Source organism: Canis aureus, chromosome 29, assembly GCF_053574225.1.
Source record: "Canis aureus isolate CA01 chromosome 29, VMU_Caureus_v.1.0, whole genome shotgun sequence".
Taxonomy (NCBI): Eukaryota; Metazoa; Chordata; class Mammalia; order Carnivora; family Canidae; genus Canis; species Canis aureus.
This window is the reverse complement of record NC_135639.1, coordinates 17,903,111-18,047,289: the sequence shown is the minus strand read 5'-3', so window position 1 is coordinate 18,047,289 and position 144,179 is coordinate 17,903,111. Positions and strand designations below refer to the sequence as shown.

General features: G+C 43.7%; 2 protein-coding genes and 3 long non-coding RNA genes across 9 annotated transcripts in view; 2 read left to right on the top strand and 3 right to left on the bottom strand.

Annotated features, from left to right (window-relative positions):
* Nucleotides 1–19,624: 19,624 nt before the first annotated feature.
* LOC144300792 (uncharacterized) lies at nt 19,625–27,200 on the bottom strand. Its single transcript, XR_013367570.1, has 2 exons — nt 27,074–27,200; nt 19,625–21,317 (listed from the first exon to the last, which is right to left on the bottom strand). It is a non-coding gene; the product is annotated as an uncharacterized LOC144300792 (long non-coding RNA).
* Nucleotides 27,201–36,508: 9,308 nt separating this feature from the next.
* GPAM (glycerol-3-phosphate acyltransferase, mitochondrial) lies at nt 36,509–98,812 on the bottom strand. Of its 4 annotated transcripts, XM_077877635.1 has the most exons (22): nt 73,034–73,172; nt 72,666–72,744; nt 71,342–71,472; nt 70,106–70,228; nt 66,598–66,671; nt 64,185–64,298; nt 62,330–62,476; nt 61,247–61,343; nt 60,460–60,596; nt 58,091–58,190; nt 57,367–57,579; nt 53,521–53,634; nt 52,153–52,238; nt 50,615–50,730; nt 48,636–48,706; nt 46,810–47,074; nt 46,114–46,256; nt 44,694–44,771; nt 43,924–44,064; nt 42,494–42,683; nt 40,997–41,055; nt 36,509–40,309 (listed from the first exon to the last, which is right to left on the bottom strand). In XM_077877635.1, the coding sequence occupies exons 3-22, from the start codon at nt 71,441–71,443 to the stop codon at nt 40,193–40,195; spliced, it is 2,487 nt and encodes an 828-aa protein (XP_077733761.1). In that variant the 5' UTR covers nt 71,444–71,472; nt 72,666–72,744; nt 73,034–73,172; the 3' UTR covers nt 36,509–40,192. The 4 variants fall into 4 exon arrangements, with proteins under 4 accessions (XP_077733761.1, XP_077733763.1, XP_077733760.1 ...); XM_077877637.1 differs by lacking the exons at nt 72,666–72,744; nt 73,034–73,172 and adding an exon at nt 98,637–98,812; XM_077877634.1 differs by lacking the exons at nt 72,666–72,744; nt 73,034–73,172 and adding an exon at nt 72,777–72,904.
* Nucleotides 72,318–88,985, top strand: LOC144301104 (uncharacterized). Its single transcript, XR_013367831.1, has 3 exons — nt 72,318–72,533; nt 85,594–85,688; nt 88,714–88,985. It is a non-coding gene; the product is annotated as an uncharacterized LOC144301104 (long non-coding RNA).
* A 902-nt stretch (nt 98,813–99,714) lies between the features above and the next one.
* On the bottom strand, nt 99,715–109,640 carry LOC144300791 (uncharacterized). The gene is made up of 4 exons (XR_013367569.1): nt 109,468–109,640; nt 101,942–103,883; nt 101,020–101,132; nt 99,715–100,002 (listed from the first exon to the last, which is right to left on the bottom strand). It is a non-coding gene; the product is annotated as an uncharacterized LOC144300791 (long non-coding RNA).
* A 24,520-nt stretch (nt 109,641–134,160) lies between these two features.
* TECTB (tectorin beta) overlaps nt 134,161–144,179 on the top strand; it is a 19,106-nt gene continuing 9,087 nt past the window's right edge. The window contains exons 1-7 of one of the 2 annotated variants that reach the window (XM_077877632.1): nt 134,161–134,361; nt 134,517–134,681; nt 135,436–135,626; nt 136,908–137,050; nt 137,126–137,228; nt 143,002–143,105; nt 143,243–143,326. In XM_077877632.1, coding sequence (XP_077733758.1) covers nt 134,606–134,681; nt 135,436–135,626; nt 136,908–137,050; nt 137,126–137,228; nt 143,002–143,105; nt 143,243–143,326 — 701 coding nt within the window. In that variant the 5' untranslated portion in view covers nt 134,161–134,361; nt 134,517–134,605. The remainder of the gene's footprint in view (nt 134,362–134,516; nt 134,682–135,435; nt 135,627–136,907; nt 137,051–137,125; nt 137,229–143,001; nt 143,106–143,242; nt 143,327–144,179) is intronic. The other variant, XM_077877633.1, reaches the window with a different exon arrangement.

Genomic DNA, 144,179 nt, shown 5'->3' with positions numbered 1-144,179 from the left:
TCCTATTATTTTGGTGACTAGACAAATCTGGAAATCAGTTAAGCAGAAAACCCCAGAGGAACCAGACATTGTCAAAAAGACAGAAGCAGGGACTGTGTCTGGGGAGGGTTTGGCGGTGCGAGGGGAAGCACACTTCCCTCATGCACAATACCAATGCCTCAGATTTCATTACAAGGATCTGGTGGCCCACAAAAATGACTCCTTATCAATTGCCATCACCCTTATTTTCTTTATCTTAGATCCACAATTGTCAGGGGCACATAGAAGAAAGCTCTCTAGTAGGACTCGACATTATCAAACTCTTCTTTTCTTCTTTTCCCTTTCTTTTTTTATTTCCAGTTATTAGTTCATGATGAGCTGAGCAATGACCAAATTCCTCCTTCCCCAGCAGTTCAAAGGACAACTGATCATTGTGTTGGGGTCCGCCACCATTGGCAGTCAGGGTAACTTCTGACCCTGGTCTCTCTGCCTAGAACACCGAAGGTTGATTTTGGACCCCAGGGGACATTTGTCAGTGTCTGTAGACATTCTTATTTGGCACAATTCGAGGAAGGGGCTCTACTGCTCTCTAGCAGGTAGAGGTCCGAGATGTGGCTTAATGTCCTCCATACACAGGACAGCCCCCACAACAAAGTATCTAACTCAAAATGTTGAGTGCCTAGACTGGGAAACCCTGTCTAGAGAAGGGGACATTAAAGGGGAAACCCTTTAAAACAATGTTCTGAACAGTATTTAATCAGCAGTGAATGGACTTCATTTAGTTCTAAATGGACGAATCCCCTTCTCTCCTGATGGTGGAATAGTCAATATGACAGATGAAGAATGCTGAAAACTTTATATTCATTCACTCAATGAATATCTTCAAATCCAACTCCATGCAAGCATCATGCTGGGAAGAGGGGTCTAGAGAAAAGAAAACATGGTCCTGCCCTCATGGAGCATTGTTGGGGAGATGAGCTCAAGGCAAAGAATCACCCAAATCACAACTATGAGCACTGAAAGGAAGTGAGAGGGTGAGCAATGGTGGGGAAAGAGGGTTAGTAGGGGTGTCACTGAGGAAATGTGGTTGGGCTAAGGTCTGTAGGATGCATAGGAGTTCACCAGAGCAGAGGAGGTGAAAAGCACTTTCCAGCAAAGGAAAGAGCATACCTGAAGACCATGGAAAGAAGGATGGGATGCATACCAGATGCTGAAAGATGTACAAAGAAGATGAAAGTGGCACCAGAAGAGAGTGAGGTAGGAATGCAGAGTCCAGATCCTGAGGAACTTTGGTTTAGGAGACATTTAAGGGGTTGGTCTTACTCTTGATAGCAGTGGGAAACCAGTCAAGTTTTTTAAAGTAGAACTTGGGATTTATGAAGGATCCAAGTGTCTGCTAGTCCATTGGCCCCCAACTCTGTTTGCACATGAGAATTGCCTAAGGAGCTTTTTAAAAATACACATCTTCAGGCCTCACCTCAGAACAATGAACCAGAATTTCTAGGGATATTTCCCAGGAATCAGCAATTATTTAAAAGCTTGAGAAACAATATTCTAAAGGATCACAAACTCCAAATCCACATATATCCCTATAGTGTGTAATGTAGTCCATAAATCCCTAAGGTAGGATGAGTAAAGATTACATTGCCCAGAGGCAGCTGGAACCTTCCATGATGGAAGAGTGATCCCATGCCAAAGTTTGGGGTCAGTCAAGTGTATTTATTAGCAAAGGACCTGTCTCTAGCTTACCAGCCTATACTAGATACAATTCTAATTCTTACTTCTGTAAAACTACAAATAACTACAGGGTCTCTAGAATATAGTCAATCCCAAGAATTTGGAAATCTACAAATGCCAAAGATCTGCTGTAATTAAAGGATGCAAATGCTAAGGCAGAAATTAGATTTACATAACACAATAAAGCAATGGTAAAAGAGAGAAAAAGAAAAGTTCAACCCAACAGCAGACTCTGTGGTCATGTGGAGAGATGCTAGCTTTTCAAGTAATTTCAAGGGGAATAGGAATGGGATTCTTTTCTGAAGTTTGTAGTTTCAAGGTTGCCTGGAATTACAAATAATTTATGAAGTAAATGCGAAATTATTTAACGTAGGACTCTCAAGCAAAGGGCACGGTCTTCTGCTGACTTACCCCATTATGGACGAAAATAGGTGCTTAAACCTAAGTGAATGTGACAGAGATAATTACACATCATATTATCAACTGTTCTAAGCACCACCCTCATTAAAACCCACAAATTTTAAACTAAAAAAGATGGAAGTGAGAAGAATTTCAACACAACTTATTAAGCCAGACAAGATGGATAACTCAAGAAAACAAAACTTGTTCCATGCCGTCAGCTTTGTGCCAGCAGATAATTCATTTACTTTGGTTCACCATGCATGGAGCACTATTTACTAGAGACACCTAGGAAATATAGCGTGTCTCAGTAGAATTCATGACTGTTGCTCCTGGTCAAGGCCACAAGCAAAATGAATGAGAGGTGACCAATAGTCCCTTTGGTATTGCTTATAGAAAAAAGGTGGGGGAAGGGCCAAAGACAGCTCCAAGAGTCTCCAGCTTTGTACATCAAAGATTAAAATAGATTGTGAATCTTTCCAGAAGCTTCTATTTGAGGATGATTTCAAAATACTATACTGAGCTACCATTTTACGATTCTGCAACACTAGATATCTAAGATTAATGGAAACAATGAGAGCAACAAATAGTACCCAAGCAATGGAGATACTGAGAAATTTGAAATATTTTCACCAAAGGAAGGACTGATTATTATTCTTTAATTCCAGCTGTTTGTAAAATCAAAACAATAGGAAACCTTTAGTAATCCAATGATCTCTCAAAGGCCAAACACCTCTAGCGAAATAAATTTCACTACCCATCATTCCATTCAGATGACACACAGACTTGAGGATTAAAAAGGGTCAAATCACTGTTAAGAACATAGATTATAATATCACAAACAAAATAATAAATTTTTTCCAGATAAGAAAAAACATAATAAATATTTCATAAGAATTGCTTCTTTATAATTTTTTAACCAATCAATTGATTAATAGTGAGTGGTACACAAGGCATTTGGGATTTATATGGCAAATTGTGGCATAAAGCACTAATCAGGAAAACTCCATTTAATTATGGATTTCTGCAAGATGTGCATTTACACCGTTTGATTTACCTTTAAAACGCTTTCCTCTAAACTCAAAGATAGATGCAGATGGCATTTACAGAAGGTATACACTATTATTTCCAGACAAGGAAGTCTTTTGTCTTTTTCTGTTTAAATTTACAACTCCATCGGAAAATTAATAGATGGTAGGGTCATTTTGTTTACATTTTATTTACAGCTCAATGAAGCAAAGAACTGGTAATGTTCCTACAAGGGGCCCATTTCCAACCAAATAGGACAATGTTCCTTATATTAAGGAAAGCCTTCTCTCTGGACAAGAACAATTACCCCCAACAAATAGCAAATCAACTAATAACCTTTTAATAAAGCAACAGGCCTATATACTCTGTATATGTTCCCTGAACAAACAACTTAATTACTGACAAACAGTATTGAGGTGGAGAAAGAAAGAATAAATTCAGTAAAATACATAGAGTCATAGAGTCATGGTGCATAGGAATATGATTGCTTAGCCCTGGGCAGAGGGAGAGGAGGAAACTGAATGATGATACCCTTTATCAGCTCAAAGAGTATAGAAGAAGAGAGGCATAAGTTCATTTTCAGATACTTTAAATTCCAGGTTTCTACGGGGCTACTAAGTAGAGCCACATCCAATAGTCTGATGGATGTAAGGTCAGAACTCCTTACAATAAGCACATATCAGAACAATAAGAGTCATAAGCAATGGCGAAGGACGCCATGAGTTGTCTGATGGGTAGTGTGGCGGGTGCTCTGGACCAGAACCAGGGGAGGCAGCAGCAGAGGACATGCTCCACTTTCACTACATTGGGGGAGCACAGAGTCTCCTCCTCTCTTCCTCCTCAAGGGGGACCAGAGTCTCCTCCTCAAGCCAGAACCAGTTCTTGCTTCCCAGAGGTGTTCAGTCCCTGAATGGTGGCCCAGGGTACCAATGGGCACCCTGCAAGATGGTTCCCAAGGAGGCCCTATGCATTTGCCCTTCCCTCCTTCAACAAGGAGGCTAGCTGGCATAAACAGTTTTCCTTTGAGCAAATTAGCCCTGACCATCTGAGCCCTGATGACAGCTAGAGTGAACTAATTTCTCCTCTGTCTAAACACATCTGTTTAGAGAGACCTAAAGTGTGCCAGAGGCAAAGTTTACAAGGGTGTCATGTGGACATTTGGTCATCAATAATTCTACATGCCCCTGCATGCTTTCCCCTTAAGGTACTTCACAGTTTATAATTGCATCCGTATGTGATTATTTGATTAACGTCTCCCTTACTATTTCTGTAAGGGCCTGTTTCTGCATTGCCCACTGCATTCCAGTCAACATTTAAGATCCAAGAAAATAATACAAAATGCCTACTGTGTGTCAGATTAAATGCTGGGTCCTAAGGATATCCAGTTGTCAGGGACCCAATCTCTATCATCGAGTTGCTTATAGCCCACTGTGGCTCCAGTATCATCCTCTTGGTTAGCTAGGGACATGGACTCTGACTCCGCTGAAAAGAAACTCCCTCTGGTCTCCCTGGACCAGCCCCTGAAGTGCCCCTCTAGGTCTGACCCTAATGCTAAATCCAAAGACAGCACAGCATGGGGAAAACAGAGCTCCCGAGAAAGTCATCACTCTAAGAGAGACCTAAGATTAATAAAACACTTTGAATTGCTCTTATAAATTGAACTTTTTCCATTCTTAAATGAACATGAAATAGTACTTGCTTTAAGAGTCTCACCTGTCCCCTTTCACTTGGAGCTGTGAGGTGCTCCCCGTTCCTCCATAATCAGAAGGCGTTGCCCATCTCCCACAGCAAAAATGGTCTTGTGCAACAACCCCATCAAAGTTAATATTTACTTATATGTTCTTGAAATTGAGAATTTTCCATCTTTCTGCTCACTAACAAGAATTGTCATGAATTAGTACTATATATATAATAGATAATTATATTATATATAATTATATTATAATATTTATAATCTGTATTATATATTATATATTATAAATATAAATATTATAAATATATATATTTGAGGTATAATTCAAATATGATACAATTCACCCATTTAAAATATGCAATTCAGGGGCACCGGGGTGGCTCTGTGTGTGTGAGGCCTTGGACTCAGGTCATGACATCAGGGTCCTGGGATAGAGCCCCTCATTGGGTTCCCTATTTAGTGGGAGTCTGCTTCTCTCTCTCCAGCTATAGCTCCCTCTGCTTGTTCTCTCTCTCTCTCTGTCAGTCATATAAATAAATTAAATCTTTAAAAATAATAAAAATAAATAAAATGTGCAATTCAATGGTTTTGGGTATATTCACTGAGTTGTGCAACCACTGCCACCATCTAATACCAGAACCTTTCATCACCCTACAAAGAAACCCCATGGAAATGAGATTATACAGTATGTAGTCTTTTGCAATAAACTTCTCTCACTTAGCATAATATTTTTAACATTCATCCACATCTTGTTTCGCCATTGTTAGTTGATAGACATTTGGGTTGTTTTTAATTTTTGCCTATTACGAATAAAGTTGCTATGATCATTCACATACAAATATCTGTGTTGACATGTCTTTATTTCTCTTAAATATATATACCTAGAGTAGAATTGCTGAGACACATGATAACTGTATGTTTTACCTTTTGAGGAACAACAAGACTATTTTCCAAATCATTGCACCATTTTAAGTTCCCACCAGAAGTGTTTGAGGGTTCTACTTTCTCTAAGTCCTTGCCAGCACTCGTTACTGTCTATCTTTTTTTCTTACAGCCATTCTAGTGATTATTAAGTGGCATCTAGGTCCTGATTTATATTTCCCTCATGGCTAATGATGTCCATGGCTTTTTGAAGCTTAAAGTTCGAGGACATGATTCAAACTTTTCCCCCCTACATCAAAATAAAAACTGTCTTTTAAAAACATGAACCACACTAGAAAGCCAAGGAATCTATAAGGTGTCTATAATATCAATGGAACCTGAAAGTCCCATCAGTGATTCTAGGGGAGACAACGGAAAATGTAGTCAAGATGAACTGTAGATGGAAAATTATGTTCTTGGGCTTCTAGAGAGAAGAAAATCAAGAGTTCCATTCAAGTTCCAGCAAGCAGGGATGCTCCAGCTGAGGCTTTGCTAAGCAGGCACCACCCCCTTGGTTCTAGTCATGCACTTGTGTGGATGATCTCGCAAGGAAAAATGTCATAATCTGATAAAATAAATGAGAATTTGAGGCAGAGCAGCATGTGGTCCTGCTGACTTGCTTGCAGTAAAATCTGGTTGGAGTTTGAGAGGGGCTTGCACAAAGCCCCTTCATGAACTTGCTTTGATCTCAAAGGGGCTTTGGACCAATGATTAGACCATAAGAAGAGGCTCCAAGGTTGTAACCTCCAAAGCAGAAAGGCTATCCTAAGCCTTTCAATCAGAAGCTTCTTGGACTGCAAATCAGCTGTCATTACGGCTATGGTCTTGGCCACTCTTAGATATACCCAATGTTAGTGAGCTCTCTCCCCCTTCTCCCACTGGTGGCCTCACTGCAGGGAAGCAGGCATGGCAAGGTAAAAGGCAGAAGGCCAAGGTAGGGCCCCTGGTCCTGAGGTCTGTGTGAGGCAGCCTGTAGTACAGGAAATCAAAAAACCACTGGGTTGGGCGATGGAAGGCTTAGAGGGCATGCAAAGACATAGTCTCACTTTGAGAAGCTTAGACATTAAAAAAAAAAGAAAGAAAGTGATATTTTACGCTCACCTCCACGACTTCGTGTGGTATTTATCAGTGAGCCCAACTCTGGTGCTTACTATCTTTTTAATCAAACATCACCAGTTAGGGGACGCCAGGGTGGCTCAGTGGTTGACCATCCGCCTTTGGCTCAGGGTATGATCCCGGGGTCCTGGGATTAAGTCCCACAACAGGCTCCCTACAGGGAGCCTGCTTCTCCCTCTGTCTAGCTCTCTTTCTCTCTGTGTGTCACTCATGAATAAATAAATAAAATCTTAAAAAAAAAATCACCAGTTAGGATGTGACTATCAATGAAATCAAATCACCAGCAAGCCTATTATAGAACAGATGGGAAACTGGGGTATAGGAATACTTGGTGTGACCCCCACATGATAAGTGTGTGGCTGTAGCTTAGGGTTCCATGTGGAATGAAAGAGCTCAAGGTGTGCATCTGAATCCATCAAGAGTCTGTGAATTGCGGGGATCCCTGGGTGGCGCAGAGGTTTGGCGCCTGCCTTTGGCTTTGGCTCTGGCTCAGGGCGCGATCCTGGAGACCTGGGATCGAATCCCACATCGGGCTCCCGGTGCATGGAGCCTGCTTCTCCCTCTGCCTGTGTCTCTGCCTCTCTCTCTCTCTGTGACTATCATGAATAAATAAATAAAATCTTTAAAAAAAAAAAAAAGAGTCTGTGAATTGCCCCCCCCCCACTGCTCACCCTCACCCCCCACCTCCCCACTTCTGCTTTGAGTGAGACCTCTCCTTTACTCCCAGGCCGTCCAATTTGGGTTGGGGGGCGGGGCTGGCCTAAACCCCTGAGCAGAGAGAAGCCCAGAACCCAGGACTGACCACTGAGACTAAAGTCAGAACATTAGCTTGAACCAATAAGAAGCAGAGGACTTTTCGTTCTAAGGACGTGAAGGGAGGCACGCTTGGGGCCATCCTGCAGAGAACCTGCCTGTGGGAGTGGCCAGTAGAGGAAAGTATTGTCAAAAGCCAAAGAGAAACAGAACACTATTGATAACCTTTGAGCTTCCTGACACCCTGTGCCAGAAATGAATTTTCCATTAGGTTAATTAGTGCCCTTCCCCTACACACACACACACACACACACTCACTCACTCTTGTTTTCTGCTTTGTGTTTTGCTTAAATCAGTTTAAATCAAGTTTCTGTTACTTGCAAACAAAAGTCCCAATGGGCACATGACTTAGAGTTTTTTTCCTACAATCACCATCCTACTCCCGTGGATCCCCTTCAGCACCGGGGCTACTATCTGAACATGCCTGCTTGTGCCTTGACCGTACTCTCCCTACGTACAGATAAGGCGAATAATCACTCTCATGGTCCACTAAACATGCCAACTGTCTTCCCCACTGACTTGCCTTTAATGATGAATGCCTCTTTCCTTTCTCTCGTAAGAATTTGTATCCTGTCCCAAGATAGCACAGGACCCACTCTACTCACCATCCTGCTCCTTTAACACAACCTACTCAATATCTTCAGCTACCAGACAAATAACCTTGACACACTGATCATAGTCTGGCAGCAGCTCATGAGGCATCCCCAGCTCACAGGTGCTCTGCAGGCACACTCGCCTTCTGCTCTACTTCTCCCTGCTTTTCTCTATTTCCAATCCAAATCTAAATTAAGGGGTTTTTAACTATTCTAGCAATGTGCTCATTAGCAGAAGCAAAACCATTCTAAATGATACTTCTGCTTTTCCCCTACTTGTCAATCTTTAGGGAATAAAGCCAGGCACAGTGGGAATCCTCCCAGCACCTTCCAACCCAAAGCTCCTATTATCCCGTGGGGCTTGCTGATGACGTTTGTAAAAATTCACAAAGAACTTTGGTTTTAGGCAAAAAACCTAAAAACCTTCGCCCCCACCTTGCCCACTGCCCCTCTGCACTCCCTGGCACTCCAAAACTTTTCCACAAGCAGCAACATGGACAAAGGAAGCACCTGGACACACGCCCCAGGTGAGACTTAATTCTTATGCTGCTCCCCAGGGAGCAAAACACTTCCCAGGCTGAGATATCCTGGTCCCCTGTCAGGGAAGCTTAACTCAAAAAGTATCTCTTAATGCTTATTAAAATTTGCTCACAAAACATCCCTTAATGCTTATTATAAGTTGTTTTCACCTAAAATTATATTTTTCTGGCATTTGGACAGAACTAGGGTGTATTTTTTCAGGAAACGGGGAGAGACATGAATATATATGCAGCACAGTGATTTACAATGTGGTCTCTATAATTTTTCCGCCTCACTTTCTCTAAGTCGAAATTTAATAATAAAAAAAAATACAATGTGGTCTCTAGAGTCACATTGTCCATGTTTAAATCCCAGGTCAACCATTTGGACACATGATTTAACACACATTTTTCTCATTTGTTTAATGGAATAGTAATAGAAGCCACATCATAAGGTTGCTGGGAAGATCAAAAATGATCATCTATGCAAAGCACTCAGCACAGAGCTCTGCAGAAAGCAAGTGCTCGATAAACATCAGTTATTGGGACACTGACTCTCCAACATGACAAAGAAACCTGGTGGCTCCTATAGTTCATGATGTCCAAGTGGCCTCTCAGGAGTTGGGGGAAGTTAGTGGACCTCCCTGTCACACGAGGATATGAGTTTGGTGCTGCTATGGTGAACACTCCTCCCACCCACCCTCAAGGAATCCTCCAGAGGAGACTTGCCTCTCTCTCAGGCTACCATCAGGATCAAAAGACAGCCCACCCCATGGGGTGGCTTCATTCAGAGGCATCTTCGCATCAGAGGTGATGTGAACCCCTCTCTTCTAACAACCTGTTTGTGTTGATTGGAGTGTGTGACTGCAGGTCCCAAGCGGAAGCGCCGTCTATGGCTGTGGTTCTCAGCCAGGGGCAATTTTACCCCAGGAGACGACTGATAGTGTCTGGAGACATTTTTGATTGTGCGAAGTGGGGGTTGGGGGTTGCTACCAACATCTAGTGGGTAAAAGCCAGGGATGCTGCTTAACATCCCACAGGACACAGAACAGCTGCCCGCAGAGAATCATCCACACATGAATCCACACATATGCAAACATACGTACACATGCACATACACAAAGAATGCTCACATATGCACAATGCACACATACACACAGAGACACACATGCACACAGAGATACATACATGCACACAAAGACACACACATATATGACATACACAACATATACGCAGACACAGATACATACACATATATGTACACACAGGAATACTCATATACACAACAGACACACATACATACGCAGAGACATACACACATAGACAGACATGTAATAATATACACAGAGAAATAGATACACACATGCACACAGGGACACGTATAGACACACACATACACAACATGTACACAGACACAATTACATACATACATACATACTCATTCAGTCTTGTTGCACACAGATAGGGCCCGACACTTACTTTTTCCCCCCCTCCAGGCCTATTTATTCAAGGAGCTTTCAGAAATGGCATCTCTAAAACAGCCCATAGCTTGCTGGAAATAGAAATCGCAGTCCCTACCCTCAAGGGATTTTTAAATTTGGGAAGAGGGAAGAGGAGCCTCTGTAAGGAGGGTGTACCCATATACCTACGGACAAAGCCACATGAATCAAAGTCATATATAATGTTAGTGGATCGAGTGTATATATAAGGGGGATGGAGGACTACACTCTGTTTCTGTTCACACCTCCCTGTGTCAAACAGCCTTCCTGACCACAGTCTGGACTCAAAGTGAGTCTTGGAACCTCAAATACTGGGCACAGGCAGGAGACACTGACATGCTGTAAATCTCAGGGCCTCAAGAATATCCACATCCTCCTCCACAATGATCTCCCCAATTTCTTCCATGGTGGGGGGAGGGCCTTCCTTGCATCCCATGCCTAGAGCCAGGAATAACCTGTTGTCATCCCCAATGGAAGGGAATATTTGGACTGAACTCTCTTCCCCCAAACAAGAAGAAAGCACATTTCACTCCACATAAACATTCTGCAAAAGTGAAATAGGTCAACAGGAATCCTTTTCCTGCCACTGGAGAGATTATGGCTCCACCAGAGTGAGTGTGCAACTGGGAAGTCATATGACAGTTCACACGGTTCTAGAGCAGCACCTGGGGGAACCTTGGGCCTTTGTGCAAATTCTGTAGCTGCTGCTTAATAGCTATAAAAATTCACACACATTACTGAAATTCTTTGAAATAAATGCCTCCTTTTTTGGTTTCCTGGTTTGCCTGTACAACACCTATTTCTTCTTCTCCAGATAACAGAACCATGATTTTCATTCAGGCTGACGGAAGTGAACCACTCCAACCCTGGCTCTAGAGGTGGGCACATAGCTCAGGATCATAGCTCATCTCTTCAGCCACAGTTATCCAATCAGCATGACCCTGGCTACACCAAAGACACTCAATCCTGGGACTTGGAGTTGGGACCTCTCAGAAGGAAAAGCTCCCTTATTTTTAACTATATTTGAAACTGAGAAGGCACATACCTAAAGCCACTGGGGCCAGTGCACTAAGAAGCCCACCAACCCAGCAGAAAGTACAACCAAGAGAATAAGTGAGTTCTGATGACACCATGAAGACCCTAGATCCAAGCTGTGTCTGAAGCCTTAGACTCCCTACTAACATAAATAAATTCCTATATGCCTACACCAACATAATATACACACTCACACCCACATGGACCTGGATTCTTAACATTCACAGCCACAAGTCCCCAGTAATTCACTCTCTAAGCCTCTGTTTCTTCCTATTATAGTGGAGATGGTATCAGTTTTTAGTCTCCTATGGTTATGATGAGGTTTAACCAAGATACAGCAACAAGTAGAACATGGTGGCCTTTCATGCCTTCCTTCAAGGGAAGGAACTCAACTAGATTCGATGAGGGCTTGTGGCAGAACTGGGCATGCTCCTTACACTCCATGTGCTCCCAGCCCTCTTGCATCTAAGCGAGGCTATACAGCCAGTCCTATCCACGGGCTGCATCTGAAAGACTCAAGAGCTGGTGTTTGGCCCTCTACCTCTTATCTCTTGCCATAGTGACCAAGAAGTCTTATGAAGAGTTGATGGCACCACAGGATCAAAGCAGCCAGAATCGCTGAGTTATGCCTGAAGAACAGCTGTCCTGGAGAATTGCTAGACTGACATCTACCGTGTTAAGTCCCCAAGATTCAGGGAGTATTGGTTGGCAGAGGGTAGCCTACCCTATATTGACTAATAGGGATGTCTTCTGAAGAAAGACCTCCACAGCCGGGCAGATGAATGTAGTGAGCCTTGAGCCTGCACGAGGGGAACCATCCAAGGAGCTGGACACTCCACCCCCAAGACAAACCACACAGATCCTAATTTTGCCCAGAGGCTGTCTTTTCATTTTTCAGGTCTGTATTTCTATGGCATATCCTCAGAGGGTCTTTCTGACCGCTTTACTGAAAGCAAGTCCCCTCAGTATTGTCCCTCTCAGCTTCCTCTGCTGGTTTTCTCCTCCTCCTCCTCCCCTTCCCCCATACCTTCTTCTTCTCCTTCTCCATCAACATAACTATTTCCTATGCTTTGGGTAGAACTCTGTATGGATTGTCTCATTTAATCCAGCAACAACCCTCTGTATCAATCAGGAATCTTGAGTTCACACCATAGAAAGCAAGCTGATTTAAGCAGAAAATACATTTAATGAAAGGCTATTGAGTAGCTCCAGGCCATACCTGGCACCAAACAACACTGGAAGGCCAGAATCCTAGCCCAGGGCAAACCACAGTCATGGCCCAGCCAGCAACAACTGCCGACACTGCTAAACGTGGGTCACCATTGTTGTCACCACCACCCTGAGACCTGGGTACACCCACTCTTGTTGATCAGCTCTCACTGTTCTTGTGTCTTTGAGCCACAGACTTGCTTGAGTCAAAGTTTTAGGCTGAAGCACCTTATTTTCCAAGCTAATCCTCCCCAAGCTGCTACACCAGTGTCCATGAATGGTGCACCATGGATCGTTCCCAAAGCACATGAAGAAGCATTAGATGCTGTGCAGCTCTGAAAGAAACAAAATGCCCACACTCCTTGGGGCAAACTGAACATTCGCATCACAATTTTTAAAAACCCTTGCCAATTTGCCAATACTCATGCCACGCCTACTAAAAAAAAAAAAAAAAAAGTTGAACAAATATCTAAAGACTATCCATTTGAAGAGAAGCCAAAATATTAGCCAGATGAGAGTGCCCATAGTTTCCAGTCTCATTCTGCTGATGGGGATGGGGAGAGAAGTTTACCACATGACTGCCTGCAGCCTTAGCTTCTCAGGAACTCACAGTTTCTGACAGTAGAGTCAGGCCTATCAGCCTACCAAGTCCTACTACACAAAGTGTGGTCCTGCAACCAGCAGCACTTATCACCTAGGAGCTTGTTAGACCCTAGGTCCCACTACAGCCCTACTGAATCTAAATCTAAATCTGCCTTTTAGCAAAATCCCTAGTGATTCATGTCCACATGAAAGTTTAAAAATGTCCTATTCTTGCACGGTGATTCTCAACCTCACTCACACAATGAAAGCACCTGGGCAATTTTTACAGAGTACTGAGGCCTCATCCCCCTGCCAAAGACTCTGTTGTGATTATTCAGAGGTGTGGTCTGAACACTGAAATTTTAAAAAAATCTCCCCAGATAACTCTAATGAAAAGCCAAGGTCAAGAACTACTTAGAAAGACATGATTAATCCCGTCCAGAGCATCCTCAGAATGGAAAATTATTCTCATGAAAACTGTGTCAACCCAGGGTCATTTCCCAACATCTCCCTCCTACAGGATCCCCAAGCATCATCACTCACCAAAGTTTGTTCCCAGAGAAACTAATTTTAAAAACCAAAGGCAACTGATTGGTCACGGCCACTCTGAGCTACTCACTCTAAATCTTGGTGGTGTGGAAGTTTTAAAAAAGCGATTTTACTCTAGGGTTCATCCGATCTAAACTTCTCAGGTTATACAGGTAAGGAAGTGGAGCCACAGGGAGAGAACTAAGTTCTCAAGCACAACCAGGGACTTTCACTTCCCCATTCCAAGGGCAGTCCCTTCCCACCACATGCACCGCCTCTGCAGTAAAGGCGTCTATGAGGAATGGATGTTCCATGAGTGCATGGTCAAAAGTTCATCACCAAAATGTTTATTACTCACAACAGTCTAACAGCTTTGGAGCTAATCCAGTGCCAATGGTCCCCCTGAAAGTCAGTTTTTCAGTTCCTTCCCGTCTAATCACAGATAGTTACAGTGATTGGAAACCGGGGAGCTCAGACAGGCAAGGTTGCAGGAAAGGGAGCCCTCTGATACAATTCCTCCTGGGAAGAGTCTGCTCCCACCCTCGCATGCAACTGGGACTCTCCCATGGCCTGTCCCGGGAAGGAGGAGAGTAAGCACATCCTAGGAGGAGTAAGGGAAACAGATAAGACACGATTACCCAGGTCTGGGTGAGTGACAGTCCCACAAGGAAAGCGAGCACCCGGCCCCTGTGCTGTGGGGACTCTGCTGTGCCAGTGTCCCAGAGGCCATTACTGTGTCATGAGTTGTGCAAGCCTTGCATGCGTGTGGTTGGTTGTGGCTGGTTGTGGTCTTCATGTTATACTTACTGAGTAGGTACTGGGTACTAGGTGCCAGGTACTGACCTAAGTACTCTGTTCACATTACCCGTTTTATCCCTGTATCTATTCCCTTTGACAGGGGAAGGAAATGGGTTTTAAAGGGCTTTGAGTCAGGGACACCTGGGCAGCTCGGTGGTTGAGCGCCCGCCTTCAGCTCAGGGTATGATCCTGGGGTCCTGGGATTGAGTCCTGTATCGGGCTCCCCGCATGGAGCCTGCTGCTCCCTCTGCTTGTGCCTCTGCTTCTCTCTGTGTGTCTCATGAATAAATAAATAAAATCTTTAAAAAATAATAATAAACCGCTTTGAGTCACTGCCCAGAGTCCCACAGATCGGGGTGGAGCCAGAGCCCCGGCATCTACTCTGCTCCACCCTCCATCCCTTGGGCTCGCAGCAGCCTCAACCCTCATCAGGACCAGCCCGACCCTCACAGAGGGAAGTGAGCAGGAGCTCCAGGGTCCACCGGAGCAGGGAAGCAGATGCTGGTTGGAGGAAAGTGGACATCGGCAGGAAGAAAACGGGATTCCCAAGTGAACAGCCGCACCTGTCCATGCCCTGGGGGGCCCGCACCACGAGATCGGCTGACCCGGGAGCTGCCACCCAGGCGTTGGGGCAGTGTGCGCTGCGGTGGGCCCGCGGGACCACGGCGCCGTTTGCACCATCTGGCCTCCCCGGGCAGAGTTTCCACCACCGTTGGCAGCTGAGGGTGAGCTGATCAGGGCTCCGGTGGCTACCGCTTAACAAGTTCATGGCTCCGTGGCTCCCGAGATGGATTACTCAAAGCCCCTTGCTCAGGAGCCAGATTTTCCGCAAAGCCAGCGGCAGGTGGCTTCCCATGGTTGCTATCAGCCTTGTTAACACCACCTGAGCTGCACATCATCCTTCTCCCATCTGCTGCCTACCAGCTGGGCTGCTGGAGGCTGGGGGATTCATTTTTCAACCTCCCTCCCGGCTCCCACTCTTTCCCTCTCTCCCCTTCTCCCTGTCTGCATTTTAATGTCAAGCCAAACTTCTCATGGGTTTAAAACCCCTACCAAATTTTGTCCCCATTTTTAAGCCCAACCTCAGATGTGTATCAGCCAGGGGTGAAAATACTCTTTGCCTCTTTGGGGTAGTGGAATCACACGGGCGGATTCAGGTCCATCCTCCTTTGCCATGAGTTTGCACAGAAGTTTCAGGAAGGTCGACACAAAGCTGCGGTGGGGTGGGGGGAGAAGGGTGATGACATCATTTGCCCTTGAGGTCACTACTGTCATCCCCATTCCTGCCCATCCACCCCACCCCCACCCCCGCTCCCCAGGCCCCTGTTGGCCTCATGACCCTTCTGGAATAATCTGCTACTTTTTTTATTTTAGGGTGGGGATAAACTGAGGCAATCAAGGAATTCTTTATCAAGACTCATTAGGATGCCGTTTCCCCCCGAGGTCCTGCTGCCTCTGTGGAAGACAGACTCAGGTCTCCTCTGCCCTCAGACACATCTGGAAGTTGCTCCATCTCCAGGGCTCAGCCTGGGGAGCAGGAAGCCAAGCCCCCGTGGGGTCTCTCCATGTCAACTCCTGTCCTGCATCCCTTCCAGGGTGCCTCCCTGCCTGCAGCGCTGAGAGTCTTTTTCTGGTCGGAGACAGGGATGGAAAGAAAGTCTGGATTTTATGTCATTTCCTCTGAGATGAGTCCTTCCTAGGCTACTGAAACTCAAAAGCAAGGAAGAGAGAATTTTCTCTTCTCCTTTCTGCTCTCACAGGGAGACTTACGGAGAAAGACAGGACTCCCACTGATGGATGGAAGAGACAAGAAAGAAAAAGGAATAACAATCAGTTAATATTTTTTAAATATGATCCTACCATGGGTTAAGAGACAGGCTCAGGCACGTGCGGCGTCTTGCCCAAAGACACAGAGCAAATGGGAACACCCGAACCAGAAGTTAGCATCAAGAATACGAGATATGGGAGAAAATCCACACTCCCTTTAATCCAGTGGGTCTGGCTGTGAGTCAAAATAACCTGGTCACACATGGGGAATCTAACACAAGAGCCCCACGCAACTAAATAGTAATCTGTACTCTTCAGAGACTATTTTTAAGATAAAGACACCATGGCACAGAGAAAACATGCTCTCATGGTTAGCTAGCTATAACTGATAATCTACCTACTTCCAAAGAAATTGAAGCCATTCATAACAAGTTCATGGCATCAAGACCAGAACATGATGCTGGGCTCAGTCTCCTTCTTCCAGAAACCAATCCGTTGTCCATCCTCCGTCCTGTTTACTCCTGGCAGGGGAAATGTTTTACCCACTTTTCACCCTTTGTAGACAATTCATTCTCAAAGATTATCCAGGAAGAGAAATAGAAGAGTTAGGAGAGAAATAGAAGAGTCTGTGTGCAGGTGGGCAAGAGTGCCATTAATGCACACTCGACATTCATCTGCCCCACTCGGGGGTATGTACGTGTGTTTGGAGCAAGTAGGCTCAACATCATCCAAAAATATAAATCTGACCAGTAATTATTACTTGATTAGTTCTAGGAAACATTGAACAACATCTTTATTCTTTTTTATTTGGGTCAGATAATAATTGAATGCTTCCTGTAACATCCCCATGCAGACCAGGCGTACAGGTGTCACCTATCTCATATAACACCCCTACACTCAGGAAATTTAAAGTTTTATTGGAAGATAGACCAAAACAAAAGCTAACAAGAAAATATATAAATTGATTCTTGTATGTGAAAAGTGACAGTAAAAAGGTAAACAAAAGGCTGAGCTAGAATGGGAGTCAGCAAGTTGCTTGTTTTTGTTTTTTTCTTAAAAGGGCCAGATGGTAACTATTTTATGCTTTCTGGACCATACAGCCTGTGTCTCAACCTCTTGGCTCTGCCCCTCTAACCCCAAGGCAGCCAAATAGGTAATGGAACAGGTTGGGGGGCTGTGTTCCAATGAGCCTCATGTATGAAATCAGCCCATGTAGCTTGGTGGCCCCTGAGCATGATGAGGGGGAGGTAGAGGGACCGTCCCTAACAGAGTCACACGTACTAAGGCTGGAAGGGTGAGGAGCCGCCAGCCATGGAAAGCAAGAGAAAAGAGCTTCCCAGTAGAGGGAACCCAGGGCTCGGGCTGGCTATGAGCCAAGCCAAGCAGGCGGTGCTGGTGGGGTGCCAAAGGGGCCGTCAGCACGGGCAGGGGGTCCCCTCATGTGCAGGCCTCCCTGTGGGCCATCCAAGGAGTCAGAACTTTACTGCAAGTGCAGCAGGCCAGTGACAGTTTTAAGCAGAGAGTTACCATGATTTGAGTGTGTTTCATCTTAGGAGCCTCACCCCTTGTATGACCAACCGCCAGGAGCTATATGAGCGACAAGGGTGGCAGCAGGGACTGAGGGAAAGGTGTCTCTCAGGGAGCTGGGCTGAGCTGGGCCGAGCTGGGCTGTGCTGAGGCGGTGACCGAGGCAATGAGAGCAGAGGGGCCTCAGAGACACCCTGTAGAGATCAAGCCCATGGCTCTTGCAGATATATGGCACATGCCAGGGAGAAAGGAAAAGAGTCAAGAATGATTAACGGGGTTCTGACTTGAGCAGGGGGGTGCAGATGGGCTCCCAGGCTTAGCCCTGAGAGGCCACGTGTCAGTAAGGAAGTCTACGATGACGCAGAGGGCAGGGCGAGTCCCAAGCATCATCTGAGCTGCAGGCTCTCAAGCCATCCCTGGCTATTTCCTTGCATCTGTCCATCCACCTTAATTAGGCACCACTGTGTGCCCAGCACAAAGCCAGGCTCTAGACCCCAATTGGATGGGGTGAGCAGTCTCATAAGAAATCAGGCGAGGTGAATGAGGCTGCAGGCCTCCTCTGTGCCTGCCGCACTTGGCCCCCTCCACCCACATCTGTCTCAGGCTCCCAGACATCAAAGGATCAGAAGGGCAGTGAAGGCAGAGGCTGCAGAGGGATAGCTGTGACCTCTCAGCACGGGCTCCATCAGTGGAAAAACTAGGAAGTTTTAAAAAGCTTAACTTGGGGACGCCTGGGTGGCTCAGCAGTTGAGCACCTGCCCCTGGCTCAGGGCGTGATCCGCAGTCTTAGGATCGAGTCCCACATCGGGCTCCCTGCTTGGAGCCTGCTTCCCCCTCTGCCTACGTCTCTGCCTTTCTCTCTGTGTGTCTTTCATGAATAAATAAATAAAAAATCTCTAAAAAACAAGTTAAAAAGATTAACTTGTAAAGATTTTATTTATTCATTTATTTGAGAGTAAGCAAGAGAGCACGAGTAGGGGGAGGGGCAGCGGGAGAGGGAGAAGCAGGCTCCCCACTGAGCAGGGAGCCCAACACAGGGCTCCATCCCAGGACCCCGAGATCATGATCTGAACCGAAGGCAGACACTTCACTGACTGAGCCGCCCAGACGCCCCTAAAAAGCTTAACTTTTAAATAAAGTAGAACTGTCACTTTTATTATCTTTAAGTAAAAGCTGGGCCAGATCAAGTGACTTAAATGCCAGCCTCCCAGCGAGCAGCTGGGGTGGGGGTGGGGGTTGTTATCTGCTTGGTTTTGACTGTTTTCCTGAGGAAAGTCCTCAGGAGAGTCCAGAAATGTCCAGAGACACCTGGATTCCAGTGCTGCCCTGCCCTGCCCTTCCAGGCCTGCCCTAGGGAGGATGCCCACCTTTGACCCTGAGCAAATCACAGGCCTTCTCGTGGCCTCGGTGGACCCATCAGTAAACTTGGGAGTTGGAGCAGCTGCTCCCGGATGCTCTGGTGTCTTCCCTCTGCCATAAATCTCCTCCGTCGGGTGATGTCATTGACCACAGGCGCTGCCCCAAGGGGTCTGTGGCTCGTGTAAATCATGAGCACTTGCCCTCTGTCTGGGACCCATAAATCACAGCACAGAGAGCCAGAAGGCCTTTCCCGCTCAGATGCAGGGCGCGCCTCACTAGCAGGCAGAGCCAAATTCTGTCCTTTCGGCAGAGGAATCCGGCACATAGTGGCAAACATGTGGCACCCCTCCACACCACCGCCACCACCGAGTTCACAATGAAACACAGATGCCTGGCCCTGACCCGCCTTCCTCAGTATGTCCTACCCAGGGACCGTGGGTTGGGTCATTTCTGACCTCCCCTCCTCTCCATGCTTCACTGACTGACCCTCTTCTCAGCCTCATCCCATGAAACATTTTCACGTGTGTATGTTGGGTTCATTTATTTGGCAAATATTTACGAAGCACCTACAGTGTGCCAGACCCAGGATGAAGAGCCAGGGACAAAGGACAAAAAGACATGCATGTCTATTGATCGGGTAAGGGGACGACATCACAGCCTATTTAAAATTACCACTTGGAACAAGTGCCATGAAGGAAGTTACAAGAGAACAATCTGAGAGAGACGGACAGATGCCTAATGTTGATGAGCACTGGGTCAGGAGGAGGAGGGTGTTCTGGGAAGGCCGCTCTGGGAACAGGCATTTGAAGGGAAGTCTGTGGGATGATCAAGAGGACAGGTGGAACAGGTGGCGTGCCCAGAGCAGCAGGACATGATGGGCCACCTTATTCTAGCTACAATTTTGAATGCCATTTATTAAGGGTTTGTATCAGTCCCCTGGGGCTGCAATAACAAAGTACCACCAACTGAGCGGCTTAAAACCACTCACATTTATTCTCTCACAGTTCTGGAGGGTACGATCTGAACTCTGGGTGTTGGCAGGGCCATGCTCCCTTCGATGGCTCTAGGGAAGAAACCTTGGCATTCCTCGGCTTGTATGCATCACTCCAATCTGCCTGTCTTCACGTGGCCTTCCTCTCTGTGTCCTCTCCTCTTCTTCTGAGGACACCAGTCATTGGGTCTAAGGCCCACCTTCCTCCAGCAGGACCTCATCTTAATCACCCATGCAAAGAATCTATTTCCAAGTAAGGTCACATTGTGAGATCCCAGGTCGATGTGAGTTTTGGGGCAACTGGTCAATCCACTACAGGATTTTAGGCCGGGGGTGGGTATGATAGGCTTTATGTGTCATATCTCTGACTCTGGCTGCTGTGTGAGGGATGGATTAGGGTGAGAATGAGGGAAAGTAAGAGTCTGAGGAGCAGTGGGTGGGGTGGGGATGGGGCTGGGGCTGGGGCTGGGCTGAGAGATGGAGATAAGAGGATAATTCTAAATCTGTCTTGGAGGTTGAGTTGACACCATTGGCCATGGATGGGATGTGAGGGACAAAGGAGAGGGATTAAGAATTTCTCCCTGTTGTTTGGCCACTGAACCAGACACACTGTGAGGGTATGAAATGACATATTTCTTCCCTAATTGCCATGTGTTGGTGGGTGGCTCACAGAGCACACAGTTCTGCTGCCAGGACAGGAATCCCAAGTGAGCATGAGGCCACTGTCTCCACTTGCAGCTGTCCCCTCCAGTCTCCGTCTTTGGCTTGTGTAGGGCTTTCCATCCTGCAGGAACGGCAGAGAGCAAACCCACACTCCTGACCTTTCCCCTGCCCCCCTCCTATTTCCAGGGCAGTCTGGGCGTTGGGGTCACTGCTGTCACTTCAGCATTATGCCAGTGTGGCACACCAGCCCCCAGGACCTTCGGGCCAGAACCAGAGGCTCACATCTAACTCATCAGCTCTGGCAAAGAGCTGGCACTGAATGATGGGGGGGCGCGGGAAGAGAAGGCTGGATGCTCAGGACCCGATGTCAAAATACGAGCAAGGGAAGGAGGCAGCAGGAGGAATCTAGTGTGCAGACACCACAAAGAATTCTGTTCCCACTGAAGAAGGCATTTTTGAGGCAGCATCCCAGGGACTGGCTTTGAGAAGAGGGTACTTCTGTGGCTTCTGGCTTTCTCTTTGGCAGGTGCCTTAAAGCAGTTTTGCAACTTTGAGAGGAGCCTGTGAACAGTGGAAAGCAGTGGTTACCGGGTCGTGGCCAAAGGGGAAAGAAAGTAGTGCACAGGTGGATATACATGTGTGCACACACACCGGCACACACGTGCACACACACACACACAGGTTGCTTGGCAGGCCGCCTTTTGATTTTGTGCTTGAAGAATGCCAGAGATGCAAAAAATGCACCTGAATGGGAGCAAGCCTCCAGCTCCAAGTACCAGACCTCCAGATTACAGGAAACACAGGGGACAGAGGAACATGCATACGGACCCCTGAGGATGCCAACGGCAAGAGCCAGGTGTGGGAAACCACACAACAATGCACGAGATGTCTTAACAAATACGTTGCAAGGCAGGCACGTGGTGGGGGAAAGAAAATGTACAGCTCGAGAGAAACTTAAAAGGCCTAACTGCTTGCAAAGTGTGGCTCTTTCTTGCTTGGATCCTGACTTGAACAAACCAACTGGTAAAAAAAGAAAAAAAATTGAGGCAGTTGAATGTTGAACATCGACGGAGAACGACTGCTGTTTTTAGGTGTGATAATGCTATTGTGATTATGTTTTTTAAAGAGTCATTATCGTTCAGAGCTGCCTGCTGAAATATTTATGGATAAAATGATCTGATGTCAGGGATTTGCTTTGAAATCATCTGGAGGTGGAGGGAGCAGGGAGGAAACAGACAGAACAGAATTGGCCCAAACTTGGCAATTATTGAAGCCGGCTGACGTGAGTGTGGGGCTTTGTTATGAGCTTCTCCCCACTGTTGTGTGTGTTTGAAATTTCCCGTGATGAACAGAAATTTTTTTTTTAAAAAAGGAAAACAAAAGGCCTCTGCCCTGCCACTGACCAGCTGGGGGCCCCTGGCCACTCCAGCTCCCCCAGAGCCACTCGTCTCAGGGTTACTGATTCCTGCTCGCAGGGACTAGAGTCTAGTGAGAGCTCCAACATGTCACTTAACTTCTGCTATTTATTTGTCCTTTAGTTGGTGGTTCGTCTCTGTTTCTCCCGGGACATTCTCAATGGGGTATCACACTCCTGGATTACCCTCCATCAGAGTTCAACTATTTTTCACGTCCTCTAAGAAGCCTGGCTGTTGACCCAACTCAGCCAAGGTGAATCCCTCCTCTGAGCCACCCTGACACCCAGCCTGGGCTTGCCACAGTGTGTACCCACCAACCTTACATGGTAATGGCCTGTCCCCAAGCTGTCCTCAGCACCTAGCATGCAGTAAGCACCCAGTGAAGGTTATTTGACCAAGTGAACAAATGAAACCAACAAGCCTTTGTGAAGAAAGAACCCTGAAGATCTAGAGGCAGAAATCTGCTTCCTGAGCCTTGTCTGTCTCTGCTTTGCTGTGTGGCCCTGGGCAAGAATCCAAACCTCTCTGAGCCTCTCCTCCAAGAAAGTCCCACTGACTGTCACACTGCACTACAGAATGAACGGCAATCCGGCCAGGGCCCACCACCTCCTGGTGTGTGGTGAACCTGCATAGATAATGCAAACGCTCTACCCATCCTGGCCTTCAGAAGCATGCCTGCTGCCTCCAAGCCACAGGCCTTCCCTTCATTAGACTCCCTCGTGTTCCACACACTCTGCACAAAGTGCCCGAGCCCTGGACAATGTCCATCATGATAATGGTGATAATCATCCCCCTGTGACATTTGAAATCAAATATATTAACATTTCAGACAAGCCCTATATACAGGGAGGGTTTAGTTTCAAGCCCTGAGAAATGGCTGCTGGGGATTAGCACAGAAGCAGCATCCTCCAGCTGCCGGAGTAGAAGCTGGGAGGAGAACACGCAGCCTGCCCGGCATGCCCACAGCCCACACTGCTAAGGCCTGGGGGCCCAAGAACTTTCTGCATGCCCCGTACCCGGGCTGGCAATGTTCAGAGGCGCTGGTGGCAAGAGCCACCCAGAGAGACCTCTGCACACGCAGCACCTGTGCCTGCAGCTGTGGGGACGTCAGTGGGCCCGTGGGACACGCAGGCTCCAGCAGCCCAGGACCGTGGCTCTGCCCGCGCCCTCCAGGGAGCCCGGCCCTGTGGTTAAACATCCTCCTTGGTGTTTTCCTGGCCCAGAGCAGCCTGGAGGAAACAGTTTTGGAAGTCGGAGCAGAGCCGGCTCCAAGGGTTGGTTCTCCAACAGTGGCAAGCCAGGGTGGCCACCGGGCCAAACCTTCTCATCCCATAGTCCTCCCCGCCTGTCTGAGTCCTCCTCCTTGCTGTCGAGGGCAGCTCACTGCCCTCTCCACCTCCTCCGGCTCTCCGTCCTCCTGCAGGTGCTGTGGTCCCACCCGCCCCCCAAGGTCCCCCACCCCAGCCGGGCCCTCCTCCCCAGCCCTTCAGCTGCATCTTAGCCTGGCCACACCACCTTCTCACCCACGCATCGTCCGCCAGGGCCTTGCCACCACCCCAGGCGGCGCACCGGGAGCCGGCCCCCAGGAGATGCACGGGTCTAGTGCATCAGATGAGCTCCAACTGAGTGCAGCACCCAGCTCGGCCATAGGACAGAGGGACAGACAGGCCTGGGGCAGGGGCTCCCCGGGGAATGTCACCCTGCAGGGAGGAGGCCGGAGGCACCACAGGATCCTGGACAGGCAGATCCGACTACACACACAGGGGCTAACTTGCGGAGCCCTGCTAGTGTCCACCACAGCAGCCAAAGCCCCTGAGAGGGGGCCCTGGCCAGGGGTCCCCACTCTAGGGCTCCCCAGCCAATAGTGGGGCCAGCGCTGGGCTGCGGGAGGCCCAAGGAAGCAGCAGCCACGTTTGAGCACCAGAGCGGAGGAGGGGGTGCAGGGCATGCCAGGCAGCAGGTCCAGGCACTACAGTATTTCCATCCTGAGGTCCCTGTGACACCCCAAATCTCACCCACTACCAGCGGGCCTTGCAAGCCCCCGCTGCAGGGTGCTGGCGCCCTCTAGCAGCGCAAGTGCCGGGCCCCTCCCCTGCAGCGGGGAGGACAGTCACCCTCCCAGAGGCAGGGCCACAGCACACTGTGCAGCTGGGACACTGTCCTTGGGGCTTCCAGTCCCTCCCCCCGTCCCCTCCGCAGCGATTGCCACCTCCCGCAGATGCAAAGTTCCACGTCCTCGCTCCCACCATCCCCAGCTTGCTCGGTGGATCCCAGTTTTAGGAAGGTGCAAAATTACCGTAAACAACGCCCAACAGGCCTTCTCAACAGGAAGGCAAAAGCTTGGTGAGGAGTGAAGTTGGGGTATGATGCAGGCGTCCAGGAAGTGTTCCTGGGCCGCGTGGGAGACACCCACTGTCCCCTTCTGCAGGGCAGTCTGGACTACCCTACTATTCCTAGAGCACTCACTCTCTCCAGGGGAAGAAGCATGCAGGTGGCACCACAAAGAGAGAACACCAGGGGCCTGGAGCCCACTGCTTATGCAATAGCGTTGAGGGCCAACTGGGCTGAGCCCTGGGGAGCACAGAGCAAAGGCCGAAAGAGATGCCGAGCCTGGCCCCTCACTCTCTGCAGCCACCGCAAGCATTCCTCACCTGGTGGCAGGCAGCGAAGGAGACCCTGCTCCAGCCCCATTGGCACCCATGACCCCAACGGTATCAACCCTTGCTGCTTGCTTTGCCCAAGGGAGGCCCCCCCAAAATGCTTTCTGGGACACAATTCATCAAGCACTTCTGGAAGTGCCTCTGGAAGTTTCGAGTCTACGAATCAAATGTCAAGTCGATGGTCCAGGCCACACTGCCCCTTTTGCACCCACCCCAGAGCTGGCGGCTCCATCATGTCACCCTTCGCTTCCCAGAACACCTCCCTCTCAGTATTCCAGGAGGCTATGTCCCCTCCAAGCCAACAGAGTTGGTATTCGACTTGACAGGAGACCCCATCCCTTTGTGATAGGGAAGAGCTGCCTGTCAATCTCTAGAGCATACCCCATGGGCCTGCTTCCCCAGCTCCTCCCCACCATGTCCCAGATACCATCATCCTCGGTGCGGTGTGGTTTCCTTCCTTCCCCCAGGCCACTGCACACCAAGCAGCAACAGTACCCTCAGAAAGGTCTAAACTCTATTGATTTCCCTTTGGTGACTTCCTGCCTTGTGCTCGGGTGCTGGGCTCCAGCCTTCATCCCTCCTCTCTATAGCCCAGTACCTTCCCGTCCTCGAGCCCTCCTCGTGGTGTCCCCTGGGCAGGAGCACCCCACTCCTGAGCCCCCTTGCAAAGCTGGCTCTTGTCAGCCATAAGGCTCTCAGCTTAGCTGTCCACTTGCTCAGAGAAGACTCCCCTAGTCTACACCCCACAGTGACGCTCTCTCACAGCACCCCATTAGCTTGGTTCACTGCACACATCCTCATCTATGCTTTATTGACACTCCCGCTCACTCCTTTTAGACCTAACTCAGCACCTGGAACATAAGCTCCGTGAGGTCCGGGATGCCAGGGTTGTTCACCATTGTATCCCCAGCACCCCGCTGCACAAAGAAGGTGCTCGGTGGAATGGTTGAAAGTGTCCAGTGCATAGGAGAGATGCAACGAGGTTTGGGAAGAAGGAACGCTCACTTCCAGGGGACCCAAGGGCAAAAGATCTGACGGTGCAGAGGTGGTGGCAAGGCTGCAGAAGCGAAGGCACAGAGGAGGGGTGGCTCGAGTGGTTGGGCTTGACTATGCTGGGGGTGAGGGCAAGGACAGGGCAGGTGGTCTCGGAGGGCTCTGGGAGGTGTTAGCAGAGGAGCAGAAAGGCTCATGGAAAACCCACAGGGGGACCAGAGAGAGTGACAGAGGGGCCAGAGCCTGACCCAACACAGAGGACGAGCAGAGACTCAGCTACAGACATAAGGCCCAGGCGGCGGTGACCCGGCTCCTTCGGGCCTCACCATCCTCATCCTTGTCCGGTGGGACGGCAGACAGGAGAGAGGCAAAGGGGGACCGGGAGCGAGGCCGCCCCTCTTATCCCACCCGCAGGGGCTGTCTCTGCCCTCCCCTTTCCTCCACTTGGAGGATCCGTCCTGAGGTCCCACCTGCGGCCCTGGCGGCTAATCCCGGGCCGGAGCCCTAGGTGAGGTTCTAGCACCACCTCGTGGACAGAGCTGGAACGCGCTGCATCCTGGTCCAGGTGGGGCCGGATTCCGGGCCCCCCAGACCCGGGACCTCAGGAAGGCTGAGGGCGCTTGGGAAGCACAGACCACTCTTCCTGAACACGCTGCCTCTGTCACTGGGGCTGGCATAGATCATCTGCGTGGAGTGCTCCCGAGGTCTCCGGCTGAGGGAGAGAGTGGGCAGATGCAAGTAGATAAAGCCAAGGGTCCCGGGGAAAGTTTCCGAGTCATCTGGAAAGGGACACATCCTTTACAGAATTAGCATTCATTATTTTTTAAGATTTTATCTATTTGACCGAGAGAGAGAGAGCACAAGCAGGGGGAGCGGCAGAGGAAGAGGCATGGGGCCCAACTCAGTGCTCCATCCCAGGACCCTGGGATCATGACCTGAGCTGAAGGCAGACGCCTAACCGACTGAGCCACCCAGGCTCCCCAGAGCTAACATAAAACATTTTCTAGGTGCCAGACTTGGTGCTAACTGCTTCCTGAAGCTGCATTATTTCACAGCATCCCCTATGGGTGGAGAGGGGGAATCAAGGAACAGGTGGGAGGTCTCTGGGCTGCTGAGTAGGGAGCTGGGACTTGAACCCAGGGAGCCTGGGCAGATTCTAGGTGCTGACTGAATCAAAGCTGTGGACACCTCAGGCATGTCAGGAAGACCATGAACCAAGAAGCCCCCAGACTCCTGGGTGGGACCCTACCTGTTCAAAACTCTGTTGGCAGTTCAAGAAATGTGAAGAAAGCCATGAATGTGGAGTAACCATGACTTCCTGGTCATGGCCTTCTTTTCCTCATCCAGAGGCCCCAGATTTGGGATTGGCCCATCTGTCACACTCAATACCAGCCCTCGCTTCCCCTCTTGAAATACCTCTCTGGCCCTGAGTGGGCGGGATTAAGTCCTGAGGCAGACGTGTGGGTCCTGGGAGGCAGACTTCAAACCTAAGAGGTGACCATAAGGCCCCATTCCGGGTGTATCATCCTGCTCTCCCTCCCACCACCCTCACCCCTAACCCACCCCCGAATGTGGTGACCCTGGGGACTTACCACACCCAGACTGTGAAAGTCAGGCACTCAGGAAGACGCTCAAGGTCAAGGAAGCCCTGGGGCTTGGTGGAAAGAGCAGAGGTTCGAGCACCAGAGCAGGGCCATGTTTCCCTTAAGAAGCTTGAGGTGTTTCTGGAGACATTCAAGCCTCCACTTCTTCATCTGTAAAATGGGGAGGGGCTGGCTATGCCTGGAAAGCTGTTAGCTCAGAGACTGGCAATTAGTTCATGCTCAATATGTACCATTTTATTCTCCCCTGAAAAAAATAAATTTCCCATCTGCACATTCAGATGGCTTTCTTTTTGTCATTTTAAGTAAAGACATGCATTTAGAGGCATTACTCAGTATTGAGGGGAAAAAATTTTAAAACTGCAAGCGCTGTGATTCAGTGACCCCTGACCATTGGCCACAGTGACCCCTGACCCTTGGTCAGGGGACAATCAGGTTGGCGGGGGGGAACTATAGCAAACTAAAAGCCACAGGCCTCATCTAAATGGCCTCTATTCCACTTGATGGGATGAGCACTGGGTGTTATGCTATATGTTGGCAAATTGAACTCCAATAAAAAATAAATTAAAATAAAATTAAAATTAAAAAATAAGTAAATGGCCTCTATTCATTTCAACCCATTGTTCAACCCACTGGAATGCAGACCCAGTGCTGAGAGATCTTCTAGTAATCTCAACAAAAGCCAGAATTTCAGAATTTAGAAATCTTTTGATACCTTGAACATTGACTCCATTTGTTTGGCACTTCACAGTTACCAAGCTAGGCGGGTCTGCGGGACGAATTAAGCCCACAGGTGACCCATGGGCATGGGCCTTGCACGTGAGCAACTTAATAGTTCCGTGAAATTTAATTATCAAGTGAGATTTTACAAGGATTCCTGTTCCCACGGCCTGATTCTCACCTTTCCTTCCAGACCCAGTTGAAGACTGACTCTGCCAGCGACCCCCTCGGGCACTACCACTCAACCTCCCACAGCAGCTCCTGCGTTTGCCTCCAAGTAACTTCTCTTGGGAAAAGTCCTGTGTCTTCTAGGAGACAGGGAGCTGCTCCGGGGTGAGTGCCACACTTTGCACTTTGTATCCTGTCCCCTGCCTATTAAACTCTGTCAGTGTTGGCTGCGGATGACAATAACACTCCCCGAACATTTGCCACCCTGAGTTCTTTTTTTTTTTAATTTATTTTTTATTGGTGTTCAATTTACTAACATACAGAATAACACCCAGTGCCCGTCACCCATTCACTCCCACCCCCCGCCCTCCTCCCCTTCTACCACCCCTAGTTCGTTTCCCAGAGTTAGCAGTCTTTACGTTCTATCTCCCTTTCTGATATTTCCCACACATTTCTTCTCCCTTCCCTTATATTCCCTTTCACTATTATTTATATTCCCCAAATGAATGAGAACATATAATGTTTGTCCTTCTCCGACTGACTTACTTCACTCAGCATAATACCCTCCAGTTCCATCCACGTTGAAGCAAATGGTGGGTATTTGTCATTTCTAACAGCTGAGAAATATTCCATTGTATACATAAACCACATCTTCTTTATCCACTCATCTTTCGATGGACACCGAGGCTCCTTCCACAGTTTGGCTATCGTGGCCATTGCTGCTATAAACATCGGGGTGCAGGTGTCCTGGCGTTTCATTGCATTTGTATCTTTGGGGTAAATCCCCAACAGTGCAATTGCTGGGTCGTAGGCCAACATGCATATGAGAAAATGCTCTGCATCACTTGCCATCAGGGAAATACAAATCAAAACCACAATGAGATACCACCTCACACCAGTGAGAATGGGGCAAATTAACAAGGCAGGAAACAACAAATGTTGGAGAGGATGCGGAGAAAAGGGAACCCTCTTACACTGTTGGTGGGAATGTGAACTGGTGCAGCCACTCTGGAAAACTGTGTGGAGGTTCCTCAAACAGTTAAAAATACACCCTGAGTTCTGATCTCTCCAAGCACCTTGTTGATCTTTCTCACTGGCAAGCAGCAAAAGAGGCAGGGCAATGTTTATAGATCATTCCTCATCACCATCTCTGAACACGGATCTCAAACTGGGAACTAGCAACGTCAGGTTCTCTAATTGCTCCACTCGCTGGTATGCCAACACATTGGTTAGTCGAATTTACCAGTCTTTGGAAACACTCTTCACATTGCTTTGTAGCTCAGCATCTAGCCAACGACATGTAGCCATGATGGCTGTCTTAGTCTGGGCTCCCCTAAGAGCAGCTCCTGAGACAAGAACTGGTCTACAAGTCATTCACGTGTGAGCTGACACCAGGAAGCACCGGCAAGGGATGGGCAAAGAGAGACAGGGAAGAGAGAAAGCCAAGAGAAAAGTATAATGAGTGGTCACTGCCATGGTCAGTGGAGGTTAAGCCCATTGGAGATCCTCTGAAGTCTTCCCATGAGGGGCAAAAAAGCCAACCTCTTATCTTCTGGTTCCCACCCCTTCTTGGTTGAGGGTCACTCTTGGGATGTTAACACCCCAGCACTTCTGGCTTGCTCTGTGGGCCCTCACACTTCCCAGTCAGAGATTGCCCTCAGTAGGAAGATACAGGCAGACAAGGGGTGCCGGAACATTCGGGGGTGACCCCCGGGTGGCCAGGAGGGTATAGGCAGAGTCCTACAGAATCTCTACAAGAACTCTGCCTCCAGAAGACCCCATTCCATGACACTGAGAGAATGAATTATACTTGCAAAGCATCGTCCTCTGGCCCATCTTGCTTCCCCATGATAGGCTTGGGGCTGTGACCCTTTGCTGGAGTTGGCAAATGGGAGAAACCGTTTGCCCAGAGTGATATAAATGGTCACTGACTCTAATTTGCAGATTTGCTGAACTTTATATCACTAAAGGCCTTGCCAGGGAGTTACTTCACATAGCAAAGCATTTCATCCTTGCAAATTGTTTTGTAATTTTTAAGTTGATTTCCTCACATCTTTTCGGGAATGTGTCTAGTTCTTGGTGTCATCCGTCTCGGTATGCTGGCGGGTCCTCTTTGTTACAGAAACCCTATATTGGGTGTCTGGCCCATTCTGGCCCCTTCCAGGGTCTTGAAATCCGAATGCCCTTTCTGACAAGTACTCTTTCCACCTTTACACTTCACCTTAATTTATGTAAAACTATTCCTTGGGCAGTGGCAAGATTTAGTTGTTAATAAAACTGAATTAAAACAGCAGCCACGGACACAGCATTGATGCTGACCCTCCCAGGACAACAGATTAGAGAGCGCAATGAATTTTCAGTGAGAATGACCTCAATGGAAGGCTGCTGCCAATAAAAATTAAGTTTCCTCCTTGATCAAAAACAATGGCTGTGTTCCACTCCCCATCTGAGATAGTCGTTCCAAATTAATTTGCCTGCTTTGTGCCTACCGTGAGCGGGGACGTCAGTGGGGAAAAGTTAATGAGGCCGGAAGGCTCCCACCGAGCAGATTCCATACAACTGCCCAATTCGGATAGAAACAAACTCTCCATGAAAAATGACTTGTGGTTTTGAGCCTTATAGCATTACGTAGCTCTGACCCTGTTGATATCATTACTGGCCCAGGAGTCAGATTTAGAAGTGATTGATTCCATAGGGGAGGGGATGTCTCCTGACCCCAGACGGAGGGGCCAGGGCTGCAGGCTGTGCTGGGGGAGGGCAGGGTGGAAACGCCACCTCCTCTCCGCACCAGAGACAGTGACTTTTCCAACCTGGTGAACACAGCAGAAGACTTCACAGTGAGCCCAACCAAAGCCTGCCCGGTGCTCAAAACGCCTCCCAAATAAATGCCATCTGCAGATTCGCTTTCAGTGTTATTAGTTCTCTCTTCCAGACATGGACTGGCCAGGGAGGCGGAGTGCCCTCAGGAGCATTTGTAAAACAAAGTGCTGAGGATCGCATTTTTTTTAAATTTATTTTTTATTGGTGTTCAATTTACTAACATACAGAATAACACCCAGTGCCCGTCACCCATTCACTCCCACCCCCCGCCCTCCTCCCCTTCCACCACCCCTAGTTCGTTTCCCAGAGTTAGGAGTCTTTACGTTCTGTCTCCCTTTCTGATATTTCCCACACATTTCTTCCCCCTTCCCTTATATTCCCTTTCACTATTATTTATATTCCCCAAATGAATGAGAACATATAATGTTTGTCCTTCTCCGACTGGCTTACTTCACTCAGCATAATACCCTCCAGTTCCATCCACGTTGAAGCAAATGGTGGGTATTTGTCATTTCTAATAGCTGAGTAATATTCCATTGTATACATAAACCACATCTTCTTTATCCATTCATCTTTCGATGGACACCGAGGCTCCTTCCACAGTTTGGCTATCGTGGCCATTGCTGCTATAAACATCGGGGTGCAGGTGTCCCGGCGTTTCATTGCATTTGTATCTTTGGGGTAAATCCCCAACAGTGCAATTGCTGCATTTGAAAACCGGTCCCACAGCCTGCTGGCAACACGACCTGGACTAAGCGCTCACATTGCTTACCTCTGAGGGTCCTGAGAACCACCACCAAGTGATTGGCATGGCTCTTGACATCAGGATCCTAAAAGTACTTTCATAGGATCCGTTTGCACACTGGCCCTTGTACACTGCAGGCCAAGAGACACCGAAGAAAGAGGCAGAGCACTCCAGATTGGTAGGTGGCCGCCTTCAACAAGCAAGGGAACTTAGGAGGCTTTTCCTGGGCAATGGCAAGAATGGGAGATCTCTACACTCACCTGTGGGAATCTTAAAAGCTCACGTAGAGACCTTCACTGGGTTCACAGAAGCCCTCCAGACAATCTGAACAACACCTTTTCCTCTCAATGCTACATCCTTGAGATGGCTGCTCGGGTGGGAATAGTAGGGGAAATGTACTTTCCAGAGACAAAGGAGGGGACAGCAAGAGGAGAAGGAGCCTCCCATTGCCCTGGTTCAGCCTGCAGGTCAACTGGAGATCATGTTCTCTCAATAACCTCTGACATGTATGGCAATCACTGCTGAGTTTTGGCTCTGCACCATAACAAATACACAATACGTGTAGCCAACTCTAGCCATCTTCAATCTCAGAGGCTCTCCTCCTGCCTCACTGTGTGCAAGCAGCATGGTGGGAGAGGGCTTGTGCAAAATCCTCTGAGCGAGTCACATCACCTCAGTGCACAGGGACACCCTCACAATGCATTCTCGAAGAAGACCTTAGGTGGAATGAATGTGGAAGTGTTTTGTGAATTGGAAACGTTGCTCTTGGGTGGGATTTGCTCTTCTCTGCTTCCGATTGAGGACAGAAAAGTTTAGCTCTGAAAGGGAAATGAGGAGTCACCCAACATTCAGCCCCATTTTCCAGAGGAGGAAGTTGCCCATGCTCACACAGGAAGGTGATGAAAGAATCTGGAACAGAAATGACATCATCTGACCACCAGCCACATGGAATGCAAACCAGTAAGTGAAATGACCCAAAGGCCCTACAGTAATGTCAAGGTGATTCCTGCACTTAGTGTGAAACTTGGAAAACGACATGACAAAGTGAAACAAGAAGAAAGTTTATTGGCTCCAGCAAAACAATGGAGAACACTTATTATGAAAAACAATAAATACTGATTTGAAGGGCTATATAAAATTTGCTCACAGAACAAAACTTGGACAAGCCTTCTTTGGATAAATTGAGTGCTGAGAATCCCCCAGATGACAAGTCACACAAGGCAGAAGGTATGCCTGCCCTCACCCGCAGAGATGGCTGAGCAATGACAAGGCTCAGTATCACCATTGCCCAAGGTAGATACACCCCAACATGCATAGATGGGCCAAGGCCCATTATCCCATAGCCCAGCTTGGACAAGCTGACTTGATGGCTTTCATGCTTTCCTGAGAAGAACCCATTTTGGAAAGGGTATTTATTACCCATCTCTGTCCCTTGTTTCCATTTCCTGAGTACAAAGTGAAACTCCCAATTTTTGCCAAGGCTGTGTATCTAAAGCAGGGGTTCTCAAACCCTATGAATCAATGAGAGTTTGTCAAAACAGATTGCTGGGCACTGGGGTGGAGCCAAAAGTATTTGTTTTTCCAACAAAGTCCCAAGTGGTGCTGATGCTACTTGTCTGGTGATCTTCTTGAAAACCACTGATCAACAGAGAACAGCCATATTCAGTCCCTCCTTGAAATCCTCATCACAGGCCCCATGTTGTTCTGGTTTTTCCTTATTAGATAAAAGGAGACTGGTAGCTCTCTTCTCCACCCACCATGCATGCCTAGAATCATACAAATAGAAGCAGGGATATTTTGCTCACCCTTTGAACCATAGAGAAATAATGAAACATATTCATTTGGCCTCAAACCCTCCAAATGTACTAGAAGAGATGGACTTAATGGAACTCTGAAAAATTGAGAGATTCTTTGGAGAACTCCCGGGCTGTTTCTCCACAGTCTCTCCATAAGTGCTCAGATCAGTTCAATTATAAACATTTCCTTACAAGTAAATTTGAAGATGCTGAAAGTTCTCAGGTGGTAAACCCCCGAGTGTATTTGAGAAAAAAAAAAAAAGAGAGAGAGAGAGAGAAAGAAAGTAGTGGAGTACTAACAACAGTGGCCAAAGTCTTGGTGGGACAGTGTTTAGAAAGTTTCTTCCCCTCTTTGACCAAGTTTTAGTTGAAAGAGTGTAGCCAAAACTGTAACCAAAGGAGGCACTACGTTTCCAGAAAAATCTCAAGGAAAAATACTGCAAGCAACAGTAGTAGCAGTTGGATCAGGTTCTAAAGGAAAAAGTGGGAGAGATTCAACCAGTGAGTGTGAAAGTTGTAGGTATAGTTCTTTGCCCAGAATATGGAGACACCAAAGTAGTTCTACGTGACACTGAATAGAGATGGTGACATTCTCGGAGAGCATGTAGACTAAAGTAAATCGTTATTGAAATGGCATCCAGTGAAGCTGCCCATTCCAGGGAAGTTGTGAAATCTTTTATCATGTAAATAATTTGTGTCTCTTTTATAATAAACTAATGGTACCCCAAAAAAGAAGCTCCTTTCTCAACTCTAGTGGGATCCTGTCACTGACTGGCAGATGGATGTCCCATGGATAGTGACCATATAATCTATTACTCTCACCTAGACTCCTCTGAGAGCCAAAAAGGGCATTATTAATAATCACAAAGGGACTATGGCAGGCAAATGGGAATCTAGGTATCAGATGGGCCCACCAATAAAGAACCCAAAAGGAAGCAAGTGGAAAGGTTATTTTTAAGATTTTTAAAAATTTATTTATTCATGAGAGACACAGAGAGAGAAGCAGGCTCCATGCAGGGAGCCCGACGCCAGACTCGACCCCGGGGCTCCAGGATCACACCCCAGGTCGAAGGCAGGCCCTAAACCGCTGAGCCACCTGGGCGTCCCGAGGAAAGGTTATCTATATCTGCTATTGTCTTATGTAGACCCCTCACTTCTACTATGTTCTGTATCTTGGCTATGTAAATTAAGGACTTTCAACAGGTGTCTGCGGGAGTCTGTATGGGTTCTTTTCCTTCTAATTTTCAACTGACCTGCAATGTGAAGGTGGCAAGATGTTTTCCCAGAAGTTTGGAAATTGAGCTTGTGCACCTATTCTAACCATTTCCTGTCAGAAGTAGCTTTGGCAGGAACACCAGAGCCACTGGCAGTGGCAACACTGGCTTGTTTTGATGTACACTTTCCTTGACGTGGGCACAGCAGTGAGCCCAACATCAAAGGCTGACTCAATTGCCCATTGCCTGCCTGGTTAAACATTACCCAGTGGTCCTCATCAAAGCCTTGCTTTGACACTTCATCCCTGCCTAACTCAGATGAGCAAGATCAACCTTTCCCCAACAACAGAACCTTTTCTGGCTCCTGGAAGGGGCATCTAGAACTGGTGTATTCATAGCTGCTTTCTCCCAAATCAGAAGGCATGAACTGGCAGCTGAAAAGACAGAAATGGCCCAGCAAGGCAGTACACATAATCCACATACTTTGTTGTACCAACATATAAAAATTGGGTACTTTCATATTGAAAAAATACAAATTTCAGACAAAATTGGCTTCTTAATACTCAGAGGCTCCAGCAACAATGCCTGGACCATCTGATAAAGGGTGGGAGGCAAGGAAGAGTTGGAGAGGGTGGCGTTCTGAAGGAGAGAGAAGACCAGAGGGCCAAGGACACTCGAAGAGCAAAAGTAGCATCTCAATGAGGGGTCAGGCTGCGGTATGGACAGCGCGGATGCTGTGGACATTACAAAAACATCTTTCTATTTGCCAAGGAGGGACGGACATTAGAATTTTACTAGATATGTGTGTAGGAGACAGACTAGGTGGTACAAAAGGGAATAAACAGACTAAAATGAGTGGGTGCAGAACTGAAGATCTAGAGATTAGCCTTCAAAACTAACATCCACTTAGAGTGAGCGGTTGTAAATGGAATTTTGTATGATAGAGGGAAGGTCACACTTGGCTGCAGCGAGAGAGCTGCTAATGCAGAGAAAGAATGAATGCATCAAAGGGCAAGGGCACAGTCCTGGCAACAACCCGACCAAATCACAGAGGGCAGAGTACAACATTCGGATAGAGGGTCTGGTGGAGAACAGATGAGACGGCCTTGAATGTCAGGTTCACAGCCATGTCGTGTGCCTAAAGGACAGGGACAGCGTGGCCAGGCACGTGTTTGCTCCCTTTCCAAAGGGCATGCTCCTGAAAAGGCTGCATTGGAGTGATTGTGAAGGATCCACAGAAAAATGTGCTATAAGAAAATACTTGCCTTGTCAAAAAAGTCAACTAATATTTTTTTGAGCAAATATTATGAACTATTGGGAGAAAAAAACGAACACTTCAGTACATAAAAATATGACAGAAGCACCCAGTTTAAAGGGATCTTTACAGAAACTCAAAGTCTATCTCTGTGATGTGAATATTTACTAAGGAGAGCAAATGCTTGATCGCAGTTGGAGAGTTCTGGGTCCGTAATAAAACCATGCACTGCATGCAGGCTCATAAATTTATGTAAGATCATTTCCTATAAGCATTTTAATAAAGTGCTATATAAAATCAAACAAGAACAACTATATAATGAGTTATGTCAGGAACTTTTAACTACAAATGCAAGACATCAAGAATGTATTCATTTTTTGGTTTATTAAAAGAAAACTACACTTCTGTGTTTCTTACAATACATTAACAGGCATAAAAATCAATCAACGTTTCCAAATAAGTTTCGCTCACAAAATCACATAGTATTATTTCACAGTACTTTATAGTAATTCTTTTTACAACAATTTAACATTTCTTTGTACAACAGGAAAAATAACACCTTCCATCAAGGCATTTCAGAGCTTTAGATGTTTAGAAATAAAGTCAAAATTCTTTCAAATGCAATCATTAGTTTGTATTAAACTAGAACACCAGAGGCCAAGTCTCAAGTTCCTAAAAAGAGTGTTTTAAAAAACAGATTTACATCCAAATTAAGTCTTAGAAACTTCAATGATAGATCTTATCATTTCTAAACACTAGAACTACCTGTGGATAAAAATCTGCATTCAGTTGTGCATTATTTTCTTCTAGATCTGAATTAAAATCTTAATTATTTACCCCAGTTAATCCTTGTGTTAATTTTGCTACTTTCGGGGGGGAAAAACCCAGGATCATTGACAGCCAATCTCTCCTTCAAAGGAAAGAGCTCTGACCGCCTATATTAGTTTTCTGTGCTTATTGTCTCCAGGGAAGAAAACATACACCCACTAACTAGAACGTGACTATACACAATGCATGCAAACTCTGCCTCCCTGCCATCTCATTCTGTTTTGTCCCCTTAAAGAACTACCTAATGTAGTGGTTCCCAAAATGTTTTCCATGGCATATTAGTGAGAGGTTCATAGGGGTGCCAAGGGGAAAAGAGGATCACAACGGTTTGGAAATGCCAGGTTAAACAGGCTTGGGACTGGCATATCCTGAGCCCTCACCATGCTAGTGCACAATGGGAGTTTCTTTAAAAAAAAAAAAAAAAAAGAGGATCCACATTTATTTTATCACCAACACTTCTTCTATAAAACACCTATGAACATCTCACAGAGCACTGAGATCACATGGAGAACCATGGGAAATGCTTTGCCCCTTCAGGTGCCTGGAAGCTTCACAATCTGAGTTTACATTCATGGCAATCCCTGATGTATTTTCTCCACTCGTCCTCGTGACTTTGAGAGACTGAACAGGTCTCAGAAGAAAGACTCGCGAGTACTTTCTCTGTTACTAGTTCTCCATGTTGCACATAAATTCCTTCCCTTTGTTTTTTCTTGAAATTTAAGGAAGAAAAAAAATCCTTCCTCTTTCTGAAATCACTTAGGACATTCTCAGTTGGAAAGCGTGCAGATTCATATTGCTTATTATTGGATTTTGTTTTTTAATTTGACTCACAGTCTTCCCCTGGAGGGCATGCATTTCAGTGTTAGAGAAATGCAGGAGAGTAAACTGTAATAAATTATTTACAAGCACCTAGTTTGTTTAATCTTACATGGAAGCCATTCGCTTTTGGAAAACAGTGAAAATAAATCTTTAAGCAAAAACAGTGCTACCTGGAAGCCTTACTGTGATGATGTATGTTTTTTTCAGTAATGAGGCACTGAAGAATGAGTTGTGCTAAAATTAACTCAGGGTCAGCTTGTCTGGATGAGCATAACTTTGGTTGAGATTATTCTTCCTTAAAAAAGGTTTTCAAAGCACCAGTTAATTACAAAAAGCATGCATATTTATTCTCACAGTGAGTTAAGTTGCGAGAGAGCTAGCAAATCATACATCGCATTCCTCAAAGCATCTGATTATATTTCCAGAAAACAAACCAACTGAAAAGGAAAATAAAGCCAGAGGAGCCACTGTTCCCTGCTCAGGCCAGCACAGCAGTGGCTCTTAGCAGAAGTCTCAGGTAGGGCAGCAGACTCCACTCAAAGTCACTCCCAACCTTGACTTCCCAGGTAACTGAGAGAATCTGAGCAATCCTTGATCTATGATTTAGAGGGAGAATGAGAGAGACTAGTGCGATGACGGCCAGTCGAGAAAAGGAACGCCCGTGGGGATTAGTAAGTCTCCCTGGGTGTTCCTCCACAGGCACAGCTCCAGTCCACAGAAGTGCTCCTCTGTCCCCGTTAGTCAAACGGAGTGCTACAAGGTGGAGACCCCGCTCCACACCAGAGCCGCTACAACACTGACAATGGCTTAAGGGTACATGAGTTCCTATCAAGAACAAATATAACCTACACACGGAATTTGAGAAGACTGGAAAAAGATCACCACAGCACAGCATTATTGCTATGAGTTTCAAAGGAGATATTTCATACAACATGAAGTACCGATCAGTACCCTTTCCTCTCCTGACACACACAGAGGACGATACAATTAGTGTTTAAAGTCCAAGCTTATAAAAGTACAAACTAAATTCTCAGTACTTTCTAATTCAAAGACTATATGCAATATTCTTCAAGAAAAATTCCTAATTCCATAATACCGTGGAGAGAAAGAACAGTAAGATGCTAGAAAATATTTTCATATCACATGATCTTTATGAAATCACCATAATTACAATGCACAGTTATGCTCCCTGCTCATAAAAAGGCACCTACCCATTATGAACAGACAATTTTTCATGACAATTTGCCACTATGTGGCATCAGGGTGTAGGCATGTAACCCACATACATTTTTTAAAAACCATGGTTTTTCCTCATAGCTAAAAATCCATACATGCCTCAAACCGATGACTAGTCAACAGGGCTATGACACATAAGGCACAGGTTGTACACCACACAACTTGAGTGGGCACCAGTCACCTGGACTGGATGCAGTGCACAATCTGTACAAGGTACATGAGCCCTGGGGCAGCAGCCTATCACCACAGCACTTTACCCTAACACAGTCTCTCAGGCCAAGCTAATCAGGTTAGGACAACTGCTATTTGGTTGGAGAATCTCCAAGAAAGAGCTGCACCTATGACAGGCGGGTGCCACCCGAGGGTGGGAAGGGGTACAGACATAAAACAGGACTCGTTCCTAAATCCTTGCTGGTCATTTAAAACTCAATGGCACTTTTTTTACATGAGCAAAAGTTCAAAGTCAGTGTTCTGGCCAAGTTCACCTTGAATTTTGCCAGCCAAATTTACCTCCTGATGGTAACAGTTTGATCACATTAGCTCTATTTCTGACATAAACTAATATTGTGTTTTCAGGTAGCTTTTAAAAAACTTTCTAAATCTGACTGCGAAGGACAGCACAGTGATACCTGGGTGTGATAAAGATCAGCCCATTATTTGTAAAGCACTTTGGGATGAAAGGTGTCCCCTTTAAGACTTAGCTATTATTGACAAAAACTGAAAAAAAAAAAAAATCAACAGTGAATGGATGACTCAATTATGTTTAAAGGAAGTATTAACCGTTAATCAGAAAGTATACCGACAAATTATCCGACAGTATTAAGTATACAAGATTCAGTTCTAGAACGAATCTACATTTTTGTGCCCATCACAGTAGTTTAGTCCTATACTTAAAAGGTAAATCTTTTCATATAAACTCCAAAATAATTTTTTGAGATTTCATTTTGTCATCTATTGATGATGAATTGCAAGCGGAGGCTGCTGTGTCATCTCGGAGTAGGGATAAGCACAGACCCACGGAGGGGAAGGCACTTGTCTTCCAGCACGTCAGATTAGGACAGGTCAGGCCTGACCACACGCTGGCACCTTCAACTCTCAAGCCAGAGGCTGGAGCCTACCAGGGACTCGTCCCATGCCCTTAACTTGCCAGAGGTGCCAGGAGTTACCTACAGCACCACAAAACTCAGAATGTATTCTAGGAGTTTTTGCCGGTTGCGTTGAGGTAGAAACGTGCTGCTGAGTTCTAAAACAGACACTCTCTTTTGTTTGGTCTCTTTGAAAACCTAGAGAGAAAGTTTAAATTAAAGACAAACTAAAAAAAAAAAAAGAGAGACATTCCTATTACCAACCCTGACCTCTGTTCTAGACCCCAAAATGCACAAAGGCATATAAAACTGTATCTTGGCTTTAAGTAAATGTACTACGGGTTTTCACAAGTATGGGGTGGAGAGGTTATGGATGTAGGTGCCGTGTTCTTTGGGGTAGAGTCCAATCAGTACACTATACTTTAAAACCTGTGTTAGGATAGTCACAAATAGTTCCTTACAAATGCCATTAGTACCTCCATGGAACTCATGTCCCATATGACACATGAAGGAAGGTAAGTACACTGGAGGGTATATCTGGCAATACTGGTAAAAACCCAGTAACTGAAAATCATATGGCATAACTAATATCCCTGTCAAAACTTGTAGTAGCATCTTGAAACACACTGCCACCAGTTATATATAAATGGTCTTGGGATAAAAATGAAAGCCAGGGAAATTCCAGAACATTAGAATAAATCTGTACTGATGGGCACTTTTAACATACCTGTCCCCCTCCCAATCCCCAGAAATGTGGCCATGACTAGTCCAGCACAACCTGCTTTTCTCAGGGCCCACCCCAGATGCAGGTGGCTCAAACAGACCAGAGCTGATCAGAAAGAGAAGTTAACACATGCCTTCATACCATAAGCGGTGGGTACTCACCCCAATATCCTTAAACATTTTCACAGCATTCTTCACAAGGCAGTAAGTGGCACTCTCCGCTGTAGAGAAAGGATAAGACCTTGTCAAAAGTTCAAGCCTGACAAACTCAAAAACCCCAACATCCACAGTATGAAAGTGTGGGAGGCCCTGGAGAGGGTGTGAGCAAGTCAGCAGACCGGGCTCGAGCTCTTCTGCTACTGGCAACCTGTGAGGTCTCAAAGGATTTGCTGTTTCTTTAAACCCATTCTGTCATCTTTTAAGGCAAAAAGAGCAAGAAAGAGGGAGGAAAAGAAACGAGAAAGAAAGGAAAAGAAGGAGAAATACCTATAACATCCATCTTGAAGGGTTTTTTGAGAGAAGTAAACAAGACAGTGGGGAGAAATTCTGTTAATCTGCACAGTGATGCACAGATGTTCCCATACCAGTGGAGTCAGAAAGAGCACAAATCTAGAGGTCAGAAAAAAAGAGTTCTGAATCCAGGTGTGCCCATGAACTAGCTGTGTGACCTACGATAGCTTCCTCATCTATAAAGTGAGTACTCGATCTCTAGATATCTATCTAGAGATAAATCTATAACTATATAGGTCTATAAGACTATGGGGAGAGGAAGGGAGAGAGAGATATAGTTCTAGAGAGAAATCACCTCTAGGTCCCTTCTGCCTCTAAATAAAGTATTGATTCCAAGCAGTTTCAGTCCTAAGCCATCACTGTATAAAACACTACTCCCACCTTAGTCACACTCCCATAAACATGGACTCTACTAAGCAGTGGCTGGATGGGGAGCACCGGAAACCCGTCACTGCGGGCGTGCAAACTGGCACATCACCCCAGGACCAGCCACAGTACCCCCAGAAGCTGTGACAGGCAACTCTATTCCTAGATGCAGCCTCGTGTAAATGAGGGCATATGTTTGCCCAGTGTTCAAACATGTTCGCAGTAGCACTAGTCACCGTAGCTCCAAGGTGCAGACAACCCAACTCTCCATCAATGATGGAAATACATGAAATAAGGTAAATGTTTCTGCCGGGTAGGACTATACAGCAACAACAATAACCAAACGACCACCTGTGCTATCATGTATGCTCTCACAATGTTAAGTGAGGGAAGCCACACAGGACAGTACCTGTATCATTCCGTTTATATAACATCCCCACACAGATAATTATAGCAATCTATGAAGTTAGAGATCAGGATAAGTTCGCATTTTTTTCCCTTTTGTCTACCAATAGCAGATTCCTGTGATCAAAAAAGGCCTAACTTTTGGGGATCCCTGGGTGGCTCAGTGGTTTAGCACCTGCCTTCAGCCCCGGGCCTGATCCTGGAGACCCGGGATCGAGTCCCACGTCAGGCTCCCTGCATGGAGCCTGCTTCTCCCTCTGCCTGTGTCTCTGCTTCTCTCTCTCTCTGTCTCTCATGAATAAATAAATAAAAATCTTTAAAAAATAAATAAATAAAAATAAAAAAGCCTAACTTTTAAAAGACACCAGAGTATCATACCATAGACAGCAACACTTCTCTCTGTCCTGGTGATCAAGTACTTGTGCAACTTCTGCAGATACTCAGGCTCCGGGACAGGCCCGCTGAAGTTGTGGATGAAGATGGCGGCCGAGCTGTAGGCCTCGAGCAAAGGCCCGAGCAGCCGCTGGAGGAAGGTGATGAACTGCTGGTGCTCCTTGGACTGGCTCACCTGGGAGTGCGAGGGTGGGAGATGAAGTCATGGAGCAGGGGCAGAAGAAACAAGCCTGTGACACAGCAACCTCCTCAGAGGCAGAAGTGGAGCGGGTGGCCTCTTCTGGCCCTTTCACAGAAACAGCTGGCCGCTCTGAGAACACAGACCCTCTGCTCAAAAGGACTCTGGCTTTGAAATGGGCTCTTTTATTGGGAGTCACTGCTTTCTATAGTATTTGAGGTTTGCACTCCCTACACAGCTGCCTAGAAGAAACCAGCATACCTGAATGACAGAGTTACGACATATCGTCATCACTGAACACAGCTGGTCCTGAGGCCAGACCCTCCAGGGTTTCACTCCAGTGTGAAAGAGGGCACGTGGCAAGACCACCAAGGTCACCTCAATCCTCCCCAGCCCTCACGTCCTGCTACCCCACACGGCCTTTGGCCCATATCCCGGCACAGTGGGGAGTGACAGTAGTGCTGACGGGGTGCTGGGTGGCAGAGGGGGCTCTCACTGTACCCCCCAAAACAGGAACTGCAGAGGTAAGCCCCTCTGCGGTGTGGCAGCAAGATCACTGCCCCATCTTAATGATGATAATACCCAAAATGCAGAAACTCCTAAAACTCAGGTGGACTTTCCAGAAGTGACACCTCCTGAATCTCTGTGTGTCTGTGTGTGTGTAAATTAGGGGTGTTACTAAGTAATCCATTTAAGGTATTCAGAAAAAATGGGTCAAATCAGGGGCAATCAATCTCATAAATCTGAAGTTTCCCGTGATGGGATTTGTTTTGATTGAAGGCAAAGAGCTCAACGTATGAAATTTGGGAAGGCTTGACAAGAGTGAGCATGACTCAGAGCCACGGGCTGCGTGGCAGCTGAGACCTACTCCCTTCACCACCTGGTCCAGCACTGCTGGCTCTGTGGAGGACCGAACACTGTCCCCCCTCTACGGGAGGAAGTGAAGGTTTGGGAAACAGCTTTGTTCCCTGTGCATTTTGATGAGAGGGTCGGGAAGGGTCTCACTCGTGTTCATCTTCTCAAATTTTGTTTCCTTTTCCATTATCTACACCCAAACTGAGCAACTGGGGGTATTTGCTCACCGTGAACATTTGAGTGTCTTTACTAGGCAGCAAGGACCACAGCTGGTTTGTGGGTAAGTCAGCAGAGTCCCAGTTGCTAAGAACCTCATTGACTAGGGGCAACATAAACCTCAGCTCCTCACTATAACGTCCACCAGAATTCTTCACCGAAGTACCTTCAGGTAGCAATCTCGCTGCTCCTCACCAAAATCACTGTCTTCATCTTCTTCATCACTTCTCCAAGACAAAGGCTCAGGAAGCTTCTTGTCCCACTGCTGCTCAGCAAGACCGGGACTGATATCTTCCTGGTCATCTTGCTATGCCAAAGAGATAGCAAACAGCAAACAAACATGCGTGGGCACACAGACATCTGCGTGGTTGGATGTCATACCAACATCCTCTCGCCCTGCCCTCCCAACTCCCCTCTGTTAGCCCCCTACAGCATCAGCCCACGTCCTGCTCCAAACACAGTCACTCGGGAGACAGTGAGGAGGGAAAGAAGGAAAGAAAGAGGTAGCAGGGGAAGCTGCCAGGTAGAGCAAATAAAAATACCCTGACCTCCCCTAAACTGATATCTACTTTCCCAGGCCATACCTGCTATACTAAGTACAAAAATTAAAATCTCAAAAGAGAAAAATGCATGTGTGCAAGCTACAAGCACATGGATATGAGACACATCTCATCTTGGAATGAACACTTTCGGGTGTCACTAAGTCAAGATATGTTCTAGACACCAGTTACACAAAAGAAACCAAAATATTAAAAACAATCCCAAAAGATGTTCGCTCTCCCTATTCTTTCCTCTTTATGTGGACTTGACTATATATCAAGATGTAATTATTGGCTAAAATCATTGGTTGTAACACGGGTTAAAATAATTGGTAGAAAAGATAAGGAAGAGCCAGAAATTGAATAAAGGCAAATAAAGGAAAGCCATTCCTCTTACCTCTGCCACAACGAGAATGCCATACTGGATAAACCTTCCTACTGTTTCATGGCAAATTTGGTAAAATGTCTGACAAGGCTGAAAAGAAAAGGCATTTAAATAATGTCACTGACCTTCTTAAAAAAATTTTTAAAGATTTTATTGAGAGACACAGAGAACACCAGTGCAGGGGGTAGGAGAGCGAGCGAGAGGGGTGGGGGGGGGAGAAGCAGACTCCTCACTAAGCAGGGAGCCTGACACCAGGGCTCAATCCCAGGACCCCGGGATCATGACCTGAGCTGAAGGCAGATGCTTAACCCAACTGAGTCAACCAGGTGCCCCCCCATCACTGACCTTTTTTAAAGACAGAAAACACTGCACAAGGTAACTGCTAAATGCTTCCATATCAACCAACTCACTAAGTTGTTCTTAGGCAAGTCCTAAGATTCCTGAGGCCCACCCTCCATGGTCAAGGGCAATGTTCAAGAAGAGCCCTTGTTCTGTATCTGGTAGAGCACCCAGAGTTGCACCACCTGCACAGATGCCCTGAAACTGTCTCCTCCCACAGTGGGGCAACTCTCAGAAGGGTTGCTCATCAGGCCCCTACAGTCTATTTCTTTTCCTTCATAAGACAACTTCTCTGCAAATGCTACCTTACAGTAAACACTGTACGTAAAGGTAGTGGAAGAGGAAACATGCTATTCAAGTAACTCAAAAATGACCCAGGAAAAGGACAAGGTCAATCTTGGGAGCTTTATCCACCCCATCCCATCCCACCCTGTCCCTCAAAGTTCATGCAAAACAGATTCCACAACAGGGCGACAATATACCATATGCAAAGATCACTGTACTCACAATATACATACTCATAAATGTCCCAGAACACATTCAAATAAGTGAGAGAGAGAGTGCAAGACTTCAAATAGAATATGAATACTATTTGTTGATGATTCTGAGAAACAAGATTCTATTGCTTAATATGTATGCCTCATTATGGACGTTTAAAGGTAACTGAATACAAATGCTCAGCAGCCCTGCAGAGACTTAGTTTTCCCATTTGTAAAATGACAAGGGGTTGAACAGATGATTTTTAAGACTTTCTGGCTCTTATCTTCTGGGCGTGTTAATTATTTACAAGCCTCTAACCCAGTGCCTTATGTACAATAAGAGCTCAGTCAGTTGGGATCCATCTGATGGAGAATGTTGAGCAATCTGTCCTATCATGCCTCATAACTACATGAAGGGTTCACTGGAGCAGTGACCCCAATGGCAAACAAAGATAGTAAACAACATACTGGCCAGAGGGTCACTGACACCCAGGAGTAGAATGTAAAGCTTCAATAACAGACCAAACATTCTCTGCGAGAACAAAGGTGGCTTATGTTTGCATTAAAGTTCTCAAGGAAAAGAGAAGAGACAACACTAAAAAGTCTTCACTTACGAGGGATATGGTGCCTTCGTTAGAGAGAAGACAGCAGAGGCTGGCAGCCTTCCGCACCAGCTGTTCCTGGCTGACCAGGCTGGGGGATGTACCTGAAGGCCCTCCTGTGCCTCTCTTGTTCAGAACTGCATAAAGGCTGCAGGCTAAGGAAAGGAAAACATCAATGAAGCCGGCAGCCTTACAGCTCCAAGGAAAACTTCGACCGGCTCAGAAAACTTGAATTACCTTAATAGATCATGAACAAATCAGAAATAACAGTCTGCATTCACTGGAGAAAAATGTAAGTAAATCCCTGCAGGATTCACTCCTCACAATTCCATATGATCCCAATGCCATCCAACATCTTCCTCAGGGGCTTCAATCCCTCCTGCTCTCCTCCTCTGTTCCCTCTGGATCCCCTATACTCACTTCACTGCCATGTGGACTTCTCAGATTTTCAGCTCCTGATAGCAAAATACCTTCCCTCTCCTCCTTAGTAATAAGTGTAACACTATGCAAACAGTGATTCAGTAACAACTTATCCATAAATAAATGTAAAAATAAGTTAAAGTGAGATTTAGCAGACTACATAATTTGAAAACTAAAAGTACAGCAACACATCCCCTCCAACAAGGGGCTACCATCCAAATCAACAGACACCACCATGTGCTTTAGGCCCTTTCAGCTTCCACGAAGCTATTTCAGGGCAAGCCGTACCTATGATGGCCTCCATGATGAAGACATGGAGCACTCCGTTGCTGTAGAAGTTGAGTTCAAAGACTGATGGGACAGTTGTGCTGGGAGTAATAAAAAACTCATCATTCCTGCTAGTGTGGGTGATCGTGATGCAATTTCCCAGCAGCTGTATGGCATGCATGACTACATCTTCTGAGTTTCCTGAGAAGCCCAGGTCAAAATCACGAGCCAGGACTTCCTCCTTCATCACAAAGAAGTCTTCCACCAATGTGGAGAGATCAATTCCCTAAAGAAAAAGACAGAAATGGTCTCACAACAGTGGAAAACTGCTTCGCAAAAGGCCAAGAGGCCAGTCCAATGATTTTATTTCTTGCCTTGGCTTTCCTGCAGCCCACTGTTGGTCATATAGTGGCCAGAATATCAGGGCACAGGATATCAAAATACTGGTGAAAAAGCTGGTCCTCCAGAAAGTCAAGATACATCCAGAAAACGCTCTGATCACAACACATGATATGATCACAAAGGGGATAAGCAGCCATCTAAAAGTAAGAAGTGCTTATGTTTTAGCAATTATTCCCCTCATTTTATTTATTTATTTTTTAACAATTTTATTATTTGAGAGCACGAGAGAACACAAGCAGGGAGAGCAGATGAAGAGGGACAAACATATTTTCCACTGAGCAGGAAGCCCAATGCAGGGCTTGATCCCCAGACCCCGGGATCATGACCTGAGCCAAAGGCTGACACGTAAGTGACTGAGCCACCCAGTGCCCCACTTTCCCTCATTTTATTGTATTTTTTTTAAATAAAAGATTTTATTTATTTATTCATGAGAGACACAGAGAGAAAGAGGCAGAGACACAGGCAGAGTCCTTCCAGCATGAAGCCTGACAGGACTCAATCCCGGGTCTCCAAGATCACAACCTGGACTGAAGGCAGAGTTAAACCACTGAGCCACCCGGGCTGCCCTTATTGTATTTTTTTTAAAACATTTTATTTGTTTATTTAAGAGAGAGGGAGTGAGAGACAGCATGAGCAGGGGGGAGGAGAGGGAGATGGAGATGAAGACTCCTTGCTGTGCAGGGAGCCCATCATGGGGCTCAATCCTAGGACTCTGGGACCATGACCTGAGCCAAAAGCAGATGCTTAACCAACTAAGCCACTCAGGTGCCCTCATTTTAAATATTTATCTGGGGCAGCCCGGGTGGCTTATCGGTTTAGCACTGCCTTTGGCCCAGGGCATGATCCTGGAGACCCGGGATCGAGTCCCACGTCAGGCTCCCTATATGAAGCCTGCTTCTCCCTCTGCCTGTATCTCTGCCATTCTCTCTCTCTCTGTTTCTCATGAATAAATAAATAAATTCTTTAAAAATAAATATTTATTTATCTATCTGACAACTACTTATTTGGTGCTTACAATATATATACACACATACGTAGGCACTATGTTTGGTGTTGAGTGGAACAGATGTGGTCTTTTCCATCACAGTACTTAGACAAGTGCATGAAGGGAATGTGACCCTAATTTAAGTCAAATAGTTGTCAGAACACTTACTGCATGTCCATGCAATATGCCTTATTTACGTGAACTATATTATTCAAAGAGTGTCCTACTGTCATCTGTATTACGCAGTCTCTGAGATTTTTTTTTTTTTTTTTTTTTTTTACATAGACTTCTTTCTCCATCAGATCTGTAAGCTCCTGTGGGCAGAGTGCTTAGCTTATTTTACTGCTTATCTCAGAAGCACAAGCCAGGACGAGACCACACTTATTAGTGAACAAGTATTTAAACAGCAGACACGGCATCCTCTGCTTTCCCTTAACTGCAGGTGACACTGCAGACATACCTGCCTGTGTCTGTAGAGGAGCAGGCAGGCCACGATGTGTGTTGACATAATGGCACAGGACTTGCTAGCAGCTGGAAGGCAAACACAAAGCTTTAGGGTCCCTTTTTTTAATAGCACTGAAAGTCTCTAAAAAGTACCTAAACCTTAAATAGGAGGATTGAAAACTATAAATACCTCTACGTTTCCTGTCACTATAGTTTACTGAAGGGAAATTACAGCATTACACCATGCTCTGGCCAACAGATCCTCAGTAGAGATCACTATGATGATATAACAGAATCTGGCCTAAGACAGCTCCACTTTCCAAACAGGCCAGTGGAATTTAGTTACTGAATGACCGAGAGACACCTTTATAGAAATACCAAGACCCAAAGCAGAAGCCGTTCTGGCAGTTCTACAGGGTCTCCCACTTTTGAGTTTGACTTAGTACTCTAGTAGCTGCATCTCTACTGTTCTAGTAGCTGCACCACTACAGCCTTCCTCTTGCAGGTAGATTCACCATCACAGTAAAACAGGTGTGCAGTGGGAGAAGGAGTAGTAGATTTGAAGTCAGAAAATCTGGGCTAAAATCTAATTTCTACAACTGACTAATTTCATAACTTGGGGGGAAAATTACTTCAACCCCTGTGCCGTAGCTTCCTCATTGGTAAGATGAAAATGCTGCCTCGCTCACTGGGATGAGGAGGAAATGACCCACCTGCCAGGTAGAGATATGGAGGGAGAGGGCAAAAATATATTTGAGAATGACCATAGTCCATAACCCAATACTCAGAATTTGTAGGAAATAATTATATAAATCAAATATGAGAATATCTATGGAATAATCCAAAACAAACACACTGTGAGTTTTCTGAGATGATAATGAATTCACGAATACTTCACTCATAGTGTTGTCTCTAGCGTTTGAAAAACAAAAACAAAAGTACCAACTACCACATTTATAGCCATTAAAAAGAATATTCATAGTTTTTAAAAAAACATGAATAAATATTTGTGTTATAAATGGAAAACAGTGCAATACAAAACATTTTTAGAGACTACACAGCAACATCCCTGGTTATCTAAGTAAGAGATTTTTTATTTATCTTCCAACTTTTCCACATTATAGGTGTATTATTTCTAGCATCAGAATTTAAGCAAGAAAGAGACACAAATAGAGGTGCATAAGAAAGAATACCCTGACTTCGGGTGAAGCAAGAGCAGGAGCAGCTGGAGTGGCAGGAGCAAGAGGAGGTGAGGAAGCCCCCACACTGGTGTTGCCGGGAAGTGCTGAGAGTCTGGCCTCACTGGGAGTGAGGCTCAGAGAATAACAAGGAGAGCCCACCTGGGCTGTGCACCAAGGGACCTCACCACTACCACTGCCACTGCCACAGGATTTTAAAGCAGACTCTACCACATGATACACACTGTCATTTGGGACTCAGAGATGGCTAATTCTGCACTCAACTCACTCTGCTCTGGCTCACATCCACTTGAATTACGTGTGCACGGCTATGCCACCAAGAAGAGCATAAGCTCATGCAAAACTGCTAATTATTCCATTTGTATCCCCCATGGCTGAAACAAAGCTGTATGCACACACGACAGCCCCTCAGTATTTGCTGGATAAAAATGAATATGGGGTCAGCAGGGGAAAGGGACATGCAACTATAAACCCACATGCGATATACTACTAATTAGTTCAAAGAAACAAATTCATGAACAAAAAAGGCAATAAATCATTGTGACAGTACTCATTTGTAAAAAGCATAAGACTCATCATATAAGCACCTACTAATTATCAGGCACTGTGTGTGATGTACCCGATTACTTCAAATCCCCAAAGCATCACCTTCTAATAACTTGCCATCACCACCTGTGTAGTAGGTAATGGCACCAGAAGCAGAACCTAACTACAGCAGGTTCCAAAATAAGTGTGGTGCGCCCTGCCCCACGCTGGGTCTCAAATGCAGAATTAAAGGGTTTGGTACTGTACTTACTGAAGAGAATGTGCTCAGCCAGATTTGCAATCAGCCTTCTTCGGAAGGATTCATCGGTTACATTTCGGGACTCATCGATGGATGTGTCTGCACCTTCATCAGCAGCATCACTGGGTCTGAAAAGAATTGTTTTAATTAGACTCTACAAGCTCTTTTATAAGCAAACTATCCAAAACTAAGGCATAAATGTCTTAAATACTTTCAATTACTCTATAATATAAATTTAAACCACAAATAGATTTATATGCATTATTTCCCTCCACAATATGCCTTACTATATTTATATATGTAGTATACTCTCCTGACCAAAAGATTTTATTGAGTCATGACTAGATAACCTATTGATACATCACTTCCAAAATCCACTGGCTGAAAAAAGCAAGATACCTCATTTTAAGACATTTCTAAAATTGAACACATTAAGGGAGGGGCTTAATATTTAATTTTGCTAAGTTACAATTCAACGTAAATTCTAGAAAATCTACATAGGAACTCTTCTGTACACTGCACTTAGGTACAATACACATAACCTATGCTACTACCAAAAGGAATTCAGTTCCAACATTCAAAAGTATAAATCAAGTAAGAACTCATACCTGATTCACACAATCAAAAAGATGTTAGAACACAAATAATCAAAAGCCTCCAGACTGATATGAAAATGTGTTACTTCACTATCCTTTAACAGACCAAGAGAAAAGTTACCCAAAGTGAGGATGTGAAAATGAGAATGTGCTCATTCTTCATACCTGCCCTACGACCCAACAATTGCACTGCCGGGGATTCACCCCAAAGATACAGATGCAATGAAACGCTGGGACACCTGCACCCCGATGTTTCTAGCAGCAATGTCCACAACAGCCAAACTGTGGAAGGAGCCTCGGTGTCCATAGAAAGATGAATGGATAAAGATGATGTGGTCTATGTATACAATGGAATATTACTCAGCCATTAGAAATGACAAATACCCACCATTTGCTTCGACGTGGATGGAACTGGAGGGTATTATGCTGAGTGAAATAAGTCAATCGGAGAAGGACAAACATTATATGGTCTCATTCATTTGGGGAATATAAATAATAGTGAAAGCGAATAGAAGGGAAGGGAGAAGAAATGGGTGGGAAATGTCAGAAAGGGAGACAGAACATAAAGACTCCTAACTCTGGGAAGCAAACTGGGGGTGGTGGAAGGGGAGGAGGGCAGGGGGTGGGGGATGAATGGATGACGGGCACTGAGGGGGGCACCTGACGGGATGAGCACTGGGTGTTATTCTGTATGTTGGCAAATTGAACACCAATAAAAAAATAAATTTATTATTAAAAAAAAATCTTTTAGAAGAATTTGGGGATGAGTTTGAGTTTAGTGCATAAAGAAGTAAACACTGACAAATTTAAGCTATAATTAACTCCAGGGAAAATAAAAGTTGTACAAGCAAGCAAATTGTAACAAAAAGAAAAAAATCTATCTTTCTGTACAATGCCAGAAGTAATAGATTATCTGATAATTTAGGTAGTATAAAAAATGTCCACAAATCTTACCTTAAAGGAAGTATAGCTGGTAACAATGCTTGCTCTAGAGAAAGTGGAGCAGATACAGGTTTCTGACTTTGGCTTTCTAGATATTCCTGGGGGTGGGGAGGGAATACAATACAATCATTAACTCCCATTGTCTTGCTTACATAAGCATATATAAAATATAATTCAATCTTCAAAAAATAAAAAGGGAGTGGTTTATAAAATGAGCCATGCTACAGAGCAGAAGAAGTACTTTCTAATGCTAAACTACCTTCAAAAGTGTAGAACGACACCTACAATGTTGGCAAGCATGAAATCTAAGGACTGATGATACAAAGGATGGGACAATGAACGCTTAAGCAAAATTACATATTTTTTTAGTTAAAAAAAAATTTTTTAAGTAGGCTCCACACCCAACATGAGGCTTGAACTCCCAACTCTGAGATCAAGAGTTGCACGCCCTACCAAGAACTTTTCTCATATCTACACAAAACTATCTGACATTCCCAATATTATATTTAAAAATATAATGCTTATAACCATGCTTTTAAAAATCATTGTTGTTATCATAATGATAGTGATAATAATAATAATGATAATCAATACAACCCTGCTTTTTAAAGGAAATCTGACAACCTGAAAGTCACATAATATTCAAAAGACCCTTAATCCAAAAGCAGATCCTAACAGTATAGAGAAGCTGTACAATAATTTTGAAGAGGATAAAGTGGTTAAGAAAGGACAAGATTCTTGAAAGCACGTAAGGCCAGAAAGCACCTAGCACCACAGTCAGAATCTTTAAAGAAAAACTACGAAAAAGAAAAGGAGGCCTCTGCTCCTTGTCCCTGGGCTCCCGATTCCCTTACTCGTTCTTCTCCCTTCTCCTGGACTGATTCAGTGATCTCAGGAAAGTAAAACTGCCAGGACCTCAGGGACCCGCCAGCACCAGGCTTCTACACAAACGGTACCGTGCCTTTGAATGTATGCATGCTGCATTCCACTCGGTAGAACAGAACATGGTCCTAGACTGTCGATTTTACCCAGGTTTTAGGGGTAGGTTTTGAAAAAATTTCCTCTAAAGACAATTTTAAAACATACTATAAGATACCAACGTATATCAATGTGCAGAATTCTCATGAACTAAGAAAGAAACAATAGCAAAAAATGTTGATGCTGGCATTGCCCAGAGATAGAAATTTACTATCCTTTGTCAATAGGCACACTTGGGTGGGAAAATTTAGGAAATGCCAATTTTGACATAGCCCTCATTTTAAAAGAGAAGATACCAAGGTCACACAGAGAGGAGGCAGCAGAGACAGAACCAAAGCCCACATCTTCTGACACAGAGCTATGCCAGCACTTTAATACCGCTTCGTTCCAATAAATACTCACCTTTAAGGAAAATGGTTGTGCAAAATCCACTCTGACACAGCCATAGTTTTTTCGTAACATTCTGATAACTCCTCTAGCTACGCTCCAAAGGCTCTCATTCTTCTTAGGTTTTCCCTGAATGCCAATTTTCAAAGAACAGCATGGTAAGAAATAAAGCTAACAAGGTATTCTGTTACCCAAAAAATGCCATTCATTCATTCATTCATTCATTCACTTATTACTCGGACGCTTAAATCAACTGAGCCCAGGTGCCCACCATTTTTTTTTTAAGGAAACTAGATGTTTGTATTGAAAGAGACAACATTGGATAAAGAAGGAAAAGTGTTCCTTGACTGAGACCTGTCATAAATGCTTAGCATGCAAAGACGCAAAAAGACGTAATCCTTTTATGGGGAGAGACAGTTTGGTCAGTGAAAACCAGAACACTAATTCATTTAGCACACTGTTTACACCATTCACAAAAACACCTCTGCAAACTATGGTACTGGCACAAAAACAGACACATAAATGAACAAAATAGAGTTTCCAGAAATAAACCCACAATTATATGGTCAATTAATCTTCAACAAAGGAAGCAAGAATATGCAATGGTAAAAAACCTGTCTTCAACAAATTGTGCTGGGAAAACCGGACAACTACTTGCAAAATAATTGAAACTGGATCTCTTTCTTACACCATACACAAAAAAATACACAAAAAATAAACTCAAAATGCGTTAAAGAACTAAACGTGAGACCTGAAATGATAAAAATCCTTGAGGAGAGCACAAGCAATAATTTCTCTGTCACTGGTCATACCAATATTTTTCTAGACAGGTCTCAAGACAAGGTAAATAAAGACAAAAATAAACTATTAGGGCTACATGAAAGTAAAAAAGTTTCTGCACAGCAAAGGAAACACTGAACAAAACTAAATGACAACCTACTACATGGAAGAAGAAATTTGCAAAATGACATATTAGATAAAGGGTTAATATTCAAAATGTATAAAAGAACTTATACAACTCAACACCAAAAAAAGAAAAAAATTTAAAATGGGCAGAGGTGCCTAGGTGGCACAGTCCATTGAACATCCAACTCTTAGTTTGGCTCAAGTCATGATCTCGTATGATGATCAAGCCCTTCCTCAGGCTCCAGGCTCAGCACAGAGTCTACTTGATTCTTTTTCCCTCTCCCTCTGCCCCTTCCCCCTGTAGGGGTACATACATTCTCTCTCTCTCAAATAAATGAATCAATCCTTAAAAAAAAAAAAATGGCAGAAGATATGAACAGATAGTTCTCCAAAGAAGACATGCAGATGCCAACAACACATCATCAGGAAGTTCAAATCAAAACTGCAATGAGGTATCACACCTGTCAGAATGGCTAGCAACAAAACAAGAAACAACTGTTGTCAACGATGTGGCGATAAAAGAACCCTCATGTACTGGCGATGGGAATGCAAACTTGTGCAGCCACTGGAGGTTCCTCAAAAAGTTAAACACAGAATTAGCCTACAATCCCATAATCACACACTACTGGGAACTTACCCCAAAATACAAAAGCACTAATTCAAAAGGATAGATGCACCCTAATGTTTATTGCAGCATTATTTACAACAGCCAAAGTATGGAAGCAGCCTAAATCCCTATAGACTGAATGGAGAAAGAAGATGCAGCATATATACATAATAGAATGTCATTCAGCCATAAAAAAGAATGAAATCTTGCCATTTGCAACAAGGATGGAGCTTATAATTATACTATAGAGTATAATTATAAGCAAAATAAACCAGTCAGAGAAATACATATGATTTCACTCACATGTGGAATTTAAGAAACAAAATAAATGAACAAAAGGAAAAGAGAGAGAGAAGGAGAGGCAAAGAAAGAAACAGATCCTCAACTACACAGAACAGATGGTTGCCAGAGGGGAGATAGGTGGGGGGGATGGGAGAATTAGGTAAAGGGGATTAAGAGTACACTTAACATAATGAGCACTAAGGAAGGTAGAGAACTGCTGAATCACCATTCTGTACACCTGAAACTAATAGAATACTATGTTAATTATACTGGAATTGAAATTTAAAACACACAACAAAGAAAAAATACCATTGCAAACTAACGAAGGATAAAAATGATGCAACAGGCTGGAGAACTGTTCTGCAGTTCTCAGATAAAAATAGGTCAGGTGCCATTTATATGAAGCCTGATGATCACCAGAGCCCACATATCCAATATTAGGCAAGTGAATGCCAAATCTAGCCCCAGTGGCCTTTAATCCAATTATTCATTTAGTAACATTTACTGAATATTAATATACATAAGGCACAATGATGGGCCTCTAATGGACACAGGATGCAGATATGGCCTCATGAAACAGGGTGAGTGGTGTACATATTCAACACAGACCAATTCAAGGAGGGGTCTCCTAAGAGGAACACAGATGATAATCCGGTCTATCACTTCATCTTTAAAGCCTCTAATTATCGGGGTGCCTAGGTGGCTCAGTCAGTTAAACATCTGTCTTCGGCTCAGGTCATGGTCTTGGGATCAAGTCCCGAGTCAGGCTCCCTGCTCAGCCAGGAGCCTGCTTCTCCCTCTCCTTCTGCTCTGCCTACCACTCTGCCTGTTGGTGCGCTCTGTCAAATAAATAAATAAATAATAAATAATAAATAAATAAATAAATAAATAAATAAATAAAATAAATTAAATAAATAAATAAATAAATAAATAAATAAATAAATAAATAAAATCTTTAAAAAAGTAATAAAGACTCTAATTATCTAGTATCCTTGAACTTCTGGCATTTTAGGGGCAATTAAGCTCAAAACCAATACTTTATCCAAGACTTCTACACTAAATCAGAGCAAAACAAAATCCCTCTGGAATTCTCATAATGCAGGTAAGTTGATAAAAGCAATCTGGAAAACTGGCATTATCTGCTAAAGCCAAACATACGTATACCTTATGACCCAGCAATTCCACTTGTAGGTACATACCCAACAAAATGCATATATATGGTCATCAAGAGAAATCTACCGCCTATTGACCATAGTCAAAAACCAGAAACCAAATTGCCTTTCAACAGATCATGGTACATGGTTAAACACAACAACACGGATGCATCTCACAAACGCCTGCTTGAGCAAAGAAAACCAGAAGCAAAAGACCATCCATATATTACATAATTTCATTTACGTAAGAGTTCAAAAATAGGCAAAATTAATCTATTCTGTAAGCAGATAAGTGGTTGCCCCTGAGAGGACAGTGATGACAGGGGCATGGTGGGCAGGGGGCAGTTCCTAGGGGCATGATCATATTGTTTCTTGATGTGCATACCAGTTACACGAGTGTGATCACTTTGCAATCATTCAACCTACATGCTTCTGATTTGTGCATTCTTCTCCAACTATTACACTTACTTCAATAAAAAGTTTACTAAAAAATTACTGCCACTTATCAAATGAGTTCACAGTTGCTTTTTCGACGTGATCCCACCACTCCTTCAGGCTGAACTTAAAACCCACACATAAACCATAAACCCTGGGGAGAACTACATTTAACCCTCCATGGTAGAGATGGCAACTCAGTGCCAAGTGTTCTTGCCTTTCCCAATTCCACAGTCATGGCCAGCACTGAAAATCTAACCATGTCAGTCCCTCCAAGTGCAGGAAAACAGCAGGTCAGCACTACCAATCAGACTGACACAAAAGATGAGAGCTACTCAGTATGACCACGCTACCATGTCTCCCACAGTGCTTTAAATAAAATAATAGCAAAAAAATTCCTAATTGATTCCAAAAGCTTGTATCTAAAAGCAAAAGAGTTGACAGTGAAGAACACTTTTGGGTAAGCAGGCCTCTTACCAGTTGTTCGCCATTGTAGTGACCTTCAATAATACGATCATAGGAGATTCCAACAGGTATTATCAAGATGTCTGGGATAGTATTAGTAGACAGAGTATCTACCACAACTGACAAAAGTCCTGCCCGAGCACAGGACGTTTTTCCACTCCTAGAGCGTGTGCCTTCCAGAAAAATCTCTAAGAATTGCTGCTGTCGAAGTAGCTCAACTATATGCTGCAATGGAAGGAGAATGTAAAATGTGAGTTCAAGACCACCCAACTTAGATGAAGCTTAGCCAAGTTAAATCTTAAAACAAACAGAAACCTGTAACTTAACTACTGACAAAATATTTTACTCATGAATAATAGCAAGCCAGCTCCTCCAATGCTCTATTTTGGTGATAACAGAAATAATCATCAGCCCCATATTCAAACAGTAACCACTTACATAATTTCTCAGACAATTTTTTAAATCTCAGTCAAGTCTCTTTTTCCTTCTACTGTGACAACTACTATAAGGGCTTTAAGAATGAGAGAACGTGGGCAGCCCAGGTGGCTCAGTGGTTTAGTGCTGCCTTCGGCCCAGGGTGTGATCCTGGAGACCCGAGATCGGGTCCCACGTCCAGCTCCCTGCATGGAGCCTGCTTCTCCCTCTGCCTCTCTCTCTCTCCCTGTGTCTCTCATGAATAAATAAATAAAACCTTTAAAAAAAAAAAAAAAAAAAAAGAATGAGAGAATGTACATACCCCATGGAGCAAAGCTCTATAAAGAACATCCTTCCGTCCATCTGGCGTCTCATCCAGCCTCCGTCGTATGAAAAAGCCTCCGAGCTTATGGATCAAGGTACTGCAAATTAAGGAATGCATTAGTTATTTATAAAGAAAAACGTAAGGATACACAAATTCTAGGTTACTTCAAAACATATGCCACATGAATATAAACCACATGTGTTGTTTGAGCTGACAGTGAAAACATGAGCCTTTTTCCATTTTCATGTTATTGACATGTTTCCATCATTTGCATCATTTGTCAGCCTTTAGAATATCACTTCATGTACTGAAGCTCTAATAACATCTGTTCCAAACTAAAAGAAGTTTGTACAATATATTACCCTGCAAAGATGGTGTTATAGATTTAAAGAGGACGATGAAATACTGATAAATCTTAAAACTGTCAAAGATCTCAGGACATTGACTATTAGATATCCTGAAATCTACCTTTGGCACATTTACTACAAAATGAATGTGATGTGGCAGAAGCTCCTTGGGCAAATGTTCTTGGAAAGTACTGCTTAAGGACGCCTAGGTCCCTCAGTTGGTAAGCATCTGCCTTCAGCTCAGGTCATGATCCCAGGGTCCTAGGACTGAGCCCCATGACAGGCTCCCTGCTTAGTCTGCTTCTCCCTTTGCCCCTTCCCCTGCTTGTGTGCAATCTCTCTCAAATAAAATATTTTTTTAAAAAGAAAGTACTGCTTAGAGAGTGCCTCAGTAAGACAATGATAATCTTATCAAACCAAAACCAAGCATAACCATTTTCCCAAAACATGAAACAAAAATGTGCTTCATGTACCCTTACAGGGGGATAAAACGATTCTTCTCTCAATCCTATGGTTCTTTCTATGACACTGATGGATTCTGACATTGAAATGAAATTTTATAATACCTAAGTCAACCTTTCCAAACTCAGAGCATCCCCCTTTTCAAATAGAGTGATATTAATATTAATATCAACATACATTTTCAATATCCTCTAAGAGCAAAACTACAGAGCTATTTGAAGGCAAGGACTACGTTACCTTCTTCACTCTTGTCTAAAACATAGCTGGGTAAGTATCAACTGACACATGAATGAATGACCTCCCTTCAGCCATTCACATGAGTCTGGCCAGCCACAGAACTTTGAGCAAAGGATTAGGAAGGAGCTCCTTGGACTGTGAGGCTGAGGGTAAAACTTCACAGCACACAAAGGTAATCACACTGCCACTCTGTGAGACCTTACCTGCACAATCTGCCAGTCCACTCCCCCACCAATTACTGTGAATCCATCCTCGTTCTATTCCCAACTGCTCAGAGCTGACCTCAGAGATGCTCTATGCTTTGAAATTTGAGCCTTCAATGTCCTAAACCAACTAAACCTACTCCTCACCCATTCCCCATTGGTGATCAGCTCTACTGTCACCAGGTGGTAAATATCTGGGAGGCTTCTTCCCTCATTTCCCCCTCTCCCACTGTGGACTAGCATTTCATCTTATAAATTCACCTAAGTACTCTTAGTGGCCACTCTATGCCTTCCTTACCAAGAGCACCACGACAAATTTTAAGCCTTCATTACCTTTTGCCTAAACTATTGCAATAGTTGCAATAGAGCCAGAATTGTTCTAAATCCCTCTAATCCAGAATGACTTTCCAAAATGCAAATCTGACCACTTCCCAACTACAGGATATACTCCATAAACTCTTGGCTTAAAAACTCTTGGTTGTGATCTAGCTCTCACTCCCTGTGCAATGACCACTTCTGGCCTTTGACCATTTAACTGCATCTCATATTCTAATCCCACTGAATCGCCTGCCCTTCTGACCATACCATGGATTTGAACCTCTCAGCCTCTTCACATACTATTTCCTCTGAATGGAATGCACTGCATTCTCCCAAAAACCTCTAATATATACTTTTCGTGTCATGCTATAATTATTACATGTCCTAGCAGTACTAAATTATCGGGGCAAAGTTAACAGGTATGGTTCTTCTTACTTACTTCCTACCATCACCACAACCCTCATACCCACCCTACCTTCCCCTACTGCCAAGCCTTATACAATATGCTAGCTCATCTTTCTAGGCCTTTTAGCCATTTGATAAATATTCCCAATGAAGTTGAGGTATTCATAGTTCACTAAGTACCCCACATAAAACATAGAAATAATTAATAATCTTAATGCTTTTTTGTACTTTTCAAATTTTCACAATAAATATGCATTACTTATATAGCAAAAGTAAAAAAGCTAATATCATCTTTACAATAACAGGTTTTATGTTTCAAGACATATAATGAAAAAATAAATATTCAACATACAGTCTTTCCACTACCCTAAAATTCAAAATAAGCTGGTCTTACCTGAAGATGGGAATGTTAAGATTATTGCCTGAAGCAATGTATGGTGCTTTGATGTTATGACAGAAGAGAATGAAAGTCAGCAGGAGATAGTCAATATGTGATCTGTGAACTGGCAGGAATATAAGTGGCAAATTCATCTAGTAAAAAAAAAAAAAAAAAAAAAGCCAAATTTAAAATTCAAATGTGAACATCAAATCAATGAGTCATTGATCTGTGTACAATTGCAATTTTATATTTGGTTAGAATGCTCGTTGATCAATGACTCATTCTTTAAAAACATTTTCCACTAATTTCTCCCAATTTAATACTTCCACAGCTGAAAGCAACAACCACCACAGTAACAATGAGTTAGGAAAGGAAAAGTGCAGTCGAGAATTCAAATGGACTTTATGTACCTTCGGAGAGGCAGCTCTGATCATGTCAAAAGAGCAGAGGCTTTAGAGTCAAGCCTGGCTTGGGTTGAAATCGTGGGCAGTCACTCACTAGCCATGATTGGGAAATACTTATCTGCACTTCTATTTCTTCATTAAAAATACGGATTGTTCTACCTGATTTCAGAGTTGTTGCAAGGTAATTTACAGAAGGAATCCAGCATATTACTGGCAGGTCCTCCTTTACTCACACCTCCCCAAATGCACAACTACTGTGGTCACCTCACATGGGGGAAATCTTCCAAATGGGTTGGATGCACACAGGACACAAGAGAACATTTCCATACAAAAGACTCTAACTAACATCACTCCACAAACATGGGGATAACAGAATGACAGATCACACAAATTCTTGCCTCAGTTGCAGCTTTAACCATCTCAAGTTGGCCTTTGTGGATCTGAATATTCCAAAAGAAGCTGTTGAACAGTTTAAGCAACACCCATCCTGTCAGTCTAAAAGAAATTTAAAAAGGAAAAAAAAAAAAAAGGAATTTGAATGTGCATAAATACATTGAGAGAGAACTGACTTTTGTCTAAAGTTTCTGAACCTACAACCTAAAAGTGCTCATAAACAACTTAGTGTGTATGTCTGTATCTGAACTTCTGAATTAAAGAGCTGATTTTTACATGTATACGTATAGATACATGTATTTATTAAAGACTAAATCTTACATTTCACTCAAATAGCATACTTTACACTTTAGAAGCAAATCATCAACTGAATATTTAGGTGAGCAGAATGCCGTACAAAACTACTCCCTTTTGGGGCACCTAGGTGGCTCAGTGGTTGAGCATCTGCCTTTGGCTCTGCTCATGATCCTGGTGTCCTGGAATCGAGTCCCGCATCAGGCTCCCCCAGGGAGCCTACTTCTCCCTCTGCCTATGTCTCTACCTCTCTGTGTCTCTCATGAATAAATAAAATCTTTTAAAAAAAAAAAAAAGGGGGGGGCGGGGAGGGAAGCCTGGGTGGCTTAGTGATTTAGTGCCGCCTTCAGCCCAGGGCGTGATCCTGGAGACCCGGGATCGAGTCCCACGTCGGGCTCCCTGCATGGAGCCTGCTTCTCCCTCTGCCTGTGTCTCTGCCTGTCTTTCTCTCTCTCTCTGTCTCTCATTAATAAATAAATAAAATCTTAAAAAAAAAAACCAGTTTTTGTAAGATATGGATATGTGAAATCTACCACACAAGTCTAGAGAGATGTCAGCAGTTGTACAATGGTTGCTATCAATTAACAAAGATTAAGGCACCTCAAATCCTACCACAGTGCTACTTCCTATGGAAGCTGAATAAGAATATAAAAAGGAGTTAGTTTTAACATCAGAACATGCTCAAACTTCCTTTGGACGGAAACCACTGCACTAGGAAAGTCCAATGGTTCAGTCCCTATTTGCTCAAAACCGGATGGCTCTGAAGGAAAGCTTTTTACTTTGCCTTTTAATACCTGATCATTGTTGGTGAGACAGTGGCAACCATTTCTTGAAGGATCCTTTTGGCTTTCTTTTTCACTTTATTGATGGCTTTTGATTGCTGCTGAGCAGAACCATCAGGATTTAATTCAGCAGCCACTTCTGCAATTGCCTCTTGAACTCTGATTTGAAAACAGAAAGACAATGTAACTGGTTCTAGGATACATTCTGCATTCAGTATTTTCTAAATCACAGCTATAAATCACAAGAAAAGCTATAAATCTCCTTAATATACTTATAGAACCTGAAAATAAGCTCAAATTAGATATGTTTTGTTTGGCTGCCCACTAAATATTAAGGATATTACACTCCTAAATCAAGGAATCTCTGAGGTATCTGGAAGGCGGATTTAAGAACCTAACTCAAATTCATTGGCTTAACAACTACATGAATTGAATGTTCCAGGTATCCTGCAAGGGATACAAAGTTGCAGTCTAGCAGAGGAAGAGAAAGAAAGGTTATCCTTTCAGGAATATAATTCAGAGGTATCCAAAGCCCCCTGCCAAGGTGAAGTGTGATTTTTCTTCTGAAGACTTTACTCATTTATATTGTGACTTTATTAGAACAATATGTAAAACTCTCTAGGAGGGATCAAAGAGGAGTATAAATATTTACAAGTGTTTCCCATATCAATTTACTAATATAAGAAAGGCATAGCTCAAGATTAAAACAACACACAGTGATAAGTGGTAAAGTAAGAGGTAAGATTTAACCTAGTTTTTGTAAATCTTCCATGTGACTTAGGGAACGTGTGAGGTTAAACCTCCTTAAATCACTTTTAATATCCTAGTTATTAGTCAAAACAGGCAATGGAATGAAACATACTTAAAGGTTTTTACCTAGAAAACAGAACATACAATAACCCAAAGGAGTTTCAAATAATTACATTTTTCTCCCACCGTTGCTACTGATTTCAGACTAGTACACAGCAAAACCCCACATAGTCCCGTAATTCATTAATACAAAAGATCAATTCCATAGGACACTGATGCACCTTCAGCCTATTCCTTTAATACCTTCATTTCAATCTGGCCAGGCATGTATTTTTTACAAGTAATTGAGAAGATAACTAAATCTCCATATCAACTATTTTCTCATTCATTCATTCATTCATTCATTCATTCATTCATTCTTTACTGAGTACCTACTATGTGCCACCACTGTTCAGGCCTCAACAACCACAGCATAGGGCCTGCATTTCAAAGCAGTCTTTCTAACCACTCTGATTTCTGGTCCCTAAATCCAGGTAGATATCTACATGGGCCACACCAATGAGGTGGAGCAGAGACTGACCTTCCTGCAAACTCCCATACTCTAACACTTAAACTTGAGAATGATTTCTTTCCCCACTCTGAGTTCAAGTCACTCCCATTTGTAAGCAAGCTCTTCTGAGACCAAGGACAGAATTGTTATTCTCTTAAAATTTCTAGGAAGGATTTTCTAGCACAAAAATTTGTACCTACATACTCAATAACTGAAATAGCAAATGCACTTCTCTTTCAGCTATAAGATAGGAAATATAATGTCCCAAATATTCATATTAAAGAAAACTTAACAGAACTAGGTATGTGCATCTCTAAATTCTAACTCACCTTTCACATATTAAAAGCCCATTTGATTATTAATGCATAAAACAAGACTATTATTTGCAAAACCACCTGTTTTGCTGCCTTTCCTTGCTTTCCCTGTAGTTTAACATTTAACATTTGGAAATGGAAATCCCACTTAAGACAGAGTCCCAGAGAAACTAAAGGTTAATAAAGGAATTGATCCCCCACTCCCTCACCCCATCCCTGCCTCTTCCCCTTACAATAGTATCCTTACCCTTACCTACTGCTGTTCAGTACATTTTCAGCCACATTGGTGGCAAACATGCCTCTATGGACATCTCGCTCTTGAATAAAAAGCACATAAGAAAGACGTCTTGCAAGCCATCCTCGGTGCCTGCAATGTGAAAAAAGACTTAGCAGAGAGTAGACTAGGAAGACCTAAAAAAAATTGCTTGAAGTATACAGTAGTTTCCCTGCCATAAAAACAAACCCTTGTTTCATCTATTCCTGAAATGTGGCATACTATAGCAAATTCTCCATAGCAGTTCAGAATGATTTGCGTAGACAATTTCATTCCAGATTTCTTTCATGTACTCTGAACTAAAATTTCAACTTGGAATTTGTGTACTAAAATGCTTGGTTTAAAAAAAAAAATGCCTGGTTTTTACTCTGCCAAATAATAAACCAATATAAAAACAAAAGAAATAAAAATGTCTTACTTTATTAAAACATTGTTAAAAGCAAGTATGTTGAATGAGATCTATATATTTAACTGTGAGCTATAAAGAAAAAGTTTGGAAGTCTTTTCTACACAAAGGGCTATTTTTTTTTTTATTAAAGTAATTTTTTTTTTTTAATCTAAGGTATCACTGACTCTCATATTGAATTGATAAGGCTTGATTAGTTGAGAAGTCAAGGATAGCTCAAGTACGGTCTGAACATTTGTATACTGGGCTTACGAAGCCAGAAATTCTTACCTCCTCCCCCCCGCCCCGGACATTTGACGTATCTTAGGCCTAGGACACATTCCCATCAGTGTTGCTGACTATGTGTTACTTATATAGGGCTTTGGAGACAGAGACCACAAAATAAGAATGCTACAAACCTTCACATGCAAGGATTTGAAACCATTTGTAATGATTATATAATGCCTCACTATCATTTCCTCATAAGCACATTCAAATGGATTCAAATATAAATTCATGAATTTTGAAAAGCCCTCAGGTGAGGAAAAGTAACTGGAGGAAGAACTATTGATGAATCGCTCATTCCTTCACCTTTTTTCTGGATATTCTTTTTCTACCTCCTTTCCTCTGTCTCATTTCTCTGCAAACTTGACCCACTATGTTAAGTGTTTACTTCTAAATTCTTCCTTGAGTGAGCACTTTCAGAACTGTTACTAGAATGTGCAAAGTCCCAGCTCCTGATGAAATCCTTTTGCAATGGATTGAGTTGTGTGTGTGTGTGTGTGGGGGGGGGGGGGAATGTGTGGTGTGTGTGTTTATAAAACTGTTTAGGCTTTGCTCCATGTAACATGCAGAGAAAAGCTAAGTAGCCAGCTCAACCGCAGAGCTGCAGAGGCAGCTCATCACACAGACTGGTTTCCGATTGCCTAGTCAGTACAGCATATGCTTTTTTTTTTTTTTTTTTTCCCTTAACTGCTTCCAACTGAGGACAACAAATGAACCCTTTGGCTTTACATAAAATGGCTACTTAAACAAGAAGAAACCCTATGAGATTTTCCTTAAGTCAAATAGGGAGGAAAAAAAAAGAAATAGTGGGCCATAATTTCTCCTCTCTCCTTTAAACTTAAGACAGAGAAAAAAGAGTAGCATGGGAATGGGGAAACATAAATCCCTTGACTTTGGTTCTATTAAAAAAATAAAAAAAAAGACCTTTTATATGCAGGTATTGTCATGCTCACTTATGATCTCATCACCAAAATATGATCAGTAACATCAGAAAGCCTTCAAATTTAAGTACTTGACTTTTCTGGATCAATTTTTCACAGAATTTCAAGCATGTCTCATCACCTGAACCTACTTGCTGACCCACTCCAGGCATTTACTCTTAGAATTAGTTGTAAGGACTGGCAGCATTTTTGGCTGCCATTCTCTTCTGCCTCACAGACATTCACACAACCTTCCCTTCCCCCTAGCCTAGATTCACATAAAACAAAGCCTCTTTTCTCTGGCTCGGATGCCTAACAGCCCATCTCCATCTTCAGTGTGCCTGAAGTCTCGAAGAATTCTAAAGAAAATCTTAACCTAATAAATGAAAGAACATTTGCTCAATGCAGGAACACATCTTTTAAAACTCCATAAATTAGGCTGATTTCAATTTTTAAGTATAAAATAATAATAGATAAGACATTTGAAACTACTCTTTCCTCAGACAAACCTTTTATCGTTTTGGCACACTTCAGATATAAAATCAATATACAAATAAAAAAAGAAAGCTATTAAGAGAAATCTACACTCTCCCAAAATAGTTACTAAATCATTACAAAGTGTAATAGTAACAGGCTGCTCAGGGGGCTGTGCTGCTTCCAGTTTTTAGATAAAGCCCTTTGTATCCAAAGCTCAATTCTATTAGCTTTAAAAAAGATGAAGAGATTCCTCTTAGAATATATCCATTCATTATTATAGTATTTCTTTTGAGAGGTATTAGAAATAAAAGAAATTTCTTTTTACCTTGTGTGAGTTTCATTGATATAAATAACATTCCGCAAACCCAAAGATGGGATACTGGAGTTGAAAAATTTATCCTACATGAAACAAAATGTAGACGTAAGTATACAACTGGACTGCTGGTGAAGAGCTCACATTACTACTTCTTGATAACCTTTATAACTCAGTTTAAAGTTAAGCATTGCTTCAAAAATCTAAGTGATGAAGAAAAATTATGTTTTGTTGAAAAAAAAAAAGTACTTTTCAGCCTTCAAAGAAGGTCACAAGCTCAGAACTAAGGCTTTCCACTACCTTGCAAAGGAAATTGTGCCTCCCTTTCCTGACTCACTCCCTTATCTCCAACCCAAAAGGCTTGAAACTACTGAAAGCTTGTTAAATCGCTGCCAGGAATACTGGAGATTTCAGTGTTCTCCAAATGCAAAAATATCATGCTAAGTACCATGTAGTTATCATTAGATTACTAAATCTGGCAATAATCCTGACACAATAATTATTATCCCCATTTTACAGATAGGAAAATTGAGGCTGACACTTTAATTTTCAAATCTACATCTTGCTCGAAAGAGTATGGTCTATTTCTTTAAAATGACTGTTTACTTAATTGGAAACTGTATGGCTAGATGTCACTCTTTGTACAGGAAACCTTAAAGGGTAATTCAGAGATAGTTCTGCTGAAAAGAGAGTCTGTAGCTTTAGCAGTGTGGACAAAAAGAAAACATTCCACAAATAAATGCTGGGAAAGCATAATGTACCTTCGATAGAAAATATAAAAATATTTATGTGGAATCTCTTTAGAGATAAGGAAAACAAGATATCAGAGAAAGGATAACAAATATCAAAAAATCACTATTTAAATACTGTTTAAAATTTTTTTGAATAAACATGCCAAAGGAAGAACTTTACGTTCAACTCCATCAGGTTCTGTATTTAAGCACAAAAATCAATTATTTACTATACAATTCATCTATGCCTCCCCAAAACACCCCTCCCACCACCAAATAATTTCCTATACTATCTCTTGACTTAAGAACATATTAGAGTCAGGGCCCCTAGGTGGCTCAGTCAATTGAGCTTTGGACTCTTTGTTTTTGGCCCAGTCCCTGATTTCTGTGTCATGGGATCAAGCTCCATGAGGCTCCGTGGGATCAAGCTCCATGAGTCTCCGTGCTCAGCAAAGAATCTGCTTGGGGCTCTCCCTCCTTCTGTCTCTGCCCCTTCCTCATGCTTGTGCATACGTGTGCACTCGCTCACTCTGTCTCGCTCTCTTTTCAAAAAAATCTTTTTTTTTAAAAAAAGAATGCATTAAAGTCAAAGCCACATGACCGTTTTATTTAAATTTGTATTTCAACTGGCCTATTCATCTGAACTAGCCTTACTTCTAGGCTAGAAATATCATGGTCCTTCAATACTACCAAATTCCTGCAACAAGGCACTTGTGATCTAAGAGGAACAGTATCTATAACTAAGATATTCTTGAGCAGACCAGAATATTGAACATAAACTGCCTGGGTCCCACACAAATCTCGCCCAAATTAGTGAATCCCTTTATACAACTCAGAATCTACAACCCTAAGTAGAAAACTCACATAGCACAGTTAGCTCTCTACACAGATTATAAGCAATGTCAATAAATGAAAGGCACTCAAAAGGCAGAATTTCTACCCTGATAACTATCCCATCCCAGAGAGAGCTTAACATACAGGTATACCTTTTTTTCTTTTTTAAAGATTTTATTTATTTATTCATGAGAGACAGAGAGAGAGAGAGAGAGAGAGAGAAAGAGGCAGAGACACAGGCAGAGAGAGAAGCAGGCACTATGCAGGGAGCCCAATATGGGACTCGATCCTGGGACTCCAGGATCATGCCCTGGGCTGAAGGTGGGCGCTCAACCACTGAGCCACCCAGGCATCCACCAGGCATACCTTTTAAAAGGTAATTCTAAAAAAAATAAAAAATAAATAAAATAAAATAAAATAAAATAAAATAAAAATAAAAAAAGGTTATTCTACTGCCCAAGAACACAGGCACATTAGATTTTACATTCCTGTGCTAATTCATCCCTCTAGCAAATTAGCAACAGAAGCTTGCTTTTCATCTGATTATTCAAATACTTAAACTGTAATGTGGAAGATTTTGCATGATGTGCTTATTTCACCAAAATACAAGCAACAAACCCATACACATTCTATTTAAAATTTTCATCCTGGGACGCCTAGGTGGCTAGCGATTGAGTGCCTGCCTTTGGCTCAGGACATGATCCCGGGATCCGAAATCAAGTCCCACATCAGGCTCCTTGCATGGAGCCTACTTCTCCCTCTGCCAGTGTCTCTGCCTCTCTCTGTGTGTCTCTCACGAATAAATAAAATATTTAAAAAATAAAATAAAATTTTATCCTAACACTTTTTTGAAAATTTTATTTATGTATTTGAGAGAGTGAGCACACGTGCAAATGAGCATAAATGGGGGGGAGGAGCAGAGGGAGAGGGAGAAGCAGACTCCCCCTTGAGCAGGGAGCCAGACACAGGACTGGATCCCAGGACCCTGAGATCATGACCTGAGCCGAAAGCAGATGCTTAACCTACTGAGCCACCCAGGCACCCCTTATGTTTTAAAAAGATTTTTATTTATTTATTTATTTATTGAGAGGGGGAGAGAGAGAGAATCTCAGACTCAAAGACTACACTGAGCAGGGCATGAAGCAGAGCTCGATCTCACAACCCTGAGATCATGACCTGAGCAGAAATCAGGAGTCATATGTCTATCTGAATGAGTCACTCAGGCACCCCATCCTAACATTTTCATAACCATCCTTCACTATCATAGTCAACAGATACCCATCCTCCCTACCTGTCCTCCCCCTCAACAGAAACTTAGCAAAAGGAGAGTAGGACAGAGCCACATCTTTAAAACTTCACTCTGTCCTGCTATCTCTTGCTCATCTTGCTAGGATTTTAAGATTAAGTTAAAGTTCAACATCTAGAAGTTATATGAAGGTTCCTATTAAACTCTTTAGAAAGAGTAATTTAAAAGATCTACTCTTCCCCTAAAGTCCTGCTAAATTTAAAAAGAACTGGGGAAACTAAGTGGCTCAGTTAGTTAAGCGTCCATCTTCAGCTAACATCATGGACTCCAGAATGGAGCTCAGCAAGAAATCGGTTTCTCCAAGTGCTCCTCCTCCTCCTCCCTCTGCTCTCCGTCTCACAGGCTCTCAGGCACACATTTCTCTCTCTCAAATAAATAAATTAAATCTAAAAAAAAAAAAAAAAAAAGAAACTAAAAAAGAACCAAATTATCACTTATCATCAACTGTTTGACCAATATTTACTGAAAAAAAAAAAAAGAACGGAAAGAAAAATTGAGTCAGCATCGTTACTTGGAATATTTGGTTTATAAACATGGGCCTAAGTTCTAAAAATGAACTAAGTCCATTCAAACTACCCAATAATAAAATTCACACAAAGCTGGAATTTCACTGTGTTTATTAAAGATCAACAAGCAGTAACATTCTTACCCAGCTCTGGGGAGTACAGGAGTAACAACATCTTCCAACAAATGGCCTTTTTCGGCTCATTAGGCTTTCTTTCCATTTTAAGGTTGCAGATCTGAAGACAGTAGGTCTGAAACCACACTCACCCTAATAAATGTTAATGAAAAAAAGGGTCTGAATGGCAAGAGAACTCTATTTGTCCACTTGGTCTCTAAAACTAAGATATTTCAGATAGAAGAGAAACCTAGGACTTAGGTTTCTTTGGGTAGTAGAAATTTCTCAGAGTAATTTTCCTTCATGGTACTCCCCTCCGTCATCAACACTTGGAACACAAGCAAAAAGCAAGCACCTAAGAGTAATAGCAAGGTCCACTGCACAGAGGTTCAAAAACAGTTGTACAAGGTTAAGCAGCCTGTGACAACACCAGGATGAACAAAACCAGACTCCTGGATCCATATGCTAATAATCAACCTTATCCCTCTCCTATCACAGACTCCCACAAAACCACTACAAAGCCTTAAACAGCAAGTAACTTGTCATTTACAGCTTAAAATATTTTAAACAAAAAACAAGGTAAACTTATATAACATTCCTTTATCCTGACAACAGAGTTTAAAGGCTGGAATTTAAATCATAGCCATACTGTCCAATTAGGGTCAAATTCTACTCATTGTTCTAAACATTTTGCTCATTGAGTTCGTAAGTTGCTCAAATCCCATGGATATAGTATTCTCAAAAATAAGCCAAAAAGCCCCAAAACTCTGACATTATTTTTTATATAATGCAGATAGTGTTCAGGAAACATTTTAAACATGCTACGTTACATCAAAACAAAAACAATACAAGAAAATGCATGTCCTTTAAATTGAGATTCATGCAAATATTTATTTCCTGCTTTTATTTTTTTTTAAACTTTATTTCCATTGCAAAATCCATCATTACATTATGGAAAATAGACACAGAAAGTATCTTATAGGACACCATCCAAAACAACTCCTAGTTGTTTTTTTTTCCTATGCAAAATATTTTGCTTTTTAACATAACCACAGTGCTTAAATATCTCACCCAATTTTTTCTTCCCAATTAACATAAAACCATAAGAATGTTTAAATATTAGGCTTCATAAACATATCTTCTAACAGCTGGAGGCAGTTTCTTTGGCTATTAACTTCTATTTGATATTATGTTGCTTCCAGCTTCCTTCATAAACAACATTGAAACAAACATCTTTAGGTTGAATTTTTACCATATTAAACTTACCCATTCCTCATTTGCATGCTTACATCGACCCACACTGTATTCAGATGAATTTGGCAAATAAGAAACATCTATTGTGCCAAGGGTCAGTGCAGATTCATCCATGTCACAAAGAGTAACTTCCAAATCATGTGCTATTAAAAAAAAAAATACACCATTTAAATTTAATGACTAATCCAGGTGGCAAATTAATTTGTTCCATCATCAGATGCCAAGGGAACTACTGATGTACTTCTACCATGTTCAGTCAATGTGTAAAGGTAGACTTTGATGTGTTTAAACTCAGCAACTCCAATAAACTATTCTGATTTTTTTTTTAAATCAACATTTGTATCCTTCGACTTCCTGAAAAAAAAAAAAATAGCCATGAATGTGCAAGGGTAAATAACAGCTTATTTCAGGTAGGTGACCAAGAATTCTGGAAGGATGAAGGCATGTGCTTATTTAATTAAATAAAAGTTATGTGTATGCACACAAGTACTTTTTTAAAATTATGTGCTGGGAATTTTTGGTCTTACATACTCTCAAGTTTCCCGCTTGAATTAAGCAGCCAGTTTTCTTGTTTTGCCTTAAATGCAATATTTGCACTTTTAATACACCTACAGGGCTCTAAGTCAAAACCAACACTGTCTTGAAATAACCTGATTTAAAAGCTTTCCCCCTTTTCAATAAGTCTTTTCGTACCCTAAGGGAAAATGTTCATGAACAGTGAGCTGCCAAAGAAAACAGAGATTAACCTAAAATACAAAAACTCCCTAACAGAATTCTCAAATTGCCTAAACTCTCGGCTATTTCTCACCAGTCCTTAAATTATTCCCTTAAAACTCTGAGAGGTCACGTCCAGGGTAACAGTGTCACTCCCCAGATGGGTTTGCTGCGGTAACTAGTATCCTCGCCACAACCAACCACCCGGTACGTCCTTAACAGTGTAACGCATCAACCTAGCGTAATTGGCCAGATGAGAGAACAGTAAAGCTACGCACCTGGCCCAGAAAGCTTTCACGCTTCTGAAAAAAAGCAGCTATTAGTTTCACTTGCAGGATGCAGGACGTGGCTACAACAGGGGGAGCCCCACTGCCGCCCCAGAAAAGTCGCTGCTGGCCCCAGGGATGGGAGAGTAGTTGGGGGGGAGAAGGAGTCTTGTGCCAATAGGAAGTCACGCTACGCTCCTCCCTCCCTACGGCGTTTATCCAAGGTCAGTAAAACAGAATCTGGGGGCGCCAGACCCTGGGGGGGGGGGGGGGGGGCGGGGGAGGAACCCGCTCTGGGTTTTGAAAAGAACAGAGAGAGAAAGAGAGAGGAGGGTCAGCTCTGAAGCACAACATACCCGAGTTCGAATCCCCCACTGCTGATCACATGTGTGACTTTGAACAAGTTGGGTAACTTCTATGCCTTGGTTTCCCCATCTGGAAAATGGGCACAAGATGACAGCTCTTACCTCCTGGAGTTGCTGGGAGGGCTGGACGGTACTCACAATGCGCCTTACACGGCGCGCGGCCCCCCGCCCCCCGTCCTGGGTCCTGGGGCTGCCCGAGCCCCCACGACTTTCTCCGGCGCGCAGGCTGCTCCATCCCCGGGAGCCTCCCTCCGCCCCAGGGGCGCCCGCCGCAGCCCAGGCCCCCGACCCCCGGGCGGCACGAGCCGGGCCCACTTGTCAGAGGGGCCCCTGGAGCTGCGGGGAGGGCGACGACGCACCTGTCGCGGCGCCCCGGGCCCCAGCAGCCTCCCGCAGCCGCGCTGGTCCTCGCGGGCACGCCCGGCGGCTCCGCCCGCTCCGGCTCGGGCTCCCGCGGCTGCCGGCACTTCAAGCCTCCGCCGGCGCTGCTGCAACGTCGCGGCGGGATGACGCAACGGGCGCCCGCGAGTGAGCGCGGCCGGCCCCGGGCGGGTGGGCGGGGGGGGGCGGGGGGCGCCCGGGCTCCGCGTGCCGACGGCGCCGAGCGTGCGCGCAGGGGCCCGGCGGGGCCAAGGCTGCGGCGGGGGCGCCTAACCCGACGCTCACTCCGCCTAGGCGCTGAGTCACGTGAGCGTGTGGCCCGCGCCTGCGCGCTGGTGCACGTGCGCCGAGGGCTACATTGTATCCCTTCTGCCCAGCTGGAGGTCTGCACCTGCCGCGGCCCTGCCGGCAGCCCTCGCCGGGCCTCTGGGGGTCCCGTAGGCCTGTGCGGTCAGCCTTCGTGAGGTCTCTTTTTTTTTTTAAGTTATATTTTATTGGAGTTCAAATTGCCAACATAGAGCGTAACACCCAGTGCTCATCCCATCAGGTGCCCCCCTCAGTGCCCGTCACCCAGTCACCCCACCTCCCTTCCACCACCCCTTGTTCGTTTCCCAGAGTTAGGAGCCTCTCATGTTCTGTCTCCCTCTCTGATATTTCCCACTCATTTTCTCTCCTTTCCCCTTTATTCCCTTTAACTATTACTTAATTCCCCAAATGAATGAGACCATATCATGTTTGTCGTTCTCCGATTGACTTACTTCACTCTTCGTGAGGTTTCGAAGCGTATACCCAAGTCGTCAGGCTTGGGGGAGGTGGGGTTTGGGAACGACCCGGTTGTGTAATTTCTGGGACAGTGGCTGAGTCACAGTGGAATGGACTCAAGCAATGGAATAAAATGAGATGAAAAAGAAATAAGGCTTTGAAAGAGCCGGAGTCTAAATTGGCCAACCTTTAGTTCTTCCTGGGGCACGAAGAAGTGCTTTCACGGTATTTGTCATGCCGTTGGCGAGGCCGATGGTTATGAAGAATATTAGCAATTTGGAAAGCAAAAGACAACCTTTTACACGCACCTTAGCAACAAGCATTAAGTTTGAACCAACACATGGGAATACAGACATAATTAAGACGGTATAAATCCCTGCTCTCACACCTCTGCCACCAGTCCTCACCTCCTCTGTGCACATTAACCCTAACGGGCTCTTGGAAACACATCTTCCATGTCCTCCCATCAAACACCATCCAGAGCTCTCCACAGTCCAAATGCCTGAGCCTGGCACATAAGGCCTCCACTGGTAGAGCTCTATTTTCCCCACTGTTTTCCAGGAGGCGCTCCCACTTCAACCTCTCTAGTCCCTAGTCAAGCCATGGGCTTCCATACTCTCATGGTCACACCGCTTTTTCCTAAATTCTATAGTTCTTCCCTGAACTAGATCTCCAAGCCTTCCCTCATCTCTCCAGCCCTCAGTAATCACACCCTTCTGTGAAATCTCAGATTTACTGTGGTGCCACACCTTCGGTCTTTATCAATATGTGTCGTTCTTCCAAAAGATTATGAATTTATCAATGTCAGTAATTTGTCTCAGTCTCTTAGGTAATAACAACAACACTTTGTTATTGCAAACACTCAATAAATACTGTTGAAGCTGTGGAGCAAGAAGAAAAACAAGAATTCCTTTTCTTGAACTTTCTGCTTCTATTCCTAAATCCATCTCAAAATGGAGAGATATCCTTTTAAACCAATCCAAACTGTAGGAGAATTAAAAAAAAAAAAAGATTGAGCTGCTTAAAGCCAAAGACCCTGCCTTTATTCAACCCAACATACCCCTTAACTCCAAGCACACACCTAAGTACTCAAGGACTGTATTGATGAGAATACGATGAATTCTAGTCCCAAAACATCATGACATTTTGTGTATAGATTACTGGTCCCTGGGCAGCCCAGGTGGCTCAGCGGTTTAGCGCTGCCTTCAGCCCAGGGCACGATCCTGGAGACCCAGGATCGAGTCCCACATCGGGCTCCCTGCTTGGAGCCTGCTTCTCCCTCTGCCTGTGTCTCTGCCTCTGTGTGTGTGTGTGTGTGTGTGTGTGTGTGTGTGTCTATGAATAAATAAATAAAATCTTAAAAAAAAAAAAAGACTACTGGTCCCTGACCAAAAAGAGAAAGAAACAAGGAGAGGAGAAAACAGAGGACAGTCTCAGGGTTTGAAGTCACTACTAAAGAGAAAGTGATGAGAAATTAAGTACAGAGAGCATTGCAGGAATGAAAATGGAATCCAGAGGGGAAAATCAGATTAATTTACACAGAGTTTATTTGTAGGCAACTCTTCTGTAACACCCATTGCACAAGAATATCCTGTACTTGTAGGAGATGTGGATTGCAGTACAAGTATTTCAGGTTACATAATGAGAATTGTTTTTAAAAACAGTTGTCATAACAATATGTTTTATCAACAGAACAATAATAATTTATATAATCCAGTCTGGCCAGCCAGGATGGAGCAACATTGACTAAATTTACTCTCCTACTAAAACAACTTAATTAATTAATTAATTAATTAATTAAGCAGCAGTGCAGAACAGTGGTCAATAAGGGAGAGCAGATGCATGCAGTGAGCACTCTGACTACCTCTGCTTACTGCCTAAGAGAGCTGCCAGGTAGCAGTACAGAGAAGGGAAGCCAGGAAGACCTAGACAGTCTCCTTTAGTTGAGGAGATAGAACTGGGAGATCGGGAAAGCTGAGACAGTGGGAGCCGGGAGTAGAGTGCTGGAGAGAAGAGAACTATACGGTGAAATGGGGAGCTCTGGAGACCCACAGAAGATCTTGCTCCAGTCTTCCAACTGTTTAGCACGTGAGTGTAAGCTACCCCAGAGTAAGAGCCACCTAGATAGAGAGAACAATCACCAAAGCTTGCACAGGACAGGGAATTGTTTCTGTTCCCACAAATCAGAGTGGAGAGATACCCAGTGATCATACAGGACAAGGAAGAGGACCTGAGCCTGGGACCCAGATCAGAAACCTCATAATTCATGGCTTATGGGCAGCCCAGGTGGCTCGGTGGTTTAGCACTGCCTTCAGCCCAGGGCGTGATCCTGGAGACCCGGGATCGAGTCCCACGTCGGGCTTCCTGCATCGAGCCTCCTTCTCTCTCTGCCTGTGTCTCTGCCTCTCTCTCTCTCTCTCATGAATAAATAAATAAAATCTTTTAAAAAAATTCATGGCTCAATAGGTCTTGTCTCAGTAGTGAGGTAAAAACAGTGACAGAGTAAATGCTACTCTGGTCCTACCAAACAAATCTTAAAAGCCTGCCCCAAAAGGATTGAACTGTTTCCAAGAACAAAGTGTCCCAAAACAGAGCACAACAGTACTTATAGGAAATCAGAAATATCCAGTATCCAACAAGGTAAAATGCACAATGTCTGGCATCTAATCAAAAATGATCAGGCATACAAAAAAAAAAAATAGTAGGAAAAAATGGTCCATATAAGGAGAAAAATCAATCAATTGAAACAGTCTTAGAGGGGTCCCTGGGTGGCTCAGTCAATTAAGCCCCTGCCTTTGGGTCAGGTCGTGATCCCAGGAGTCCTGGGATGGAACCCCACAATGGGATCCTGGCTCAGCAGGGAGTCTGCTTGTCCCTCTCTCTCTGCCCCTCCCCCCTCCATTCTCTCTCTCTCTCTCTCTCTCCATCTCTCTCAAATTTTTAAAAAGAAAAATAACTGAGTGATGGGCCCTGGGGGGGGGCACTTGACAGGATGAGCACTGGGTATTTTGCTATATGTTGGGAAATCAAACTCCAATAAAAACATACTAAATAAATAAATAAAAAGAAAACTAAATCAATGGAGTCACAGAAATTATAGAATTAGTAGCATAGGACACTAAAAAATAATAATAACCGCATTCTATATGGCCAAGGAAGTAGAAATATGGAAAATCTTTGAAAAGCCCCAAAGCAAATACCTAGGAATCATAAAAACATTGTCTGGGATTTTTAGCACACACACCACTACATGTCTTTGGGATGAAGAGCAGATTAGACATTACTGGGGGAAAAAAAAAAAAAGAGGTTAAAGAACCTGAAAACATTGCAGTAGAAACTATCCAAAATGAAATACAGGGAATAAAAAGCCTTAAAATATACACAAATAGGGTATCAATGAGCTTAACATACAGATAACTGGAGTCCCTGAAGGACAGGAGAAATATGGGAATGAGGAGGAGTCAAGGGAGGACAGGAAAAAAAAAATTGAAGAAATAGTCGCTGAAAACTTCCCAAATTTGATAAAAACTATAAACTCACAAATCCAAGAAGCTCAACAAACTCCTAATAGAAATATGAAGAGCACTATACCAAGGAACATCATAATTAAATTGCTTAGAACCAGTGATAAAATGAAAATCTTAAAAGCAGAGAGAAAAAGATACATCATTATGCAAAGGAAGGAAGATAAAATGACAGCAGATTTCTCATCAGAAATTTGCAAACAAGAAGTCAGGAAAGCAGCATCTTTAAAATACTGAAAGAAAAAACTGTCAATCTAGAATTCTTTACCATATATATATATGAAATATATATAATAAAATATAACATATATATATGTTTCAAAAACAAGACAAACTATAGACAAGATGGTCATGTGACTCAGTTCTGGGCAATGTGACCTAAGAGAAAATCAAATCAAGGATTTCCAGAGAAGGTTTTCTTTCTTAGTAAAAGGGAACAGGCAGCTGACACTACTTCTTTTTCACTATATTCCCCATTTGTTCTGTGACAAACCCAACACCACCAGCCACACATCACTGGAGTTTTGTTAAATCTCTATTGGTTTAATCCCGTAAATCTTGTTGTCTGTTACTCACACGCAAGTGCATTCCTGACTCATGTTTAATCTTGAGCACAATTCTAGCCACTAGAAAGACTCAAATATGTAGGGAGAAAAGAAAAAAAAAGGAGCTATGAAGTAATCCCTACCAGTGTATCTTGCTGGGGTTTATGGCAATGAAAGTGGCCTTAGAGCATGTCATTTAGAAAATACGTTAGGCCAGAAGAGAATGGAACACCTCTGACTCATTTTTATGACATTTGTGGCAGAATAAGGACTTCAATTCTACTCGAAACTGATTTATTAGTAATGAAGCTATAAATAAATTCCAATAATCTAAACAGGATGCAGGCAGGCTTCTGGGAGAACTGCCTTGCCATCTCCTACAGGATGAGCTACCTGATAATACTCAGTCCCCTGCCTCCTACCCCCAAGAAGGCAGGCCAGCAGGAACTAGGTGGGGTTCTGGACTGTCTTTCAGCCATTAGCTGTGCATCAGTTCCAGAAGGGATCTGGGGCACTGGATCAGATAACTCGTGGAGCAGGGTAATTAAGAAATTAGCTCGTAAATCGAGGTTTGGTTTGATTGATTGATTGATTTTATAGCTGTTAGTTCATTCCTAAGAAATGGAAGGTATTTTTTTCCCTTTCTCCCAGGAGTGTAGCCAGGCTCTTTGGTTTAGGTCTCAAGATTCCCCAAGCTTTTAAGGGAGGCTGAGTAATTGCAATTCACTGCCTTTTTATTACTGAAAGTCAAAAAATGAAAAACTATTGATTGGGTTGGTAACCAAGAAGACAAAACCTGAATGGGTCTTTTGTTTGTCTTGTAGAATCAAGCTGGGCTGTGTGAGAAGAGATTGTCTGAGAAGGGGACAGGGACCAGCATGGCCCAAGCACTGAGAAGGGGCTAAATGTTGAGGGTGCTGGTCCTGGATTCCATATAAGATTGCTTCATGCAAGGCCATGGAGGTGGCCAGTCTGCAGAAGGAGGGTCACTATGGGAGGACCCAAAGGATTGGAAGTCTAGATTCTTGAGAGCCTCAGTGAAGATCCCAGTAGCCAAATGTGTTGTAGAGAGAAGGGAGCTTCACCTACCACTTGGGGCATGGGCATGGAACAATCGTGAAGGAAACTGGCTGTCAGGCTGTCAGCACTACCCAAGTGCCAGGATAAGGGAGAAGAGGGGAATCCCCAAAATGATCACTATTGGACTTCTACGGATCCGCAACAGGAAATTATTTCAAAATTCTTTCTTTCATAACGTACTGAGAGCCCCTTTTGTGCCAGTCTTTTTAGTCACTGAGGATACAAGATGAAGATCTAGGGAGGTCACACGTAGAAGCCCTTGTGAGGTTAATAGTCTAATGGCCTCTGGCAGGTTGGGAGGGAAACAAGTTATGGAAAGGACAATGAAGAACCAAACAGCCTCTGTCACAGAGGACAAAAGAGGTGACCAGCATTAAAGAAGGTGGTCAGGGAGGGCCTCTCTGCCGAAGGGGCAGCAACCCCAAGGCTGTGGTCCTAACCGATACTGGCTATGTGCTGCCACGGGCCCCAGCATCAAGATCTGGGACTTGGAAGGCAAGATCATTGTAGATGAACTAAAGCAAGAAGTTATCAGTACCAGCAGCAAGGCAGAGCCACCCCAGTGTACCTCTCTGGCCTGGTCTGCTGATGGCCAGACTCTGTTTGCTGGCTACACCGACAACCTGGTGCGTGTGTGGCAGGTGACCTGCCATTGGCACCCGCTAGGCAGCTTTAGAAATAAAACATTGGTTTTCAAAAATAAAAAATAAAAAATAGATAAATAAATAAATAAACATTGGTTTTTCTGAAAAAAAAAAAAAAAAAAAAAAAGGACCTCATCTGATAAGAGCCCAGAGAAGACCTTTCCAAGAAGGGGGGACTACGTGTGCCAAAGCCCTGTGGGAAGACAGAGCTGGCATACACAAGTGAGCAGTGTGGGCAGGAGTTGGACAAGTGAGAAAGTGGCAGGGGGAGGTGTTGGAAGGCCAGAGGGGCCAGATAAAGCAGGGCTTTTTAAGCCATAGTAAGAACTTTTGAAAACTAAAAATAACATTGTGAGATGTGTTTAAAATATCATGGAGGAATTCACAGGCCCCTTAGAAGGATGAATCCAAACAGAATTCTGGGTTCATGGACCTGGCCAACGTGGAAGGAAGAGGCCATGACTCAGGAGCTGTGATGCAGGCTGGGGCCTGCCTGGGGCAAACTGGCTGCAAAGAATCTAGGTAAGAGGAAAGCACATTTTGTAAGGTACCATTGGTTGGGCACTTTTTATGTGCCAAGCACTACTCTAAGGAATCCATAGGCATTATCTCCAGCAATCCTCTGTATCAGCCATGACACAATCTGGAAAAGAGCCTGTGCTGGACCACCGGAAGTGTGATTTTCCTAAACTTCTTAGAAAGGTCTTGGGAGAGCTAAAAGAGCAAAAGGGGACTGTGAGGCAGCCCAGAGATTAGCAACAACAGATCAGGACTCTAGGACTAGAGCAACGAAGTAAGATATTAACAGAACTGGGAGCCAGCAACATCTGGGACCAAGGAGAGAGGGGCTGCTTAGGAGGACCCAAAATCACAGAGCTGCCACTGCTGGAGGTGCCATCTGGCAAAGGGAGGGACACTTTCTGCCCTCCCTCCACCTGAAAGCCCCTCCTATTGGTTGAAGCAAACTGTAAAGAAGCTTAAGGAATGAGTTTGCAGGAACCACTCCTCTCCCAGACATAAAGTAGAGCAGAGAAGGATGAAGAATGGATCTGAGAGCAAACAGAAAAACAAGGTTCCCATCTTCCTCACAGCCCCATGAGCCAGGAATAATTATTACCCTCATTTTTCAAATGGAGAAACCGAGGCATGTGGAAAGGTTAGGTGAATCCAGTACCTGGAAGAACCTCAATTTGAATTCAGATCTATTTGATTCTAGAGAACAAACACATAACATACATTTTCAGCCAGCTTAGATGAGAGCCTGGTAGTTAGAGAGGACAGGTCCCAGGTCTGAAAAGCATATTGTAACGTTAAATCCCACTCTATAAAGATAAGATACTCAGATGGGGTTGGCTTAAGAACTGAGCTGAGTGAGGACATCAGTGAACCAACCCTGATTCCTTCTAGCAGAATGTCTGAGAACTCTGCAAGGACTTTGGGGCCAGGCATCCTGGGTTCCAATCTTGGTTCTGCCATTTACCAGCTGTGTGACCCTGGGCAAGATATTTAACTTCACTGAGCCTCTCATTTTCAAAGTGGATTTGGTCATGTCCACTACCTTTTTGGGTTATTTTGAGATTATATGGAATAATGTGTGCAAGATAATTAGCATAGCACCTGCCACATGGTTAAGATTTACTAAATAGTAGCTACTATTATGAGTGTTAGTAGTCTCCTTTTGCAGAGACTTTTGGAGAGAAAAGAGAGATCCAAATTCTCTGAGCTTAAATCCTGGCAAAGAATTTGTCATCAAGTCTCTGGAACTCATATGAACTCTTAGGGTTACTTTGTTCTAGAAAGGGTGTCTCTGTATCAGTCAGGATGGGCTAGGTTATGATTCAGTAACAAATGTTTCAGAGCCTTAAGATTACAAAGTTTATTTTTTTTACCTATGCTACATGTAAACTACAGCTTATTATAGAAGCTCTGCTCATAAAAGTCACTGATGGAGGCTCCTTGTTGATACAGACTTCCTTTTTTGCTGAGGCCAAGAACAGAGTATAAACCATGCAATGGCTCTTAATCCATACATTGCTTGTGTTCCCATTGCATTAGTTAAAGCCTTATATAAAGCAAGTGGCTGAAGAAATATAATCCTACTATGTGCCACAAACAAGATAAATATTTATGAACAACCCTAATGACCTTCAGAACAACCTCAGTGAAACTTCTGGTTGGGATGAATAAAACAAAATTCCCAATCTGGAATGAAAATATTTTGGAGCTTCTGACAAGCCAGACTATCCTATAGGACATCATAAAAGTTTGCATTTCTGAAGACATATAGTTTTGTTCCTACATATTGCTTAGGGTCACTTGTCTGAAAATCACTGTTGGCTCCTGAAAGGTATTGTCAAAGGTGGTTTCTGGAGTTGAGATGCTACCTGGAAACAAGGCATCTTGTCTTCCGGAAGAGGGATCTGAATGTGGACTAGATTGTGAGTGCCCAGACTTATCCAGAGCCCGTCTACTATTACACAACCTGATGTCAGATTATCAGATACTGAGGGGTTGCTGAGCAACTTCAAATTCTAGTGGAAGGAGCAAGGCCTTCCCTTGGCTTTCACAACCCCATGCTCTCCTGGATTTCTTTCTCCCTACCTAGGTGCTTTTTCTTGGCAACTTTTTTTGGCTCAAGGCCCTCCTTTATTCTTATTCCCTACTCTCTCAGCACACCAGGAACCTAGGAGTCATTCTTAACCTCTTCCTGCATCCAATCCAACACCAACTTCTAGCAATTTAACCTTCTAAATAGCTTTAAACCCATCATCCATTTGCCTCCTCTCTACCTGCACTATCCTAATGCAGGCCATCACCATGTTCCCTGGGAAGCACAAAACTTACTACCAAGACTCCTGCTTGGTCGTCAGCTTCCCACCCACCACTTTCCCAAACATCCCACACATCAGCCAGAGTGTGCAACACCGAGCATTTCAAACACTGCATTTCTCCGCCTGATCCCCACTACGAGTGATTAAAATCCTTTCTATTGTTCTTGCAGTTTAAGGACAGAGGCTTTGGACTTTTAGGACAGAGACTTTAAGAAAAATTCTTCAACATGGCCTCTAAGCCCTGGCCCAGCTAACACTTGCCAGCCTTACCACCCTCATCTCCTCCCACTTGCTCTTTCTGTCTGGCTTTGTCCACACTGGCTTGCTTTCATTTCCTTACAAAAGATGGCTCTGCTCTTCTCTTGCACATACTGCTTCCTCTGCTGGCAGTGGCCCCTACCACAACCCCCTTTTTTCTCTACAGTTCATGCATCATAACACAGCTCAGTTCCCACCTCCTCGTGACAATCTTCATGGATCTCAGACTGTCAGACCCCTTGTCATGTGCTTCTTCCCCATGGGACCTATCATAATTATAATTAAAGACTCCACTATAAAACTAGTCATTTAACATCTACCTGTCCCTCTTAAATTCTTGACCTCTCTCATTTCCTTCTTTATTTCCTAGTACCTAACAATGTCTTGCACAAAATAGATGTTCCAGATGTTTGTTGAGTGTCTAAGATGGGATAAATTATTTAATAAAGGAGAGTGTAAGTGGCTATTATAATTATTAATAGTCACAGACAAGTATAACTTTAAGAGTGGAAGCATTCAAGGAGCAATACATGAACCATAGAGTTTTAGGGGCTCAGGACTCCATGGGTCTTGAGAAGCATGTATCCAGCTTGGCAGAGAAGTAGGAAGCAGATTACTGATGCTCCCCACCCCCCCACTCCCACTCCCACTCCCTGGGTCCGAGGAGAGGGAACAACATAAATACCAAGGAGAATAGGGTCCCAGTTCTCCAGTGGTGCCCAGTAACACAATGGGTGATGGTCTTCCATGGATGAGTATCTGCAATTGAGAACAAGGCAAAGCAGAGGCTGGGAGGCAAACACACATGTGCCCAGGACACTTGAAGGAAGGAATTTGAAAATACTTGATAGCTAGACGTGGCTGGAGATAGACTTACTTTTATTTCCTCCTTAGAATCAGTTTTTGTCTAAAAGGAAAAAAGTTTTCATGAAGAGGACAAAGAGAAGCAGAACTACATTGAATTCTAATGAGATCAAAGTAAGCTTTAGAATACTTTTAAAGACATCTAGTCGTATTACTTTTGGAGACATAGAAGCTCCAAGATTTTCTTTTAGAAAATGTATTCTCTTGGATGTTCTAAACATACTCCTTAAACTGTCTTTAGCTTTTAACTTACAGATTTCCCCAAATGAAAGGTTTACAAAGATTGTTATCAACACAGTTTTCAATTTTCTAAATAACCTGCTATAAAGCAAAACTGGAACAAGCATAGTATTAATGATTAGCCGTGATTTTTACCAAATCTTTCCTGATGGTCGTCATCATATTATTCCATAAAATATTTGAAATGGATTACAAGGATGATCTCCAACATGAAAGTAAGAAATTGTTTAATAGGCTTTCCATAATCCAGAGTCACAAGGTACAATCCCTCTGGTAGCCCCATTTGGTTATACTGATGATTGCACAGGTCAATGAGTTTGACCCTTCACTCAGGGTGACTTACACCTCACCCATTCCTCTGTACCTCCAATTCTGTTAGGATATGGCTAAACAGCTTTCCCCTTTATCAAATTATTTTATAGTTACTTTTTCCAAAGGCTGTTGGTTCTGGTCCAGTGTTCCTACTTTACCTCCATAAATCACTGGCACACATATGTAGAGTTAGCATGCATCCATGAATTGTAGAATTACTAAGAACCACTATAGGTCACAGAAGGGTTTAAACAAACCCTTAATATTCACAATGTTGGTTTTCTCTACCTTAATTATAAATAATGTTTTTAGAAGATAGTCCATAAATTCTAGGTCACCTGATCATTAATTGTTGAAAAATATAATCTAGGTAACAGATGAATTATATCTAAAGCCCCATAAATTAATCAAATCCTGGAATGAATGAAATTTTAACCTCCCAGAGATAAGGCTTAGTCAACTTAAAGCTCTATAGGGTCATGGCATGCCTTAGGTACATGACCTGAATTTTTTAGTAGTGATAATAACAATAAAATTATCTACATAGTTAGTAACCCCATTTTATAAACACAGTGATGCTTAGACAAATCCTAATTAAAAGAGTAGTAGCTGCCTCTCCTCTGCACATGACCTGCAATCTGCTCTTATTCACAAAACCAGAAGTGGCACGTACAGGAATCCTATTATTAATTAGGCATGTGCTTGAAGATTACAACATGACTACCATTCAGACACATCTGAAATGGTAATTATTCTCAACTACCAACTACAGCTTGACAAACTACATGACCCAGAACCATGAAGGATCTTGGAATATTAAATACAAACTAAATCTATGGTTTTAATCTCTCTATGTCTCATTTTCCTCATCTATACAACAAAACTAGTAATAGTATCTGCTTCATATGGGAGTTGTGAAGATTAAGAGTTAAAATATGTAAGGCATTAATGGACAGTGTCTGTTGTATAGCAAGCAAAATATAATGTTTGCAATTATCATAAGAGTTTCTTGGGAAATGTCTAGTCCAGGAGGCTTCATTTGATCCAGGTTCATAATCAATCAGTGCGGTAGTTCAGAATCCCAGGCTTCCCCAGCTCCAACCCCAACAACCTCTCTTTTCCAATTACAAATAGAGTTTTCCTTCAATGACTACACTATGGATTATGTCACTAAAATCTTGAAAGCAGTAGTTCCTAATTTCTTGGAGTCAGGGGAACACTTTGAGAATCTGATGAAACTCTAGACTCTCTCCTGAGGGGGGGGGAAAGTACATGTAAAAGTGTGCATTTGGTTTCAGGGGGTTCATCACCCCCACTCCCCAGAGGTCATTCATGGACCCCAGATTAAGAAGCAGTGTTTGAAAGCATGGCTTGGAAGACAGCCGCATTTGGGATCTTGTTCTTTTAACAATATCTAAAGCAAGATGAGACAGAAATACACATTTGCACATTGTAAAGGAAGTATTAATTACTATTAGCCAGGCAAGTACTTTCCAATAAAGGATTTTGATGATGATGAAGAAGATGAAGAAGAAGAATGAAGAAGAGGAGGAGTCTTCCAAAATGGATAAAGGTAGGTAAACTAAAGGTAGACTTTGTATTTAAGTAAGCTAAGTATGCAGCAGGGCTTTGAAACTGTGTGGCTGTTATTATTAGCAACTCTAGAGGCAGTTTGAATAACTGATTATATCTATGGCTTTCTTTAAAACCTCCAACAGGCAAAATATTATCACTGGGGCTCTTCACGCCTGTTCAATGATTCAGACACAAAAGAAATGCTAATTATGAGAACTGGGCTGTGAATTCTGAGAGACCCTAGGGACAAAATGATTATCTGGTTGTCTTATGTTGCTGGAAATTTATTAGAGTGTTTTAAGATTACATTAACTGGTTTTCACCTTAAGTGCTCTGCCTGGAGAAGCATTAAAGGCTCCTGATAAGAAAGATTTCAAAGAGGTAATGGCATCAGCCAAAAGATCTTTTGGGTGAGTCAGGGGTACTGTGAGGAGAAAAGCCCAAGTGAGGTGGCTGGGATCAGCCAGGTGGTGGGATGGGCTTGCCACAACCAAAAGCTTCCACTTTGACCTGGGCTCCTTAGGCCCCTCCTCATCTCCAGTTTCCAACAGCGACAAATGCCAGAGACCAAAGAGGAAGAATAATATATTTACAACAAAGGTCAGAGAATGAGGCCAAGGACCTCATTTCTGCTCCATTATGGTCTCAGATTGCACCTCTGCCTCTAAAATCTTCCCAAGGCCCAAAAGTGTTGACATGCTGTTACCACTGTGGACATCTGCTATCCTCCTCTCCATCACAGCTCTAGTCCCCAAGGCCACCCCTCTTCTTGAACCATCCCAAGCTCATCCCTGGCTCAGGGATTTCTTATTTGTCTCTGCTGTTAGGAACATTCCTTTTCTGGATATGCACATGACTCAGTCTTATGTTTAGGTCTTAGCTTATTTAGCAACTTCCTGTTCCCTGCCTCATCACTTTCTTCTGTGCTATCCTATTTTATTTTATTTATAGCACGTGTCACTATCTGATAACAATCTTTGATTTGTTTTCTTTATATTGCCCATCTTCCCTGTTAGAATGTAAGCATAATGAGAGCAGGGAGCTTCTATGTCAATCACTGTCATGGCCACCCCTCTCTCCCGTCCTGCCAGCTTAACACAGAGAAACCACTAGATATACATTTGTGAACTAAAGGAATGAATGCATAGGATTAGCATTTGCTCTGTGCCAGGCACAGGGTTGTAGTTTTTACAATACTATCTCACTGAATTCTCACACCAACCCTCCAAGGTAGGTATTTCTCTATTATCCCCATGGTACAGATTAGGTTTCAGAGAGGTCATGCCACTTTTCCAACGTCAAAGCTAGCTTGTTACAAGCTAGCAAGTAACCAAGATCTGATTTGAATTTAGGCATGTTTGACTCCAACACATACACTAAATCGGGAGTCAGCGCACTTTTTCTATAAAGGGCCAGCTAGTAAACATTTAAACCTTTGGGGGCTATATGGTCCTTGTCACAACTATGCAACTCTGAAGCAGTATGAGAACAGGCATAGACCATACATAAACAAATGGATGCTCTGTGTGCCCATAAAACTTTATTTACAAAACAAGTGGTAGACAGGATTTGGCCTAAGGGCCATAGTCTCAGACCTGTTCTTTAAATCATTATTTGATATATGCTATGGCAGAAGGGGGTTAAACAAAAGAGGGGAATAAAAGAAAAAATTAAAATATGTGCTCTGTGCATGGTGAGCCCCTTTCAGATAAGAAAGACGGCCATTTTCAGTTAAGTTTTAACTTAGTTAAAAGAAAAAAAAGGTGGAATAGAAGACAGGGTCCTGGTAGGAAACAGGACTCTACTGATTCAACTTATTGACTGAATTATGGCCATCATCTACAAGTACAGTAGAGTTTAATTCAATTAAGCTATTCCATTTTTACCAAGGTTCCATTCACAGTGTAATTACACCTGATTTCGCATCATGGGAAGTATACATGATGCCAGCATCTGAACAGAACCACATAACCTCCCATTGCAAGCAAGCTCCAAAGAGTCAACATTGAAGGACCAAGTGTAGCAAGCCACTCTTAAAATTCTTCCTCTTTCAATAGTGAGCCTAAAACCTTCGGTCTTTCCTTCTCAAGCAAGCTTATGAGTTATTGGCAAGAGATGAAAGATTCGATATGAATCACAGCTCTGAGCCAGCCCATTGGGAAGGGGCACACTATTTGTGCTTATGGTCATTCATAGGAGCTCTTGAGACTGAATATCAGCATTAAAGCAAAAGATCAACTCACCAGTCCCTTGGGCCTGGGCTAGACGGTAAGGGCTGAGCTTTGAGAAGGTGGGAGGTAGAAGGACAAAGGCAGTCGTTTTTATAGCGCTTGGCTGTGCATCAGGACAGGCTAGTGTGGCTGGGGTGCCCTGGGGGGCTAGGCCTCCTCTCCTGCTCGGCTTTTCTCTCAGGAAATCCTAGGTCATCAGAAACCCATTAGACAAATATTCATTTCTCTCCTACCCTGAAGAAAGAGTGCCTGTGGAAACAGCACGTGGTGCTTAAACCAATAGGCACATTTTCCTCAATTTGTATGCAATTTTCCAAACTTGGGCTTTAAATGTTTGGGCAAGTGACAAAAATTCAAACTTTAGTTAGTTCTCCTGAATCTTCTCCTAAGCCCATCAGTGCCCCTCTTTGTAAAATCCAGTTTTAGCGAGAAGGCTGCTAAATCAGTTTCACCAGGTCCCCAACCTCCCATATCTGATCAGGCTCCTCGGCCTCCACCATCCCACAGGTGTTGTCTGACCACCCCAGCCTGTCTTCAGTGAAGAATCCTGTTAGGTCAGTTTAGCCAGAGTCCCCCCACCCCCACCCCAACCTTGCTGTTTCCTCTTAGTACTTTTCCATCTGCTCACTGCTACCCTGCTCCTTGCCCAGGCTGTATGTGGAGTTGAGTCCAATCTGTGTTCCTCACTGTAAAAACCCCATCATGGTGGTCCCTGTGCTCTGGTGAGAGTCCTAAAGCATCTGCCATACCATGTTTACAAGTGTCATTGAATATTTTGTTTCTTTAACACAGGAAAGCAGCCCTAGCATGGAAGACTCATCATGTGAAGGAGAACCTACAGATGCAAGATCTGCCCCAGCTCTGCCATTAACCTGGGTGCCCTTCCCTTCCCCTGTCTGAGCCTGTTTTCTCATTACCAACAGAACAAGTCAATCTCATACATATCTTTTCACCCAGTCTAGTCCATCTTTTTGTTATCTAATACCTGTCATATTTATTATTGTTTATAGTTATTATTTAGGTCGATAGGTATTAATAAAAGTGGATTTCTATTGAGCACTTAATATTTACTAGGATTGCACTATATATTCTAACATTTCATTCATTCATTTCATCCATGTATTCTAGCATTTCATTCTCAGAGAGACCCTAGTGATTGCAGACTTCTCAGATACAACAGCTGAGGTTCAGAGTAGTAACATAAATGTCCCAAAGTGAGACAAAGAATAAGTGACAGAGCTGGGATTTGAGCCTGAACCTATTTTTTTCCCCCAAGAACTTCATTTTCTTCATGTTGCCCTAGCCCCTGGTCAGAATCTGACAGGAGAGGAAAAGCAACGCTGATAAGTCACAGAGCATGAGCTCCCCCTTCCTCAGTTCCTTATTGTCACCATGCAGAAGCGAACATGAAACAATGGCCTCTGCAAATCTCTGGTGATTCTCCAGATCTGGAGAATCTTTATCTTCGCTAGAGAAAGGCAACTCCTTCAAAATGGACCAAATAAACAATCTGGTAATAGAAGAGATTGGGATGGGGGGCTCTCCTTTAAACAAACAGTTGGAGTTCTTTTTTTTTTCTTAAAGATTTTATTTATTTATTCATGACAGACAGAGAAAGAGAAAGGCAAAGGGACAGTTGGAGATTTTTAAGAAGACATATCAGTATTGGCCTGACCAGGAATCAGGGAGCGGGCATGTGGTATAAGAAGGGTAGATTCTTAGAGATGGCAGAGCAAGGCTGATGAAGTTAACAATTCAGGCAGATCTGATTCTCTCAGGGGTGGGGAAGAAAAGAAAATGAGCTTAATTATTGAATGTCTATTATGATCTAAGGCCTTTTATATACAGTAAGCATTAGGTCTTGACAACAGTATACAAGGTTGATGTTTTATAGATGAGGTTAGTAAGAATACAAAGAGAGATTCTCTCTTTTTTTTATTCTATCTCCATGCCTGCATAGACACCATTCTAGTTCTTACTCAGATTTTCATGAAGTAGTAGCACTTACTTTATGGAGTGTCTGTAAAAAATATTTAGGCTACAAAACTTAATATAGTGCCTAGTATATAGTAGGTGTTCAATAAAACAGGATGGATTAACAACTCAGTGTGGTTTCTCAAACTGAGATAAGTATAATCTGATCTAATAGTTCTCAACTGGGGATGATTTTGCCCCCAGGGAGACATTTGGAAATGTCTTCAGATACTTTCAGTTGTTACAAAATAGAAGAAGAATACTACTGGCACCCAGTGGATAGAAGCCAGTTTGCTGCTAAGCATCCTACAATGCACAGGACAGCCAGCCCCACAACAAAAAAATTATCTGGCCCATAATGTCAATAGTGCCAAGGTGGGAAATCCTGATCTATTCCAACATGTTTTACAGATGAAGAAACCATGACCGTGACAGATAGATGACTTGCCCAGGGCCATATAATTGATTGATGGCAAATCTGTGATGAGAAACATGCTTAAGCTTTCTACATTGTTCTTGCCAGACCTCAAGCTGCTGACCAGCCAGAGGCTGCCTGCTACAAGAGGGATGAGTTCAGTGGAAAAGAATGTGCTGGCCAAATAGCCCAGGCAAACCAAATACAATTATGTAAGTTCAAGTGGACCAAGCCTATTGCCCCCCAGTCTGGATCATACCCTGCCTGAATAAGCAGCCAGGGCAGATTCCAGAAAACTAGGGACCAACGCTTGGAACACAGAGTGCTCACTAGAAGCCTTTGTTGCCTACCAGTTGCACACCCCCACTTTTTCTTTTTCTTAGTGTTGCAAACCAAAACATAATTATCAAGTCAAGGAAAGAATTTTCTTCTAGGGGCAGCCCCGGTGGCTCAGTGGTTTAGTGCCACCTTCAGCCCAGGGTGTGATCCTGGAGACCCAGGATCGAGTACCACGTCGGGCTCCATGGATGGACCCCGCTTCTCCCTCTGCCTGTGTCTCAGCCTCTCTCTTTCTCTGGTCTCTCATGAATAAATAAAATCTTTAAAAAATAATTTTCTTCTAATAATTAAATAGGCAAGTTAAAATATGAATGATTAAGTGGTGGTATCAGGTCAAGGTAGAAATTGCCAGAAACTGATTCTCTCCAAAAGATACTAGTTATTTGCATTATTGTTATCACCAGCAACAATTTTTTGGCATCTTACATGCCAAGAGATGGGTTAGGTCCTAGAAGAGAGATAGGAAGAAAAGTGTGTTCACCAATATCATGCACAAGGTACATCCTTGACCTCAAGAAGCACTCAGTCCAAGCATGAGAGTCTCCTTTTGTATTGGCCATCACAGACCAAAACCAACATTGCGGAATGGTAAAGGAAAATCTTCCTTACAGCTAAATTATCTAAACCTAGCATGAATCATTTATTTTAAATAACCCATTTTAAAAGATTTATTTATTTATTTTAGAGAGAGAGAGAGCACAAGCAGAAGGGGTAGAGGAAGAGGGAGAGAGAATCTCAAGGAGACTCGGTGTTCAGTGCAGAGCCCAACATGGGGCTCAATCTCACAACCCTGAGATTATGAGCTGAGCCAAAACCAAGAGTCATTGTCCAACTGGCTGTGCCACCCAGGTGCCCCTTAAATAACCTTCAACACAGAAACATTCAACTAGAGCCCAAGAACTTGGACTTTACCACATATAGTATTGAGATTTGGCTTGACTGATGGGCATTTTCTTCTATCCGTCAAGCTTCTTGGGGACTTCTGATGCCCTCTACCATATCTAAAAGGTGGGATAACCAAATGCAGTATGGGATTTAATTTAACTAGATGAGATCCTTTGACCCCAAGATTTCCTAACCTCAGCAGATGGATGGAAACCCCCTAAAAGGCTATTCCCGGCCAAGGTACGGGCATCTTTTCCAGCAGTTTCTAAGCTGCATCTCAGTGGGAGATGGAGATCTGGGTTAACACAACTCTGAAGATCAACTTTTATCTTGCAATTTCAATGAAAAATTAAACATCCTGATAACGCTGAGTACGAATCGCTTTTATTTCCATTGCAACTACTTTCTGAGACAGATAATTCCCCTTTAGATTTTCATGAGTTTGGCCCAGAAATTGGATACTCAAGGTATTAAACATACAGCAGCTTGAGATGCCAAGAAAACAGCAGTGTCTATTTAAGGATTTGGCCTCCACGGCCAGCTAAGTGTCTTTGGGAGGTGGGTAGAATTTGAATACATCAGCTCCACCAGTCTGCTACAGACTGAGAAACAGACATTAAGAAAGATACCCCAGGGGTTCCCACTTGGGTTTGGATGTAGGTTTTAACCTTGGTGACAAGCAGTTTGTTAGGCAGTGCTTCCCAGACCTTGAGTATCATGGGTGTTTAGCTATCACTAAACAATGGATGTGGACTTTTTTATTCTTCTTGGTCATAACATTAAAATTAAACACAACACAAATTGATAATCTACAAATGCCATCATCTCATAAAAGAAAGAATGCTTTGACATCCCAACAAACAGGAGGGATAGACTCTCAGAAGGAAGGGAAGTTCCTCCAGCTAAATACATAGTACTAAAGGTTGGCTACTTTCTCCTTAGCTCTTAAATGCCCATGGATTAGAAAAACATCATAGACCAGCACTCATCTGCAGTCTGGAATGTGGGTACTGGTAGTAGCCACTGGAGTTGCTGGGAGAAAAATTACATTTGAGACCCAGCTTGAACAGAGGGGGCATTCCAGGGCAAGGACGGAGAGGAGGGAGGAGTAGAGGTGGAAGGATAAAAGTTGCCCTGAGAATAAGCCACTCTGCTTTATGGTGGCTCTCTACATGTGGTAATGCTCCCCTAAACTGCTTGTCTAATTACCCACCTTTTCCACTCTGCTTGAGTTCCTTAAGAGCAGTGGCTGTGCCTTGTTGCCTGAGTCACAGAACTAATTAGTTGGGGGGCAGAGGTGGCAGTGTAGGGACAGGGCATTCGAAAGACCAATGGTGAAGCACCAGGAACACACAGTCCTGCTTCATGAACCTGTATACGACCTCACGATTGGCGATTAGAGGGCACATTTTCTATGATCTGAATCATGCATGCTGTTTCTGGCTAGTGCAGTGGATAGGGAGCCTCACCTCCATCCTACCCAACAGGCTCACCCTGAGCATCATCCCACAAGATAATTAAAATGAGCCCCAAGGGGAGTGCGATGGGGGTTAAGACTGCTACTGCCCCAGGGAGTTGCCAGGGGACCGCTGAGTGAAGGCTCAGCAACTCTCCCGTGTCCCTGAGCTGCCTGGGCAGAAGCAGGGCTGGGGTGTGGAGCCGCCAGCCTCCTGCCTGCTGCTTGATGCCCTTGGTTTTCCCATTGCCGAGTTGAAGAAGAGCTTTCAGTCCCAAGATTTTGCATTTTCCCAGGCCCTTGCTCCTCATAGGCACTCTTAATTTGGAATCCACACAAAGCAAACATCATCCACATTGTTAGCGAGCAGCCCCAAGGTAAGTTCCACAGCAACCACTCCTCCCTGCAGAGAAAGTCCAGCTCATGGGGAAATGGATGTTGCTTTCTCTTAAAACTCGTTTTGGGTAGATTTTTTTAGCCAACTTGATTTCTGGCAAGAGGTCAAGGCTCTCAATGCACAGAGCCAACCTCAGCTAGACTTCCTGCCAAACCCGTAGGGCAGGTTGGAGGCCAAATGTAAAGCTCACTAAGCAAGTGCATGAGGCTAGGAGAGGATGGGGTGGGGAGAGGGCTCCTGGCCCCCTGTTGCTTGAGAGCTCAGGAATGATGGAGCATCTTCATTAGCACTGGCTCGGCCTGCTAACTTAGAGCCCCATTACACAGCTGAAATTCTGTTCATGACTGGAGAACCCAGCTTCACCTTGTAAGATTAGCAAGACTTCAAGTTCTGGGAACTGAATGGTGAGGGTATGCTTTCCATTGCAAATATCCTGCCACTTTCCTTTTATGACCTTTTGGGGAGCATTTGCCTCAGGGTTCAACTTGCTATTCAAAGTCTCTTTGGAAATGCTCTTGGCATGATGTATTATTGCACAGCATTTTTGTGCCTTTCTCAATATCCATCCAGTCCTCTTTGACTCCCCTACCAAATAAAGGTTTTCAAACCCTGATTTCATGTGAAGACAGTTGTGTGAAGTTTCAATCCTATAGCCTGTCTCTCTGCCATCATTGCTCCCTTAGGCATCACTGGCTAAAACTCTGATGTCCCTGGGAGGTCTTTACTATGCATCCTGGCCAGCAAGCAGTAGGTAGGGATTGGCTAACGGGCAGCTGAAGGCAAGAGTGAGGCCCCAGGTAAGGAAGAGGAGGTAGAGAGTTGATATGCCCCTGGAGGTCGAGGGGACAGGATCCCCCATGGGGAAGGTGGGAGAGGATTGAAGACCATTCTTTCAGGAGCCTGAAACTAATAATTTCCTTTCATCTCGCTTGGCAAGCTTAGCCTTTCCATCACCTCTCAGAGCTTCTGGCTTTGTCTGGAAAAAATGCTAACCAGCTCTTCACAAGGGCTGTCACTAAATCCCTGGCCAGAGAGCTCACAAAAGACACTGTGTGCAGTGCAAAAGGAACATGGTGCTCCCGGGGCAGGGGGGGGGGGGGGGGCTGAGTGGGTGGGGGAGGGGGTAGTCTTGGGAGCACTCATGGGCAGTCAAGGAAGATGATGCGCACATCCCCAAATCCTCAACTTGCAGCTCTGTGCTTGGAATTTCACCAGAGAGGATTGCCTCAGGCCAGTGAATCATTCAAGCTGGACATGTAGGAATCTGGAGGACAAGGACATGGAGAACTTGTTTCTGTCCCTAGGAAGGGGCTTAGAGATTTCCGTCTAGGAGGATCGAGGATGGGGAGTGAGGATGCTGGCCTCCAGCTGGGGAGTGGAAGGAGGTGCTAGAGAAAGAGGCTTCCAGGAGACAGAATCACCCAAGTCTTCCTCCCGGCTTCCTTGATTTTGGATTTCAGACTTTCTCCATCCATGGAGACAACTGGGTAGAAGAGCACTGGACAGGAAGTAGGGGATTCTCCTTTACTCTGACTCTATCTTGCTGTGGATCAAGGGAATTTTAAATACCAGAGATTGGAAACTCAGCCTTAGGAATCATCCAGTCCAGGGGATCCCTGGGTGGCTGAGCGGTTGAGCGCTTGCCTTTGGCCCAGGGCGTGATCTTGGAGACCCGGGATCCCACATCGGGCTCCCTGCATGGAGCCTGCTTCTCCCTCTCCCTGTGTCTCTGTCTCTGTCTCTGTCTCTCTCTCTCTCTGTCTCTCATGAATAAATAAATAAAATCTTTAAAAAAAAAAAAGGGGAATCATCCAGTCCATATGCTACACTTTATACTCACAGCCTCTGAGTCCCAGAGAGCTGCAGGTGGTTGGCCAGGGTTACACATACTGAGTACCTACTGCATTCTGGTTCAGGGGACATGTTAGGTGCTTCTATACAATTGATTCATCAGAGAAGTCTTTCCTGTCTAGCTCTCCACCTCCATCCAAATTAGGTCTTTTGTTCTTTTTTCTCACCACTAACAAGAATGGCCTAGTTATTTGTGTGACTTTTTAAAAAGTCCCTATTGCCTCCAATTTGACTGTAACTTCTAAAAGGAAGGGAGTTTCCTCTGCCTGATTCTCCACTGTATCCCAGGGTCTCACACATGGCAGGCACACATGCACATTCAGTGAGAACAGAAGCTCTATTTGCAAAGTAACCCCACGAGAGATGTATTATACCCATTTCCAGATGATGGAAACTAGAGCTTAAACAATGTAAATAACAAGTGGGGAAAAAAGCAAAATTCGGCAGTGGATCTGAATGATCCTGCCCCCCCGGCCCTTCAATGGCTTACGACTCTTCTAACACAGGTTTTCAGACTTTGTAGATTCCCTTAGGCCAGGGGGCCTTGGCTTAGGCTTTTTTGGCTATGAGGCTCTAGAACCAGATGCCCCCAAACCAGTCCCTGGCCTTGTCAAGCCCCATGCTAGATTGTGGTCTAGGCAGGGAAGATGATGGGGAGGACCACACACAGCAGTGAGGAGATCCCCACTCAGCAACTGGGAAGGCAGACAGTGGAACAGGAATATCTGCCCAACAGGAATTTCAGGGGGGACTCATCACCAGACGGCAGTGAGCCCAAAGCTAAGTGTTTGTGAAACCCCCTGGTATGTGGGGAGGGTTCTGGCTTTGAGGCTAGATACATCAGAAATTGAGTCTTGACTTTCACACTTACCAGCTTGGGCTAGTTAATTCTCTTAGCCTTAGTTGGTTCCTCTAAGATACAGGATGATGCTAACCGCTCCCCCTCCCCCCCAGAAGCAGGATGAATGAGATCGGGCAGAGAGAGCCCTTAGTACAGCCCCTAATCAAATCTGAGCATCCAGCGAATGATCGTTTCCTTAAGTTCTTCCTTCAAGGCTGGACCAAATTGTGGATTTGGAGCTCATAAGTGGTTAAACCTGGCTACAAAGGTAGGCAAGAGGCTGAGAGGGAAAGCAGATCCTGACAGAGAGGACAAAACTTAAAATTAGAACCCACTCAGGTCAGGGGCTGTGCCCACTTAGCTACCATGTCCTCAAAGCCTTGCTCACAACCTGCGCTGTGGTTCAGGTGCAATCCGCTCAGCTGGGCAAACAGGTCAACAGAGCAGATGGGAGAGTTGCCTAGTGTTCTGCTCATTACCCTGATATCACTCATTGGGTTTTCATGGACTCACTCAGCACCAGATTGGCGGGCAGCACAGGAGGGGAAACATGGGCTCTGAAGTCCACCATTTCCTAGCTGAACTTGTTTCTTGATATAGCCCCCTTGTCCGTTAAATGGGCTGACACTCACCTCACAGACTTGTTGTGAGGATTGAGTTAATAAGTGTAAAGCAGTTGGAACAGGGCCAGACAGGGAGAAAACACTCCATCGGTGTTACCTGCTATTACCAGTAAGAGTTTACTGGGTGTCACATGCCACTAGGCCTTGGGGGCCCAGCTGGAAGCAAGACCCATTGCTCCACAGAGCTCCAAGTGTAGGGGAGCCAATGGATAAGGACACAAGACATCTTAAGGCAATACAATTAGGATCCAATGAGGTGCAAGGGGCCCTAACCCCGCTCCAGAGCAAGAGGCTTTACTCAAAGATGCAACTAATATGTTGACTTGGCCAGAGCAGGGAGCAGGGGTGGGTGTGAAGAACGAGCGTCTGTGTGGTGGGACAGGGATGGAGAACGGTGAGGGAGAAGGACGGAGAGGTGAGCAGGACCCAGACTATGGTAAATGGAAGAAGTTCTCCCAAGAGAGCAGGAAAGGATCTGGCCCCGGGGGTACAATCTGCTGCCCTGGGCTTTTCTTCCCTCTTGTTATTTCCCTTAAAATTATGAGGGGGAAGCAGGATTTACTGTGATCAGAAACTCAGACCATTGCTCTGAAGAGTCTCAGGAAATCCAATGTGTCCCCAGCAGAGATAATTCCCCGGGGGCCACAGAGTCACCAACAAGAAGAAGGGTCCTCCCACCACCCTGTGGAGAAGCTTTGCAGGACAAGGTGACGATTACATCCCACCGAGACCAACAAAGCACAACCCGGGTACAAAGAGTTCAAAATTAGAACAGCCTGGATGGAAACATTTGGAAGTTAAAACAACTGCTGTGACTAGAGAGAGGAAACACAGTAATCTAAAATGCACAGGAAGGGGCGCCTGGGTGGTTTAGTCGGTGACCCGTCTCCCTTCAGCTCAGGTCATGATCTCAGGGTCCTGGGATCGAGTTTGGCATCAGGCTCCCTGCTCAGCAGGGATTCTGCTTCTCCCTCTCCCTCTGCACCATCCCCCTCTCCTGCTCATGCTCTCTCACATTCTGCTCTTTCTGAAATAAAATAAAATCTTTTTTTAAAAAAATTAGAAAAACGCAGAGGGAAAACCCAGTTTTAATACCAACTTACAAAAAAAAAAAAATAATACCAACTTACTCTAAAAGCCTCTTTTTCCACTTAATGCTAAAATAAAATGATGTTTTTCTTATTTTGCATCATATCCTCCCCTCTTGACTATGTCCAGCCAAACCTCACAATTAGAGAGGACAGTTCTGTCCTCATTCCAAGTGGTTCAATCCCTGCCGCCACCACATGGAGCTCAGTTTGCATCTGTAGCGAGGAAGTTCTCTGACTTGTCCTCCATCCAACCAGCCCAAGTGCAGAAAACACTGCTGAGCTGGGAGCTTGGTGGGGATGAGAACAGTGTACTTCACACAGAGATCTCTGACAAAGTGGAGACAAATTCTCATAAATGCAGTGCTCGGCCCCACTCTTTTCTCTGTGGTCAACAGCACAAGGATTGGGGTCACCCAGCAGGACCTTCAAAGGCCGTGTCCTATTTGCAGATCAGATAGGATAAGTTTCAAGCTAAGGCAACTGAATTCCTCATATGGTGCCCCAAATCCTATCAGAACTTTGGGGTTCAGTGGGAGACGATGACAGACATGCCAATGGAGGGGACAGACCTCCAGGAAGGACTTCATAGGGAACAAAACACTCAAATGCCAGTGATGCAATCATGCTCACACCTCTTTCCAGCTGCAAATAACTCACATCTTGGCTTTGCCTTTCTGTAGAATTCCAAGATTCTGAGTCTTTTTTTCTTGCACTTTCTTTTTCCACTTTCTCTGCCTCTCCTGTTTTCTACTCTGGGGCCCAAAGCTCCACCCTACCCCCCATTTCAAATATCATGACATTCTAGGAAATTAGACCTCCCCCCGCAAAAAAAAAAAAAGTTACCTGTAATACCTGTATCCTTGACTCTGTAGTGTTTGAGGGATTATTTTCAACCAGCTGATTAGCAAAGCTGATGAAGACTCATCAGAAAATAGCCTCTGCCTGTCTGTAGCTTCTCTGGGTGTCTGTATGGCTGCAGACCGAAGGACTTTGGGTGCTCGGGAGTAACCTCAGAAAAACTCCCCAGGCAGCAGCAAACCTCTCCCAGCACAGTTTTGAAACACCACAGGAGGAGGAAGCCTCTTTAATCAAATAATAACCAGCCAGAGATAAGGCCTGCTAGGCCGAGCTCGGCCAGCCAATCACCTGCTTCCTTCCGACCGCAAGGACAAACAGACCCAGGCTTCTGGAGTGAGTTTCAGGCCTCGTTATAATTTAATGATGCTGCAAGTGGTGTCTTCTTGGCTTTGCCTGGTGGGGATTTTCTGACTTGGGAGTGAAGCTTTGAGCTCAGGAGCCTCATTCTCAGTAGAGGAGCCCGACCCAGGGGCTGCAGCTAAGTATCCTGAGAAATCACGTGGGGGCACTCAGCTCCCAGTCTGGATGCTTCCATGATGCCAAGAGAGCTCTCACTGCTCCTAAGAAACCAAGCCTGAGTGGGGCTGAGCAGCGCTGGGTCGTGAGAGGGTAGGGGAGTAGGGGTGAGTGTATTTGGCACCAGATGAACAACTTATTGACTGCGACCCTGAAGAAGTCATGGAGACCCTAGTGACTTGTTCTCACATGTTGGAGATGCTTTACATGCCTTTCCTTGGGTCCTTCCTTGGCAGTGACTTTAACTTCTCTATATCCCTCATCCTTCCCAATCACTCTCCCCCTCACACTGTCAGTGAGATGATGCCACAGGAGCATCATGAGGAGGGTGGGCGTTGGCAGCTAAACAGGCCTGAGAATGGATAATGGTATTGATACAGTAGAACTCTTCTATGAAGGAATCTCAGAACCCCTTTTTTAGGCGAATAACAGCCATCAGCAGAATCAATTTTAGGACATTTCAAGTGACATCAGAAAGAAACCCCTTCCCAGTAGCAGTCATTTCCCCTTATCCCCACTCCAACCTCTCCATCAACCATTTGTTCAACAGATTTATTTTGCTTCTACTGTATCAGGGACTAAGGTAATCCCTGGGGTGGGGATGGCGGAGTGGGCTTGGGAAGGAGCACCAAGGTGAGTCCCCTGCCCTCATGAAACGGTTACAGCACAGGAGGCAGAAGTTCATTAGAGTCCTTTGTGCAGTCAGGCCAAAGGAAGGGGCCAGTGAAGGCAACTTGTCACAGACGGTTTGGGCCTGTCCAAAGGGAGCAGCGGAAAACCAGTAACGATGGACGAGAAGTGGACTCAAGTCAGTGGGTTCCCTGTAGGGCTCCAACTAGGGGGAAAAAGAAGAAAAGCAAGATTGTATCCCCACTTGAAAAATATATATACTTATATATAAAGTAGCCTCCTTAAGATATAATTTACATACCGTACAACTCACCCATTTAAATGATATAATTCAACAATTTCTAGCATCTTCACACAGTTGTGTGGCCATCAGCAGAGTCAATTTTATTTTTTTTATTTTATTTTTTTAATTTTTATTTATTTATGATAGTCACACAGAGAGAGAGAGAGAGGCAGAGACATAGGCAGAGGGAGAAGCAGGCTCCATGCACCGGGAGCCTGACGTGGGATTCGATCCCGGGTTTCCAGGATCGCGCCCTGGGCCAAAGGCCGGCGCCAAACTGCTGCGCCACCCAGGGATCCCCTTAGAACTTTTCAGCACCCAGGAAAGAAACCTCTTCCTGTTTGCTCCACCCCCCCACCCCCACCTCTACCCATTCTAGGGAACCACTCATCCACGTGGTGTCTCCTGTGGATTTGCCTATTCTGGACATTTCATTTAAATGGAATCATATACTATGTGGCCTTTGCGACTGACCTCTTTCATTTAGCATAATGTTTTCAAGGTTCACTCCATTCCTTTTTATTGCTAATAATATTCCATTGTGAAAATATACTGCAATTTGTTTATCCATTCACTGCTTGGTGTTCATTTGGATGGTTTCCACATTTTTGTTGTTTTGAATAATGCTGTCATGGACATTCATGTACCAGTCTCCACTCCCCTTTATCCACAAATTCACAACCCCATAGCAGAAAAGCAAGAAGGCAGCAAAGCAGGTGCGAGAGCTAGCCTTCAAAGGGCTTCTCTCCGGGCAGAAGTTAGAATATCATAGCAGCAACTGAGTCTGATGTTTGCATAGATTTTTACCATGTAGAAGCACCATCACACATTCCCTCTCGTGTAAGGGTCCCCACAATCATAGGCATGAGGGAGATATTATTTTTATTATCATTTTAAAGATGACACCATAAAAAAAATTAGAAAGTTTCAGTAACTTGCCAAAAATCACCCATCTGAAAATTGAAGCCAGAATTAAGTCCTATGATTTTTTCTACTTCAGCTCGTCACACACAAAACAGATCTTTAATCTTCTCTTGCAGACTCAGCCTTGGCTTCCAGGATGTGTAGTTCAATGAGAAAGAAGAAGAAAGAAATAAAAGAACTTCACTATTATTTATGGAGAAAATGGCAGTTAGACCGACAAATAGAGGTTAGCATTCACATTTTAAAAATGTGTACATTCAGCCCAGAAAGATTACATACTTTTTCTAAGGACACAAACCTAGTAAACCACACATTAACAATTGAAAGGCAGTTATGTGATTCCCAAACACGGGCTAGATCAGCTTGCTCTATTGCTAACATTTAACTGAGAGCAGTTGAGGTCTCGGATGTTCAGGTGGGAGGAAGGGTAACCCATAGGAGGCACAGCAGGTGAGGGAAGACCAAGGTGAGGAAGGTACTGGGCATCACAGGAAATTAGGGAACATGAAAGTCTGAAGATGCAGTGAAAGATGGCTATAAAGAGAAGAGCCAAGGGTAACAGAATGTGGGGAGAGTCCTGTTCAAAGGCTGGCCATGTTCCCAGCTTGTCCCATGGCCAACAATGTTTCATCCAAACCCTAAGGTTTGATAAACAATACAAACAGATGCTCCAGGTGGAATGATGTGAGAAAAACATTAACCAGGGATAGCAAGTGTGGTATTAGAGTACAGAGCCCACCCAGCTTCTTATCACCGGTCCAGCCCCAACCAAAGAGCACAGACCTGGTGAGCACCACCCATGAGGGATCCTCCTGGGAGCAGGAGGGCAAAACTCCCCATGGGGGAAGGGCGGTCTCGTGGGCCAGGAGAGCACAAGTGATGGGCATGGCCACAGCTCACCTCTGAAGTGGAGATTCCGGTGCAAAGTGCTCCTTACCTGAGAGTAGGAATCATGGAGTGGGCAGAGGGGTGTGAAAGTACCAGAAGTCTGGAACCAGCCAGGTATCTCATGGGCTCCTGGATCTTGACCCATTGCATCCAGATCATGCCACCTGCATGGGTTTTCTTGGGCCCATTACTCGCAGAATACAGTATGCACCAGGAAAACCAGAAAAAGTTGATTAGAAAATACTCTAAGAATACGAAGCAGTCCCAAGCTAGTACCAGGTCCCTCATATCTCTGAGCTAGCTACAAGATCCACTTATGGAAAAGGAAAGGGTATCTTTAGATCTGCTCCCACTTCAGAGTCCCAGAGAGTATTGGGCATCGGGGTGCAAAACAAGGCAGTAGGTTCAAGTTGGTGAAAAGAAACAATATCTTTTGGCACCTACCATAGGCCAGGCCCATGAAAACCCAAAGGGTAGGAATATGTACACCCATTTCAGAGAATGAAATAGTAGAGCTCAGAGAAGTTAACTAAAATGCTTGAGGTCACACAGTTAGCATGTGGTGCAGTTGGGACTTAAACCTGAGGCCATCTGACTCCAAAACCTATCTTCCTGTGATTTCATGTTAGCACTCATAAGAGAATTCTTATTCTCTTATTCCTATTCTTAGGGGCACCTGGGCGGCTCAATCAGTTAGGTGTCTGACTCTCAGTGTCGGCTCAGGTTGTGATCTCATGGGTTGTGAGATTGAGCCCAAGTTAGGCTCCATGACCACTGGGGAGTCTGCTTGAAGATTCTCTCCCTCTGCCTCTCTGCCCATTCACGCACTCGCACGTGTGCACATGTGCGCGCTCTCTCTCTCTCTTAAATAAATAAATAAACCTTTAAAACACAGAGAGTTTTTAGATTCATTTCCTTTCTGTTTCTCACAAACTACCGCTTATTCCCATTCTCCGTTCAGTGATTTCTCCGGCATTCCCCAAATCATGTGTATGTTAATACATATGTGCATCTAGATCCATATCATACATATCTGTGAGAATATCTATGTACATATCTGCGTGTGTGTTTCCTTGTTTTTGACTCTATGAGTTCTGTTGCCTTCAGAGAATAGTAGCTTTAACTTTAATTTCCTTAAGGCTATGTCAAAGTTTGTCCTTAAATAGTTGGTTGATGATAGTCTTAAGTAGAGAAATTGGCTCCTGTGACCAGGTAAATCTTCCTACTGCAGGCATTTTCTGAGTACCTGGTCCTGGGATGAGTCTTTCAACCCAGAGAAGATCTGTGCAAACTTCTGTTAATGGAGGTGCCCAGTGATCCATACCATTGATGGCTGTGTCGTGGCCAGATAAAAACCCTTTTCCATTTGGGCTCAGTCTGCACTACTTAAGGGCAGAACCACACAGAGACAAACACACTTGCCAATTGAATTGGGGAGTCTGTCCAATGTATCACAAATCCAAAAGCATCTTAGCACCAGGCAGGTAATATAAATGAGAAAAATGGGTTAGGTGTAATTAATAGGGAGTAGCGGGGGCTGACGTCAAATGGGGCGTACATAACCCATCTAAGGGCATCTACCATCTCCAGCCAAACATTGCATGGAAAATGTAGGCTGTGTTGTCAGGGCTCTTTATCTTCATGAGAGACAGGAAAGATGACTTTTATGGAAACCTCCAATTTTTTTTAGAATTTGGCAACTGTTCAGGCCAAAAAGATCTCCACAGATTTTCAAGATAATTCAGCCTATGGCTGCCAGTTTTTGCCCCATACCGTAAACAAAATACATATTCACATATATTTACTTGCTAATACTTTTTTACAGTTACCAAAGTTTCTAAATAGACTGTAACAGCCAAACCTCCAAGTGGCTTGTGGGTTTCTCTCTCTTGCCTCCCTAGAGTCATTAAAGTGTGGTCAGAGGACACTTTTATCGGAAGTCTCCAGGTACATCATAACCACACAGATCTCCGGGCACCACCCTGGAAGCCCTAGGAACAGAAACCAGAAATTGCCCATTGTTTGTGTCTCACTGTGAATAGTAGCTGGATTCCAGTCATTAGGAATCCCACACAAACCCACACATATTTCCGTAGATTTTTTTTTTGAATGACTCATCCGTGTCTGTGAGGCCCCTCTATATCATGAGCTTGTTTGTGACCAGGGACCCACATAATCACAGTAGCTGGCATGGAGCCTAGTACTTGGTTAGATACTCAGTGAATGCTGAATAGGTGGAGGCAACCCGTGGGCGTGGGCAAGGCTGAAAATGATGCAGAACACCCAGCACACATGCCCGTCGTAATGCCTAATGAGAACATTCCAAGCTCTCCTCCAAGGATGCCTCTTTGAACCACTACCACACATTGTTCCTGCCAATCTCAGGCTGCTGTCATTCTCCTTTTATTATTGCCTGTGCCATGATTTGATGCACATTCCCTTGTCCAGGTGTGCAAATTGATCTTCCTGGTTAGATCATGAGCTCCCTGGTGATGGGAACAATGTTCCTTAGATCCTCATAGCTTCCAGGCCTGGCACAGACCCTGGCAAGGGTGTGCAGGCAAACAATGCATGCTGTAGCATCATAGAGATGTACTCCCCAGCGTCCTCTTCAAGAGAACCTGCTACAGGAGCATAGTTGGCAAACATCCTCTAGATGCTGCCCCTAAAAATCCACTACACATTTCAGCCAAGGCCACATTTCCATAGGTTCCTGTTGATCAATGGCTGGGCATGATAGGGGTCTGAGCCAATCTTTTTCTGCCCATGCAACGTTGCTCCATCAGCCCAGATAAGACATTCTTGGAGCTGCCATGGGGTCTGAGGCTCTTCTTTCCTCCCTTTCTCTCCCTTCACAGGGCTCAGACCAACATTATGGTCCAAGGCCTACCTGCTTCTGCCCTCTCCCTCTGTATCCTTCAAAAGCATTTCCCTCAATAAATCTCTTGCCTGCCTACTCCTGTTTCAGTACCTACTTCTTGGAGAACCCAAACTGTTGAACAACCAAAGTGCCTGAACTCCACCAATAGGCAGGGACTTCCATGCTCCCTTTCTTGCACATAAATAAACAAACAAACAAAAAATCATTGGCTTCCCAGGTTACATTTGAAAACATGGTGTGAAATTCTTACCCTAGAACCAATTAAATAAATTCTGCCCTGAATGAAGATGTTCTCTTCTGTGAAGCCCACGAGTTGCAGTGGAATGAATCAGCGCCCCATGGGACACCTAGGTAGTTGTACATGGCATTATGATATTGAGCAAGGTCCTCTCCTTCGGGGTGCCTCACTTGCTTAATAAAGCTACTAAGGTCTTCCTAAGGTTGAAAGACATTTCTAGGCCCCAGTTGGAGATGTTCCCAGGTGCCACAGCAGGAAACCAAATCTTCAATAAAGTTCATTTCCCTGTAAATGCTCTGCTCAGCCAGCAATGTAGTATATCCACTCAGCCAATCCCCAAGTGTGAAGTTACCTCTGGGCTCTACACTTACTTTCTTGTTCTTTATTCATTTTCTATTTGTCCCTTCCTTATACCTTATTCTTCACCCTTCTACACCATTGTGCAGTTCTCCAGCCCCTTGGGAACAGAGACTGCCTGCTTCATGAAGTGTTAAATAAATGTTGTCTGTATCAAATGAACTGACTTACTTAATCATTGTTAACACTTACTTCCCTGGATGTACACCTTTTTAAAACGTGTCTTAAGTACCGTAAAACAAAATTGACAAGCTCTATCTGTAAAGAGCTAAATAGTAAATATTTTAGGCTTTGTGGGCCTTATGGTGTCTGTCACAGCTACTCAGCTGCCATGTAGGCAAAAGCTGCCACAGATAATGTGAAAAAGCAGTGCAATTGTGTTTCAACAAAATTTTATTTAAATGAAAACTTGTAGTGGACTGCATTGGGTCCAAGGGCTGCAATTTGCTGACCCTTACCCTAGAGTCCTGGAATCTCATGGTTGGAAAAGATAATAAACATTATGAGGCTTAACGTACCAACACCCTTCCTCCTATACTCCTGGCAGAGCTGACCAATCAGGAAGCATCTTCCTATAGCACTCACCAGTGGCCTCAGAATCCTTCTTAACACAGGGCTGTAGATCAAGCTGAGCTGGCATGTCTATCATTTCCCTAGCTCTTGTTCAGTCCTCACGACTCCTAAATGAGAGAACTGAGGCCAGTGTTTCATGACAACATATATAAAAGTGTTTTAAAATGTGTACTGCCCTTCTTCGAAGCAAAATGTATCGGTACTGGGCTAAAAACCAGCCATTTGAAACAATATTTAAATAATAATACATTAAATCATTGCATACAAAATGATCATGATTTTCTGCAGCGGGAACAACTGGGTCAGAATTTTCTATTGCCCTATTCCTATCTCATGGAAAGTAGGGCTTCACCATCTTAGTTTGCACAGACAAATGTCTATTTTTCCACTGGCAGGAGATGGGCTGGGCTCTCTGGCCCTGGGCTGGAGGCATGAGACAGGTCTGCACCTTTCCCCTGCGGAACCACACAGGTGCTAGAACAGGGTTGCCAGCTGTCTTAGATGCCCTCTCAGCAAGGGTCTGTCCAAAGCAGAGCCCACATGGGCACCACCAGGTGCTCCTTTGACTGGCCTCTCCTTGAAGCTGCTTTGTCATTACGTTCTGGGAGGACAACCTTGACATTTTCTCTCAACTTGTTCAGCAGAAAGATCAAAGCCTTCTGTAAAATATACAACTACACAGGATTTGTGATACTGTGATTTATAAGAAATGTATGTTTTGGTCTTCATCCCCATTTCTGGCACAGAGTTCCTAAAACTCTTGAAGTTTCTGAAGCAAAAAGGCAATGAAAGATAAAGTTGTCTTTCATTAATCCTAATAAGCCCTTTTCAACCACACAGCAGATGTATTTGGGGTGAAAGCCCCTAGGAGGTGGACTGGTTGCCTGGGAGAGCTACCATTAGTTGGTTGAAACTTTAGTTCCTCCTTGCAATCAAACCAGGGTGTTGGGGGGTTGGGGAGAGGAGAGGCTGGAGGTTCAAGTTCAATCACCAATGGCTAATGGTTTAATCAATCATGCCTATGTAATAAGGCTTCCACAGAAACACAGGACTGGGTTGGGTGAGCTTCCAGGTTGGTGATCTCACCAAGGTGCTGGTAGAACAGTAGACTCAGAGAAGGTATGGAAGTTTCTCGCCCCTTCTCGCACACCTTGCCCTAAACATCTCTTTCACTTGGCTCTTTCTGAGTTGTATCTTTTATAATAAATCTATAATCTAGTAAGTAAACTGTTTTTCCTGAATTCTGTGAGCCACTTTAGCAAATTGATTGAACCAGATGAGGGAGTCATGGGAACCTCTAATTTATAGCCATTCAGTCAGAAATAGAGGTGATAATTTGAATTCGGGATTGGTGTCTGAAGTAGGTAGTGTTGTGGAACTGCGCCCTTCACCAGTGGGATCTGACAATAATGCCAGGGAGTATCAGAACAGAGTTACATTGTAGGACATCTAGCTGGTGTCACCAAATTGATGTGTGGGACAGAAGTGTGTCAGAAGTGAAGAGGTGTTGTCATGAGTTTTGAGAGTGGAGACACATGGGAGATTGATTTTTCCTTTACAGGACTGACAATGTACATCTCTGCCCCTAAGAAGCCAACTTCCCTTATACACACTGGATAGGTCAACTCCACCATTTGGGATCAACCACCCATTTTAGAATCTGATGATATCCATGGATCTTCTCCATGGGAAAGGCACATGTACTGTGGTCACCCCAACTTTCCCACTCTCCAGGGTCACCTCTTTATTTATATCCAAATGACAGCCTCACACTAGTTAATATTATCATTTCCACAGAATGCACATAGTCCTCTGTGTCATCAAGCAGAATATTTATAAGCTTAGGTTGGAGCATGTGCCTTAGGATGACTTTGCCAACTTCACAGCTGCCTCCTAGGGAAGTCCCCAGGGATATCTCCCAGAACAGGTGGATGCTGCCCTAGAACAGATTTAAGCTTCTAATCTAGAATGCAGAATCCAGGTTCCTGCTACACAGGCACAAATTTGCCCACAATTTCAAAATACTGGAGGAGAGCCCCACATTGGATAAGCCACCTGAAGGCCACTGGCTCCTGGAGAAAAGACTCCAGGGAAAGTTGGGGCCTGAGGTTCAAAGCTTCAGGACACTGAGTCGCCCAGGTGTCACTGCCACACCTTTGCATTCCACAATTTCACCCTCCCAGGTGTGTCAGCCAGCCAGCCCAATTCACTACCAGGATGTCTATGGGGGGAAATAAAATAAAAAGAATGTTCTAGGGAGCAAGGGGTTGGGGGCAGGAAGATTCTTAGTAGGATCCGGCACTGTGATCTCTCATAGAACAGGACACACTTCTCTCTTCATAAATGAAGCCTTAACTAACCTCTACATAAACAATGGCAATTCCTTCCCCACTTAGAAGAATGCCTGGCCCAATAAATGCTTCTTTAAATACATTTAATAAATAAATAAAGGAATTACCAGTAGCCATGTTTTGGGAGCCTGGCTTAGGCTACACCTACTCTGGGAACCTCCTCTGACTACTCTGAAGATCATTCCATTTTGCCTGTGGACACTCATTCATTTCTTTTCAACAATTCTTATTGAACACCTATGATGTGCCAAATTATATATTAAGCCCTGGATTTACAGGAGAGACTAAGGAAAGTCCTAGCCTTCAAGCAGTTTGCAATTTAGTTTAGTACATACAAAGCATCTAGTTTGGGTTTCTAGTTGCTTCCTGATAGCTTTTTCTACCCAAGAAGCCGGAGGTTGCTGAAGAAGACAGACAGCTGACATTGCTGAGCATCAGCACATTCCCAGTATGGTCATATGCACTCTTCTGCAACCAGGTGGTCTGACCCTAAAAAGAAGGTCATTCATGGGCCAATGATGGGAGAGGAATGGAGAAGGGCCTTGCAGAGCACAGGAGTCAGAACCCAGAGGTTGAGGGGAATAGACAGTCATTTCCTATTAGAAATATAAAAGGAGACACAAAAAGAATATAGGAAAAGATCACCAAGCCTGGTGAAAAGAAGCCAGGTTATACCCTGTACCCATGCAACCTTGGGCACACCACTCTTCTTCTCTTGGCCTCTTCACATCAGTAAAGGCAAATGGTGGCCCAAACAACCTCCAAATTTCTTTATGTGTAAACATCTATGATCTTTCCTAACCCACACAGTGTCTCCCTCCTTTGCTTCCTGTGGACCTTTTTCTAATGTCTCCTCATGGAAAAATAACTTCACGGTGTTTTCATAAATGTGATTTTTGTAAGGGACAGTCCATTAAACCTGAAATTTTGCTTCTTAGGGAAAATTAGTTTGGAGAATGAAGGAGAATAAAAGAGCTCAATGGTTTCTCTGTTCAACTCTTTCCAACTAACCTGGAGTACACACTCTCTCTCTCTCTCTCTCTCTCATGCTCTACCTTCTCCTCTGGCATCTCTCCATCCTGGAGCTCAGCCATTGGCTGTCCTGGTTCTTCTCTTGCTCAATTGACTCACCTGATTGGATATGAGGCCAAAGCTCAATAAGCTCCTGCACTCACCAAGAGTCCTTGGCTTCTGGCCCTCTGGCCACCCATTGGACAGAAGCCAACAAGACTATGGTCTCGAGTGACTTTTTCTTCATTGTGCTGATCTCCATAGCTGAAGAAGATGGGTTGAGCCAGGTAAATGAAGACATGAGCTGATGACATTCATTAAGCTGTTGGTTCTCATCCTGCTGCTGCAAGTGGACAAGCAGAGGTCAAGATCCCTGCCCTCACTCTAACCACGACCAATTACATACCAAGGAGAACTGCATGACAAGTACCTGGTGGCTTTTGAAACCACAAACAGTCTGAATCAATTTATTTCAAAGGCTCATTGGACAACCATACTGCTCTCTTCCCTCTTTGTCTATCTGACTATGAGGCTCCTTGCTCCAACAGGCAAGAACACCACACCAGCCCCTCAATTACAAGGGTCTGGGTACACTGAGCATAGGGCAACTAATTAACCACATTCCATTTGCAATCATGAGATGATATGAACAGTATCAAAGCCTCCTGACTAATCATTTCCAGGTCTTTTGAAATACAACCTCTCTTTCAAAAGGGTAATCTTACCACTGGGCTGAGATAAGTTGTCACTAACAATAGTGAAATGATGAATGATGGGCAGCTGAAAATACTCCATAAGCAAAACAGTATAAATGTATCATTTTAACTATTCTGCTTAGCATTTAAAAAAAAAAACAAGCATCATTTTGTGTTTGTGGATCCTGTAAAGTTGTCTAAACCAATAGCCTCAGAAATTCTTACATGTTCTGTAATCGAGAATTCAGAGTTACAATCAAACCCCTAATATTAATTGAGTGTCTATAACTCTCAAAATGCTGCATTATGTTGATACACAGAAATATAAAGCTCAGACCTTGACTTCCAGATGTGAGTTGGTCACTGAAGAAGGTTTAGGAACAGAAGTTATAAACCTACATCAAAATGATGGAGTGAGGGAACACATGGGTGGCTCAGGCTGTTAAGTGTCTAACTCTTAATTTTGGCTCAGGTCTTGTGATCTCTGGGTCTTGTGATCAAGCCCTGTGTCACACTCCATGCTCAGTGAAGAGTCTTCTTGAGATTCTCTCTCTCTCCTTCTCCCTCTGCCTCTCTCCCTGCTCAAGCTCTCTCTCTCTTTCTTTCTGAAATAAGTACATACATACATACAATATTTTAAAAAATGATTGAGTGAAAATAGCCAGATGTTATGAACTCACACTGAAATGAACATCTGAAATAGGTCCTTCGTTGGATTAAGCCTATTACTGTCAAAACAGATCCACCAAGTTCTGATGTAAGATTTGGTAATTTTACATAGAGTGTAAAATGGTAAGGGATAGACATGAATAATGCTGGATTTCATATGCATCTCAAATCAGTTAGAAAGGCATTCAGCTGTAAGTAACAAAATACTCACAAAAAGTAGTTTAAACTAGTACAGGGCATATTTTTTCTCACTCAGTAAGAATTCCAAAGGGAGGGATCCCTGGGTGGCACAGCAGTTTGGCGCCTGCCTTTGGCCCAGGGCGCGATCCTGGAGACCCGGGATCGAATCCCACATCGGGCATCCCGGTGCATGGAGCCTGCTTATCCCTCTGCCTGTGTCTCTGCCTCTCTCTCTCTCTCTCTATCATAAATAAATGAAAATTGAAAAAAAAAAAAAAAAAACTAAAAAAAATAAAAAAAATAAAAAAAGAATTCCAAAGGGAGACAACTCAGAGCTGGAGAAGTTGTTACGAAAATCATCAACAGTTTGTATTTCCCCGCTGTACTGTCCTTTGTGGATTTTATCCTCTTGTTTTCAAAATGGCTGCTGTACCCCAGGCATCATATCCACGTTTTAGAAGACAAAACAAGGAAAGTAGAAATGGCAAAAATCTTCTTCTTCTTCTTCTTCTTCTTCTTCTTCTTCTTCTTCTTCTTCTTCTTCTTCTTCTCTTCTCTTCTCTTTTTAAGCTAATAATTTTTCAATTGGGAAGAGAAGCCTTCCTTGGGTATCTGCCTTTATCTCATTGACCAGAAGAAAACGTATGGCCATCCCTAGCTGCAAGGGAAGCTGGGTATTTTTCACTTTTCAGCCTTCATAGCAGAGAAAGGCAAGGGAGAAGGTGATTATATAGGTTTCACTAAACCTATAATATATGAACTATATTCGATTTTAAATAGCCATATTATAAGACATGATGTCCCTGGCCTCACTGAATGTGTGATATACCCCGTATTTATCTTTTTAAGAATCGGCTTTTAAATGTAGTTATGTTTTTAAGACTATATTTTTAAAGAGTAGTTAGGTACACCTTTTATAGTGATTATCCTTGAATGGTGAAATGATAGGTTTTTAAAAATATATTTTCTGCACTAGTTTTTTTAAATTTCATTTCTGAGTTTTCTGTAACAAGAGTATATTGTCTTGTAATCATGGAATAAAAAAGTTTTCTTAAAGAACATTCATGGTTGTTTATGATACACTGTCAAATGAAAAAGCAGTATATGAACTGTTCCAAATTTTCATAAATACATAGAAGAGAAAAAAATAATATGTATATGAGAGAAACAAAAGCCTGGAGAGTTGCCTCTGAGTGTTGGGAATATAGTTTGTTTTCGGTTTTTTTCCTTCTGTTTTTTGACATTTTCCAAATTGATCCCAGTAAGAAATCTTAGGAACACACAGCAGCCACGAGCAAGTGGTTCTCCACCTGGACCTAGAAGACGGCCGTCTACCCTCAGGCATACACTACTGACACACTGGACAATAGGCTTGGAGGATAAAAATTGCAGCCAAGAAAAAAAAAAAAAAAGAACAAGACATTCTCCTGGGGAACAGGCCTTGTTTGTTAAGACCAAAAAGGATACAGGAAAATGCCTCCCTCTGTCCCTAGTTCCCCTTCTTCTAAAGCACTTTCTGCTGAGAAACATTAAACCCCCTTAACATTCTTCAGGGGATTCTCAAGTCCAAGGCTCAGAGATCCACAGAGGGGTATTTGTTCCTTCCCGGTGACTCAGCTGGGAAACATGGCTCCTTATTTTCTAGCAAATATGGCCACAGGAAGGGCCCTTTCATGGCCTCTTTTCTTCCCAGGAGGCTGGAGAAGCTGGGAGCAGAAAGGTGGCCTGCCGATGGCTCCTCTGCCTTTCAGGGAGCCCGGTCCACATACAACCCAGGAGCCATTCTCTTTGCCTTGTGTTGTAAAGTTGTTTTTTTTTTTTTTTTCTTGCTTTCTTCCAGAAAGCAAGAGGCCATCTATAAATCTCCTGAGTTTGCAGAGCAAGAGGCCATAATCCCAGAGGTCTGGGAAATTAATAATCTAGTAAAAGGGTTCTCCTACTGGATCAACCTCAAAGCCAGACTGCCCATTCCTTGAGTATTCACTTACTCATCCATCTGTCCACTTCACAAGAGTATTTTACCTGAGGATATAGTAAGAACAAGACAGATTAAACATGGCCTTCAGGGAACTTATATTTGGAGGACATAGGGGAGGGTAGACAGAAAATAGGAAAAAAGATAACACATCAATAAATACTTTCAGAAAATGGGCACATGCCACAAAGAATATGAAGCAAAGTCTGGCTCTAGAGAGTCACAAGGGAACAGAGTGAGTAGCGAGAAAGGGTCTTTCAGGAGGTGACGTTTGAATTTAATTTGGGAGGAGACTGGAATGACAAGAAGAAGGAAGACACAAGAAGCTAAAGTATGGTGTAGGGAGGCAACAGCAGAGATAGCAATAAAAGCATAGGCTCTCAGAGGCTGTAGGGAGGAGGACCAGTGGCCATCAGCAGGCTATTTGGTGAGCCAGAGCAAAGGGTAGCATGCAGCCATCCAGTCATCAGCAACTATGTTCCAGTCTTGCTGGATGGGAACATAGAGGATTTGATGAAAAGCTTCTTATTTTCTAGAAGCTTCCAGGCTAGGGCCAGAGCCAAAAACAATGGCTAATACAATTATGGAAGAAATCTGGGCCAAGTTGTATGGTGCTGATTCTACGGAAAGGTATTTGAGGAAAGCAAGATCACTGGAGCAGAAGCATTTAGAGGCTTTCGTGGGGGAGGAGTGGGCCAGACCTCGGAGAGGGAAGGATTGTACCAGGATGGCCAAGCTTTCACTGCACACACTCACTCCTCCCACTGCAAACATCTTAAGCCACTCTCCCACAAACCTTGGTCTCAAAAACCTTCTCAAACTATCATTCCAGGAAAATGGCTCTAGATAAGCAGAGTTAGCATAAGAGGAGAAATCTCAGCCTGAGCCAGCGACCATAGGTCAGGGAAATCGGCAGGTGAAAATGCCTCCCAAATAGAGAGGCCTAAAGATCAATTAGGAGTTACCTAAGATAAGCTGGCAAAGGTGATGGTTCTGGACACAAGAACAGCAGGTACAAATGGTGGGAGGTAGAGAGAGTGTGGGGCAAGTGACTCCATGTGGCCAGTTATAAAGGGCAGGCAGGATTATCATGGGGGATGGTGAAAGCCATGGGGAGAACTTGGGTTTAGGGGAAGGATAAGAGGCTATTGCAGGAACCCAGGGGACTACACTAGGGTGGTATCCAGGGGAACGAAGATAGGTGGGTGGCTTGAAGGCAATTAGGACATGCAATTTCTCCAAACTGGTGATCCAATGAGGGGGTAGAGAAGGGAGCCAAGGATAGAGTCCTGCTTCCTCACATGAGTTCCCAGATCCCCCTACTGACAAGGGAGAGATAAAAACCAACAAGCTCAGCTAAGCTGTGCATCCAGACCCTAAATACCTACAGGAAGCAATCAATGCCAGAAGCTTTGCCAAAAGATGTCTACGTCTTCCTGAGAACTTGACACCCCAGATGTGCAGCTGTCCCTCTCTTCTGCTTTAGGTCTCAGACAAGTTTGTACACAAAGACTTTTCCATCCAGAACCTCTCACTTGTAATAGCGCTGAGCGCCGAGCGGTAGCCCAACCTTTGAAAACCACTTGATATTCTAATTTGCTGGTGTTCCATCTTTGCAAAGGATAATCCAGAGGCTCAGAAAGAGAGGGAATATTATTCAAGGCTACACAGCAAGATGGAAGTGAGTAGAGAATTAGAGCCCAACAATCCCTCTGTTTGAACCCTCAATGCTCAGGCCCTGAACAAAAACAACATTAGGCCACTGCCCACCTTAGCATATTTATACACCTTCCCAGTGCTGGGTCAGCACCTCTGGCCAAGCCCCTTCCTGGCTATAAGCAAATGTCATCAGAGCCTGGCCTGGAGTGATAGAGGGTTGGGTCAGGATCCATCTAATCTGTGTGTACCCCAGGGCCTCTGGACTCTACTTCCCCCTTCCCTGACTAGATTTTAGTAACTAAAAGAAGGTAGAGTGGGGTGTGTTCAGATTCTGAAATATGACATTTGTATAGCACCTCGCTCCTGGTGGGAGCTGTGAGGTGACGTGGCACCGCTGAATCTCAGCATTCACCTGCACACCTACTGCATGCAGACACTGTCATCGGCACTGTGCACTTGTTGCCTGGATATACTTCTGTTGCAGCCTCTGATAAGCAGTCTATACAGAACAATAACAAAGATCTTTTAAGTTTGATTTCTCTTGAACTCTAGGATGGCTGGTACCCTCAAGTGGGGCATGCAGAGTCAAAGGAGTTTAATTTCTGTGCAACAGTGAGAGACATCTGGAGATCTGAGGGCAGGAGAGGGGGCAGGGAAATGGGAGTTTCAGAGGCTAGGAGTACCCAAGATGGAAATTTTCCAGGGATTGGCCCAGAAGGCAGACAGCGAGTGGGATGAGCTGGACAATATAGGCTGTCCCCATCCCCCACATCACCATTCACTCATTCATTCACTCATTTGTTCATTCATTCATCCAACAATCATTTATGAGACACCTTCTCAAGTGTTTTGAGTGATAGGTACAATGACAAGTGAACAAAGTGAGTCAGACAAATAGCAAACAATTTCACTCATATGGGGAATTTAAGAAATAAAACAAGTGAATAAACAAAGGGAAAAAAGAGATGAACAAAAAAACCCTGCTCTTAAATCCAGAGAAGAAACTGATGGCGACCAGAGGGAAGGCAGGTAGAGTGAAATAGATGAAGGGGATGAAGAATGCACTTGTCATGATGAGCACTGAGGAACATACAGAATTGCTGAATCACTACATTGTACACCTGAAGCTAATATAACACTGTATGCTCATTACACTCGAAGAAAAAATTTATTAATCAATATTTTTAAAATAAAATGTTCTGGGTGCTGGGACTATAATAGCAAAGTTAAAATCTGTTCATATGCAGCTGTTACTGGGGTGGGGGAGAGGGTCTGTGAAGAAGGACATAGAATGTTCGTAGTGATATTCATGAGGGTGAACACCCAAGTGTGGGAAGAAGACACAGGGAAGGAGTGGTGTGTGAGAGGAGATCGGGCATGGTGCTCGGGAGGCCAGAAAAGGCTCCAAGAAGCAGAGGAGTTTTCATCAAAGACTAAGGGAAATGAGGGAGGTCAGGCTGCTGATACCTGGGACAAGAGCAATGTGCCTGTCAGTCTCTAAGTCTGAGGAATACCCCACCACCACCATTACCACCCCCAGAGTGGCCTTCCCAAAACACAGCTCCACCCATGCTTCACAATTTTGTTAAAAAACAAAATTCAACCCATCAGCCAACCAACAAACAAAATAGTCTTCCCCATTCCTCCTCCATTCAATAAGAATTTTTATGCCGGAAAGATCCATCCACCCATGTGGCTCTAAACCCCATTTATAGATAAATTCACTGTCTCCCCATGTGTGAGTAGTTTTCTATTTGCAGAGTCTGGGAACTGATGAATAGCTACTGGACTTCAGTCACACTTTTCACTGAACAGCATGTCTTATTCATCAGTACAGCATCACCATGTGCTTCAGAAATAGCACCCATGGGAGCTGCAATGTGACTCGTGCACATGGTCCATTGACTTGCAAGGAACCTCATAAGCCCCAGGGCTGGTGGCCAACAGAAATTGCTGATGAAGTTCAAAATGAAAATGTTATTGAGCAATAAATTGAAGCCAAAGGAAGATTAGGTGAATTTCCCAAGGCCACACCATGAGAGGTAAGACAGAGACTTCTTGAACCCTCATCTTCTAATAACCAGTGTATCATTCCTTACTGCAGAAGATACTCAAGACTCTCCCATCTGGCCAGACCCACCTCCTCAGACTTAATATGGTATCACCTCCCAACAAGCAACAATATGCCTGATAAAATGGATCACTCATACCATAGCCCCATGGTAGAGAGATTAATGGCCTCCAAGGTAGTCTCTGTCCTCTCTGGACACCAATCCCATTCATGAGGGCTCCACCCTCACAACCAATCTCCTTCCAAAGGCCTCACCTCCTAATACCATCAAGTGGGGGTTAGGATTTCAACATGAATTTTGAGGGAACACAGATATTCATCTCACGAAATCTGTTCTCCCAGAGATAATAATTGAGTAACTCTTAGCATTTTTGTATAGCTTTTCATGCAGGTATGTGCGTGTTATTTAAATTTGGAACCATACTATGAACAATGCTTTGCAACCTATTTTTTCACTAAACATTAAATTATAAGCATTTCCCCATGTAATTAATTATTCTGCAAAATTATGGTTTCTGTTAGTTTCATTGTTTTCATTGCATCGTATTTGAATAAATATAGGTAACATATTTAATACACATATAGATCTTCCTCCACTTATATTGGAGGAAGACTTACTTCCTCCATTACATCTTGATAGAACCACTGCAAGTTGAAAATATCATAAATTGAAATGCATTTAATATGTCTAACCTACCAAGGTTCATAGCTTAGCCTAGCCTATCTTAAATGTGCTCAGAACACTTACATTAGCCACAGTTAGGCAAAATCATCTAATACAAAGTCTATTTTATAATAAATTCTTAAATGTCTCCTGTTATTTACTGAAGACTGTACTGAAAGTGAAGAACAGAATGTACTGAAAGTGAAGAACAGAATGTAATGAAAGTGAAGAACATACTACATACCACTAGCCTGGGAAAAGATCGAAATTTGAAGTACAGTTTCTACTGCATGCATATTACTTTCACAGCATTGTGAAGTCAATAAATCATAAGTCGAACCATTTTAGTTGGGGACCATCTGTATATTCAGACAAAGCATATATATATTTTTCAATTGTGCAGTTGTGTATACATTTAAATATACGTACCTGTGCATATGTGATTTACTAAACAGTATTATTAAAATTTTATTTCTAGGGACACCTGGGTGGCTCAGCGGTTGAGGGTCTGCCTTCGGCTCAGGGCATGATCCCAGGGTCTGGGATAGAGTACCACATCAGGCTCCTTGTGGGGAGCCTACTTCTCCACCTGTGTCTCTGCCTCTCTCTCTCTGTATGTGTCTCTCATGAATAAATAAATAAAACCATTTTTAAAAAATAAAATTTTATTTCTAATTTTTCACTATTGCAAAAAATAGCTCATTTTTACTGTGTTAAATGCTTTCTAATGATTATTTCATTAAGTTTCACAATAATGCCATGAGGTGGGTATTACTATCATCACCATTCTACAGACAAGGAAATAGAAGCAGAGACAAATAAGTAATTTGCCCAAAGTCACAGAGCTAGTAAGAGATAGAACACAGACCCAGGCAGCTTCCTAACCACTGTGAGATCTGGCTGAGTTTCAGTTTCTTTCTCATAAAAGGACACTGGCCTACTAGTCAGTAAGGTCCCTTAACACACATTCCAGTTAACCCAGTCCATCACTAGGGAAGATACAGTGGTGAAAGCAGAGGCTTTGAAGCCAGGCTTATCTGAGCCCATAATCCCAGCTCTACTTACTCACCAACCTGAACTGTTAAACCTTAGGTCCTCATCTGAGAAACAAGGATGAAGGAAGTCCTACTTTACAGGATTGCTCTGAGCATTTAATAAGATGATGCCTGCTAAGCACTTCAATGTTTCGCAACATGTAACACTTAGAAGTGTCTTTAGTTGGAGTATTTTTGCAGTTGGAACACTGACACTTTTGACAAAGGATGGAGACTTCTTTTATTCTAGAAGGTATAAATGAATCTAGGCAACATTCCAGGAATGGAAATCTATTCAGATCACACCGTAAAATTCTCAACCGAATTTTATCATTTACTGGTTGGGACTTGGCAAAGGACTTCACTGGAAACTTCAAGCCAGATTTGATCATCAGCCCTCCCCAGAAGACCAGATACTGGTGCGAGTGAGTTCTTTGCTCTTCTCAAGCCCAGGCTGGCCAGTCACAGCACCACAGGACAACCTGGCCCCTCCAGATGAGATCCAGGATGAAGTCCTTGCAGAGGGTCCCAGAGGGGCGAGGAGCTCCTGTCTAGGGATGTGAGGGGCCAGCAGGCACCTATGTCTTGTTGAAGGTTTCCAGAACTACCCAGCCACAGTCTGCATTTCAGAACAAGAAGCTTTTATTTGGTTTTATTTCTAAGAGAAAGAGATTTACCATCCCAGGGAGGACACCAGCTTCCTCTGGAAAACCAGGGGTTTATCCAGGTGCCTCAAGATGGTATCATCCGTAAGAACTGATAAAGGCATCACTCTTAACATCCAATGGATGTTTAAAAAAAAAAATCCAATGGATGTTCCCACAAGACAACACACCTATTGCTGAACCAACTCACCAACATGCTGTTTTTGTCAATCACTTCGAATCTACCTGAAAATGTAGAAGCAGCCAGTATTATAGAAGGTTCTAAAACCAGCCAAGAGGAGACGATCACTCTGGTTCATCGCCCCAACTTCTCCACCATGCCCACCTCTCTACTGCTTTTACAAATCTGATAAAAATCCCATTTTCCTTGCTTCCAGTTTCTCATGTTTTCTTCCAACAGAGGAGGCTGTTTTAGAAGTTGGAAAATGGCCAGTTTTAATAAGAACCTCCCTTGCCCTCCCACCCACCTCTGAAAAGAGCTGTTCTGCTTGAAGCCAATGCAGACCCTTCTCCATTTTGGCCTCAAGAAAGAGAGGGGAGGGGTCAGCTGAGGTGAGAGGAGGGAACAAGCCACACCTGTCAACATCTCCCTCAGGACCCTTCGTCTCTATCACTATCACTGCCTTTAGAGAGTGAAAGTTTTTTTTGGAAGGCAGTAGAAAGCAACAGAAAGCCTCTCGGAACAATGCTTTAACTGTTACAAGATCTCTCTAATAACATTAGGACAGGAGCCAGTTGATGCCAGAATGGAATGTTCCATATGTTCTCACACATCCCCTCCTCCACATTTGCAGGGAAAAAAAAAAAAGCCACCCTTCCTGTCCTCAGTCTACCTAACCTGAATAGAATGGATAGGTTAGGCTTGCAGAGAACCTAATTGTTTATCATGCAAAACACTACAGCTGTTTTGTGTGTTTTGTATTTGTTGTATGTTTCAGCTTACTGTTTGTTATTGCCCTGACTCACAGACAGATAAACTTTTAAAAACAAACTAAAGCACCTGCCCTCTTTGTAAAGTAATCAAACACTGACTCTGCAGAATATCTTCAGAGACCCTTCCTGCCAAACTCCTTGTTTTTCAAATGAGACACCTGAGTCTTGCTCCAGAGAACGTGACTTACTCCAGGTCAAATATGTTCACAGTGACCAGGAAAGGGAAGTGGCTCCTCACCAATTGATGACAAGGCCAGGGCTGTGGCAATGACCTCAGCAAAGCCCAAGCATCCCCTATGCCCTCCACTGCCCTCAGAGAGAGCGAGTATTTTTAAAGAATTTATTTTGTATCTCTGAGAAAGCATTAAAAATTCAAAACTACGTTGGATCCTTGATTTTTTTTTTTTGGTGTGTAGTATTTATATTTTTAATTACAAACAGGAAGAGGGGAGACATGAGTGTTTAGGGCTTAGGGTCTCTATAATGTCTACTGCAGCCTTATTCTGCATCGCCTCCCCAAGTCCCCAGCTCATATATCAAAAAATCTGCCTCCTGTCCCCAAACATTCACATTCACCACCCACCTGGGCAGCATGATGACTTTCTGTGACATTTTTCCCTTTCAAGAGGCTGCATTTGATTCTCTCATTGACCTTTCAGCTCTGGAAAGTACTAGAAGCTGGAGGACCGCGAGGGAAGAGAAAGGTGCATGGATTTCCCCTAGTTGGTCTGAGTAGCAGGGCTTTAGAATGAATTCTACACAGAGATAAATGAAAATGATGTCAGTATCACTGAATTCTGTTCTCCCATTGCACAAAGAGAGAGCTGAAACCCAAGGGAAGGACTCAAATCACCTGGAGGCAGTCCTGCATCAGTGCTGTGCCCACTTCATATCCCCAGCATTTGAATAGAATACCTGCTCCACTGACTTTAACGTCTTTCAAAGGGTAAGTAACCCTTTAAAATAAATAACTGGGGATCCCTGGGTGGCGCAGCGGTTTAGCACCTGCCTTTGGCCCAGGGCGCGATTCTGGAGACCCGGGATTGAGTCCCACATCGGGCTCCTGGTGCATGGAGCCTGCTTCTCCCTCTGCCTGTGTCTCTGCCTCTCTCTCTCTCTGTGTGTGTGACTATCATAAATAAATAAAAATTTAAAAAATAATAATAAAATAAAATAATAAATAACTGGAGTGAGGGCTAAGCAGTGGCTCCGAGGTAGAAATTTAGGCTACCAAGAGAGACAGAAAAAGAGAGAGGGAGAGAGAAATTAAGAAGGCTAGTGGAGCCCCACCAGTCATTCTGTGAGTGTGTTGGGTAGAGGCCAGAGGGGCCTCTGAATGCTGAATGCTGAATTTCTGAAGTAAGCATGCTTTCCCAGATGCCCATCTCATTCCTTCTGAACCTACCAAAGTTGAGAGAGAAAGTTCCCCAACTTGGTGTCGATACATAAAAGTCCTTCATCCAATGAAGTTGGTAAGAATCAACAGGCCCTGCCCCTCAGCCCATTCCTCCTCCCCCTTCCCTGGTGCTCTCTGAGGATTTCATATGGACAAAACTATCAACGAGGTGATGACTCAGAAGAATGACTGAGATGTGTTCCAGGGCCCTTTTGAAGGTTGTTGCACCCATTAGCTGGTTACACTCTGCCAAGTCAGAGCCTATTGTACCTCTAGCCTGCAGATGAGCCCCATTGTCCAGGCCTTTCAGCCAGAGCTGTCTCTGAGACATCAAGGATGGGAGCCTTTGGGTTTGAACTCCCATGAAGACTGGATGGGGAGAGGAAGCAGAAGGAAGTGAAGGCAAGAGATTCTCCCTAAAATGGGGACAAGCTATTGGCTGACACTGGTTGGACAGGACATATAAGAAAAAAATCCCCTCCGTTAGGTGAAAACCAGACACCTCCTGGCATGAGCAAGAGTGAGAAAAGAGGGCTTCACAACACAACCAGTCCGGATCCTAGCCCAGGTTCCCAATTTCTACGTCAGCCCCATCCCCCCACTCTTAGATCAATCTTCCCCTTTTAACACAGTGTCTAGAAAGGTCAAAAAAGGATTCCCTGTAATCCTTTCAGTGCAGCTAAAAACAAGTAGCATTTTCACTTAAAAAGAAAACAACAAAAATGTAAGGAAAAACAAAAAAGAAAGAATTCCAAAAAATACAGAGTAACTATCATCACATTATATACCAAAGTGCCCTGGTCTCCATAGAGGTCATGAAATGCTTTGCTGACAACCAAAATACATTCACCAAAGGATACAAATGTCTCTCATGCATTTTTTTTGCTCTCAATTCAATGCTCTTAGCAGATATCACTGACCAAGTACAGCATTTTGACCAAATGGTGATGCGCTGATCTTTTAGGGGGGACACACTTCAATTCATAAAAGATGTCTAACAAGTGCATCAAATCTAATAGGTTCAGAATCAAGCTCTGAATTCTCCTCAGTCTACTTTTCTTATGGTCTTCCTTCCAACCATCATTGGCAACTCTATTCTCATAATTTCAGAGTGAAAACCCTGGTATCACCCTTGAGTCCTCTCTGTCTTCCATGTCCTCCACTCTGTCCATCCCTGCCTGCCCATGTAAATGCTGATGAGACCAACCAGCATGGGGAGATTTAAACTTTCCCAGAAGATTGCAACCCAGATATCACCTCCCACTCTACAATGCCATGTTCTAGGCAGAGCTTTAATTTGTTTTAATAGTGCTTTGGAAGAATCCATGTGTATGTTTTCATCATTTATTATTTTTAAGTTATTGCTATTTTACTTAAGGCAGAAGTCGCAAAGACAAATGCGTACAGGGTCCAGTTGGAATATGAATATGAGAAGCAGAAGCAGGTGGAAACAGACACACAAATTGTGTCTGTGAATGGTAGGGACTGTGACAACTAGAGAATGTGACCTGTCAACTGCATATGGGAGCTAATCTGCAACCACAGCTATCACTGTGCTGAAATGTAGGCACAGTATTGCCAGAACTTGTCATTCTTCAGATTCAGCAAAAAGTGTTTGTCCAAGGTTACGTGATATCTCCCAATTTTTAAATGTTGACTCAAATTCATAAAATTCTCTGAGGGCCAAACAAGTCATGTGTCTGCTGGTTGAATTAGCCTGTGACCTGACCTGTCTATTCCTAACCTCTGATCTAAGGAAATGCTCTTTTGTAAATAGTTATGTGCTATTGGGTGGGGGGCACCTGGGTAGTTCAGTTGGTTAAGTGTCTGACTCTTGGTTGTGGCTCAGGTCATGATCTTTTGGGTTGTGAGATTGAGCCCCACGGTGGGCTGTATTCAGCAGGAGTCTGCTTGAAGTTTCTCTCCCTCTGCCCCTCCCTCACTTGCTCTCTCTCTAAAATAAATAAATATTTTTAAAAAAATAGTTAAGTGTTAAGTAAGTAGTGAGAAATGACCCAAAAAGAAAGGAAGGAGGTGGGAGCCATTACCAGCAGAGTAGAAATGCTTGAGTCACAGTTAGGAGGTGCTAATAATGGAGAGACCACAGTAAATCTGCTAAATAGGATGGAGAAAAAGGAATAAAACATAGAAGCACAAATTAAGGGAGATCACTGAGGGACCACCAATCCTGGGGATTTAATTTTATCCTGGAAATCATAAGGAGCCATTAAACACGTTCAAGCAGAAGAGTGACACTTGACTGCAGAAAAATTTTACAAAATCTGGGCATCCCTAGAATCTCTTCTTCTGAAGTGTGGCGCTATCTCCTACCCTTTGATGAAACCAGCAGGCCGCCATCAAAGGAAGAGCTACGGAAGGCTGCGGCCCTTTTGTGGTACTGGGACAGGTGAAATCTGTGCCCAAATCAGCTTCAGAACTCACTGGCTTGGCTTTGTTCTTTTTTCCTAAAGCCACTTTCTTGTCATTCTCTCACTTACTATGTGTAAGCCGCCTCTAACAGGCCACCTCCAAGTGACTCAATATGAGTTCCAAAAGGCCTGGGACAATGAGGCTGGCTCCATGGGGGATGGCGCTATCAGCTCCCTTGAAATCACAGGCGTAGAAAACCAGGGATTACCCGGTAGGATCATGGTTTCAGTGTGTTCACAAAAGGAGGCCCTGGCATGAAGTCATAGGCTTGAGTTATGTGGAGGAGAGAATTCTGATTCCACTCAGGATAAGCTCAAATGCAGAGGGGAGAGGTCGACATTTGCATTTTTCCAGTGGCCATTTGATAGGAAACCTTTACTGAACCCAGATGAGAGATTCTGGGGGCCAGCTTATGGTCATATTGCTTTATCCCTACCTCAATCCCTTTTACCTGCTGGAAAATAAGAGACTTTTGCTGTGGGTCACCCTCCCTGGATGGCAATGAGGCTGAGTGAGGTGATTCTCTGAGTCACCAAATTCCACGTGGGAGAAGGTCAAGAAAGATGGAAGAGAAACAGAATCTTGAATGGCCCTTCTTCCTCAGTGGTATAGGTATCAGGACACCCTTGGCAGCCACTGCTGAATATTTGAGGTTTAAACTATTCACAAGTGATCCTGAAAGTCCAAGGAAAAATGAAAGGAAGAGGTTGGTAGAAGAGGGTAAGATCCTATGGAAATGTCTCCACCTCCCCTCGAGTCATGCAAGCCACAGCTCAGGGCCACCACTCAAGGACCACCTCCACCTGCATAACCAATAAATTGTAGTCAGCACAGCAGTCTAACCGGTGGCCTTTCCTCCAGCTAAAAACACCACCAGCCAGCCTCACTATTAGAAATGGCTGTCTCTTGTAGGACCTTGCATATGTGGTTGACCTTAGAGTATTGAAAATACACTCACAACTTCCACCTACCTCTCTATCAGACTCTCTGCTTAGAAGCAAGAAATTTTATATAAATGTAAATATATACATGTGTGCATACACATGTGTGTATATATAATTGCAATTATGTACTTCAATGTACAGCTTCTAATTTTCAAATCATTTTTGACTGCCTCTCCTCTGATCTTCATCAGAACTTTTTAAGGAGCTTGGTGGAAATGAATGGCCAGGGAAGTGGGGCCATTTGGCCAAGGTTGCACAGGGAGCTAAGGGCAGGACCAGAACAGGGGCGGGGGGAGGAGGAATCTAAGTACTTCCCAAGCCCAAGCTTCTGTTCTCCAAGGGAAGACTGCATTGTGCTGTGGATATCTTGGAGTGTGCACAGAGCTGCAAATGGATTTCCTATCAAATCTAACCATCTTTTAGGTCCACTGGGAAGGATTGATTTCCAGAGTTGTTTAATCCATCTGTAAGAGAGCAGAGCTAATTTCAAACCAGAAACCAAAGCGGTATAAATGGTCTGATGTAACCAGGAAGGGTCATAGGGCACAAAGCCATAGAACTATCCAGCAATTGCAATACTTGAGAAAGATTGCAGGCCTGGTTATGCGGCTTCCAAGTTGCTCAAAAATACTGGGCCACTCTTTGTTTTATTTTGCTTTAAAAAAAAAAAAGAAAGAAAGAGAGAAAGAAAGGGAAAAAAAAATCACTGCACTAGATTCTCCCATAAAGATCTCACAGCTGTCTGTATATTCTGGATGGTCCCAGAAAATCAATACAGGTTTCCCCCACTATCTGAAAATAGAGCATTCCTTTGAAAGCTTTAATAAGCTGAAAAAGCATAAAGCAGAGAAGCAATTACTATTAATTTACATGGGGAAATTTTCAAGCGTTCCCAGACCCGCAAAATACTTTCTATTAGGCTTTTTTTTTTATACTTTAGGACACATCTTGCTGATGGGTGCCAAAAATAAATGGAGATACGGCACGGGTGGTCACAGACACAGTTCAGAGCTCTGGAGGTTCCATGCTGAGATGCTGAGTGTCCTTCTGGGAAGGAGCTTAGTGGGGCCTCCGTTGTGGCTGGGGATGCCGACTGCTTCTGTAACCACTCTCTGCAAAACAAACACTGCATGCTGTTTTTGCTTTTTTCCCTTTTTGGTAAAAGCAAAAATCCTCCTTAGATTTCCTTTGGTCAGTGAAGACAGGTCCTAACATCGATCTCTTGTAGAAGTGGCAGAGTGTAAACTTTTGAAAAGGGGAAGCTACTGTATCATTGTTTGGGCCAACCTATTGGCTCACTGGCTCACTGCCAGATAAAACCCTTCAATTGCGAATTGTTAAATATAACAAATATTCAGTGAGCACAAAATCCCTAGATCAATGGGCTCTGTAAAGATGGACAATGAAGATAAGAAGCAAATGGGAACGAAACCGGAAAGACACCTCACCTGTGTCCCAGTCTGGCAGATGGATCATGGGAGGGGGTTGACCTAAATTTCTCCTGCAAGCCCTGACCCTGTGTGTTCTGCTTTGACCTGATTTCCCAGCACATGAGCAGACACAGGCTGATAAGACAGAGTCGGTGCATGAATGGTTCCATAGGATGTGATTTAAAAGTCAGTGTCAGAAAGACTTCGCTGGGGCCAAGAAGCATCTTGAACGTTGACGCTCCCAGACTCTTGAAGGCACCTGGCAGGGAATAGAAAAGGTGCCCCCCACCCCAGCTCCTCACACACGTGAGTCCCTGGGGTTATCCAGCAGAAGCCCCAAGGGCTCAGATGAAAGATGTCCTTTACATGAAGGGGTCTGAACCCCATAGAGGAAGGAGCCAGATAAAACTGCTCTACTGGGACTTTGAGAAATGATGTTAAGATGATGGCAATAGCTACTGGTTATTGAGTCCTTACCGGATACCAAGTACATTATCAATCTTATCTCATTTAGTCTCTCAACAACCCTTGGAGGCAGATGTTGGCATTATCACCTTCTTCCAAATGAGGAAAGTAGAGGAAAGAAAGGTTAAGTAATGGGTTCACAGACACACAGCTTGTCTGTCTCACTGTCAGTCTAAGTGGAAAACAATACTCTAAAGCCCACCCACTTACAACGCCCCTCTGAAGGAAAGAAGCCAAATTTTTCTTATACCTGATTACTATACTTCAACCAACTTGAACCTCAGCTGATTGGACAAGGGGTCAGTTGGTCCCTCTGTAGGCTGGTCAGTAATCATTGAGATAGCTGGCCTGGCAAAAGAGCTCTGCCAATAAGGTACTAGCTGACCAAGAAGATCCTCTATTGGGATGACCAGTGATCTACAGAGGAACTCAGCAAGCAGTGGATTATCTGCTCTGAGCTTAAGAAGAGGATACAGTAACACTGTGCCAAGATTTACTGTCCTGCTCATTCACCCAAATCCTTACTAGCTCTGAGCCACTGACATGTCCAGTCCAGGACCCCAAGTTCTTCTGTCCACCTACCCCCTACCAAGGCAGGAGCCTACCACCCTATTCTGAGACCTGAGGCTTGGCTGCCTGGAGTCAGAAGGCCTGGCCACTCCAAAATGTGTAAAGTCTTTACACTGAACCCTGTTCCCATTATTTCTGCAGGCTCTGCTCTTCAGATTTCAGCAGCAGAGGACACTACAGGGAGAATGAGCCCCTTTCTATTTGTCTGTTTGATGCTTTTTTCCCACATAATCAGTTGCCATCAAAGTAACCATTACACTGTCTGCAATTCTTCTGCTGGTGCAAGGCCCAGGCGATGGCCATTGGTGGGCACTTCTAATGGAGCTGGAGTTGACAGGCACAGCCTTGCAATATTGCCAGAGGAAGCAGAGGTGGAGCACTGGGTGATGAAAAAGGGACAGAGATCATGAGTGCTGCAAAAAGCATCACCTGGTTGGTAGTGCAGTGGTAGTAGTAGAGGGGAGTGGAGGAACTCCATTTTTGTGTAATCCACATCAACCACTTAAGTCTTCAACATGAACAGTTGAGATTTTAGTCTTATGTAAGGTCAGCTTATCGCTGAAACATCCTATCCTTTCAACTAGAATGCTACATTAAATCCCTTCCTTATAGAAAATCTGCTACTGCCATTGTGCATAACTAGTTTTTCCAGATAAATCACTAGATTAATTAAATAGAAACCCTGCACAGGCTCAGGAGCATTCTGCGACCCTTTCCCTGCTGGTAGTGTAGAGGCTGATATTCATTGAATGTGTGCAGAGGAGTAGATTCAAGATCCAACAGCAGTTTCTTCTCTCTCTTCTACTAAAGACAGGGGCCTGTGCAGTTACATCTAAAAATTTTCAGGGAGTAAGATACCTAACCCTTCCTAGAAGAAGATCAGAAATAAGTTATTCATTTATATATATTTTTATATATATATAAAAAAATATATATTTATATATATATATATATATAAAGATTTTATTTATTTATTTGAAATACAGAGAGTAAGTGGAGGGAGAGGGAGGAGGAGCAGGGGGAGGGGCAGAGGGAGAGGAAGAAGCAGACTCCCCACTGAGCAGGGAGCCCCACAATGCAGGCCATCCCAAGGCCCCGGGATCATGACCAGAGTTAAAGGCAGATGCTCAACCAACTGAGCCACCCAGGCTCAGTCATTCTTTAACAACCCAGAATCTATGTTTCTGAGCACAGGCTTACCCACAGAATGTTAGGACATTCAGGGACCCCAGGGTATGCTCTCAGATTGTTTCCAGATAATTCTCTAATCTGAAGCCTTGAACCCTGGTCAGGGCCTTTGCTTTTCATTCACTAGGGAATTAACATATATTTACTGAGCATTTATTAAAGATTTTCAGGTTGTGAATTGATAAGGCTGGAGCTGTCCTTTAAGAAGATTGGTCTGTTGGGCAGCCCTGGTGGCTCATCGGTTTAGCACTGCCTTTGGCCCAGGGCCTGATCCTGGAGACCCTGGATCAAATCCCCTGTGGGCTCCCTGCAGGGAGCCTGCTTCTGCCTGTGTCTCTGCCTCTCTCTGTGTGTCTCTATATCTCTCATGAATAAATAAATAAAATCTTAAGAAAAAATAATAAAATAAAATCAATTGACATGTCTACTTTCTATGAATAATAGAAACTACATTTGTACCTTCCCAAGTTTTCAACCTTCCCCAAATGTTTAACACAGGCATTGTCATTCTCTCTCTGCGTTCAAAAGCACACAATGTATGTCTGCATTGAGATGCAAAGCAGACTTAAAAGTGTCACACATCAGCCCGCCAGTTTATTAAACAAATGAGACCCACATGTTAGGGTCAGAAAAATAGAAAAATGGGACTACTCAGAATTTAGTTCATGAGACCATTTAACACTCGTAAACTACAATGTGGAGCGCGCATTTTGCAGGGTGAGTGCTAACAGCACTGCAAGGTTTTGAAAACACTCCCTCCCCAACCCCAGGATACAATTTGGTTCTCAGAGCCAAGGGACAATGTTGGTAGGTTTGTGTACTGCAGTTACACATAAATCCCTTTGAGGCACTGTGGGAATGGCCTTCCCCTCAGAAACACTTCAACAATGGTGCCTGCCTGTGGGGGCTGTGGAGCTGCAGGAAGCAGAACGGACTGCGAGTTAGTGAGAGGCAAATCAGAGTCATGCATGTTCAGACTTCAGAAGGAGTCTGACCGGGTCTCTTTTGGCAAACTGGCCAAAATGTAATGGACTTCACAAAGAAATACAGAATAATACCCTCCTGGGTTTGAGGACAGTTTGAAAGTTCTTTGGCTTCTTCCAAAGAATAACTTAAGCAAATATTTTATAAATCAGTCTCCTTAAATGCCAAACACTCTGCCTAGAATATTCTGTCCCTACATATATACTCACACAACATGTGTGTATACGTGTGAACAAATCCCATCGACACCCACCCCAATGCATTTTCATCCTTCAGGCCCCATCTTGACCAGTTTATCTAACTTAGATGCCTCTTCTCTGTCCTGTATTCTTTGTCTTTGTAACCTATTTGTGCCCTTCCTCGATATCCTTACATTTACCCCAGATCCACATATATTCCTCAACTTATGATGGGGCTGCCCGGCATCACAAGAGTATTAGATCGTGTATTGCTAGCCCGAGAAAAGATCCAAATTCAAATTTGAAGCATGGTTTTCTCCTGAACACATCACTCTCGCACCATCATGAAGTCAACAAAATCTTAAGTCAAAACATCTTTAAGCCGAGGACCATCCATGTACACATTCACATACATGTATTTGATTACTACATGGTACATAACAGACACTCATTACATGTTTGGTGAATGAATAAATGAGTAAATGGATAAAGAATAAAAGGACGATATCTCGTGAAGTTTTAAGAACAGAACAAATTATTCACCTTGAATGTTTTTTACCAGTAATGAGATCCTTAATGTTGATCTGAAGAGGAACTATTTTTTTTTTACTCTCTAGTCTTATACTTGGAGTCAAGGAGGGTGGTGGGGAGACAGGCCAGGGAGGAACCAATGGGTCCTACTCTTCTGAGAAAGAGGTAAGACTTTATCCTCCCCCCAGCCCCCTTCTTAGAGATTTGCCAGATAAGACTGGAGGATTTCCTGGACAGACCAGTTTACCTTCCTGAGGCAATCTGGTTCCCTAAAACTTGTGGCTGCTGGGTCTGGGGAGGGATGGGGAGGTGGAGCTTCTTGCTCTGAATTTCTGATGCACTATCAGCACAGACTCTTTTCTCACTTCTCAATTCTCCTTTATGAAGTGTATTTTCTCTAAGGGGAACACCGCTTTCTCTGGAGAACTATTAATTCCCAAGGAGTAAGCCATTGAAGACTGCATGGGAACACCCACTCATTTGCAAATTGGCAAAAGAGTCTCCCACAAAGTAGAAGAAGGCTTGATTCAGGGCTTAAAGGAAACAATGGAGTCCATTTAACAAAGCCAACATTTAATGAACTCAAAAGAGTGTGCTTTAAAAAATTATAAAGCAGCCTTTTAAACTTTAATGCATGCCTATTAGCTTTATTTCTAAAGTACCATCTGTTACCATAGTAAGGGTTTCCTGGTTTGTTTATCATCAGGATTCATCACCTATATGATTTCTGACCGATGAATGAAAATGTTGGTTGGAATTTTGCAAATGGAAATCTTTTGGTGTCTGGATCAGCTTTCACAAATCATGCAAGACCTTCAAATAGAACAGATAACTTCTATTCCCTGGCAATTTGCAAAAAAAAGACACTTGAGAGACAAGCTCACCTTTCAGATGAGTGCCGTAAAACCCCCTTTACTGCATTCTTTTGAGATCCTGGGATTGTTCAAATCTTCCCATCAGTTTTGTGTGTGTGGTTTATGGAGAAATAGCAATAAGTCTCAGCGGGAGACATTTCTTTGGGATCCATCTCCCAGTGGCATCCCTTTGCCTGCATCCTCATCTCCAGAAGGGAGAGGGTTGTTGGAAAGCAGAGAGGGGATGGGGTGGGGTAGCAGAACAGTGGGATAATTACCAGGAAAAAATAGGAGCCTCCTACCTTTTATCAGAGCAAGTATCAAATACTGTTCAGCCCCAGTACATTTTGTCCTGTTCTGTTTCTTATGCAAATTCAACATCTAGTAAGCAGCCTGCCACAAAAGTTAATTCCACTTCCCCAACTTCATTCAACTTGCCCTTGAAAGGAGTATCATATACCTGATTGTTAGCTGGGCCCCTACATCCAAGAAATTGTAGGCGAGATCTTATCATTATCAGGCTTTTCTAGAAATCAAAAGCACCTACTCTTTGTTAAGGTGGGCTTCTAAAGAGAGAATTATTCCCATTAGAAATAATTCTAATGCCCAGAGTTCATACAGGAACACTATTGACATGTCTTCCCAACTTGAGGATACCAACCTCAGACGAATAAACTTAATGGTAGCAAACCTTCACTGAGCACTTACTGTGTACCAGGCCTTGTGCTACGCAATCTACATGTATCATTTCTTTAGTCCCTTGCAACAGCCCTAGGCCATAGGAGCCCAAATTTACAGATTTAGAAACTGAAGGCTTAGAGAGGTCAAGTTACTTGCCCAAGATCACACAACTGGAAATGTAACAGAGCCACAATCTCTGATTCAGAACCTGTGCTCTTAGTTACATGTGACATAATTCAGCATTGATGGCAATAATGTATATACTTTCCAGTGGTGACCCACTCCTAATGGGCTCCCCTCTTTGGATTTCCCAAATAGAATAAAGCATAAAACAATGATGCTCTACCCCTAATAGAGGAAAATAAACCATGTCTGTATAAACCAATTTATATCTTATTTAATACTCTAACACTATGTCATAGATATTATCATATCCTTTCAGGAGTGGAGGAAATTAAGACTCACAGAAGCTATGTAACTTGCCCAAGAACCCACAGCTAGAGAATGGTATGGGTGGGCCTCTGATTCCAAGCCAACAGCAGGGTCTATCTGCCCAAAGTCACAGCATCTTGCAGGTATTTATCAGACATTTCCACTGGGAGACAAGAAAGGTTTTCATTTCTACTGCAACACTTTCCTTGAGTGAACTCTGCCCTTCCAAGTCAGAGATTAGATGATCCTGTCGACCTGCCTGAGCCAAAGTTGGCTGAAAGGAAGGATATACTTGAAGATGTGTGAAAAGAATCTTCTTGAGATAGAAACAGGTATCTCAACATACATAGAGTAGCAATAGTGAGTTATCAGTGATGAACAATCATTATGTCAAATCAGAGGGGCCATTCTCTAGAAGCAAGGCTGCTTTGGGCCTCTGTGACCTGAGCTACTGGTTCATTCCTCTGCCAAGCATCATGATTTTCCCCCTTTTCCCTCCTCTCCATCCCACATTTCATCGCTACGCATCCCCCACCCACCCACCCAGTTCCTGGCACCACTGACACGTCTGTGTTTTCCCAGCACACAGTATATGTTTGAGGCTCAGTAAATGTTTAAGAAAATGATAGAGGAAGAAATAAGGTAGGTTAGTGCAAAGCCTGAGGAAAGAGGAACTCAAAGAATTCACGCATACTTGTTAGAGTCCAGTGCCTTTTGTGCTCAAGAAGTAGTGCCTATAATGAACTGTGGAGATGAGTATAAACATGCTGGTGTTTCCAGGCCACATGAAACTTGATCCAAGTGTATGAATTAAAAAAAGTAATATGCACCATCCCCCTCCTCTCTTCAGCCCATTTGGTCTTTATCCATAAAATACATGCATGTCTGTTATATAATATAGATATGCCTCCTGTTACATGAAACTAGATACAACACGTTATGTTACCTTTTTTTGAGGGGAACAAAAAAACCAACTCAGGGACATAGACATTTGCATGCAATTGTTAATTGTATGTCCATGTAATCTATTATTTATTGTCTACTTCATAGCTTATAAGAGCCTTCATTTCGTTGCTCTCGCACTCTGTAAGCTAAACCCAGGGCTATGGCATTCATTTAGAGGGAAGGAAAGTGAGTTACAGAAATTTTTAATGACTTGCCACATGGCTACTTCCTCATTTTCTTGACACCATCATTGTAAGACATACCACCAACTTAACAGTAGGTTTTTGGAAATAAAGAAACTATTGTGTTGTGTATGCACATTGCTTATAGAACACATCCCAGTGTTTCCAAACATTAAATTATGTGCTCTTGGAGGGAGGGATGGGTATCTTCAAACTAAGGAAATGTGGTAAGTAGCAAAACAATGATTTAACCCAGTATTCCAACTCTGAGTCATTGTGTATTGGTGACTTAACTTCTCAGCTACATTATAAAGCCCTGCCAAGCAGGGCATTTTTTTTTTTTTTTGTGCTTTTTATAACTGTCTCTTAAAGGGCTTTATGTAGTGGCTTCCATTGATTGATGAAAGAGTCTGTTTCCTCTAAAAACAAAAACTAAAACAAATCCTGATTTTTCAATCTTAAATTTCTGGGTGCTGAAGAATCTCATGCAATATATTCAGAAGCTTCACACAAGCAGGATTTTATTTGTTGTTTTCAGTGGGATCTGGTTTGTTGACTAAGAATTGAATCATAAGATTACCTTTTTAAATTCCCTCTTCCAATATCACTGCTCTGGGAGACGAATAAAACTTCAAAAGCCTGGAGATCTAAAATAAGAGGTTATATTTCAGGATGAAGTTCTAGAGAAATGCCAGGATGACATTCTGGTTCGGAGTTTATTAAAAAATATTAGAGGGGACCCCCTTACCATGTTTATATTGACACAAACAACCTTTTTTGTTTGAGTAGGAGGTGTAACACTGTTGAACGTCGGTCTTCTTTAAAGTTTAGATAGCCTCCATATAAAGATAAGAACACAAGAAATAAAGCAAAGAAAGTAAGACATAAAGAAAGAAAACTGTCCCCTGGAGCCATGCAGAAATTAGTTTGCCTCCAATCAGAGTTATTTTTTGTTTGGGGGGAAGATTCAACTTTTTATTCCAATCCTGGTTGAAGCAGTTAAAAAAAAAAAAGGTTTTTTCCAACTCTGTGAAGTAAAAGAAATTAGATTCAAGTGGCTGAACTTGAGCTTCCCATTGGATTATTGTGCAAGGTTTCCCTTTATTTCCCCCCACAGTGGATAATGCATGTTCATTGTGATTTATCTGGAGCCGGTTTCTTTTACACCCTCAGCTGATATAAAGTCGAGCGAGGACTGAGGTCGGAGATTTGGGGAGCATCTGGGAGGCAGCCTCTACGGTCCAGAGAGAATGAAACATTCGGGAACGTGAGCAACCGCATGTGTCATTGACGTTCCCAGTGGTAGGAGCCCCACTTTTTGCCTCTCAGCACAGACAAGGAACCATTAAGAAAGAGGGACAGAATTATTGATCTCCTTGGAAAATTTTCCCCCAAGACTGTGTGTGCTGCTTTGTTTTCATCTTGATTTTAACTTTTCGCTCATGTTTCTGACCTAGAATGATCGAGGCTCGGGCTCTCTGGCAGGACTGTGAACCTTTGGCCAGCTTGGTTTGGCCACCTGGCAAAGAGAGGGTTCTGAGAAGCGATGGTGATGAGGGCCTTTGTCCTGTTGGCTGTCTTCGCGGAAGCCTCTGCGAGATCTTGCACTCCGAATAAAGCAGGTATGCCCTGGGCTAGCCCATCTTCCTGGAAAGGGAAGTTTCCTAAGACTCTTTGCAAAGCTCAGAGCTCTGTTTCTCTTTTCATCAAAATGCAGTATTGTAGCCACATAGACCCAGTGAAGCCTCCAGGCCCAGCCAGACTTTTCCGTAGGAAATAACAGTGTAGTGGATAAACTTAGACTTTTTTAAAATTAGAAAATCCTAGATAGATGAATGGATAGATACATAAATAGATATAAAAATATTTATTTTCAATCAATAAATAATAATGTATTATAATTTCATAAATACATAATCTATTTCCTATTTGACCTACCGAATTTTTGTCCTGTGCCATAAATTAGGTTTCACAGTGTTACATATGAAATGGACATTTTTAAAAATTTTAAATGATGTGCTCACTTTCATGGGCATGCAAATTTGTATATATTTCTAAATTGAAATATATTTCTAATCCATTCAATCTGGCTTCACAGATATATCCCTGAAAATAGATGAAAGCCTAAAAGTAGACCAGTCTTGAGTACATATTAAGTATGGAGAAGATATCACAAAAATGTAACAGACACTGTAAAAGCAGAGCTTCAGTGACTGAGGTTTAGGGAAAACATTCACCACAGTCATGAAGAATAGTGAGGAAAGTATTTTTAATCAACTGCTTTTCATGTTCAGGTGTGCCTAGAACCCACTGTTCTCTATGAAGATTAATATGATTTTCATATCTGATTTCAAACCCTGTGTATCCTCTTTCTAGATGTCATTCTTGTGTTTTGTTATCCCAAAACCATCATCACCAAAATCCCCGAGTGTCCCTATGGCTGGGAAGTTCATCAGCTGGCACTCGGTGGGCTGTGTTACAATGGTGTCCACGAAGGAGGTTACTATCAGTTTGTGATACCAGATTTGTCACCTAAAAACAAGTCCTATTGTGGAACCCAGTCTGAGGTAAGTCCAGGCCACCCAATGAGGAGTTGCTAAGATTACCCAACTGGGCCCCAAAAATAAGACATCTATGGCCCGCCCTTAAAAAGGATTCAGAATTCACCAATTTCCTTTTAAAAGCCAATCCTCACTTTTATGTCCTGGGATGTTAGTGTTATTTAATTTCTTCTCATCTGCCTTGTTTAAGCGACTCTTTGGATTTGAATTATATTCTCCTAATTTTGTGCCTGAGCGAACTAGGCCACCTTCCATGAGTAAACAACATACATTTCCCATCTCCATCTTGCTTTGAGTTCTGAGCTTGGGCTCACAAGCTGCCATCCTTCCAGGTTAGATGGTGGGACTTCTTCTGACCAAGACTTTGAAGTAGTTGGAAAGGCATTTTAAAGGAGTAACCAAAGTATAATACAATTCATAATTGGGTCTCGTGAAGTACCTGGGACAGATAATCAGAATTGAAAGGAACCACATGCAACCTCTTGCCGAATGTCCTTGTATGACAGAGGAGACATAGGAGACCTCCCAGTAAAGTCACAAGCTGGGAGCCACAAAACCAGTAGGGGTGTAGTCACGAAGGGAGGCTGCTCTGCTGCTCACCCCTAGTATTCCTATTACCTTGACTGCAAAAAACTAGACATAAACGGGGTCTCATAAAATGAAAACAAAGAGCTCCCCAGGGTCACTTCCTCTTCCTAAAGTCCCCACAAGGACTGTGATTTAGAGACTCATGGACATGATTAACAAAATCATCATGTGTTTGAGTCTCCTGGAAGAGGGAACTAGAAATCATCTGTGTGGTCTTAGGCAGGTCACCTCTCACACAGATGTTTGAGATCCCTTCCAATTCCAGTATTCTGAAATCTTAGAGTTCAACAAGCCAGAGGAAAAAAGTCACAGAAATACTGCTCATTATTGGAAAAGGGAAAAAGCAAATAATGATGTAATGTTCTAGAAACAGGAGATGGGTGAAGGCATTCATGTAAGATTACTTGGATGGGAGAAATGGATTAACAAGTTGATACTGGGACACAGAGATCCTTTAGCCACTTCTTTTGGCCAGAAGCCGAATGCGTATATGGATTTCTTGTAAGTGTACAATCTTTGACCTAGATTATTCTAAATAATCTTAGTTGAACTTTTTGGTTAGTCAAGAACTCTGCAGAAATTCTCAGCTCACCACTGACACCTTCCCATAGGTCTGACCATCTTAGATCACTTTTCCCAGCCAACTCATTCTCATCATGGGGTCCAAGGCCACCCTAACTGCCTTCCCTCTTTCTCCAGTACAAGCCTCCTATCTACCACTTCTACAGCCACATCGTTTCCAATGACAGCACAGTGATAGTAAAGAACCAGCCTGTGAACTACTCCTTCTCCTGCACCTACCACTCCACCTACTTGGTAAATCAGGCTGCCTTTGACCAAAGGTAAGTGGCTCTGAGCGTAGAGGGCTGGCTGCCTTGCGTGTGACCTGCAGTCCCTGACAATCAGGTATGTTTCAGTCCTTATGCAAAATTCTCTCCCCTTTCCAGAGTGGCCACTGTTCATGTGAAGAACGGGAGCATGGGCACATTCGAAAGCCAATTGTCTCTCAACTTCTACACTGTAAGTGGTCTCTGGGTTCTCATTAGTGCCCTGTGGCCTGTTCAGGAGATAATGGGATGCTTCCTCAGGATTTGCTCTTCCCTAATCTCTATGCAGAACCCCATTCTTGAATTCAAATGAAAACATCAGCTTTGGTCTACTTGTACCCCTCTTCAAGGACTAGATGCCACAGAAAGGTAGATTCATAGACTGGACAGAGGAGCCAAAAAAGGTGCCACAGAGATGTAATGCCTATGTGCCCATTTTATAAGAAAACTGAGGAGAGAGCAATCCTGTGAGTTGTAGAAGGTCAATAGGCAATAAGACAGACAACATCTAACTCTTAAGCCAGATTAAGTTTCCACTGCAACCCATTCCAGAGATTGATATTAGAGTCTAGCTCCTGCTAAAGCATTTGGCACAGAGTTATGACTTTCCTACCTGGGACAGAGCTAAGGAGAGAGGTCGGGGTTGCCCTCTGCTCCTTAGTTCTTTGGTATCCAAAGCCATTCAGAGGGTGGGCTTCCTCTTGGTCTAATTTGGGCATGCTGCTTCTATTGACATTGAAGTTAAAAGCACACTTTGATTTCTCAAAATAAAACTAAATGTGCAACAGCCATTAGCCCAGCTGCCCTTCTGTTTGGAAGGGGTGTTTTGTTTTTTAAACCTGCAGCTTCCGATGAGAGGCATACTTATAGTGACACTCCAGTTGGTTGGAGGAAGATGCAGGCAGAAATAGAAACTTTTACATAGAACATTAGAACTGGGAGATATCCTTACAAGCCATCATGTCCAGCCCATTCATTTCACAAAGGAAACGACTATATTACCTGGAACTCCACTGACCTTGAACTCTGAACTTGCTTTATCCGCTGCCTAGAAGCTACCAACCCACTGCCTAGAAGTTACCAATTCAGAAGGTGAGAGATCCTCTAAAAGGGATCTTAGAGTCACCTGGTCCATTTACAGACAAAGATCTGCAGCCCAGAAGGAGGAAATGATGTGCCCATGATTCCACAGGTAGTGTGAAGCAGTGCCCAGTCTAGCATACAGATCTCTCAGCTCTGCTCTCTGATGCTTACTTCCAATGAAGGGGAGAAGGGGATGGAGCTGAGGTTTCATGACCTCTATCTCGCGCTGGCCTCATTTAAGGCCCTGTGTCTAATTTCATATTCAAAATTTTTACTCTCTTCATGAAAAAGAACTCTATAAATTATAGAAGCTTTAAGGTCCCAAAGAACCTAGATCTGCTGCTGACCACACACCAGTAATGGTTAAGTCCAGAGAAAAGGAATCCCGTATAGGCCCTGGGCCTATAATCAGGAGGGTTAATGCAGTGTGGACCAGCAGGGGGATTAAAAGATGGCAACATCATTGCAGTAACTGATGAAGGCTATCCAGAGAGAAAAACAGGCTCACTTATCAACAACAGTCTCAGGGGACATCATGGTGATGGGCTGTCTTTACTACTGAGTCCTCGTCCAGATGTGCATGATTGTTATTTTAACCAGATAAAATTATAGATATGATCTTATGCTGATTTATGACAGCTTGTAACAGGATTATCAAAAATCATCACCCATCATCAGCCATGTTGGGCTAAGTTTCAGACATAAATATCAAATCTTAGAATTGGAAAAGAAATTTTTTAAGAAGTAAAAAAAGAAATATAGCTTCATCATCACCCACATCATCCTCTGGGCTGGATAGACAGACTTAACAGGACACTTCCTTGAACTGTTCTAGAAAGAGGCTAAGGCGTCCCCTGGGGCCCATCAAGACCTTTACAGGACCAATGACCTCAACAAAAAGGGGGTCTGCTGTTGCAACAGAAACATTTATACTGATCAATATTCTTACCATGGGCTTGGTTTCCTATGCCTGACCCATGAGACTGGTATTTTTCTTCTCCTCCCTCCTTCCGCTCTGAGGGCATTCTTGTGTGTTTCTGAAGCAACAGCTGCCCCCTGCATACATTTCCATCAAATTACCAGAGACAGAGCTGTGCCCTAGATTGCACAAAAGAATCAATGCACGGCTAATTGCTTAGGATTCCAAGAGCTCCGAATGCTGGGCTCCAAAGCCACCAGTTCTACTCAACATGCTTCCTCTCTTCTCTGTCTATCCCCCTCTCACTCACTCCTGCCAATAGCCCATAGTTGGTGTTCCTGGCGAAAAGTCATTTTGGTCCCCAATCCAAAATAAAGGAAGGGAGTCAGCTTGTAGAATATCAGTGTGCTTAAGAAAATAGTCTGCCATTGGCCCACTGGTTTAAGGTCTAGTTCTACCATTTACTAGTTGTGTGACATTCAGTAAGGCAGTTAACCTCTTTGAGCCTTCATGTATTCATTTGTTAAATAAAAATAATAATAGCACTTGCCCCATACATTTATTAGGAGGATTAAATAAAATTATTATTATTTTTTAAAAAATATTTTATTTATTTATTCATGAGAGACAGAGAGAGAGAGAGGCAGAGACATAGGCAGAGGGAGAAGTTCTTCCCAGGGAGCCTGATGCAGGACTCGATCCCCAGACTCAGGATCACGCTCTGAGCCGAAGGCAGACATTCAACTGCTGAGCTACCCAGGAATCCCAATAAAATTATTTTTATAAAGCACTTAGCATACTACCTGGCACAAGGTAAGTGCCTGTGAAAGTAGCCAAACTCATGATCACAGCCTTTGACTCCATTTAAAATGAAAACTCTGAGAGCTCCTAGCACCACCAGTTACCTTTATAGGGTTGTTACCTTTGTATGGTTGTTACCTTTGTACCATCAACATCAGTATGGGATTAGGTTAACTTTTATACAATCGAAATAGTGTTAGCCATTCTCAGTTAAACCAAGACCAAGGAAAAGGCTTGGGATGGAACAAATGCAAACAATAGAGGCCAAATTCATAGACTTCCAAAGCCAGAACAATCTTCAGAGGTGATCAACCTTGACCTTCCACCCAAAGTCCAAAGCCCTTCTATAAGATCGCTAGAGGGTAGGCTCCTTACCAAAGGAAAAGGGAAAGTGAGCCCTTCCCATTTTAGATCAGCATGTGAAATCTGATATCCCTTTGGTCATGGTCTGTCTTCTGAAATAATACTGAGTCATAGTGTTGTTGATGGCCCTTCACCTATCTCAAGCTTATCTTCTCCAACATCACCCCACCATTGGTGCTCCATCATCCTACCCTTCCCTCTGAGAACGATCCAGTTGGCCACTGACCCTGCTAAAATGCAGAGCCCAGAATTGAAATATTATATTGTAGGTCTTTTCAGATCTCTGTGGGCCACAGTGGGTCAGGGGTGACCTTCTTATTTCTGAAAGATTCTGGGAACATGTAGAATAATATTAGCTTTGTGCAATTTTCTTTTATTTCTATTTCACATTGAGCTTGTGAGCAACACCAGCCCCCAGATCTTGCCCACGTGAACTGCTATTAAGCAGATGTACCCATCCTAACTGTGTCAATGGACTATTGTGACTCAATCTTTCCATCAAGCGAAGGGACTAGAAGGCTTGATTTTTCAAGCCCTGTGTTCTTCCATCTTGTTCCACAAATGAGTAGTTTATGTGCTGTCTCTATGTTTCCAGGAATGCCAAAACAAATGGTCTAGGTATTATAGGATGAAGTTATCTGGAAACAGATCTCTAACTTATGTTATAAAGAAAGTAGGAGGAAATCATGCTGAGAATTGCCTTAGCTATAAGCTGAGAAGTGGAGAAATTGACCAACAAAGTATTTTGTTTCAGAAATGGAATTAATGGTGCAGATTCTCTTCTCTACTTTGTAACAGAATCATACTAGCTCTTCTGCAAATACAGGCATTGTTCCAATATTCTGGTACCCCATTGGCTGGTCCCTGGGAGATGGGGCTGGGAAATGTACCTGCAGATAAGCTGGGGACTGCATTGTGGTCCCCAGGTTAGGTCTCACATTTGTAAACAGTCTCTTGAAATATGACAAATCTCGGAAAATAATTAACACTAACAACCATTGTAAATCCGCTGCTTCAAATGCATAGTAAGCTAGTAAATCACTTATGATTAAGAACATTAGTGTTCAATTATTCCAACTATTGAAGTGGTGCAGGGGGTTGGCAGACAGGAATAAAAGAACTGACTTCTGAGTAATTTACTTGGAACCCCAGCTGGACCTACAATCACGGAAAATAAATGTGAGAGCCCCTACAAGATAATTCTGAGGCCTCTCAGCAAATGCCCTGAATTGGACCCCGTTAGGGGGCTAAAGTCCATTGTAACTAGATATCCTTGCTGACACTGTTTACTCATTGCAGTTTTGCAAATCTCTAAGTCCATGAAACTCAATCTTTTAACTAATATCCTGGTTTAAGCCTTATGCATCTATTACATAAAGTCACCATCATAAAAACATTTCTCCAAGGCTGATGAAGGCAAAGGTCACTCACATTTTTCAGAAGGGGAAACTGAGGCCTAAAAGTCTGACTTGCCCATAATTTAGTGTGGGAACTAGGATTAGCCTAGGAACCTTGTCCTTCTGTCATGATGCTTTTGTCTCCAGAGGCTAAACTCACAGAGTAGCTAAAGGATGTTACTAAAGCTGAATGAAACTAAATGAATGGGTATCAGCCTCCTTTGGGTAAGTCAACTGACATACTATTTTTTAATAACTCACCCACAACTGCCTAATGAAGAGGCCAAGTGAAGATCACACACACCACATCTGTGACCAAAGGCTGCTCTTTCTGTGCTCAAATTGTGGTCATGACTCCCTACTGTACTTGGAGTTGCCACCACAGTCTTCTGGATCCATCCCCATAGCCTGTCTCACTTCACTACCTACCCCTCTCACTTCCTACCTTCCCCCACCCCTTTGCTTACTCATGCTCCAGCATATCGACCCTCTTGCTGTCTTGCCAGCTATATTGTCACCCAGTGCTTTGCTTTGGCTGGAGCATTCTTCCAGAGATGCCTGCATGTGCTGTAGAAGCATTTCTTTGTATCAGTACTCAGCCTAGAAGCACAGGCTTCCTTGCTTCCCTCAAGTCTTGGCTCAAGTATCACAACCTCAAGGAAACCTCCTTAACTGCTACAGTGTTTAAAGTTGCAGCTTACCCATCCTTGCACTTCCAATTTACCCTACTCCCCTCTACATTTGTTGCAGTTTTTCTATATAGTGTACTACATTCTATTCTAACATGTTATATAATTTACTTGCCTAATGTCTATTGTCTGCATCCCTTGCTGGAATGTTAGGCGGTTAGAGACAGAGATATTTACTTTGTTCCCAGATGTATCTCAATATACAGGATATCCTGACATAGAGACTATCTCAAACAGAGAGCAGCGCCTGACACATAGTAGATGATCAGTAGGTTACTGCTGTTGCCATTGTTGCTAACTGTACTGGAATCAGATCATATGCCCTCTGACCTAGGCTGGAATATCCTCAGGCACATAGTGGAGGTGAGCAAGAGCAAAACAAGGTTGTATATATTCTATTCCTATTTCCATGGGTGATTAAGTGAAGCTCAGTGCTTCAGCATTCTTGGATTCCACCTTTTTTCTGTCAGCCAAATCTTGTTCCTCACCGGCATATGTCTCCTTGTGGCCAGCAAATCCAGAGATGTGATTCCCTCATCCCTTCTCAGATGGCACCAGCATCCTAGGAGGTATAGCTTCTCTAGTCCTGGAGGGTCTCACTGTGGTCTCATGTGCCTATGCCCCACCCCACCCCACCCCAGTTCATCTGCTCCTGTCACACCCATCTGCTCAGTCTGAGAGGTCATAATGCCTAGTGTCAATTTCCTTCCAAAGAATGCCAAGTTCTCCATTAAGAAGGAAGCCCCCTTTGTCCTGGAGACATCTGAAATCGGTTCAGATCTGTTTGCAGGAGTAGAAGCCAAAGGATTGAGCATTAGGTAAGTATATTTCCTCCATATTTATATTTTTAAAGCCAAAGAAAAGGGAAAAAGATTAGCCAAGAAGCTTTAATTACCAGATGTTTCTAGGCATACAACCCTCTGGCTCAAAGTTATGCATTTTATTTCATTTCCAGGTTTAAAGTGGTTTTGAACAGCTGTTGGGCCACACCATCAGCTGATTTCATGTATCCCTTGCAGTGGCAGCTCATCAACAAGGGGTAAGTCCCGTGCCCCAGAGCACAGTGCTGAGAAGTGGGGTCAGGCAGATCTGGGGCTACTTTGGCTTGGGATAGCTTGGGAAGGAGAGATGAAGCCTCTTAGGGTCATGCTGTGACACCCTCTGTGCTTCCAGATGGAGTACTGATACAAGCAGACATTTATATAGTGCTTTCTGGGTACCAGGGGCAGTTCTGAGAGCTTTATCATGTATTATTAGCCCATTTGCCTTACAAGAGACAGTCATTACTACCATCTCTATTTTCTAGGTGAGGAAACTGAGGCACAGAAGGGGTTAAGTAATGTCACATTCTTAGTGTATGCGTATTTATGGAGAAGTGGGTTCAAATCCAATTAGTCTGTCACCAGCACCCTGATGAGGACTAAATTAGATAATCCACGTAAAAAGTTAAGCATGTAGTACCTAATCAGTATCCAACCAATTTAAATAATATCATTGATTTTGTTACTAATCCAGGAGATAGTTGGGAGTTATTAAAATTTTTTGACTAGAGGATGAAAGCATTGGGATTGTACAAAAGAAAGATGATTTTGGAAGTCATCCATGGGACGGTTTAGAAGCAGTACATGAGAGGTGGAAAGACCAAATTAGAGGGCATGGCCTGAACTGATATGCAGCCAAGTAAATGGAAAGGTCATCCATGGGAGGAAGAAACCATCAAAATTTAGCAACCAATCAGATATGGGGTGGAGAGAAGAACAGGGCAAGAAGCCTGAGAAATATGTGGCTTCCTTACAAATCAGTGGGTTGTAAAGGTGAGGAATTGTTTGTTGTAGGGAAGAAGATTCTGGATAAGTGTGTTGGGTTCCCCTTGCATTCAGGGATGACATGTG

Excerpts from the sequence above, each read along its gene's own strand:
- GPAM (XM_077877637.1), bottom strand. The coding sequence starts at position 71,443 with ATGGATGAATCTGCACTGACCCTTGGCACAATAGATGTTTCTTATTTG. Across the intron at positions 70,229-71,341 it reads AGCATGCAAATGAGGAATGG|GGTGAGTGTGGTTTCAGACC; the intron begins GTAAGTTTAATA and ends AACATTTATTAG. Across the intron at positions 44,772-46,113 it reads ACGAAGGCACCATATCCCTC|CCTTGTCAGACATTTTACCA; the intron begins GTAAGTGAAGAC and ends TTTTCTTTTCAG.